Here is a 144179-nt window from a genome sequence, read left to right as displayed (position 1 = left end):
AATAACATGTCTAAAGAGTAAGACAAGGAGCATTCGGTCCCCTGAGGGAAACGAGCACTGATTACATTTGTTGTCAGAGTGGATGCTGAATCACTGGCAAGTGGGTGGGGTTTGCCTCTGAGTACCCAGCCTCCCCTAGGATCTCTAATATTTCTTAGGCTTCTGCAGTTTACAGACAGCTTTGCTTGTTGGTGGCCCCTTCCCTATATCCTCCCTGGCTCCCATGGGCTTTCATCAGATCTGATCTCAGGAATGCATTTGCTTAATTCATTCCTGGGAAACAGCATGAGATCCTTCACAGAAGACAGGGTCAAATGGAAAAAGAATATTATTCAAACAAAGGCAAAAATTACCAACAGTGTTGAATGTGTGACCTTTCCAGAGGCACTCGTAATTTCTCCAGAAAATAAGGCCCTAAGTTAAACAGATGAATCTCAAATTCTACACGTCAGTCAGCAGGAGAGGTTTTCTGAGCATGGGACTTGAAAATGTCCTTTTGTGATATTCTTGAAAAAGCTTTTGTGTTTAGGAAGCTATTTTGCTTGCTGGGAAGGTATTCCTTTCTCTCCCCAGGTCTGAATAGCTGGCAGCAGGCACTTCATAGGTTGGTTGAAATGAGTTAATTAGTGTATATATCAAAACTATCCAAAAATAAAGATTCTTGGGATGTTGGCAATTGGGGGAACCTCTCACATTCATGTGGTTAAGCCTTTTATAGACAAGGAGCAAAGCCAAGAGGAATTCTGGACCATTCTGTAGTTAGAACCACAAGACTCACATGTCTTAGTAATCAGAGAAGTTGGCAGTGTGAAAACAAGGCACAGACTGGGTCAACTGAGGAAGTCTCTTTAAATGTATTATAATTTAGACACACACGGAGGGTCCTTCGCTTGTGACCCTGTTATTGTGCCATTACTGTAATGACTACATGGGAGCAGTGTAGACAATCCCACTTCTATCAGTGCCTGTCAAAGTGTTTGCCTCAATGTAATCACTACTTTTTGTTCCTATATCAATCCTTAGTTCTTCAGTTTAGTCGTTTATGTTCGGTATAAATACAGTACATTCGTTTTTGATTCATCAAAAATTAATATTTAGCCAAATTCTGAAAAGGTATCAGATCTTTATTAATACAATTTTTACTACATTATGAATATCTTCCTCCTTGTTAAGATAGCATCACTGAGCTGTTGGGTCCTTTGTTAGTTTCATATCATCATAGGTTTCTTTTTCTTTTTTGATACAGAGATCCCCATTGTAGTTCAAGTCTTCAAAGCTAACTTTGAACTCCCCATTTTGCTACCTGAGAATTCCAAACAAGCAGGGGTACAGCTCGTGCCCACCATGCCAGATTCTTGAGATTATCTTTAGAGAGCATCTTGTCCTGTCATTTGGTGATGACAATTTGGTGATACAATGTTGTACACTCCTAGTTTCTCAGCAAGACAAGAATGAGACTTAGATGTTCTGAGTGGTAGCTGGGTCTCTGTCTGCCACAGCACAGGGTACCAGTTGACACTTTCAGAAGTCCCTGGTTCCAAAACAACACTGGTCCCACATCCTTCAAGCCCAGAGCCAGTTGACTGGCATGATGGCTTTAAACGAACCTAATTTTACAGGAAGAGAGAATTGGTGATTCTCTCTCCAGCTCTCATGAGGTCACCCACTGTGCTATCAGGTGATGTGTGGTGTCTAAGAGTTTGATTTTCCATTCAGCTCCACATTTTCCCGTGCTTGGCCTTACAAGGAAGGAAAATTCCATGTAAAAGATAAAGTCATTACCATCTTGAGTGTTTGTTTTATGCTTTCTGAAGTATTTCCATTTTGTATTTAAAACTCAGGAGTTCATTTTATTAGGGCAGAGGTTACAATCAAGGTTAAAGTCACAAAGAGAAACTGAGCTCTTAGGCGACAGAGAACACTCTTTCTAAGATGGACAGTACCTTGTCTGGTTATAGATTCCTGAAGCTAGAACGTTCACAATTCAAATAATTTCTTGGCTTCATCTACCCTGAGTCATCTGGAGAAAAGTTGGGGAAAAAATACAAGAAAATAAAACAAGAAAACAATACAAAACAAAACCCAGTTGCTGGTTAGGGTAACTTGGCCACATCATAACAAGTATAGCTGTTTGTAAATATCATGTGACACCCTGGTATATATATATATATATATATATATATATATATATATATATATATATATATATATATATTTAAATCAGCTGTCTTTACAGCCATCTACTCTGAAATACAAGCTTGTATTATCATCCAGGAACAATTTGTTTCCACAGGAACATAATTGGAAATTTCAGCTACGAGTTTTGATGATTACTGTCTTAATGAATGAACTGAGTTTAGTGGGATGGGAAATCATGCAACTAAAAATAAGCAAAAATTAGTTAAAGGAAAATATCACGTGAAAGAAAGGATATAGCAATCGAGATGCAAGTTGCAATCAGAAGCCAGCATCCTTTAGGTATAATGAGGTGCTTTTACATGTAAATGCTTACCAAGTAACCATTTTAAAGTTTTCTACGTGATGGCAGAGTTTCAGCAATGCTGGGCCCGGAGTTGTCCTGCTGACTGACAGAAAGAAATGTCTACATAGAACTTGCAGTTTCAAAGGCTCATAGTTTTCTATGTGGGCGTCTGCAAAGCAATCTTTGGGCCCACAAACACCTACTGGAGCAGGGACAATTATACACGTGCTAGTCTGTTCAAATCACATCTCTTGGACTCCAAACCTCTCCCAACCTGCAACCTGGACTTCATTTCCTTTGCGTTTTACATGTTTGCACAAGCAATAATAATTTTTATGAGTTCAGTAATTGTTTGATGAATATAATTTAATGATTGTTTTAGGTTTAATTGTCAACCTCAGATAGCTTGGAGTCATCAGAGGGCAGAAGCCTCAGTTGAGGAGTTGCCTAGATTAGGTTGGTCTGAGGAATGTCTCTCAGGAATTGATTTGATAACTGATAGAGGTAGGAGGGCCCAGGTGTGTGTGGGCAGCACTGGTCCTAGGTTGTCCTGGGCTGTATACAAAAGCAAGCCAAGCATGAGCCAATGAGAGAGCCAGAGAGTGAGCCTTTCCTTCATGACTTCTGCTTTCAGACTCCTGCCTTGAGTTTCTGCCTTGACTACCCTCCCTGGTGGATGGAAATCAGCCCTTTCTTCCAATATGTTGCTTTTGGTTGTGGCATTTAGCATAGTAACAGAAAGCAGCTGGAAGGACGCTGAAGATTATGGATCTGGCCTTGTTGAGTGTCACTGCTGTCCCTGGCCACCCTGTCCTCATCTCAGATACATCAACCTTGCCACCAAAACAACCAGGATTATTTAAAGTGTTTCACATTTGAAAAGGGTGTGTTTGCAGTTCATTCCATTGTAGAGTGCAAGCACTGTAAGATCTTGTGGCTTGGCTACCCAATTTGTGACTGTGTCCTTTATTTAGGATGGCCCAGTATATGAAAGACACCTCATAATCATGTGTCAATCAAATATCTGAAACTTTAAGGCACATAGTCTTAATCAGATCTCTCTTTTTTCCTCTCTAGAATGAAACTCACTCCAAGTTGCCTTGCAAGGCAGGCATGGGTAAAAAAATCATAAAGACAAACAGAGAAATTTGAAACAAACCAAAAAAGCAAAATACAAGACTAAACAAAACCTGCAGAGCTGGACAGCAAAAGGAATAAGAAAAAAATTTAAGTGATTTTACAGCTAAATGTTCAGAAGCAAAACAAAAATATTAAGGCAGAAATACATTTGAGGAAACTGAAAAAGGCAGACATAGGTTCAAAAGCTTTAAACTGCAGACTCAATTGAGACATCAGGGAGGCATAGGACCTGGACCTCCTGGCATTACAAATGAGCCTGGGCATTGGAAACATTTAGTTTAGATTAATGCAGATTTTCCGTTTTCTACCATGTGACCCCAGTGAGTCACACAGTCCAAGGTTCATTCTCCTCTGCTGATGTCTTAGGTCAGGCTGCTGTCACCAGATACATTACAAGGGATTATTCATAAGCAACAAAAACCTGTCACTTCTAGCGCTGGAAGCTAGAGAGTCCAAGACTGGGGTGCTGGCAGATCTGTTGTCTGGTGAGAGTCCCTTTTGACTTCATAGGTGTGCTGGAGCTGTGCTCTCACGTGGGGTAAGGGGTCAGGGTATCTCTCAGGCCTCTTAACATTTATTTATTTATTTATTTCATGTATGTGAGTTCACTGTAGCTGTCTTCAGACACACCAGAGGAAGCCATCAGATCCCATTACAGATGGTTGTGAGCCACCATGTGGTTGCTGGGAATTGAACTCAGGACCTCCAGAAGAGCAGTCAGTGCTCTTAACCGCTGAGCCTTCTGAATAACTCACAGGCCTCTTTTTGCAGAACACTAATTCTATTCTTGGCAGGAGAACCCTAATGATTTGTTCATGGTCCAGAAGCCCTCATGTCTTAATACTACCTACAACACGATTAGATTCTTTAAAAGCTTTAAAAATATTTGTTTTCTTATTCATTTGTTTGTTTATTCTGTGAGTTCACGCACATGTGTGAGTACATGCATGCCGCAGTGTGTGAGGAGGAGGTCAGAGGACGACATGTGGTAGCTGGATCTTTCCTTCTGCCACGCAGGTCCTGGGGATCCCACTCAGACTGCCAGGATCAGCACCAAGAACCCTTATCTGCTGAGACATCTTGCCTATCTAAGGATTAGATTTGAACATGAATTCTGAGGGACACATTCAGACCACCATGGCTAAAAATCTAGATAGTTCTGATTTAGAGCTTAAAGGTGATTGATGGGTAAGGATCCCACACTATTTCTGATTCTTACTAAGAGTTCAGAGCTGCTCCTTTTATTTAAGCATTTTCTGTTCATGAGCAGAGAGCTCACAAGGAAAGCTGCCTTGCTTCCCTCTGAGACTAGGTTGCTCCTGAAATCAAAGAAGGGGTGGAGGTCTGCATAGAAATATAGCAACAACCTGCATGGAGTAGTCTGTATGCTCCTATCCCTTACTACTAAGTACTTGGGTTTTTAGGGAACTCCCTACATCTGGAATGGAGAAGAATGAATTAGAATTAAGCCTCGGACCAGTAGATGCAGTTCTATACACAGGGCTTGTTGTCCGGGGCTCGTTCATAACCATGTGTACATTCACCCTCCTCTCTACACTCTTTTGCTGAGACACTCAGCTCATGTTCATGCTCTCTCCTGGAGCAAATCCTTCACAGCAGACGTCTGTTCTACTCATTGTTATGGATGTATCATGGTCTCCCCAAATCTACAGTTAAAGTCCTAGCTCTGATTCAACTATATTTGGAGCTAGGCCCTTGAAAGGAGTAATTACTGTTAATTGAGCTCATTAGAGTCAGACTTAATCTGGTAGGAATGGTGTCTTCATAAGGAGAAAAGAGATGTGAGCTTTTGGGAGCTTTTTCAAGCTTCTCTGCTCACATAAGACGCAGTGAGAGTGCAGCATATTCAAACCGAAGAGGAGAGAGAATCCGGGAGAAACCATAACAGCATGACCTTGGGTTTCTACCCTGCAAAGTTTGGATAAACAGCTTTCTGTTGTTTAGGGCATCCTGTCTGTTGAGCTTTAGCAGACTATACTTATCTATTGTGACTATGAATGTATCTTTCCTGACTTTATCCCAGTGTTTCCCTCCTACTATTTGAGAGCTTGAACTGTTTCCCCGCTCCAGATGTTAATTTGATTCCCCAATTAGGTAAGCTCATATGAGATGTGGAGGGTTGAGGTGCAGGAAGGAACTTGTCCAGATGTTGCAAGTGAAATGAGTGCAGTCCGGAGGGTTTTCCTACCGAAGACTGTAGTGCCTGGTTCCCAGCTATGAGTGCCCTGGAAGCTCCGAGACAGTGGCTCATTAGAAGGCAATTAAAGGGGTGTCCTCAAATTCAACAGTTCTTCCTGGTGGCCACCCACCCCATCCTCCCATTGCTGGTGGCAGAAGTAGCAGCTGCCTTGGTAGGCCACTTTGGGAGGAGGGGGGCTTCAAGACATCAGTTCCAGATGGGGCCTAGAACTTGCTGAGGTCTTCCAACTATTTTGTTCTAAGTGTTTAAACAGCCTTTCCCACATGTTCTTTTGTTTAAAAAGTGACATCTGGTTTTTGCAGATGAACTGTAACATTCTTATCTGCCCGTGGCATTGAGCACAATGTTTGGGACATAAAAAAGATTAAGAAAGATTTATTGTGGATGTTTCCACTGGTGGTTTTCAATCAACATACTATCAGGTAGGAACCTAATATTGATCACTGAGCTAGACTAATTTCCCGGCCTCTGAATTTGTATCATTTTCTCTCAGCGATTCAAACACTCACACAAATTTGGAAAGTACTGGTTCGAACATTCTCTGAGACCAGTGAAGAATGAGACATACTATGAAGCACTTGAGGTTCAGAGCCTCGGATTGTTTTTCCTAATAATCTAATAAGGCATGAAATCCATTTTAGAGATGAGAAAACCGAGGCACACAGGCCTTAGAAAAGTACCTAGGATCACACAATTAGTGAGTAGGAGATTTTGATATCTAACTTTATGAGCACAAGCCACAAGCTCATGACTCACAAACTCTTCTATTTGCACGATTTCCCACTTGTAGTGTCTAAGCTGGAATTTATTCAAGTTTAAACTTAATTCCTCTAAATATTTTTTACTTACTAATACCATAATATTTCTGGCCAAGTCATTAATGTGCTAAAGACAGGAAATGGACTCAGCTCCTGTCTGTCCAGGGAAGTAATAGTGGCTTGAGTAAACACATGTATACTTCAAAGCCTAGTAAGATTTATTCAAGTCGAGGAATGGACTGAGGAAATAATTGCTCTCAGACACAGAATCGTCATGTTCCAAGTTCTATTATTATCTTTGAAGTGGGGGATGCCAGCAGTGACTCTGGGTCTATCCATTTATGGGAGAAAGTATTACGAATTTTCAAGAAGAATAGGAGGAAATACTGTTACTTAGCTGCAGAATCCCACACTCTTCTTCTTAGTAATCATGTTTCTAACATTTTAAAGATTGAATCTCTAAGTTTAATAAAATTCCATTATCCTTTAATATTTAGAAATTAATAATGTAGAGTCATATCCAGCTCTGTAGCAGAAAACTTGTGTGGTCTCCCTTTTTTATCTGACCCCATCCCCAAGGGATCGCAAAGGTCTTCTCTCTCACCCTTCCTTCCCCCAACTCATCCCGTCATCCCAGCCTCCAACACCAGCAGGCATTCACTGAGACCAGTTAAGCAGAGAAGGGAAGTGAGTATGCAAATGAAGACCCTCATCACTGTCTCCTCCCCTCCAAATCCAGTCTCCCAGTCTCAACCCCAGTGCTACTACAGAACACCAGCTGCAGCCTTCCTTCACTCCTGCCCACATTTCCTGTGGACCCCAGGGTGTATCCCTCTTAATCCTCCACCTGACTCAATCACTTTATCCCAGCCCCAAGCCCGGTAGCAGTCACCTTCTATCACCCAAAGACGGCTTTTCCCAGCACAACAAGCAATCTGAGGGCAGACCCATACCTCTCCTGATGCTCCTGAGATTCACCCCCACCCCTACCTCCAGGTTAGGACCTATTGTGGGCATATAGGTCCTTGTACTCACAGAGAAGCACTAAGAGACCCAGGGATGTTAACCCTCAATGGAGGGATAAAATCAAATACCTGCATCCCATCCAGAAAGCTGAAGGTTGTTTACAACTTGGTTAACCTTTTGCTATCTGAGGGGACAGAACTCCTCCAAATTCCCTAGAATGATTATCCCAGACTCCTGCTTCTAGACCATTATACATCTTTAGAGGAGATGTTATGTTTATGACCTGTTGCCCTCTATGCTATCAGTCAGAACCCAATTAAATTCTAAGCCTTTTAGCTATAGAGCCCACCCTCACATAACATGTACCTTGTAAAAGAGTTTCTATGTAGTCACACCTTAAGCTTTTTTGTGTAACTGAAATTGGACTGATTGGACTGATTGTTGCCTGGAAACCTTTTCTCAAATTGTACTGTGTTTTAAATACACTGACAATGAACCACCTGGCATTAGACTTCCCAGAGTATGATCCAGGTTGATTAAGTTAATTGACACAGGGTCACAGGGTTTTCATTCTTATCTCTTTGTAGGATTTGTTTCCTCCCATGGATACCTTCAGGGACCCCTTCATAGAACTATAATCACTAGTGAAACAGAAGTAGTCATTAAAAGTTTTCCAACCAAAAGAAGCTCAGGGCCAGAAGGTTTTAGCATAGAATTCAAACAGACTTTCAAAGAGTCAATGCCAATACTCCTTAAATTATTCCACAAAATAGAAACAGAAGAAACATTGCCCAACTCACTTTATGAGGCCACAGTTACCCTCATATCCAAATGATATAAAGATTCAACATATAAACAAAATTATAGATAATTTCCCTGATGAACATAGACGTAAAATACTCAATACTTGCAAACTGAATCCAAGAACACACCAAAATTTCATCCACCATGATCAATAGGCTCATCCCAGAGATGTAGGGATGCTTAAATATAAACAAAATCAATAAATATTATCCACCATATAAACAAACTGAAAGACAAAAAAAAATCACGTGATCATCTATCTCTTTAGCTGCAGAAAAGCCTTTGACAAAGTTCAACACTCCTTTATGATAAAAGTCTTGGAGACATTAGGGATACAAGGAATATATCTAAACATGATAAAGGCATTTTATAACAAGCTCATAGCCAATATAAAATTAAATGGAGAGAAACTCAAAATAATTCTACTAAAATCAGGAACAAGACAATGTCCATTCTCTCCATATCTATTCATTATAATATTCAGCTTCTTAGCTTAATAGGACAACTGAAGAAGACCAAGGGGATACAAATTGGAAAGGAAGAAGTCCAAACATTGTCATTTGCAGATGATATGATAGCATACATAAGTGATCCTAAAAATTCCTATAGTTGATAAACGCTTGCAGCAAGGTTGCTGGATACAAGGTTAACTAAAAAACAAAAACAAAAACAAACACCCTTAGTAGTCCTCTTCTATACAAATGACAGATTGAGAAAGAAATCAGGGAAGCAACATTTTTTACAATAGCCTCAAACAATATGAAATATCATGCAGGGTTACTCTACCCAAGCAAGTGAAAGACTTGTATGACAAAACATCAGGTCTTTGAAGAAAGAAATGGAAGATATCAGAAGATGGAAAGATCTTTCATGTCCATTAATTGGTAGGATTAACATATTAAAAATGGCTTTCCAACCAAAAAAATCAATCTACAGATTCAATGAAATCCTCATTGAATCCTCATTCCAACACAATTTTTCAGAGATCTTGAAAAAACAATTCTCAACTTCATATGGAAAAACAAAACAAAACAACAACAACAAAAAACAGGATAGCTAAAACAATCTTCAACAATGAAAGAACTACTGGAGGTTTCCCTATTTCCAATTTCGAGTTGTACTACAGAACTATACTAATAAAAGTCTGCATGGTATTGGCATAAAACAGACATCTTTACCAATGAAATTAAATTGGAGACCCAAACGTAAGTACACACACACACACACACACACACACACACACACACACACACACACACACACACACATTCAGGCACCTGATTGTTGATAAGGAAGCCAGAAATAAACACTGGAAGAAAGAAAGCATCTTCAACAGATGGTACTGGTCAAACTAGATGTCTGTATGAAGAAAAATGCAAATAGATCCATGCTTATCACCCTGCACAAAACTCAACTCCAAGGGTATCATAAAGCTAGATTGATACTGATAGAAGAGAAAGTGGTGACTAGCCTTGAATGCATTGGCACAAGAGATGGATTTCTGAATAGAAAGAACATCAATAGCATAGGCACTAAGATCAACAATTAATAAACAGGATTTCATGAAATTGAGAAGCTTCTATAAGGCAAAGGACATATCAACCTGACAAAGTGGCAGACTAGAGAATGGGAAAAGCTCTTTTTTTAAAACTAACTCCCCATTTGATAGAGGACTAATATCCAAAATATATAGAGAACTCAAGAAACTAGACATCAATAAACCAAATAATCCAATTAAAAAGGGTGTACAGATCTAAACAGAGGGTTCTCAATAGAGGAAACTCAAATGGCTGCGAAACCCTTCAATAAATATTCATCATCCTTGGTTATCAGGGAAATTTATTTTAGATAGGGCTTCACTGCTGTGAGGAAACATCATGATCATGACAACTCTTATACAGAAAAACATTTAGTCAGGGCTGGTTTACAGTTTCAGAGACAGTTCATAATCATCCTGGTGGGAAGCATGGCAGTAAGCATGGCATTGTGCAGGCAGTCGTGGTGCTAGAGGAGCTGAGAGTGCCACATCTTGATCCTCAGGCAGCAGAAAGAGACTGTGTGCCACAATGGGCATAGCTTGGGCATTGGAGACCTCAAAATCTGACCCCACATTGACACGCTTCCTCCAACAAGACCATACCTACCTACTCCTCCTAACAGTCTACTCCTTACAGACCAAGCATTCAAATACATAAATCTATGTGGCCATACCTATCACAAAATGCAAGTCAAGACTATTTTGAGAATGTCAGAATTACTAAGATTAATAACACGAGTGACAGCTCATGCTGATGAGGATGTGGAGCAAGAGGAGTGCTCCTTTATTGCTGGTGGGGGGTGCAAACTTGTACGGCCTCTATGGAAATCAATATGGCATTTCCTCAGAAAGCTGGGACTCTATCTACCTCAAGATCAAGCTATACCACTCTTGGGCATATACCCAAAGGCTGTGCTATCCTACCACACAGACACTGCTCAATCATATTCATGGTGTCTTTATTTGTAACAGAAAGAACGTGGAACCAATCTAGATGTCCCTCAACAGAAGAATGGACAAAGAACACGTGGTACATTTACATAATGAAGTATTACTCAGCTACTGAAAAAAAAAAGACATCATGAAATTTGCAGGCAAATGGATCAAACTAGAAAAAGAAAATCATCCTGCGTGAGCTAACCAAACCCAGAAAGATAAAAATGATATGTATTCACTTACAAGTGGATATCAGCCATTACAGAAATGATAACCGTTACAATTTGTAAACTCAGCAAGATTAGGTAAAGAGGAGGGGTCTGGGGTGTGTGTGTGTGTGCATGGATCTCCCTGGCAGGGGAAAATAGAAAAGATTTTATAGGCAGCCTGGGGGTAGGAGGGATGAGGGCATGAGAGGGATCAGGTGTGTGGGAGATATGGTGGAGGAGGAGAGTGAGGGAAAGACAGCTGGAGTTGGAGGACATTTGATGGGTAGTGTGGAACCCCAGTGCAGTGGAAACTTCCTGGAATGTATAAAGGTGATCTTAGTGAAGATTTCTAGCAATGGGGGATATGGAGTCTCAACAGGGCATCTCTCCTCACCAGTCAAGGCTTCCAGTGGTAGAACTGGGTTGCATTTAGTTGAGTTATTGGCCAGGGGTGTCTCATGGAAATTCTCAAATGATCCAGGCTGAGGCTAAGTCAAAGAGTTGCTCTCTACAAATGGACAATGGGGACTCATTGCTAAGGACAACATCCACACAACTCACTGAACTCAAAGAAATTGAGTTGGTGTCTACATGGAGCCCTAACCCCTATGTTCTAGTCTCTTTGGTGTGTGAAGGTTCTCTGCAGACTGCCAAAGGAGAAATGTGTGGTAACTTTATTGTACTTTTAGACAAATTATCTAATTTTAAATGTTGGCATCTTAATCTGTCAACAATGAGAAACAATAGCTCTCAACTTGTGAGGGTGTCAATGGTTAAATAAAACAGCATCACATCTTCTTCCTTTGCACTCTTGAAATGAAAAATGCATGCAAACAAATGAGTCATCAGCCAGGCACACGTTGCAAGATGCACATTTCAGGAGAGTGGAAAATTGCTGTACAAATTTTCAGCAAACTCAGTTGTGATCCTGGAATTGAGCCTAGATCACATTGTGTGACTTACATGATTCTCTGAATTCCACCCTTGGAAAAATATATTTCACTGTTGCTGAAGGAAAATGAAAAAATTTAGCTTTTCAAATTTGCTATGACAGCTAACATTTCAGGAATGTAGAGAATCTTAACATTGATTAACAATTTTATACCTTTGCTCATATCCTGAATAACATGGAATGTAGTTTTGACATTCTCAGTTCCTGTCTTTTCTTTTTTCATGTTATCCAGTGACGTGGTTCCAGCAAGCGAGTCTGTTAAGATGGAATCATTTATTTGTATGATGTAGTTTTCTAGAAACACTGTTTTAAAGTGTTGCCAGCACGATTGGACATTAAATAATGTCATCAAACAAATACAAATGCTTAGATTGAATTACCCCTGGTGAATTCTGGCTTTCCCTCTTTCTCCCCTGGGGACTACAGTTTGATTTATTTTTCCACATTTCGTTTCTCATAACAAAAGTGCAATTTGGCACATATTTTGTGTTTAGTTCCATAATTAAAATGTGTTTTGTTTTGGGGAATCTGGAGACAGTCTTACATCTTGACTGAGGCACAATGGACCACTGGATACAGATGCTTGCAGACAGCGTCTTGAATAGACCCTGTGCCCAACTCTAGTGGTTAGGCCCAAAGCATGGAGCCTCACTCAACAGAGTAACAGTAGATGGAAGAATGGAGCAATACAGAGAAGACCCAAAAAGCACCTGGAAACCAAAACAACCTACAAGTGTTGTAGAGATATCAGGGAGATGACTCCAAGGAAATTGTGATTAAGACATGGTAGATTAAAGGGTCGGTCATATCATGATCATGGAGACCTGTGGCAGTTTATTACTATGTGCCTCTGTGGTAAGGCTAGTGCACAAGTTTCTTAATCACTAATCCAGATGTTGCTGTGAGGTTATCTGACAGACTTAAGGAAAGCTTTTGATCAGCTGATTTTAGATGGACCTCTTCCTTCCATCATGTGAGGGTCTCCACAGCCAAGTCAAGAAGAAAAGATTCTGTGTCAGGATTGTAACATAGAAATTCTTTCTGAGTTTGTAGCCTGCTGGTCTGTATTCATTTTAGACTCAAGACTGTAATATTGTCTTAGTTGGAGTTTCCTTTGCTAAGACACCATGACCATAGCAACTCTTATAAAAGTGAACATTTAATTGGGTCTGGCTTATAGTTTCAGAGGTTCAGTCCATTATCATCATGGTGGGAAGCATGGAATCATGCAAGCAGACTTGGGGAGGAAGTACCTGAGGGTCCTACATCTTGATCTGAAGTTGGCTGGGAGAAGACTGTTCTCTTCTGCACTGGGTGGAGCTTGAGTATTAGGAACTCACCTACACAGTGCCACACTTCCTCCAACAAGGCCACACCTCCTAATAGTAGCATTTCTCATGGGTCAAGAATATTCAAACCACCACAATTCCCACTTTGAGTTATGCCACCCCCAACTGTGTGAATCAAATTCTCAATTATCCATCTTCTCTCATCCCCTCCCTTCTTTTCATCCTCTTCCTCCATATTCTTCTTCATTGGCTCTTGGTGATGAGGCTAGATTCACCTCTCTTAGCAATTTTCCTTCTCTATTGCTGGGTTTAGAAGATCCTGTTGAGCTGGACTGTCATACATCTCCAAGAACCCACCAATCTGCACCCTGAAGGAAATTGGAGATGGTTGCATTTTTCTTCAACCAGAAATCCTTAAGAACACTACCCTACCAGCTACTATATAGGGTTATGTCCATAAAACTGACAGTGAAGTAAGAACTTATATATGAATGGGACAGTGGAAGTGATTGCAGGAAACACTAATAGTGGAACACGAAGGGGAGAGAAGGAAAGGAAGGTGGAAGTAAATGGGTAGGCGTAGGGTTGTAGGACCGCTTCTGTTGTACCACTGGATACAGAGACTTGGGGAGATGGAACTCGAGGAGTTTGACTGTGCTTATCCCAGGCTGCTATGGGGCAGGTACTGGGCTGTGGGTGCTGGGGAAAGTGCAGTCTGAAATGTGGGAAAGCTGGAGTTGATTGGAGGGTTCCTGGGCCTGCAATAAGGCTGGAGCCATGGGATTCTCAGACCCTTGGTAATTGAGGCACTGAGTTGGGACAGGGAGAAAAGAGGAGCTCAGGCTTGTTACATGGGGGTTGCCCTTGGCTTGGTGACAGCAGGCTTGGCAGCAGCAGGCTTGATGGCTGTTGTGGCTGGGCGTGCAGAGAGGCCTTCTAGGGTGGATGAGTCTGCAAGTCTGTAGAAGAAGGCCTTCTTGGTTCACCATGGCAGATCCCGATGAAAAGAGGCAGCCCACGGTTCTGAACAGTTTATTGTCATGGCCGAAAAAACGGATGTGTAAAGCCATACCCTACTTCTCAGGGTGGGCCTGAGATTAAATAACTTTTGTAGGGAAGAATATCTGGAAAAGGAAGCTTATTGGCTAAGCCCTCTGGGCCTCTAGGTACTTCATTAACACGGAGAACTCAGTTTTGAGGCTATATGACCATGGGCCACATCTCTTTTATGTGAGAAGCATGGCACATGTTCCAAGTCAGGAGTCCGGCAGGGAGCTGGGCGTCACCTAAGCCTCAGGTGCTGTGCCCACTGAGTCTCTGGATCTTGACCTGCTCTACTTTACCAAACTTCCTGGCATGGCTTTACATCCCACAGGTAGGGTCTAGATGAGGACCACTGAGATAAATGACAGTGGGATGTCTGAGAGACTATGCAGTAGGGTTATGTATTTATTAGCTGGGTGTTAGTGGGGTACTAGAACCCAAGGATTGCAATGGTGCATTGATTTTAGGAATGCTGCATTATTCATAGGTTTTTCACATCACAAGAATAAACACATGCAATGGAGTACAGTCTTTGTGAATTTTTAGCAAAAAAAAGCAAGATAACTCATAGAAATTTTGCACTAAGAATCATTGTTTTTTTTTTATTACAGTCTTTCCCTTTTTACCCCCTCTCTTTTGTATAATAAACATTTAATTCAATTTTTGATCAACAAATTTCTTTTTTTTTTACCCAAGTCTTGTTCCATACCCTGTACCAAATTTGTTTCGGGGTCAAGTCCTGGTAGGAGATTTTGGTCCTTGCTCCAGGGCATCCTAAGGGCATCTTTGATGTGGCTGTGCTTAATCTACCCAAGGGTCCTGCTCCTGATTACTGGGTCTTGGATGTTTCTAGTTCTATTAGCTTACCCTAATTTCTTATCTGCAAACGTAGGAACAGCTAGTGAATGTCCATGATGAATTCAAAGATGCCCAATTGTACTCTTCAATGTAACCTCAAGGGCTAATACTCTAGTCACATTATTCTTTACACTTGCACTTGTCGTGTACATATTGTTACACATTCAAGAACACTGGCAGTGTGCATACACCAAGAGGGCAGGTGGTATGTAAGTTTCCAAGGAAACAGTAAAGAGAAGCACATATACAATAAGAAAAGACAAGGAAAGATAAATATCTAGAATTAAAATGTGTGAATGTGCAAGGGGAAGTTTGGTGTGACAAGTAAACAGAGTTGTGCTTAGAGAACCGAGGAGGCAATGAGCTAGGAAATCTTGTTCTACCATCAGCTCTGCCTGCAGGAAGGGACCGGAGAAACTAGGGCCTCTCTCTCTCTCTCTCTCTCTCTCTCTCTCTCTCTCTCTCTCTCTCTCTCTCATATTAACCAGTAAATTCCCTTTGCTCCAAATAGAGCAAATTGTGTTCCTAAAGGTCATTCTCATTTTTAGGACCAAAGAAAATCACTGAGAATTCTAGTAGAGTGACTTCCAATTATAGGGAGGAATTAGATGGAAGTAATTTACAAACTATTTCGTTCTCAAGTCACCAGGCCTGATCTATTTTTTAAAATTCCATTTGCAAATATTCTCCTCTTGTTATTTAGTCTCATACCATATTTTCTTTTTCTAAAATTGGATATTTTTTATTTATTTACACTTCAAATATTATCCCTTTCCCGGTTTCTCGAACATAACCCCCTATCCCATCCCACCTACCCCTTCTTCAATGAGGGTGTTCCTCCATCCACTCACCCACCCCTTTCTGCTTCCCCCTCCGACAATACCCTATGCTGGGGTGGATGTCCAGCTTTGGCAGGATCAAGGGCTTTTCCTCCCATTGGTGCCCACCAAGGCCATCCTCTGCTACATGTGGAGTTGGAGCCACGGGTCTGTCCATGTGTACTCTTTGGATGGTGGTTTAGTCCCTGGGAGCTCTGGTTGGTTGGTATTGTTCTTATGGGGTTGCAAACCCCTCAGCTTCTACAATCCTTTCTTTAAATCCTCTAATGGGGACCCTATTCTCAGTTAAATGATTCGCTGTGAGCATCCACTTCTGTATTTGTCATGCTCTGTCAGAGCCTGTCTGGCTCAAGCAGGAGACAGCTATATCAGGCTCCGGTCAGCATGCACTTCTTGGCATCAACAGTATTGTCTGGGTTTGGTGGTTGTTTGTATATGGGCTGGATCCCCATATGGGGCAGGATCTGAATGGTGATTCCTTCAGTCTCTGCTCCAAACTTTGTCTCCGTATCTCCTCCTATGAATATTTTTGTTCCCCTTTCTAAGAAGGACTGAAGCGTCCGCACTTCGATTGTCTTTCTTGAGCTTCACGTAGTCTGTAGATTGTATCTTGGGTAATCTGAGCTTTTGGGCTAATATCCACTTATCAGTGAGTGCATACCATGTATGGTTTTTTTTTTGTGATTGGGTTACTTCACTCAAGATGATATTTTCTAGTTCTACCCATTTGCCTATGAATTTCATGAAGCCATTGCTTTTAATAGCTAAGTAGTACTCCATTGTGTAGATGTACCACATTTTCTGTATCCATTCCTCTGTTGAGGGACATCTGGGTTCTTTCCAGCTTCTGGCTATTATAAATAAGGCTGCTATGAACATAGTGGAGCATGTATCCTTGTTATATGTTGGAGCATATTTTGGGTATATGCCCAGGTTATAGTTATAACTATAAGGTTATAGTTGAATCCTTAGGTAGTACTATGTCCAATTTTCTGAGGAACCTCCAGACTGATTTCCAGAGTGGTTGTACCAGCTTGCAATCCCACCAACAATGGAGGAGTGTTCCTCTTTCTCCACATCCTCTCCAGCACCTGCAGCTTTGTCTAGTCCCTGATTTTAGTGGGGTTGTTAGTTTGATGTTGGCTACTTTTTTGCTGTATATTGCTTTTACTATGTTTAGGTATGGGCCTTGAATTCCTGATCTTTCCAAAAAATTTTTAACATGAAGGGGTGTTGAATTTTGTCAAGTGTTTTCTCAGCATCTAATGAGGTAATCATGTGGTTTTTTGCTTTGAGTTTGTTTACACAGTGAATTACATTGATGGATTTCTGTATATTGAACCATCTCTGCATTTCTGGGATGAAGCCTATTTGATTATAATGGATGATCATTTTGATGTATTCTTGGATTAGGTTTGTGAGAATTTTATTGAGTATTTCCATCAATATTCATAAAGGAAATTGATCTGAAGTTCTTTTTCTTTGTTGGGTCTTTGTATGGTTTAGGTGTAAGTATAATTGTGGCTTCATAGAAAGAATTGGGTAGTGTTCCTTCTGTTTCTATTTTGTGGAATAGTTTGGAGAGTATTGGTATTAGGTTTTCTATGAAGGTCTGATAGAATTCTGCACTAAACCCATCCTGGTCCTGGGCTTTTTTTGGTTGGGAGACTTAATGAATGCTTTTATTTCTTTAGGAGTTATAGGACTATTTAGATGGTTCATCTGATCCTGATTTTACTTTGATACCTGGTATCTGTCTAAAAAATTGTCCACTTTATCCAAAATTTCCAGGTTAGTTGAATATAGGCTTTTGTAGTAGGATATGATGGTTTTTTCAATTTCCTCTGATTCTGTTTTTATGTCTCCTTTTTCATTTCTGATTTTGTTAATTTAGGTACTGTCTCTGTGCCCTCTGTTTAGTCTTGCTTAGAGTTTATCTATCTTGTTGATTTTCTCAAAGAACCAGCTCCTGGTTTTGTTGATTCTTTGTATAAATTTTTTGTTTCTACTTGGTTGATTTCAGCTCAGAGTTTGATTATTTCCTGCCTTCTAATCCTCTTGAGTGTATTTGATTCTTTTCATTCTTGAGCTTTTAGGTGTGTTGTCCAGCTGTTACTGCATGTTCTCCATGTTCTCTCCAGTTTCTTTTTTGGAGGCTCTCAGAGCTAAGAGTTTTCCTCTTAGCACTGTTTTCATTGTGTCCCATAAATTTGGGTATGTTGTGCCTTCATTTTCATTAAATCCTAAAAAGACTTTATTTCTTCCTTGACCAAGTTATCATTGAGTAGAGCATTGTTCAGCTTCCATGTATATATGGGTTTTCTGTAGTTTTTGTTGTTTTTGAAGACCAGTTTTAGTCTATGGAGATATGATAGAATGCATAGGATTATTTCAATCTTCTTGTATCTGTTGAGGTTTGTTTTGTGACCAATTATATGATCAATTTTGGAGAAGGTACCATGAGGTTCTGAGGAGAAGGCATATTCTTTTGTTTTAGGATGAAATATTCTACAGATATCTGCTAAATCCATCTGGTTCATAACTTCTGCTAGTTTCTCTGTGTCTTTGTTTAGTTTCTGTTTCCATTGTCAATCTGTCCACTGATGAGAGTAGGGTGTTGAAATCTCCCACTATTATTGTCTGAGGTGCTTTGAGCTTTAGTAAGGTTTCTTTCATGAATGTAGCTGTCCTTGAATTTGGAGTATAGATATTTAGGATTGAGAGTTCATCATGGTGGATTTTTCCTTTTATGACTATGAAGTGTTCTTACCTTTTTTGATAACTTTTCGTTGAAAGTCAGTTTTATTTGATATTAGAATGGCTACTCCATCTTGTTTCTTGGGACCATTTGCTTGGAAATCTTTTCCAGCCTTTTACTCTGAGGTAGTGTCTGTCTTTGTTACTGAGGTGTGTTTCCTGTATGCAGCAAAATTCTGGGTCCTCTTTCCATATCCAGTCTGTTAGTCTATGTCTTTTTATTGGAGAATTGAATACATTCATGTTGAGAGATATTGGGGTCCAATGATTGTTGTTTCCTGTTATTTTTGTTGTTAGAGGAGGAATTATGTTTATGTGGCCATCTTCTTTTGGGTTAGTTGAAATTAGATTACTTTCTTGCTTTTTCTTGGGTGTAGTTTCCCTCCTTCTGTTGGAGTTTTCCATTTATTAACCTTTGTTGGCCTGGATTTGTGGAAAGATATTGTGTAAATTTGGTTTTGTCATGGAAAATCTTGGTTTCTCCTTCTACGTTAATTGAGAGTTTTACTGGATATAGTAACCTAGGCTGGCATTTAGCCATAGGGTCAGTATGACATCTGTCCAGGATCTTCTGGCTTTCATAGTCTTTGGTGAGACTTCTGGTTTAATTTTGATAGGTCTGCCTTTATATGTTACGTGACCTTTTTCTCTTACTGCTTTTAATATTCTTTCTTTGTTTTGTGCATTTGGTGTTTTGACTATTATGTGACTGGAGGAATTTCTTTTCTGGTCCAATCTATTTGGAGTTCTGTAGGCTTCTTGTATGTTTATGGGTCTCTCTCTCTCTCTCTCTCTCTCTCTCTCTCTCTCTCTCTCTTCTAGGTTAGGGAAGTTTTCTTCTATAATTTTGTTGAATACATTTACTGGCCCTTTAAGTTGGGAGACTTCATTCTCTTCTATAGCTATTATCCTTAGGTTTGATCTTCTTCTTTTTTTTTTTTAAAGATTTATTTATTTTGTATATGAATACGCTGTAGCTGTCTTCTGACACACCAGAAGAGGGCATCGGATTCCATTACAGATGGTTGTGAGCCACCATATGGTTGCTGGGATTTGAACTCAGGACCTCTGGAAGAGCAGTCAGTGCTCTTAACCACTGAGCCATCTCTCCAACCCCAGGTTTGATCTTCTTATTGTGTTCTGGATTTCCTGATTGTTTTGGGTTAGGAGTTTTTGCATTTTCTTTGATGGTTGTGTTAATGTTTTGTATGGCATGTTCTGTCCCTGAGATTCTCTCTTCTATCTTTTATATTTTGCTGGTAATGTTTGCATTTATGATTCCCGATCTCTTTCCTAGGTTTTCTATCTCTAGGGTTGACTCCCTTTGTACTTTCTTTATTGTTTCTATTTCCATTTTTAGATGATACCAAGGGAAATGCCATATGAATAAATAATTTAGATTTTTGATATGAATCATATGTGATCAGTCTTGAACCCATATGTTGCCTTTTTTAAAAAATTATTTAATCTTATTTTACAGTTCAGATTTTATCCTTCTCCTGGTCAACCCTCTGACTGTTCCACATCTCTAACTCCCCATCCTTCCAGACCTCTTGACTCCCTGGGGCCTCCAGAATCTTCAGGGTTAGGTGCATCTTCTCTCACTGAGTCCAGACTAGGCAGTCCTCTGCTGTATGTGTGTCAGGAGCCTTATGTCAGCTGGTATATACTGCCTGGTTGGTGGCCCAGTGTCTGAGAAATCTCAGGGCTCCACATTAGTTGAGACTGCTCGTCTTTCTACAGGGTTGCCCTCCTCCTCAGCTTCTTCCAACTTTTCCCTAATTCAACCACAGGGGTCAGAAGCTACTGTTCATTGGTTGGGTGTAAATGACTGCATTTGACTTTTTCAACTGCTTGTTGGGTCTTTCATAGGGCAGTCATGAAAGGCCCCTTTTTGTGAGTACTCGATAGCCTCAGTAATAGTGTCAAGCCTTGGGGCCTCCCCTTGAGCTCGATCCCATTTTGGACCTTTTGCTGGACCTCCTTTTCCTCAGGCGCTTCTCCATTTTTGTCCCTGCAGTTCTTTCAGAGAGGAACAAATATGGGTCAGGATTTTTGACTGTGGGATGGCAACTCCATTCCTCCACTTGATGCCCTGTCTTTCTGCTGGAGGTGGGCTCTACCATTTCCCCCTGCCCATCGTAGGGCATTTCATTTACAGTCCCTCCTTTTGAGTCCTGAGAGTGTCTCTCACCTCCCAGGTCTCTGGTCCATTCTTGAGGGTCCCCACACCTCCTACTTCCAGGAGTTGCCTGTTTCCACTCTTTCTGCTGGCCCTTAGGGCTTCAGTTCTGTTCCCCTACCCAATACCAGATCATGCTCTCCTCTTCCCCTCCCTGGCCCCTTTCCCACCTAGGCCTCTCCCTCCCTCCCCACTCCTGCGATTGCCTTCTTTTCCCTCCCAAGTGGAATTGAGCCATCCTTTGACTTGTTAACCTTTTTGAGTTATGTGGATTGTATCCTGGGTATTCTGTACTTTTGGGGAGCTAATATCCATTTATTGATGAGTACATAACAGGTATGTCCTTTTGGGTTTGAGTTACCTCACTCAGGATGATATTTTCTAGTTCTATCCATTTGTCTTCAAAGTTCAGGATGTCCTCATTCTTAATAGCTGGGTAGTAATCCCTTGTGAAAATGAACCACATTTTCTGCATCCATTCTTCTGTTGTGGGACATCTGGGTTGTTTCCAGCTCTGGCTATTATAAATAAGACTGCTATGAACATAGTGGAACATGTGCCCTGTGGAATGGTGGAGCACCTTTTGGGTATATACTTAAGAGTGGTATAGTTGGATCTTCAGGTAGATCGATTTCCAATTTTCTGAGGAATCTCCAGATTGGTTTCCAGAGGGGTTGTACTAGTTTGGAGTCCCACCAGCAATGGAGGAGTGTTCCTTTCTTTCCACCTCCTCACCAACATGTGCTTCCACCTGAGGTTTGATCATAGCTATTCTCTTTTGATTTGCATTTTTCTGATCATTAAGGAAAGAGGCATAACCCACATCTTTTCATAAGGTATTCAGTGCTTTTTACATGTATGCTTGGCAACTATCCAGTAAGATCCATACAAAAATCAGAGCATGGCTGAGAAAGGTGAGTCTTAGGGTTTTATTGCTGTGAAGAGACACTATGATGAAGGAAACTTTTTTTTTTTTTTTTTTTTTTGGAGCTGGGGACCGAACCCGGGGCCTTGCGCTTGCTAGACAAGGGCTCTACCGCTGAGCTAACTCCCCAACCCTGAAGGAAACTCTTATAAAGGAAAACATTCAATTGGCTTAAAGCTCCAAATTATTGTCCATTACCGTCATGGTGAGAAGCCTAGTAGTATGCAGGCAGTCATGGTGATAGAGAAGGAGCTGAGAGTTCTACATCTTGATCCAAAGGTAGCAGAAGGAGACTGTACCACACTGGGCACAGCTTGAGCATAGGAGCCCTCAAAACCCAGTCCCAAAGTGGCATACTTTCTCCAACAAGTCTGCACCTCCTAATAGTGTCATTTCCCATGGACCTAGCATTCAGACACTTGAGTCTATGTGGGCCATATCTATTCAAATCACCATAGGTGGGTTGGGCCCAGAGACCCAAATCTGTTGCTTCAAAAATACCACTCTTCTAATTTGAAGGTATTTCAGGGGATGCCTTTCTGTGACTTTTTTACTTATGCCTTTGTTTAGGCAGCTGTAACCACTCAGGTGACATTGGACTCTGTTATTCACATAGTAGGCTGAGTCAGGTTCACTGTGAAATGTGAAATTAGAACATCTTCCCAGTCTCTACTCATTGTGGGTACAGTAATGATTTTGAATGCAAAGCCCTCTATTGGAGCCTGGAATTGAGACTTTTCCTCTTCAGTTAACTGTGGAACAGGGCCCGGAATACAGCAAAATGTGCACACACACACAGGTGGAAGAATGATGGGGCCTGTCTTTTATTAAAGCTCTTTGCATACTGGCTACATCATCCCTCAGGGACTGAGAATTCCTTGAGAGAAGGGGTAGTTCCTTACTTATCTTTGTATTCTTGCCAGTCTGAAGCAGGTGCTTTGAAAGGTCTTGCCAAATTAAATTGGAAAGAGGGATCAGAGGGCAGTCTGGAATTGAATCACACTCCAGCACACCTGCTTCTATGTCTGTAGGAAACATTTTTTAGTGTTACAATTGAGGGTTTATTTTTCTTGTGTATGACTTGAGAATTAAATCTACACCAACTTCTTGACTGTTGCTTTAAGCCTGAACATTGGTCTCTCAGAAACGATTTAAAGCATCTGTCTGTACAAAAACCTAGGCTTGGCCCACTCATACTTCTTGTATGTTTAGTTACTTTCTGTTTCCTGTCAATATTTTGAGGTTTCCCCATAATTATGTCAGTTTTAATATCTTATTAATATTATAATACTAGGTACCCTTTTTCTACAGATTACTCACCAGGATGGGATTTTCTTTCTTTTTAAGGTGGGGAGGCTGAAGTTCTCATGGGGAAGAAAACTCACATAATTCTTAGGGCACATGCTAGGAAGGGAGCTAGAATGTTTTCAGAGTGCAGGAGTCTTGCTTCTTTGCTCCAAGACCCTCTTAAGCCTAAGCAAGCACAGTTACCACTTTCTGTATCATTCCTTTATTTGCCACATCAAAGGAGCATTTACCCTGGTTTTTATTTTTTATTGTTCAAAGCCAAGTTGCTTGGAACAGGTTCATGAGCAGGCAGGTCATTGACTTGGAGGGACTACAAAGAATAGAGTTATATTCATCACAGGTCTGACACACTCTGTGTCAAGGAATAATGTTTTGTAAAGAGACAAAGTACCCTTATCCCTTTCCTGCCTGGTTCCTTTGGAGTTGTTTTCTTGAACCGTGCAGACCAGGTGGATTATCTAGAATCTGTATCTATCTGTATCTATTGTCACGGTATGTCTGTGATGGTGTGACAAATGCCAGGATGTGGGAGTGGTACATAGGTGGCAGGTGTCCAATCTCACGGAATCCCTATTGTCTATCTGCTTTGTCCCTTTCCTATTTAAAATTTAGCTTCTGCGTCGTAAGTGTTACAATCTTCAGGCCACTGTCAGCAATTCAAGTTAACAGACCCCACTAGAGGCCCATTGAATCAGAACCCGCATTTGATTTAACAAAATCTCCTGTGATTCTTAAGCTCATTAAAGTTTAGTGTAATTAGGCTAAACTAGCCTTTTCAGCATTCTCAGGCTGTTTTCCTGAAATTATTCTCTTGCCTTGCTCCATATATATATATATATATATATATATATACATATATATATATATAATCCTTAATTACCCTGGTGATATTATTTTAATGTGTAATTATACCTTAGGGCTTTTGCTGATCTACTATTGCCCTTTAGATTGACATTCAATTAGTTAAATCAGTTACTTCTAAATATAAATATGTTTCATTTATTTCCTTGAGGAAACAAACTGCATTTTATTAAATATTTGTGCTCACACAATTCCTTGTATGTAAATGCTTGCTAAACTGAAAGTTCGACCATGACTAAAAGATGGGATGAACACATAGAAATTTAGATAGTAGTTTCTTAAGACCAGGACAGACAGGATCTTAGTCATTTTTAAATTAAGAATACTATCAAAAAGTATTAGTAGTGGTTGTTGGTTAATTTGTATATGTAAGGAGACTAATTCTAGGATATGTTTCTAGACTCTAAATAGCAGTTCACAACCTGTGGGTCCCATGCAACCTCTCTAGGGGTCAAATGACCCTTTCACAGGAGTTGCTTAGGACCATTGAAAAACACATATATTTATATTATGATTCATAACAGTAGCAAAATTACAGTTATGAAGAAGCAACGAAAATAATTTTATGGTTAGGGTTCACCACAACATGAGGAACTGAATTAAAGGGTGGCTGCATTAGGAAGACTGAGAACCACTGCTCTATAGAGTCTAGAGAGTAGACACAGTATCGAAGGAGACAAACATCCAACTTCATGCATTGTTTCTTTTCTCAGCCAATTATCAAAACATCCTGCCAACTGGTGTAAACTGAATTTTGACATTTAAATACGTCTCTTAAGTGTAACATCTAGTGTCAGAGCACGACAATTGTGTGGTGTAATCAGCAGCAATTGTGTTCACAGGCTTGTTCTTTAGAGATTGACTGGCGGAAGAGTTATGAACCTCTGTAAAAAGAGTCTACATATACATTTCAACACACACACACACACACACACACACACACACACACACACACACACACACACACACACACACACACACACACAGAGTTCTCGGTTCTTTTTCGGGCATCCGAAACTTTGTGGCTGTGGAAGAAAAGCTTTTGTTCTGCATTTTCGATCAGACTGAGTAGGAACAATGAAATGAAATCTACTTCCCGGTCCTGCTCTCTTTCCGCCCTCGGAACGCATGTGCGAGGTCTTTCAGATGCGGAGGGGACCAGAGAGGGACGGACACACGGCCCAGCAGTTGCCAGGCAACGCCCGCTGGAGGAGTCCTAGCGTAAAAAAGGTCCGGGAGAAGTGTCAGCGGCCAGGAGTGGGACCCTGCAGCGCATTCTTTCCTTGCCGGCGGCCGTACCCGCGGCTGAGCGGGTTAGGGCAGGGGAAATGTTGCAGGAGGAGTCGGACCTGTCTCTCATCATTGCCCAAATAGTCCAGAAACTCAAGGGCTCCAATTTGTATGCTCAGCTGGAACGGCAGGCCTGGGTAAGCGGGGCTGATGGGAAGCTATGGAGACCGGCAGGCCGCAGGATGACCTGCCTGCTACTTTGCTTTCACCCAAGCCAGAGCTCTCTGCTCTCTCCACCCCTTTCTGGTGTTTTAAACCCCTCCCTGAGCCTTGCACCTTGTTTGCTCAGACTCAGGCGTGGGGTGATAGTATTTTATAAAAGATGGGTGGGGCTCATCACGCCCTTCTTCAAGCCAGAGAATGGCCATTCGTTTATCTATTCTTTTAGTCGTTTAAGGAACCTATTTTTTCTTTTTTTAAGCTGTTGGACTCACTAGCAGCATGCCTTCCTTCTCTTTTACTGTCTCGTAGATGGATTGGTGCCCCTATCCGGTTTTCTAATGTGTCACTTTGTTGCACTTTACTCTTCTACAGTGATTTCCTATGTGCCCACCAGCGTTTATTGAACTCATTTAAACAGACTAGGCACCACGACTAGACAGAATAACCAGGAGATCTTTACTATATGAGACTTTTGTGTAAATGGAATTCTAAACTTTTGTGGATGCTTCTGTCCTCGTTGGGCTTTTGGGATCCATCCGAACTTGGTATTTTAGTACTTCTGTTCCTTTTAACTGCTGGTTAATATTCCATTGTTTGGAAGCCCCGCCATTAGTTTCTCTATTTAGTATTTGCCTGGTAGAGATTTAGGATGCTTAGAGATTATAGAGAATGCCAATGTGCATATTCTGTGACTTTATCTTTAGCCCATGGGTTGTCTAGAAAACACATTGTTTCGTTTTCAAATTTGGGGAGAGATTTCCAGGGTTTTTTTTCTTCTTCCGTTGATTTCTAGTTTAACTTCAGGATGGAGAAAATTCATATTATGTTAATTCTTTAAATTTGGTTGAAGTATTTTTTATTTTTAAGATTCATAATTTGCTTTATCTTGTTGAACATTCTACCTGTACTTAATAAGCATCTTTTCTTAGGACAGTTTAGAAATGTCAGTTAAATCAAGTAGATTGGAAGTTTTGTTCAAGTGTTCTGTATCTTTACTGAGGCCAGAAAGCAGCACTCCTCCATGATCTCTACCTTAGTTTCTACCTTGAGTTGCTGCTCTGGCTTTTCTCAACGATAGACTGTAATTTGTAAAACAAGTGAATTCTTTGCTCCCCCAAGTTGTTTTTGGTCAGTGTTTTGTCATAGCAACAAAGATCAAAGCAAGATGTGGTGCTTCAGTTAGCATATATAGGTCAGGGGGTGAGGCAAATTCTGAGGTTTTCACTGTTACCTTCCTTACACCCTAGACTGCAGATTCCTCCACCTGGACTTCTATTACTTTTGCTTAGAGTAGGTCTTGGAACATAGAGAAATTGTCTCAATATTTCTATTACTTCCCCGCTTTCACAAGTCTCTCTGCCTGTGTGTCCCTTTCCAAGCAGTAGGCTGCTTTAGTCTGTGCTAGGATCATGGTAGGTGTGGGAGCTCCCAATTCTACATTATTAGTTCATCTGCTTTATCCGTGCAGGATCCTTCTTACCCCTGGCTTTTATCTTTCTCCTCTGTTTTGCAACCAAACTCTGCCTTGTATCTGTGGCAAGTGTGAGAGACAGACATACCTGCTCAGGTGTCTGCCAACCTTTCTGCATTGGCATGGGGTCCTAGAATTTTTTTCAACCTGTCCACAAGGCAGAGAGCTTTTACGGCAATTCTAACTGGGAGGAGTTATTGCCTGCAATTTTAAATAGAGAGTTTCTGATGTTGCTATGGTTTAGGGCCTTTGCTTCACACCAGAGGAGAGTTTGGTTGATGTAGCAGTTTTATGCTTGTTTTTACATATTTAGCCAGCAGAAGGTGCTCTCTGTGATACCCTGCTAGAGGCTCATGGGGAAGGGCATGAGATGAAAGTAGATTCTTTCTGTTGTCCTCTGGGCTACTCTAGACCGGTGCGCTAGCTCATAATTAGTCTGTATCACTTCTGTGGTTATCCAGATTATAGCTCACATATGGAAAGTTTAAAAGCTATGTCCACGTATGGCAGAAACCATACCATATTTATCTTTTTTGGGGTATAGGCTACCTCACTCATGATTATTGTTTTTTAGTTCCATCCATCCATCTGAAAACTTTATAATTTTATTTCTCTCAACAGCTGAGTAATAGTCCATTGTGTAAATAAACTCCAGTTCTGTTATCCATTAGTCAGTTGATGGACATCTGGGCTGTTTCCAACTTCTGGCTAGTATGAATAGAGCATCAAGGAGCATAGATGAGCAAAAGTCGTGTAATGGGAAGTAGAATCCTTTAATTATATGTTCAAGAGTAGTAGAGCTGAATCATAAGATAGATCAATTCCCTGAGAAACCACCACAGTGATTTCCATAGTGACTGTACACATTTGCCCTTCCCTTTGAATAGAAATGAATAGATGTCCCCCTTTCCCAGCAGCCTCGCCCGCATGTGCTATCATTTGTTTTATTGACCTTGGCCATTCTGCCTGAGGGAAAATGAAATATCAAAGTATCTTAATTTCCATTTTTCTGATGGCTAAGAATGTTACACACTAGTGTTTCTGAGTTCCTTGGGTTTCATCTTCTGGAAACTCTCTGGTTAGTTTTGTACTCCATTTTTTAAATGAAATGACTTTTTTAAAATCCGGTTTTTGGTTTTTATTCTTTTATAGTTCTGTATATAGACTATATACTAACCTTTGTAACAGTTGATGATCATTTCCCATTCTGTAGGTTAATGCTGTGCCTGATGATTATGTCCTTTGCTGTAGGAGAGCCTCTTCAGAGGAAGAGGAGAGAAAATATATTGCTATGGTGATAAAAAGGGGAAATTAGATAGATGATTAAATGAGGAGAGGGATGAGAGAGGGGAGAACACAGAGTGACAACTAACAACAAATGCTATTGGAAACACCAAATCAAAGTCTACTTCTGCAGAAACTTCCTAAAATATATACACATGAGAATGGAATCTAAATGAAGTTACCAAATGGCAGGGAGACAATGCTCCAACTAGACATTTTAATGCCACCCAGTAAAGCTTGCAATGGCAGGAATGGATTAATATTGTTAAGTCATTGGTCAAAAGGGTCCTGTGAACATGCCTTCACCCCCAAACATTGAAGGCTGTTGCCAAAGCTATTGAATACTCACCACAACCTGCACTATTGCTGAAGAAAAAATCTATCTACGTTATCAGACATGGAGAAATCAAGCTGGTGCCTAACGATACGCTTCACTAGTACTAACTAGCATTCATGGTACCAGGAGTTATCCAGTCTACTACCAAGGGAGAAAAGTAATAATATCTCTCATCTTCAGACCCTGCCACCTGCAGCAGTGACTTGCCTGGGAGATTATATAGTGACACAGTGTTAAGGGAGAAACGCTAAGGCCCATGCCATAAGGTAGAACCCAGACCTTACTGTCTTAGTGTAGGTGTTTTTTGTTTTGTTTTTTTGTTTTTTGTTTTTTAGCTGTGAAGAGACACTGTGTTGATGGCAACTCTTATAAAAGAAAGCATTTCATTGGGACCTGCTTACAGAGGTTTAGCTCACTCTTACGGCAGGAAGCATGGCAGCATGCAGGCAGACATGGGGCCTGGAGAAGTAGCTGAGAGTTCTACATTTGAATCTGCAGGCAGCAGGAAAAGAGAGAGCCACTGGGCTTCTGAATCCCAAAACTTACCCCCAGTGATATATTCCTCTAACAAGGCCACACCTACCCCAGCAAGGCCACATCTCCTAATCCCACTAAAGCAGTGCTGCTCCCTGATGACCAAGCATTCAAATGTATGAGCCTCCGGGGGCCACTGTCATTCACACCACCACATTTACACTGTTAACATGGTCAAGAACTCGAGTCTACATAGGTAACAAACCTACAGGAAAGCCGTTATTCTTCTAAAAGCTCAAAGTAATAAAATGGCTCCTAACATACATTAGAGCAACTTCTTACAGTAGAAGATAATTAACACAGAGACCCACACAGAGAATGTACAGAGAGTATGAGTCTTTGGAGAACTTAGTCTGTATACGATGTCTTTATCAATGCCCTTCCTTCAAGGCTTAGGGATCTATGTGGAAGAGAAAGATTCTGAGAGTCAGAAGTGATGGGTGATTCTAGGGAAACTGTATCTTCCAGACACAACAGGGTTGATGATCACATGAACTCACAGAGACTGTGGTAGCATGCACATGAACCTATGCAACCTCAAGTCAGATGGGGTCCCATGCTGAGAGGGGAAAGTAAACAGAATTTTTCACCTCTAACCAAGAAGCTTTCTGCAATTCGTATCTACTGGCAAAAAGCAAACCAAATTTTTCCCCAATAGATTGTTACTGGGTATGTCAACCATGCTCCAGGGTAGTCTCCAGCCATGCTCCAGGATAGTCTCCATGCCCATGGCCTGGTGGCTTTAACATTTTCTTTTTGTTTTGGGTGTTTCACCAGACTTGTTAAGATGTACATTGGTAAACTATTGTTGCGGATGATTGTTTATTCTGTCTGGGTCTGTGCTGGTCAGTCTCATGTCAATTTGACACAAGATCTAGTCATCTGAGGAGGGAGCCTCAGTTGATACAATGCCTCCATGAGATCATGAGGTAGGCAAGCCTGTGGAGCATTTTCTTAATTTGTGATTAACCCATTGTAGGTGGTTCCATCCCTGGGCTGGTGGTCCTGGGTTCTATAAGAAAATAGGTTGAGCAAGCCATGGGGAGCAAGCCAGTAGGCAACACCCCTCCATGATGACCTCTGTATCAGTTCCTGCTTACAGGTTCCTGCCCTGTTTGAGTTCCAGTCCTGACTTCCATCAGTGGTTAACAATGATGTGGAAATGTTCAGCAAATAAACCCTTTCCTGTTCAAGTTGCTTTTTGTCATGGTGTTTCTTCACAGCAGTAGTAACCTTATGTAAGATAGGGCCTATAGCCTGTCTGAAACCCAGTTTGGGAAATCAATTGACTCACCTTTTCAAGTATGAGGTTTGGTTTCTTGTTCCTGGTTCCACATTAGGACTCATAGCTAAATATGCCTCTAATACTTTTTTTTGTAAATCTCTTTGCAACCCTTTCTGTTCAGTTTAGGGATTTCCTACGTGCTTTCTAATCCTGTTTTGTGCTGTATATTACCTCTAATAAATCTACCTAATGGGTTCTTTTGTATATATTATATCTTTTGGTTATAAAATATCTAGGTGATTTTTAAAAAAAGATGTATTTTTATTTATGTGTCTCCATGTGTCGACCATATGTATGTGTGTATGCACAGGCGGAGGTAAGAAGAAGTTGAATCCCCTGGACCTGGGGTTACAGGCCATTGTGAACCACTGGGTATGTATGGGTTCTGGGAACCAAATTCAGGTCCTCTGGAAGAGCAGTGAGTGCTTTTAACTGCTGAGCCTTGTGGACAACCCCTTCAGATGATTTTTATTTAATGAGGCTAGTCCTGGATTTTTTATAACAATTTTCCATGTGGGTGTGATGTTAGGTTCTGTGTCCTTCATAATTGTAAAGGTCCCTCTTCATTAAAACTGTTATCTAGATTATCCATGGAGCTCTTTGTAGTCTTTCTGCCTCTTGCCTTTGTTCACGTGCTGTCAGTTAGACAAGCATGCCTTTATTGAGTGCTTTGCATTCTGTACAAATTAAAATATAGCCGCCAAACCACAACATCATTGTCACCTTCTCCACGAGTCAGTCTTGGACTAGTTACCAGTTTTCATGCCATTATGGACTGTGCTGAGTCAAGGCTGAGTTTTCTCAAGATCAATCTTCCCTGGGTTCTTTCCTGGGTCTCCTTGGTTTTCAACAAAGGATTTAATGTATTCTGTGTGTTCATTACATTTGGGTCTCAAACTTTAATCTTTTCCTCAGACTGTCAAAGTACTTTGTCAGTGCATTTTATTGTTTGAGTTTTTAGCCTTCTATCCCACAGAGTACCAGTTTCTTGAGGATAAAACTGGCTAAGCACTTAATACTTACAAAGTCTTTACTTATTTCTCTGTGTGTCTTCAGCAGCCCTGCATGAGACTTTGTGCTGGGCTAGTCCTGATTTTCAAGCCATGTCTTTGGGAATAGACTTACAATCCTATTCCTCTTTCAGGATTTTCTCTTGTTACTCTAAGTCCTTTTTACTTAGCAACAATTTTCTACATTTATGTGTGTGTGTGTGTGTGTGTGTGTGTGTGTGTGTGTGTGTGTGTGTGTGAGAAAGAGACAGAGACAGAGACACAGAGAGACAGAGGCAGAGAGAGACAGAGAGACAAAGAAAGAGACACACACAGAGACAGAGACACAGACAAGAGACAGAGAGACAGAGAGACAGAGACAGACAAGAGACACAGACAGAGAGACAGAGACAGACAAGAGACACAGAGACACAGAGACAGAGACAGACAAGAGACACAGAGACAGAGAGAGACAGAGACCGACAAGAGACACAGAGACAGAGAGACAGAGACAGTGACAGAGTCCACTCTTTGTACATCCACTTATCCCCTTTGTACACATTCATCCCATTGGTGAGGACTGAACAAGATAACACACTTCTCATTTATATTAGTAAGTTCTTTATAAAAAAAACCTTGGCTTTTAAAAAAGATGCAAATGATTCAGCATTTCTTCATCCAATGTCCTTCATTGTCTCAGTGTTCACTGTGGTACATTGCCCTTTACACTTGAAACACCGACCCACTTTTTCTTCTAATCGGCTTTGCTAATGTACTTTTAACCAGCTGACTGAATACTATGTGTCTTTTACATTTAATGAGCATGTTTTCCTGCTGGTGTCTCCTGTACTGCCTCAAGTTTTCTGTTTAGGTGTTCATAGAAATTGGTAGGGCAACTTACAGAGTAAAACATAATTGTGTAAATGTTTAAAATTTAAATACAGATCTTAAAAATATTTTTCTCCTTGTAACCAAATGTCATCTTTAACATATATAATTAGCCACTGATTATGTTTAACACCTCTTACATAGTAGAATGGTCAAGTGTTTTGTTTTCTGACTATTCCTTAGTAACTGTCTTGAAGTTATTTTGAATGAATGGAGTTTTCTCATTCATTCTCATTCATTCTCTAGACACCAGGGTGACAGTCTAATTCCAGATTGATGGCCAGGGCTGTATTGGTATTGTTACTTTATTTTACTTCCCATTGAAGTGGATCTTGTATAAACATGTTGTTTCATTCCATTAAGCATTAAATATATCTTGTTAGTCAATTTATTAAATTATAAATAAGAGAATTATAACAGGCAGGGGCCCTGAAAGAAGAGCTTTGAGAGAGGAATATAATAGGTATTGTAATGTTTAGAATTCTGTGTTAGAATATTTTGGTACTAGTAAAAAGCTCAGGAAATTTTATCTCAAATATATATTAGTATGAAAGGTCTGTGCCTTGAGCAAAATATGTTCTATCTTTTAAAAAGGATTTTTATTATTTTAAAATTACATGTGTGCGTGTGTCTGCCTGGGGAGAGTTGGTGAGTACAGCTGCCTACAGAGGCTAGGGATGTCAGCACTCTCTGCAGCTGGAGGTAGAGGAACCTACCTGGTATGGGTGCTGAGAACTGAACTTGGATCCTCTGCAAACGCGGTGTGCATAACCTGTCCTTTTGGGTATATTTTCAGGCAGTGTTTGGCATATACGTGGGGAAGATACAGATTGGGTTGTTGCAGTTGGTATATAAATTGGAAACTCAGGGTCTCTTATTTGTCCTGAGCCAGGAAGAGGTATCATCTTTATTCTTCATATGTTGGCTTCTATTGTACCTTGGATTTTTGTAAAGTAGCATAGTAAAGAAGTGAATGATGGCATGTAGGATTCCAAGAGAAGGAAGTTCTTGCCTGTATGAGATTTATACTTCAGATACAGGATATACACTATAATGCAAATTTGGCTTGTTAAAATATATCTCATTTTTTTTTATGTCACACCCAGTTGCTTAGACAATGCCATGTAGGGTTCCTGGAATAGTTAGAACAAGCCTAAAGGACTAATTGAAAGATTGGCCATAAAAAGTAAACTGAGAATGATTTTACAAAAGGGAACAAGAGGTAACAGAATGGAGAAGAGAGTGTAGGTAGGAGAGTGGGTTAGCTTGGCCATGTCAGCAGAAGGCCCCGGGACAGATTCATCTTCAAGGTGAGAGAAACTGGAGCAGGGCGGGAATTATACAGCACATGTTGAGTGTAAGGCTCAGTCAGCGTTCAGGGCGCCAGGCCTTGCAATCTGAAATTAACACGTACTCCTGGCTACAGGGTGTACCACTGGGACTGCTAGGATTACAGCAATGAGTCTGCACTACGGTTTTAGATGGAACCAGAAGTATTAGGAAGAAATGGAGATACCCAATTCAGCATGTTTACATTGAGCGTCTCATTAGTGATGGTAATGGGCTCTTGAGAGGAATTAGATAACTCTAGAATAATGACAAGGACGTCTGGGAATTACTGTGGGAAAGGGCAATATCTTTTTAAATAGTATGTTTCACTTTTATTTTAATGTCTTTAATTTTGCTGTGAGATCTTTAAAAGCAAGAAAAGCTATCTTTTTATTTTTAAACTCAGCAACTAGCACATACAAAGAACTCTCATTGCAAGAGCAGTGTAGGTGAAGAGAGCATAGATGCACTTAGAGGGAATGGCTGGGGAGTCAGGAAGTCTGGGCAGTGTCCAAAGATGAAACCAGTTCCCAATGTTGGCACAATGAGAAGGCCACGCTGGTTTCTTGTGTGGAAACTTTCTAGATTGGTAGAAGTATCTAGGTTGAGTGACTAACTTTTTGGAGAGTTGGAAGTTTCTGAATGAATATTATTATCATCATCATCATCATCAACAACAACAACAATCACCACCACCACCACCACGGCCTGAAGAAGTTGTTGAGGTAAGTTCAGAAGGGGAAGCCACAGGATTGTTTACAGAGCTTACTCACATACCTTTGATAATCAGGAGAGACAGAGGACAGAGAGTGCTGTAGCTTCTTCCTGTGCTCGTTTTTACTTTCTCTGTTCTGTGGGATCTTCTGTGATTCCCTAGGCAGCCCATGAACTGAGGTCAGGAGCCTCCAGCTACACAAAGAACTACATGCAACTAAGGAATGCTGAGAGAGGGAGGAGAAGTCTTCCACAGGGAAGAGCAGACCCACTGATTATCCAACACCAAGTTGTCAGCCCTGCAAACATACAAGTAACATACAGACTATGCAGGTTCTATTTAGGAATATATATATGTTATATACTTTATATTATATAATTACTTATATATTCTATAGTTACAATGCATATATTATATAATTATATATTCTATATGATTATTATATATTCTATATAACATCCATATATATTTCATATATAATTATATATAATTTCCATACACATATTCCACATATATAATTATACATAATATATACATTATAAGTGTATATAGTTTATAAATAATCATTCCATATTTTATACTATGGAATTTTATAACAAATATTTTATATATTATATATAATTATATATGGAATATATAATTATATGGAATATATAATCTAATGTAAAATATATTCCATAAGTATGGAATATCTATATGTATATAGAATATAATACATATGTATTTATGTAATAACAATTAATAAAAAAGAGACCGTGAATTTAAAAAACATCAAAGAGGGGTAATGAAAGGTTTGGAGGGAGGAAAATGAAGGAGACAGTGATGTAATTATAGGCTCAAAAAATAAAAGTAATAATTAAAAAAGTACTTAAGAGTTACAAGCAAATGGATTTGATTTTTCAAAAATGAAAACAGTTGTGAAACTGGCTAAAGCTATTATATATAATCCATATGCATTCATATAAGCTGTTATTCGTAGAATTGATGCTGTTATTCAAAATATTTGGAAGATGCTTTTTCAAAAAGAAATATGTGACATTAACATGCCACTCAAAGGAAAGCCATTGTGTGTGGTGATGAATTCAGGCTTTGAATAAAAATGAGGCATTGAGAGAATGTGCCTGTCACTGTGAACTTAATGGCTTCTCAATATTTAAAAACTATTTGTGGATGATACTGGTGGTGATATTAATGAATATTACTTTCTGATGTTGTTCAATGATTTAGTCAATCACTTGACTTAGTTAGCGAGTATCTGACCATGCATGATATTACAGAATCAAATGTAGGGAAAAGTCTCAGGTTCAAAGCTGAGCAATGCATTTTTATATGTTAGAGACCGGAGAGTTTATTGATATTAAATTCCACATCACAGCCAATCTTTAGGAAACCATGGGTTATCAGATCTTGGTGTTTCATAGAAGAACATCTTCAGTTGTCTGCAAAGGATAATAAAGTTCTACTCAATTTCCAGTTATTCACACACGTATAATCCAAATACATCAGACCAAACAGCAAGTGCCCTAGATTGACTGCCATGGAAATTACAAGAAAGTGGTAGTTTTTGTCTACTACTTTATACATTGTAAAGATTATATAATGCTTCTCACTGATGTTTTGAATTTGTATTTGTTTCTAAAATTAAAGCTGCTTTAATATTTAGGATGTTATATAATGAGTTATGATGATTATTTTAAAATAAATCAGATAATTCTTTCTTGTGGTCCAATATTCATAAAATTTAGCTCTGCTCCTTGGTTGAGCAGTCCTTTGGCATGAGGTACATTCACACTGTCGTTAAACACACCACTATCCGTGTCCAGAACTGTTGAAAACCTTCCCTACTGAAGCAGCGTGCTGTTAAACACTGACTCCCCCATCCATGATCAGCACTTTCTACTGTTTCTGACTGTGACTGTTCTGTATTTGCTTTTGTTTTCTTATGTGTGTGTCCCTTCAATGTCGTACGGTGTCTTCACAATCATCTGTGTTATAAACAGTGTCAGAAATGATATTCCCCTACAGACAACATTTTGCTTATCCACTCATTAGCTATAGTTTTTTGGGCTGTTTCCACCTTTGGGCTGTTGAGAATTAATACTGCTGTCAAGTGTCTATTTGGTTCCCTTCTTTGGGTTCCTTGGGGATGCACCCAGAAGTAGAATTCCTGAATCATGGCACAATCATGTACTTCATTTTAAAGGAACCACCATACTAACAATTACTTTTAATTGGTTTTACTTTAATCTAATTCTGTGCCAATACATATAATTTACATAAAGCATCTAAGAGTCCTCAATGATTTTTAAGAGAGTGAGGAACCTGCGATTGAAAAGTTAAGAATCAATGTTGTAGAGGAATGAGCTCCAGAGGCCAATTCTGAAGCCACAACCGTGGCAGACTAGCAAGGGGAGAGCAGCTCAGAGAGTGTCACAGAGCTAACTCTTGGAACAAGAGATCTTGAAGTTTGACACAGATGTGGTCTTGAGGAAAGAAAATTCAGTGAAGACACATCTATTATTAAAAGGCTCTCAGCAAAAGATATCAAGTGTACTCTGTGGCCTGAGGTGGGGGTCAGTGCTGGCACCTGTTAAGTCAGTGCTGCCTGGCATTAACTCAGCACAGGTGTAAGGTAAGGGAGGCACTGCTAAGGTTGCCATATAAACATTTCTAAGCTGAAAAGCTAATTCAGCATCCATGTTGGACTTTCTCAGGCAGATCACCACAGGGAGAGAGAGGGCATGGCCTGTATGTGGTTAGTGGTGCAGTAGAGCTTCCTCTAGGCCCTTCTAATCCTAAATTTCTATGATTTTCAGGCACAGATGGATACCTGGAGTGCAGCATTGATATGTGAGTGTAGTGAAAAGGGGAGGTGATGGGGACCTGTCAAGCAAAGGCTCATGGGAGTCTTTACTGTGTGCTCTGCTTTCTGTTCCTAGAGCACATACATGGCCTAAGCTTCTCTCCCTCTGCTTCTTCACTTCCGGTAATCACCAGGATCAGAAGTTTAAGATTGTTCATAGCTAAGGCTTTGAAATTAGGGCTGTTCTAGTGGAAATGAAAACTGTATGTGTCCGTGTGTGTGTGTGTGTGTGTGTGTGTGTGTGTGTGTGTGTGTGTGTATGTTTCTCCACATGTGTGTGCACACCTGTGCATCAGCAAGAGCAAGCATGTGTTTTTAGACATGCAGAATGTACACAGCACGAAAACTGTACATCTCCTGCCTGCTGTTTTGCAGGAGAGTATATTTTAGTTCTTATTGTGAGCTACAGGCATTGGGTTTAAAGAAGGCTCAAGTTCTGCTTGTAGATTTTCCAGAAAACCTCCTTCTCTAAGACTCATATCTTTTTCCTTGAAAATCTGTTACAGATACCTACTCCATTACCATCTGGACACATCTTACATTTTATAACATAACATATACTAGACTATATAGCCAAAAAATTACTTTGATAATTTTCTACTCAATTTTTATAATAACTTTATTTAGTTTCTTTTCTCTGTTAAATAAAAAAGAAACAAATGCAGAAATGTTAAGTGGCTTAATCAAATTAATAAGTCAGCCTGGGAGATAATGTCAGCTCTCTGGTGCCAAACCTAAGTGCTTTGTAAGCTGTGCTCTATTACAGCCAGGCTTAAAAACAGGCACTTGAACAGCTCCTCAGAGTCCCCAGCAGCAGCAGGTCAGTGCAGTCTGCACTGCTCCGGTATGTCTGTGCTCGCACACGCTTGCCTGAGCATCACACAAGCGAGGATGCGGCTGCAGCTGCCGTGCATGTCAGGGTGAGGGCCAGAAGAGCACAAGTGTTCATGCTCACTAGGCTGCTACAGTAGCACACTGCTGAGGCGAATGCAGCAAGGGAAAGATCCCATGCACACACTGGTGAGCAGTTGGTCAGAAGCCCTATTCTGATCTAGGCATTAGTGATAAAGGAATTTTGGATTTGTCCTAAAAATAAAAATTTCTAAGTACTTCTCTGTCATTTTCTCTATCTGTTTAGGTTGGGAGTGTGATTAGATTACTAGGAAATTTATTAGTAACACGAATACTTCTCTGTGAATCAGAATCTTTCTGTATCAGACTAAAGCTGCACCTTTTACACACTGAGTGTTAGTGAGAAAGGTTCATTGTGCTGCCTTCAGTGTGGTTTATACAGTGGGATTCCCAAAGTGTCTCGAGGGAATTTTTCAGAGAGGCTCGTGCTACTGAATCATGTGTCAGAACCATGTCACAGCATATGGTGCTCTTGTTATTGCCCTGCTGTGTGTTGGTCTGTGTGGTGACTGTCTCTGTGCCTTTGGTATGGCTTTGGTCCTGGGCTCTGACCCAGATCTTTGAGCCTGCTATGCAATCTCTCCACCACTTAGCTGCATCCTCGGATACCCTACCCTAGTTTTGATTCTCCATTTTCTAAAGATTTTAATAATTAACTTGAATAGTTAGTTAATTTGGTTCATGCTTTGTCCAGCAGGGCTCAGGGAATGGACCTCATTGGGGCAGCAAGGAGATGAAGGAGAGACAGGCAGGCAGGCAGATAGGCAGACTCATGGGCAGGAAACTGGGAGCCAGTGGTCTGGGCTCTCTGTCTCTGTCCCTGCCCCACCTCAAGCTCATTATGTTATTGTGGTAGAATTGAACAGAGAGGAGGGGTTATCGCATACAGATAATCAAGGAGGCAGGGTTTATGTAAATAGCTGAACCGAGGAGGCAGACTTATCCAATCTTATATCTTGAAGTAGTCTCCAGACAGTATCTCAGAAGAAAGCTATGGTGGATATTTTCTGCACTCTGTCAGCGTCCTTACACAAACTAGAGGGGAAGGAAGGCTTTGCTCTTCCTCCAAGGACCTGAGCCTCTGGAGTCTTTGCTGTGGCTCCCGGGTCAGTAGTACATATTCACTCGGGGCTGCACGCTCAGGCCTTCTCTGCTCCCTGTAGGCTGCATTTACTATAAAAGATCTACCAAGGAAGTCTAACAACCTTGAAATAGTGAAAATGTTTAAAAAGAATAACAAGCTTTTTCTTCATATTCTTTAAATGGTACTCTATGAACCATTTACAAATACAAACTAGAGGAAAGAGGAAAAAAAAAAAAAAACCACAAGAGAAGTTAAGTTTCCATTTGCCTCCGTCATTGTGAGTAATGAGCCGGAGGTTTTACAGCTTTTAAAATCAAATACTTCTGGGGATAATGGACTGGAAATTACTCTGCTCAGTTAAAAATAATTTTATGAAGTTCCTTATTTATTTTAGGGTAAAATTGACTAAAAAAGATAGAACATGGTTCAGTCAGTATAATTTTGCCAAGCAGCAATTAATGCCAGTGTACTAAAAAGGATGCAGAATGGAGGCCCGGCCTTGTCCGCCAGCTGATAGTCTAGTCAGAAAGATAAATGGGACGAGAGCTCCATTGTTGTCCCTGTGCTGCCACAGAGGACATAGTGCTTTACCTTTGTTAGGGGAGCTGGAAGGAGGGGTTTGGAAGTTACTATTTTGTGATTTGTGATGAGGGAGCATTTGCTTCTAATGACGTGACATAAACAAAAGGGATTTCCAGTTGTGGGACCAAGGGATACTCTAACTAGTGAGTACCATGGAGAGAAACGGAGATCTTTAGCTTGGTCAGGCAGCACCAGCCACAGATCTGTAGGGCAAAGTGTATTTACACTGTAAAGGGCTACATATGCCTGTTGAAAATTTCAGGCTTCTTTGTATGTCTGGAGAGCCACAGCCAGGAAGACATATTTTAGGAAAAAAGCACTAGAAGGCAGATTGGAAAAGAAAGACTTAGGCACACCCATTCATTCAATAAACATTTATTATGTATCTGCTTTGTGAAAGTAACTATTTAAGGCATACAGATAGCTGCCCTAGTGAAGCTTGCTATTAAACGATGAGGCATATAATTTACCAATGAATACAGTAAATGAATCAACTAATAGTGAATGCTAAGAAAGAAGTAACAGAGCTTGGGCATGCAGGTGAGGCGTACAGTTGGGGTAGGGTGGTCCGTCAAGTTCAGAACCTATAGCAGTCAAGTGAAAGATGAGGAGGACTGACTGCGGAGAGCTCAGGCTTCACTCCTTCTTTAAAAGGGGAATAAGATACCGGTGGCAGGGAATAGAGAGGCAAAGATTAAAACAGACACAGAAGGAACACCCATTCAGAGCCTGCCCCACATGTGGCCCATACATATAGAGCCACCCAATTAGACAAGATGGATGAAGCAAAGAAGTGCAGACCGACAGGAGCCGGATGTAGATCGCTCCTGAGAGACACAGCCAGAATACAGCAAATACAGAGGCGAATGCCAGCAGCATACCACTGAACTGAGAATAGGAACCCCGTTGAAGGAATCAGAGAAAGAACTGGAAGAGCTTGAAGGGGCTCGAGACCCCATATGTAAAACAATGCCAAGCAACCAGAGCTTCCAGAGACTAAGCCACTACCTAAAGACTATACATGGACTGACCCTGGACTCTGACCTCATAGGTAGCAATGAATATCCTAGTAAGAGCACCAGTGGAAGGGGAAGCCCTGGGTCCTGCTAAGACTGAACCCCCAGTGAACTAGACTGTTGGGGGGAGGGCGGCAATGGGGGGAGGGTTGGGAGGGGAACACCCATAAGGAAGGGGAGGGGGGAGGGGGATGTTTGCTGGGAAACCGGGAAAGGGAATAACACTCGAAATGTATATAAGAAATACTCAAGTTAATTAAAAAAAAAAAAAAGAGTACTCACTCTTTCAGTACTCACAAATTCAGAGGGCCTGAATTTGCTTCCCAGCACCCATCTTCAGTGCTTATAACTGTCTGTAATTCCGTGCCAGGGGATCTGTCACCCTCTCCTTGCATAGATTTTTAAAAGAAAAAGGAAAAAGAGTACTAGATCAGAAGTAAGACTTTAGAATGGAGTAAATGAGGGTATTAGAAGATGTGTTTTTCTTTTTTTCTTTTTTCATTTTTGAAGCTTTTCCATACAGATGACCAGTCTGTAATGCATTGTTTCAAGGTAAATGATCTTTGTAATACCTTACTTATGGGGGCAGGTTGGCTGTCATAGCCAGACTCCTCCATGAGCCCCAGTAGAACTGCAGATCAGTTTCTCCCTGGCCACCTGATGTTTATGCTTGCCAACTTCCTGCATATGTATATCTCTTAGTATAGCTTTGTCTTGCCAACTTAAAAATCAAATGCTAGTATTTTAGAATATAGGTTTATTTATTTATGTATTTATATGTGTATGTGTGTATATGTAGTTGTGTATGTATGCTCATGTATGTGTGCTCAGGTGCATGTGCACAAGTGTTTTTGTATATGTGGTTGCCAGAGGGTGATGATGGGTGTCTTCCTCAATCATTCTTCACTTCTTCTTAAATCTAAAACAGGGTTAGACCTTTGGCTACTCTAGTGAGCCAGCTTGCTCTGGAATCCCTTGTCTTTGACTTAGAGGTTCTAGAAATATGAGCAGGCCACCATATCTGCCTAGCATTTTATGTTAGTTCTGCGGATCCATGTCTGGTCCTCTCATTCTCACAGCAAGCACTTTATTCATTGAATCTTCCTTCCAACCTTCCTTCCTCCTTTTTAAAAGAATGGTTCCTCAGCTAAAGGCTGGACTGTTTATCTCAGTGTTCACATAGCCTGAACTTTACTGGCTGTAAACTGCTAGTACAGCTCACTGTGTTCTGTCCTTCATATGTTTCCTCAGCTGCGTCCCAGGCTTCATTGGACTTGGGTGTCGTCTTTTGGCACAGCTGCTGGTAGTAGAGTGTTCTTTCATTGAGCAACACACACTGTCTATGAATCTCTCTGCAGACTTAATAGCTGTGTCTGCTCAATGCCTAGGGCCAGCAACTCATTGGGGTTCTAACTGGATCTGTTTTAGTTGTTAGCTGTGATGTACAAATGATTTACCTTAATGTATATTTATACACCACATATATTCCTGGCGCCAATGGAGGCTAGAGTGTATTGAAACTCCTTCAACTGGAGTTAAGGACAGTTGTGAACTGTCATGTGGGTGCTGTCAACTGAACTCCGATCTTTTGTAAGAGCAGCAAGTGTCATTTGAGCTATCACTGTAGCCCATAAGCTGAAATACTTATATAAATTAAACATTTCCCTTTTTCTGTTTGGTTTCTCACTTGAGACAGGATAGAAAGACAGGATAAGTGTGTTTTCTTTTACTTAACAGTTTTCAAGGTAAGGAGAGATTTCTCTAGCATTCACAATTTGATTACCCATGTTTTCACTCTATGTGTTATTAGGAAAAGGAGCCCCAGTTGACTGTACCATTTTAGTTTCCTTACATCTCACAATGGAGTTGACCAAACCACTCCAGACTTTAGGTCCTGTTCTACAGTAGGCTCCTTAACTGCTCCAAAGCATATTTGTGGGCTAATTGGGGGGGTCTTTCTCCCGACACATGACAGGTACCCTTGATCACTTTGGTTTCTTTGCATACAGTTGCTAACACTGAACATATCTCCCAGCTGTTAAGTGGTCAGAGCCAGTTGTATTTTGGGCTTATGGTAGATATCACCTAGTCTTCCTATAAATATTTTTCCTGGAATTTTGATTTGATATTAGCTGGTCTGTTTATGTGATAATATAGGAGATTAAAAAAAAAAACCAAAAAAACCAAACCTCCAGATAGAGATGACTCAGCAGTTAAGAGTGTGTATTAAACTTGAGAGAACCCAAATTTAGCCCCGGCATCCATGTTGGGCAGCTTACAACTTCATGTAATTCCAGCTCCAGGGAGATATGATACTTGTGACTTCCATAGGCACCTGCATTTGTCTACACATATACCTGCACAGAAAGGCATATATCCACATAATACAAAAATAAAAATAAAGAGGTTGAGCCACAGAGATGCTAATGTGCAGCTGAGAATTGCTAAATGTGAAGTTTCTGACCTGGAAGGTCAGGTGGGTGGCAGTTTCCTTGCAGAAGATTTAAAGTTTGAGGAAAGGAGCAAGGTAGATGAATGAAAGCAATCTTTGATTTCATAGGTTTGAGCGAGTATAAAATACCATGAAGTAACAAACTTGCTAAGAACTGTGTTTCTAGTGTTTCCCAGACAAAACTGTCATGAAACTCCCACACACTGAGGATGATCAAATCCATCACAAGCAGGAAAAGTACATTATTTATGGCAAAAACTGCAGTGTGGAATGCAAAGCATCCAGTTGAACATAAAAGAAACCTTATAATAAACACCAATGAATAGGGTTTTATGGACTTTGAAAAATAGGCACAACACATGTATATTGAGCAGCAATCCAACCTGGAAGGCACTATCCAGACATGTAACACATCAGCAGATCTTTGTCCAGGTGTGACTGCCATAGACATCAGATTTAATGTGAAACTAGATGGCTAAAATGTGAGCCTTTTTCTACTTGGACTTTAGCTAAGCATGCTAAGTATTTGTAAGCTGTACGTTGATGTATTTTGCATATGTTAGAGTGCTATTATGAAAGTAGGCAAGGAGACCTTCTCTGTGGGGAACCAATTCAGGCAGGTCTATGCTGATATAGTTTCCAAGTGCATTTCAAAAACAAAAAAAACCCAAACAAACCAAAAACCAAAAAACAGGTGTTTCTTTCTACATATTTGTTAGCATGACAACTCAAATGACTTAACTTTTACTTCTATTTTCTCTTTCCCTTGTTTTCCAAAAATCTAGGCCTGTCTTCAGAGACCCGAAATCAGACTTGAATCACTCAAAGAAGATATTAAGGAATTCTTTAAAATATCAGGTTTGTTAAGTCCCCAGCATTCTCAGACTTCCAGCTACTTCAAAACTGATGTAACTTGTTTGAGGACTTCTGTTTGGAGAGGATTAGAATGCACATATTGTAATGAAACTGTACCAACATGCGAGGACACTGTAGAAAGGACTGCTTCTCATTAGTCACTTGTTTTCTTCCTAGTCAAAATTGTCCCTAGTGTGGGGAGTATACCCTTAAATAAGTAGCTCAAGCAGCATATCTTCTCCTTCTACAGTATTTTTCTATGCTTTCAAAACACAATAAAACAATAAAACAAAACAAAACAAACAAACAAAAAAACCAAACGAAAAATCCCAGAGGCCAGAAATGAAAAAAAGAAAGGAAATTGTTAGTTTTTGGACAAGAAGGCCTAACATCGGACCAGCACTTGCATGTGGGAGCTGAGACTTTGCTTGGTGGCTCCTTAGAATGGTACATGATTGTTGGCCAGCAGTGTGTTAACTAGCCTCTGTACTTGGTTCTTATGTTCTTTCTCTGGTATGGACCAGACTGTCTATTCTTGATGCTGACACACTCACCCTAGTGTCAGTTCAGACACTGGCACGCATTTAGAGCTTCTGTAGTGGAAGAAGGCATTACTCTTAACTCAAGAGAAGGATTCAGTAGTTTTACTTAGATAGCAGCTAATTTCTTTCACAAATAACCATGATGCCAACATTTTAGTGAGTTAAATTTATTAAGTTCGGGCTAGAGAGAGAGCTCAGTAGTTAGATTACTGGTTGCTGTCGTCAGGGTCTCTGGTTCAGTTCCCAGCACCCACGTGGCAGCCTACAAATGTATAATTCTGGTTGCAGAGCATCTGATGCCCTCTTCTGACACTCGCAGGCTCATGCATGAATTTTGGTGTGTATATATACATTTAAGCACATATACGTAAAATAATAAAGTTAAGAAGCTATAAAAATTACTACGTTGCATATTTAAGAAACTAATACTTATTTTTTTAAAACTTAACAGGTTGGGAGAAGAAACTTCAGAATGCTGTTTATAGTGAACTGAATGTGTGAGTTTTTTCCCATCTATTTTGAGATACTATTTTGTTCAACTATACTTACTCTGTAAGTAGTAAAATTATTGTTGCTGTCTATACCTATACTCTTGTTAGACTACTTATAGAATTTCCAGCAAGTTACTATCACAGTCACTGCAGTCTAGTCTGAGTCTGAGTAATAGATAGGTAGGAATTTTCTATATTACCAGTTTGTATATTGAGAATATATTCATCCAAGGCAATTAGGTAATGAGATAGTTGTCATAATACTTACATTCTTCTTTTTATTGTTGAATTTAAAACATTATACTTCTTTCAGTTATTACAAACTGACCATACATAATTTCTTTTTCTTCACAAGATTATTATTGTTACTAAAAACCTAATGTTTTTATTTTTATTTGCTGTCAGTCCTTATTAAGATGTATAGAATTTTGCTCTCAAAACTATAGCTGCAGAATATTAACTTGGTGGTTTATTAAATACCCCATTATTCATCCACCATTCATGAGTGTTCTCTCTGCACTCAGGGTGTGGAGTAGAAAACTAAGCACACATCCTGCCCTCATGATGTGTATAATAGGCCAAAGGAGTGGTGTATCTGCTCTTTTGTTTAACCACTTTATCTGTCTCTAGCATGCTGTAGTTTCTAACACTCCGTTTCCCACAGTCTCTGTCTAAGCTATGTGACTGGGAACTGAGATACCGTTGTTTAATCAGACTGCTTCTGAGGTAGGCTCACATGAAGACCTGAGGATTTATACTTTAGATATACAACTAGTTACTTTTCTATTGTTGTGAAGAAACTTCAGGACCAAGGCGACTTATAAAAAGAATCATTTAATTAGGGGGTTGCTTACTGTTTCAGAGGGTGAATTCATGACCGTCTTGGTGGGAAGCAAGACAGCAGGTGGACTGGCATACTACTGGAGTAGTAGTTGAGAGCTTCCACCTGGTGCATAAGGCCAAGATGGGGGTTGAGGCGGGTATAAGGGAGGAAGAGACTGGGCTTGGTGTGGGCTTTTGAAGCCTCAAAACATAATCTTCAGTGAAACCCCTCCTCTAACAAGGCTTAATCTCTTATTCCTTTATGAACAGTTCCAAAAACTAGGAACCCAACATTCAAATAGACAGTGGAAGCTATTCTCATTCAAACCACCAACACGTTTTAAAGTTAGATTTTAGTGCTTTGCCTATTATCATCTTCTAAGGTGGTCTGTGACGTCTCAGATAACATCGAATGTAAGTGCCATCTATTACTGAAATTGACTGCAACCATGCCATTGGTAGTTCTGGCTACTAAAGGAATAGGTGTTAGTTATGACAAGTAAATATTTACTTCACACAATGTAGTAGAGATACCTGCTGTGTATTATTCTCAATTCTGGCTTTTCAGTCTGAGATTTTAGTAATGACTTCTATTTTAGTGAACTGATGTATTTCTAAAAATAGTTTTGTATGACAGATTGTGCCTTTTTAGTTAATGACAAAGCCTATCTTTCATTCATTTTTATACCTTTAATATCCTACACAATGCAACTTTAATATTTTTTAATAACTAGTTGAGAGTTTTGTGGGAGTTCAGTAATACTGCCTTTCTTCTTACTTGGGTTCTGAACCAAAGGAGAAAAAAATCATAAAACATCATGGAAAGTGAGAGCTCAATATCAGACTTCTTTTTACTGAGAAAGACTAGGTAGACACAGGCATGCGAACATACACAAGTTCACATATATGTAAAGATACACAGACTTGTTTTTTAAGGCTAACTAAAGGCCATAGCTCATAATGAGTGTACAGGGAATCTCTAACCTGAACTCCAAGAATAAACAGTCTTAAAAATCCAGTCAAACAGTTATTTAAGTGGTCTACTATGGTTTAAATGTCCCCTCCGAAGTTCATAGGTGAAATGTAATTGACACTGTAATAATATTACCAACTGCAACCCTCTGGAGTCATTAGGGGTTGAACTGAAGATAGTGTAAAAGGCTAGGTTTGAGACTGTCTTTTTTCAGTGAGTGTCTTACTATCTGTCACCAGATGTCATCCAGATGTTGGGACCTGGATGTTTGACTTACCGGGCTCCAGAACTATAAGCCAGAGCATTTCTGTTCTTGACCGACTGCATTTTATCTGGGTGTGGTGTTGCACACATAGAATCTCAGTGCTTGGGAGGCAGAGGCAAAAACAGTTCAAGGCTATTCCGGTCTGTGTAGTGAGTTCCCGGTCTGCCAGGGCTACCCAGTGAGACCCTGTGTGAAATACAAAACAAACATTAACCATTGGTAGGATGATATAATTAAATATTTTATTAGACTCTGAACATACAAATGAACTATTAATGAATACTCTTATTTTGTTTGTAGCATCGACTTCTTACCAAGGTAATTCATTATTGAGAGCTCAGTATGCTAATTAGCTGCATCTCTTTGCTTCTAGGTTTCCTTTGCCCAGTCATCCTTCTGCACCCCCTGAGCATCTCAAAGAACCTTTGGTGTACATGAGGAAAGCACAGGTTGGCCAGTGTTCGTTTCATTTTCTTCTTGCATGCCAAGCAATGCAATGCATAGTGTATTTTTATTGGCATAATATATATTATTTGCCATATAAAGACTGGGTAAGGATCTCTTAAATAATAAGTCTTGTACACTCTGCCTTTTTCTTTTTAGTAATCAAGGGTCATACCTATTTAACTATGGTAACCTGGAAAACATTACATAGAAAGAAAGGGTCACGTACCATACTGGCCTGAAGTTTGAAATAGGGTAAAGCCTTCTATAACCATCTGTTCCTCATGGCCTGTGAATTTAAAAGAATGAAAACTTGATGAACACACACACACACACACACACACACACACACACACACACACACACAAAACAACAACAACAACAACAACAACAACAAAACCACCAAACAACCACCATTCCCCAAACAACAAAAAAACTCTCTGTCCTTTGAAGCCAGTGTTACTGATACCATATTTAAAATAAATTTACTCTCCCAGCAGGCTATCACTGCTAATTGGCTGACAACAAGAGAGAAGCCAGTTTAAAAGTTAAAAATAAAACACGTACAGAGGGCTGGAGAGATGGCTCAGTGGTTAAGAGCACCGACTGCTCTTCCAGAGTCCTGAGTTCAAATCCCAGCAACCACATGGTGGCTCACACCCATCTGTAATGAGATCTGATGCCCTCTTCTGGTGTGTCAGAAGAGAGTTACAATATACTTTCATATAATAAACAAACAAACAAGCAAACACATACAGAAACTATGAGAAGACATTAACATGTAAAGTCAGCGAGCCTGTCGCTTGCTCCCTTCTCTCTTCACCGTCCTTTCCTGGGCACAGCCCTGCCTCCCTCTTTGGCACAGCGATGCTTGGGAACCTTCCTCTGAGTGCTGGAAGGGACTGTAGGACCATCACAGGCAGAGATGGGGTTCTTCTCCCCAACATGGCCTCAGAAAGAGATTGAACATTTTTATTATGAAAATTTTGAATCATTCCTATAGAAATCCTGTGAACTCATTCATCCCTCTGCTCCAGGTCATGCCTTTAATGCTGTAGAAAAAACTATGCTGTGTCCCATTGCCAGGTTCACTGTAGTATATACATTAGCAATATCCTAACTTTTACTTTCATTAAAATCTCCTTTAAATTAGATGATTGTCTTGGTTAGGATTTCCATTGCTGTGAAGAGACACCAAGGCAACTCTTATAAAGGACAACATTTAGTTGGGACTGGCTAACACTTTCAAAGGTTTGGTTGGTCCATTATCATCACGGTGAGAAGCATGGCAGCAGGCCAGCATGCATGGTGCTGGAGAAGAAGCTGAGTGTCTGAGAAGACAGCGAGGCAGCTAGGAGGAGTGTCTTAAAGCTTATCCCCAAAATGACACATTTCCTTGAACAAGGCCACACCTACTCCAACAAGACCATACCCACCAATAGTGTCAGTGCCTGGACCAATCATATTCAAACTACTACAATGATGATGTAGTATAATAGAAACCATGGAGAGTTTGAGGAAATATGTCATATATTTATTCTTGGTGATATCTCTAGAGTTTGCAGCTTTCCTACCAATCAGGTTGCGTACGTTTGAACAACACTGGATTAACTGATATTTAAACATTTAAGATTTTATCCAGTGTTATTTAAACTTCCGTGACTATGAAAGCTCATGTTTGTATATAATATTTTGGGAACTCCATTGGTACATTCAAATAAAGTGGTATCTGAAGAAACTAGTAGATGTATGGTGCTTGTCAGTGGGTGAGTTTTCTTTTACAGCAGTGTTAGTAGCACACTGAGCTCACGGGAACTAAGGACGTGGCTCACTGTGCCCAGCTTCACACATGCGGCCAGCTGTAGACCTGAAACATGACCTGAGCAGTATGCTCCAGAGTCCGTGCTTCCTGGTGGGACTCACCTGTGGGAACTCAAAATACACTATGTGTATGTCTGTTGGTTCCCCAAATGACCTACAGGACTCCTGCCCAGTGCCTTAAAGGACTTCTCACTACGCTCTAGTTCTCAAAAGTTCCCTTGCATCTCAACTATACACCACTGGGATAAAAGACTTTAATGCATCTATCTGAGACTATCCAAATTAAAGGACTGGACACCACAGCACTCTGGACAGTCAGTATCTGCACACAGAGAGAAGTCATCAGTGTTTGTTGAGTGAACTAATGGGTGAGGATAACCTCAACTAGCTTTGCCATTTCTGTGTATATCATAGTAACTGGTTTTCTTATTAGGGTAGATATTGTTAGTGAAAAACAATGATATATTGTTGTTTTGTTTCAGGGAAGTTGGGAAAAAAGAATTTTGAAGAGTTTAAATAGTATGTGCACAGAACTAAGTATCCCATTAGCACGAAAGGTACATTTAACATTTTTCTGCTAAAGTATTTTATTGTGAGTTAACTTCTTAAAAATGTCATAAAGTTGTATAATAGGCTTGGTATTCTTCATTTAATGGTGTGTCTTTATAAATAAAAATCTCTGTCAGTTGTTGTTTTGTACATATTCTTTACATATTTAATGGTTGCTATAATGAACCTATGCTGTAGCCTACTCAGATATTTGGCTATTGTCTTAGTTACTTTCCTATTTCCTATTCCTATGGAAGGAAGTGTTTATTTGGTGCTTACTGTTCCAGAGGGGTAGAGTCCATCCCTGTTACAGTTAGGAAGCCTGGCACTGCCCACTGTCAGGCATAGTGATTAGAGCAGCAGCTAGGATACACGCAGGAATCAGAGAACAAATTGGGAGTGGTACAACCCTTTGAACTCCCAAAGCACACCCCAGTGACATACTTTTTTCAGTATGGCCACACCTTTGAGCCTCCTGAAATAGTATCTACCACCAACAAGGGGAACAAGTATTTTAATGCCTGAGACTTTAGGGAACATCTCACTCAAACCACCACAGCTATAAAGAATGAATATACTTCAAAGATTTTAATGACATTTAGTTTTCGTACATTCTGAGTAAATGAGCTCCATAGCACTATGTCTTCAAGTTCAAGATTACTGCAGCCTTGTAATTGGCAACATGATGACACCTTCTAGTATTAATGTAATGAATTAAAAGAGTAATTTGTTGTATCTCTGCAGTCTTTGGGTTCTACTTCTTACTTAGTGGTGTGAGAGGTAGAAAAGGAAAGAAAAATCACCGGAAGTCTGTTCTAGATGCTGTAGCTACTCACAGGAGTAGAGAAGGAGTTTCTCTTCACTTTCTTCTCTACCTGTTAGTTATCCTCCACCACTGAATAGATCCAGACCGTATATTTTAAGGAGAGCCTGAAGTACTAACAGTGTAGTGTATACAAAAACCTTGCTTGAATGCATAGTATGATATGATTCTGTCTTTCACATCAGAAGATAATGCTACTGAAACAGCCGTATTCACCCAGCCATGCATTTCTGAGCTTGCTGATGGGGTAAGAGCTGTGGAATATGGCTGAGGAGCAGTTCTTTGTGAGATTTACTGGCCAATCTGATCTTGTACCTTCTCTTCTTAGACTCATTAAAATCATGTTCTAACTAAACCATTGAGACTAGATATGTTCCAATCATTTTAAAACTTAACTTATGTATAATTCAAAGAAGTTTTCAATGCTTAGTTTCCTGTATGCTATAGTACCTTATTTGAACTTTTGAATAAGTTACTGATTTTTAAAACTAATTAAAAAATCCTTTTAGAGACCAGTGGGAGAGCAGAAAGAACTTCTCAATAAGTGGAATGAAATGGGAACTGATGAGCCAGGTATGTTGGACTTCCTACAGGATTGGTGATTGAATTAAAATAACATAATACTTCCTCAGAGGCATGGCGACCTTCCACCTTCACTAATCCCCAGAGTCTGCTTTGTTGATTTCTATTTTGCAGCCTAAGAATTTCCACATTTAAGCTGTGTTTTCCATTACTTGGATAATATTAAATTGTTGATCCATTTTTTCCAAATAGCATTTTAAAACTTTTATAAAAAAGTAAATAATCTTTCTGTCACCTCTTCTGTAATGCTCCTTGAACCTTAGATGTAGGAGCTTTGGTATAGATTTATCAACTGGGGAAAGGTTGTAAAAGACAGAGGACCAGGGTGTCTGCTGTGAAATTATGTCTTCTATAGAGGACAGCAAAGCTGTACCCATAAAATGACAGCAACATAGTACAGTGGCCTAAACAAGACCCGAATAAGGATACCACCAGCTGATATGCTCACATGGACAGGGAAGATCTTATGAAGGTCCCACTCCTAGACGGTTCTAGATAGTTAATGTCTGTGAGAAGGAAAGATCAGCGCCTTCCCTAGGGATGCCCCTAAGTAGTTACCCAACACCAAATGTTCAGCCCTAAAACATATGAGCAACACTAAATGAATTCAGTTGTATTTATAGACTTATTTGAATTCATACATATAACAATAAAAATTAAAGAAAAACACATAAATTAAATTCATTTACTAGATTCCCAAGACTTACCTTTTAGTTAACATAGAAATTCTGTAAGCTTAAGTATGTTGAGATGCTGAGGAAAGCTTGACTAGTGAAAAAATAAATTTTGAGAATTTAAAGTGTTTTTAAATTGTATTTTGTCTTTAAAGTTCATGCACAGTCAGCTCTGTAAACATAATGAGTAACAACTGTATATTGTAGATGCCTATAATCATTTGGACAGACACACACATGGCTGCTCTCCTCCCAGCCCCCACTGCTAAAACTAGTCTGGGAACTATAATAGGAGACAGTATGACTAAAATTGGAAAAGTTTAACCAAAGTTGAGGAATTCACTGAGAATGCATTATTTGAATTCTAAGTACTTTGAAATGCTCATACAGAATCTTTATAGGAAACTCGGTAGGTCTTCTATAGTATGTTGTTTACGTTGTCAAAGACAGGTTTTGTTTTTGTGTTCCCAGTGTCTCACATAATGTAAAACAAATGGTCAGTACTCTGTAATTATGTCACTCTCTCTGTTATGGTCATTTCATATATTATCTGAAATTTTGTTTTATTCTTAACTCATTCTAGATTTAAGCCTTTTTCGACCTGTTTATGCACCTAAGGACTTTCTTGAGGTATGTTCTGTTGTATAGATATGCAAATATGATGGTGTAATTGAAGAGTTGGGCATGATCCCAAATAACTTTTTAACCTGAGGTGCTACAACAAGAATTATCATGTTTGGCAAGAAAAGACATATAAAGAAACTAACCAGGCTTGTTGTTTATTTTTAAAGGTATTAATTAATCTCCGCAACCCAAATTATGAAAATGGTGATTCTCTTAGTTTTAGGACTCATTTGGGTTTAATCCAAGTTCCTCTGAAAGTAAAAGACATCCCTGAATTGGTAAGTATAGACCTTGAAGAATAAATTAATGTGTATTAGAAGATAACCACTAGAAAAATATTTTAGTGCAGCATGTATCTATTATAATCTGAGTCATAGATGTGTTAAACAAATTACTAATGTGACATCCTTTTTGGTGGAAATATGTACATAGAAAGAACAAGTTTTTGTGTACAAGTCAAGAAAGCTTACATTGGCCTATAAATGTTTTGCCCAGTCTAAGAAAGAACAAATATCTATGAGGATGTTTGCAGGGACTTGGGCATTTGATGTGTGGTTATAAACATGATTGGGGTGCTGAAGCGCACTGGCTGCTCTTCTAGAGGTCCTGAGTTCAATTCCCAGCAACCACATGGTGGCTCATAAACCTCAGCTCCAATACACCTCAGTTGTGGTGAGATCTGGAGCCCTCTTCTGGCCTGCAGGCACATATGCTGTTACATAATAAATAAATTTTTAAAAAATGATTGGAACAAATCATAAGATTGATAAAAGGCTGTTTAAGAAAGCACATGTTATTTAGTGTAACCAACTTCCCTGGAGCCCAGAACATGGTGAGACACTAAGAGAAACTGCCTTTGCCCTGGAACACAGTGAGGCCTTCATTTTAAAATGAAACTGTGAGATTTCCTGATGGTGGACTGAAGTCTCCATTATGCCTTCTTTTGTCACTCATTCCAAAATAATGAAGAATGTAGCATTGTCAGCACCTCTGGTGAAACTAAACAGATAGGTAGGCCATAATGAGTAACCTAAAGCAAGGAGAAGTCAGAGCAGACAGGAAGTGCGGATGACAGGTGCACTGTAACTGCCCCATCTGTCAGCTCCACATCCTCCACTCTGCTCTGCTGCACTGTGCTGGATCTGAACTATTGTCTTTTTGCCTGAAAGCTCATGTTATTTTTATGAATAAAGTCTGATTCTGGAGAGATATTTGAAAGGCTCCAGCAGGACAATGTTGTTGTTATAAAAATATAACAAATAAAATGGTATCTTTTATCCCCACTAGGTTGGCACTGCAGTGCCCCAAGATATCTGCTAAATATCTTAATCTAAGTCAACAAAGCATCTCACCCACTTTGTTCCATCCCGTATCACACTGCTGAAGGCCTCTCTCTGAGTATGGCAACAATCTCTCTACCCATCCAGTTCCCAAGACCAACTGGCAGAAATATACATCCTAATTCCACGGCGGCTCAGTGTCTCTAGCCGCTGCACACTCTCTTACACTTAAATCGCTACAAGAAAGAACACACAACACAATAACCTTTGATCCAATTGATAAGATATAATTGCCCACCTAAACATGCAAAGCCCTGTACATACCCACCCCTTAAGAACATTTATAACAACCTGTAAAGGTACAGAATGGAATCCTGACGTCAGCCTCCATGTTCTCTCTCTGCAGGAACTTGTCTGCCTTCTCCCCTCTCTTCCATTCCCTTTTCCTCCTCCTCCTTCAAACTTTTCTCCTGCCCATCCTTTCTTCTCATCCAATGACAGGCCTCATTCTATCTTGTGCCTGCCTCACCTGTGACATCATCTCACACGATGTTGTCTCCCTTCTGGTTCCTGTGTACAGCGGTGTCCTCTGGCCCAGCTCCAGCCTGCTCCTTTGGCATTTCTTTTTGTTGCCACCATTGACCATTAGTCTTGATCACAGCCTTGAGCACTGGGAGGAGACTTTTCTGACGTCATGTTTCCTTTCATGCATGCTTCTAGAAGCCATAGTTGCTTTCTGCACTTCCTGTACCAGAAAAGTACTGTGTAGACATTTTTCTCACTGTGTATGCCATCACTTTTCTACTTATGCTTATATCATGTGAATCTGACGCACAGCCATATCTGCAGTACACAGCTCTAATGTTTAGGGTCTGCTACCATTCTTAGATACTTGAATGAAATGATGATTCATTTTTACATGTGTGTTTTTAAACGTATCTAGGTACAAATAACCTTTTCACATTCACCAGAGCCAGATGTGTGCTAATTCTCCATATGTTATTTTTCAGAAAGAATGCTTTGTAGAACTTGGCTTAAACACAGGACAACTGGGTATAGATGATTCTACACAAGTGCCTCCTGGTTAGTATTTCCCATGTGACACTTAATTAGTGACAAGTTATAGCTTCCCAGTACACAGGCCAGCTCTATGCAGATCAATGGATTACAAAGTAGACACTGTGTGACCTCCAACCCAATCAAGAAACAGCATATTACAACAGCTCATGCCTCCCTCTAGTAACACCATAGGGCTGGTCCTGTTTGAAGCTCCATAGAACTGGTGCGGCCTGTTTGGAATTATTCACTGCATACACTTGAGCCACAGAGCCAGAAGCAGACACTGGATCCCTGGCGCTGGAGTCTGCAGTGGCTGTGAGCAGCCGACATGGATGCTGTGATCAGAGCTCAAGTGCACTTGAGCAGGCAGCAGCCGCTCTTAGCCCCCAGCCAGCTCTCCCGCCTGAGATGATAGGTCTTCTTTCTCAATGTATCAGAAGTATTTTTTGTATGAGAATATATTCTATTTTAACAAAATAAACAATTTGCCCATTTTTGCTTCCCAGTTAAATGTGTGAACTCACTTTTAACAACTTAGGAAAAGTTTCTCTACCCTTAGGCTGTTTGTTCTGGTTTTCAGAGCCAGATGCGGTAGTGAGTACCTAGAAGCCTAGCCTTAGACCGCCGAGGCAGCAGGGTTGTACACTGAGGGTTGTACCTCAGGCTACACTCGTGAGATTAAGACCAGCTGGAGCAGCAAGATTCTGTGCCAAATAAACACACACACAAATTCTTATAAATAAGAAATTCTTATGTTTTCTATATAGTTACCCGATTTTTAAGATAATTAAAAGTATTAGTACTGGGAAAAATACTTCTTATTCTGAATGTAGTTGATCATGTTTGTGTCTAATAATTTTATTTTCTTTTAATATTTTTAGAACTTTTTGAAAATGAGCATGTGCGTATTGGGCAGAAAGGTAAGTTTAGTCAGATTTATTAAAATCTATAAAAAATAAATGAGATAGCTAGCTAACTGTCCCGATGAAATAAGTTCAGGTGAAATTTATTCTCTGTAAACTGAAGCACTGTAGAGTTCTGATATTTAGCTGAGCAGGTAATCTAATGGAAATCTTTTTTTAGAAGCAAAATGCCCTGTGTTAGCTGTCTGAGTAAATGTAAGTTAAGCACATAGCTGGCTTGCTGAACAGGAAATGCAGACCAACATTTGTCAGCTTCATGAGAGTCGAGCACTCTGCAGCAGAATTTCATCTCATAATCAAGGAGGCAGCTTCCTCTTTGATGCACCCACACACCTCTCATTAGCGCTAATGAGGGCATGCTCCTGCATCAGGAGAGGATAGAGCTCTAAAATCCACTGACAGCTCACAATGATGAGGCTTAATAAGGGAGCAGGAGGAACAATTGCCCATCTTTTGGGCACTCTTTGTCTTGTTTCTATAATCCTTTCTTGTCTTTGGGGTGCAAACAAGGCTTTGTGTCAGATTGAACTGTCCATGACAATTACTGTCATGTACCAATGTCCCTACTGCAATTTTTCAAAGTCATGTTAATTTCAAAGGCCTCTTTTGTAGGCTCAGCCTCTTTCATTAGACATTCAGATACTGAGCATCCTTTTACATTATTATGCTGGTTTTGTCTCCTTTCTTCCTGTCATTTTCATTTAGCAGAAAATTTCCTTTTCACTGTAAAAGGAAACAAGAAAATGATGCTATTAGATAAATATTGCTTTTGTACTATGTCTCACTTTTTGTTTGCTTTTATTTTTGCTTTTTATGTCCATGTTTTAATTAAAGAAAATAAAATGAAGGCAAATTAATATTATACTGATTTTTAAAAAAATATGGGTACTTAAGGATAATTTTGTTGAAAGTTTATTAGTCTTTGTTTTGTATTTCTTTTCTATTTTTTAAAAACCTATTTGCAGAGCTAAGAAGTCTTTTGGTAGAATGGGTGCCTTAATATTCTTACATTGTTGGTGGGCAGGATCCTGTATGCACAGTGCTCCTTCTAAGTAACAGAAGCCCCATGACTTGGTAGCGTACATTTATGAGAATCATGGATTCTGAAGATGAGGCTCTGCCTGGTCACAGAGCCAGACATCAGTCTCATTAGTGGTTGTAGGTCTGTGGAGCTGTGGGCAAGCACGGTGAGGACCTGGGGAGATGAACCCGGGGCAGGCTGTACCTCTGCCACCTGGAAAGGCAGAGAGTGAAGGAAGACAAAGACAGATGGGGTTCTCAGATGCAGGCTGAGGATCTGCTTCCCAAAAGATTTATAATAAAGATTTCCAAGATGGTCCTTGCATTTGAATTTCCTAACGGATTATCTATCATTTGCATTTGACAGTTCTAGCGCAGCAGGACAGCGCTGCTGCCCAGCAGTACGTCCGACAGGGAAGCCCCACTGCACTGAGAGCGGAGCTCTGGGCGCTCATTTTGAATATCTCCAGTCAGCCTGAGGTAAGGAGCAAAGGAACTGGAGCAAACTTGAGTTGTTTGTTTGTTTGTTTTCTTTTATTGGATTTTTTTCTTTATTTACATTTCAAATGTTATCCCCTTTCTGGTTTCCGTCCAGAAACCCCCTGTCCCATCCCCATCCCCATCCCCGTGCTTCTATGAGGGTGTTCTCTCAACCACCCATTCACTCCGTCCTCCCCTCCCTACATTCCGCTACACTGGGGCATCGAGCCTTCACAGGACCAAGGGCCTCTCCTCCCCTTGATGTCCAACAAGGCCATCCTCTGCTACATATGTGACTTGGTTGGTGATTTAGTCCTTGGGAGCTCTGGGGGCAGGGGTGTGTGTGTGTGTGTGTGTGTGTGTGCGCGCGCGCGCGCGCGTGTGTTAAATCTTCCGCGCTGCCAGCATCTTTTCTGTGAAGATAAAGCTTGTGACGTATTGCAGAGCAGTGTTAGAGTGTGGGATTTTGAGCAGTGTTAGAGTGTGGGATTTTGAGCAGTGTTAGAGTGTGGGATTTTGAGCAGTGTTAGAGTGTGGGATTTTGCTGATCTTTTGTGGTAACCCTTTGGAGATAATTGTTTACAAAACAGATTTGAGTAAGTTGGACAGGTTGTTTCTGTTTCTGTGATCCCAAAGGCATAGTTCTTGGCTGGATTTAAGTTCACAAGTAGCATGCTGTCTTCGCTGCTGTGGAGTGATGCAAATTATGTTCTCTTTGTAAAGCAAGTGTTACCTTTTCAAAACCAAATTTAGGATATTCCAAAAAAAATCACTTTAAAAATGACAGCTAATGATTGTTTTTTGCAGTATTTCAAGGTGATTTTTTACATTTTCATTTTGAGGAGGTAGGGATTTTTATTTTTAAATTTAAATGCCAAATCTAATATTTATAACTAGAAACTAGAATTTTCAGAAAACCATTGGAATGATTTGCAAATAACTGTTACAGGCAATTCATTGAGGGTGGGGTAGAGAAAGGAGAGAGAGGAAAATACTTTTTGCTAAATTAATTTTCTGTCAGTTAAACTACATATCCACTTATAGACCTATGGGCTTTAGGGTTTTGATGGTCTGTTTCTTCTCATTCATACATTTATACATTTAGTAAGCCTCCTCAGCTCCTTGGCTCCCATCACAGTTCCCTCAGATTGACAGTCTTGTCCGGTCTCTCCTCAGCTTCAGATGGGACTGATGATGCACATGAACATCTTTAGAACACCTTGGCTCAAGGTGTCTCAGCTCTTCCTCAAGTACAACCGTCCATCAAAGAACCCCAGCTGAAAGGCCGTGCTATTCTTTCCTTCCCACCTGACTCTCATACTGCACTCACCAGTAATTCCCTCTTGCCTCGGCTCCTCAGCATGGTTGAAAGTCGTGTAATTCTCTCTGGACATATTTTTGCCAATTCATTTCAAAATAGTGTTTTGTATCTGGATTCAAACCATCCAGTGTACTGCATAACCTCGTTCCCTACAAATCCTTTAAAACATCCTCTCTGGCATGCTCTATGCATTCTCTACCTTTTCTCTCTCTCTCTCTCTCTCTTTTTTTTTGTTTTTTATTTTTATTTTTTTTCCCAGAAGTGTTTCTCTGTGTAGCCCTGACTGTCCTAGAACTTTCTCTGTAAACCAGGCTGGCCTCAAACTCAGAGATCTGCTTGCCTCTGCCTCTTAAGAGCTAAAATTAATGGCAAAGACCTCACCCAGATGTTTCTGCCCTTTTGCATAAAAATCTTAGACCTTTTCTTTATGATTCTTTAACACACCTTATTTTTCTGTGATCTCTGCATATGTCTCATATACCAACCAACCAACCAAACAAACAAACAAACAAACAAACAAACAAACAGTATTTCCCCCTATTTCAGGCTGTGGCACTCCAAGTCTGTTTTGTCCCTTTCTCTAGAAAGTCTGCCTGGCACCCATACAGACATTAGAACTTTCTCACTAGATAGTTAACCAACAAATACTTACTTACTATTATTTTTCTGTTCTGACTGATATGGCAAGAGAGAAAAAAAAATCATACCTAATAACATTGAAGATGGCCAGGAAATATTTGTTGAATTAATGGATCCTTATTTAGTTAAAACATAATATTTTTAAAAAAATGTTGTGTGTGACAATGTGTGAATGTATATCTGTACACCACTTGCACGTGGGGCCTTCAGAGGCCAAATGAAAGCATTGGATCCCCTGGCCCAGGAGTCTACAAGCAGGTGATTGAACAGAGAACTTTAGAATTGTAGCCGGTGCTCCTAAGTGCTGGGCTGTTGCTCCAACCCGCAACTTATTTAATTTTTGAGAAGTTAAAGATAGACATATTCATGAAGAATCAATATGACTACCTTTATGGTCATCAAATTCTTTCTTAGAGAATGGTGTCCAAGTTGAGATGAACAAACACTACTATAGAAAAAAAAAAGTTCATCTATGCAGCCACCCCCAGATAGCCACTGCAGGCTGGCAGGGAGTCAGTTTGCTGCCTCTCTTGTAGGAACTGAAGTAGATTAGAGTCTGTGTTTCCCCTGCTCTCCCTGTTCCTCTTTCCACTCAAAGCTTCATCCTAAACAAAAGTTTGCTATAGTGAATTCCATTAATGATTTGCATTAACTAATAAGACGAATTGCTTTATTTAATAAATTGCTCAGTCTGCCATACTCTAGTGTATATGTCCCGACTGATATCAGCAAATGCCCTACGCACGTTGCCAAAGGGCAAGGAGCGAACTTTTTAATCTGGTAGCTGCTGTATTTGATGCTGTTGCCTGTTTTGTCCTTGGAAGAATCTTCGTCTTCATTTTAATTTACCTTTTTTTTAAAAAGTTTTTTCCTTTTCTATTTTCATGGGAGAGTAGGACTCCTTAGAGGGGCATAAACAGTTACCCCTTTCTCTCCTACTGCTCTGAGGGTGAAGACAGCCTTAAAAATGGTTTAGTAGATGCTTTTAAATCTTGAGGAACTACAGTAGTGTGGAAAATAGCATTTACCTTTAATTTATGAGTATTTTGTTCTGAATAAATGAAGACACTATAAAGTATATGACTGTCTACACTATAATAAAACACATTGCACAGTGGTGACCCTAGGAAAGGGTAGCTCATGTCACCTGCCAAGAACCGTCTCTGAATTTGTGCCTAAATTCCTTGATTTATAAAACAGTCTTGGGGCTGGAAAGATGGTTCAGCAGTTATGCACACTGGCTGCTCTCCCAGAGGACTAAAGTTTGATTCCTAGAGCCTATGTAGTAGCTCACAAACCATTCGTAACTCCAGTCCCAGGGGGACCCAATACCTTCTCTGGTATACAACCATGAATGCAGGCAGATAACCTATATATATATGATTTCTAAAAAATTCTTTTATGTCTTAGGTTAACCCAGTTTTATGAAGATAACTTGTCTATCTAGATTTCTGCCATGTCTCTAGCTCCAATAGATAGAATATTAAATATCCAAAGCATTTTAACTAAAATATGCTAAAAGTTAAACATTTGTTTAGCTGAATAATACAGCATATAAAATAATTAAAAGAAAAATTAAAAAAAGTTTAATTGCATGATTATTTCCTGTACAGAAACTTTGGTATATACCATATCAATAAATTATTATAATTTATTGTATGTTAATTAGTACTAAAATCAATGTGAACGTGCTATTGCTATCTTTATTTGATAAAGGCTACAGAAGCCTCTTCATTTGCTTATTAGAAAAAGAATATATATATATTTTTTTTATTAACTTGAGTATTTTATTTACATTTCGAGTGTTATTCCCTTTCCCGGTTTCCGGGCAAACATCCCCCAATCCCTCCCCCTTCCCTTCTATATGGATGTTCCCCTCCCCATCCTCCCCCCATTGCCGCCCTCCCCCCAACAATCTAGTTCACTGGGGGTTCAGTCTTAGCAGGACCCAGGGCTTCCCCTTCCACTGGTGCTCTTACTAGGATATTCATTGCTGCCAATGAGGTCAGAGTCCAGGGTCAGTCCATGTATAGTCTTTAGGTAGTGGCTTAGTCCCTGGAAGCTCTGGTTGCTTGGCATTGTTGTACATATGGGGTCTCGAGCCCCTTCAAGCTCTTCCAGTTCTTTCTCTGATTCCTTCAACGGGGGTCCTATTCTCAGTTCAGTGGTTTGCTGCTGGCATTCGCCTCTGTATTTGCTGTATTCTGGCTGTGTCTCTCAGAAGAGATCTACATCCGGCTCCTGTCGGCCTGCACTTCTTTGCTTCATCCCTTTTGTCTAATTGGATGGCTGTATATGTATGGGCCACATGTGGGGCAGGCTCTGAATGGGTGTTCCTTCTGTGTCTGTTTTAATCTTTGCCTCTCTATTCCCTGCCAAGGGTATTCTTGTTCCCCTTTTAAAGAAGGAGTGAAGCATTCCCATTTTGATCATCCGTCTTGAGTTTCATTTGTTCTAGGCATCTAGGGTAATTCAAGCATTTGGGCTAATAGCCACTTATCAATGAGTGCATACCATGTGTGTTTTTCTGTGATTGGGTTACCTCACTCAGGATGATATTTTCCAGTTCCAACCATTTGCCTACGAAGAAAATATATTTTAACTGCACATTGAAAAGCATATAAACTTGTTTTGTGACATATTTTTGACATCTAGCCTGCAGTCTTGACGTTCTTATGGACAGATGGCTTTGGAACAAGCATGGCCTTGTTTTCATTCAGTCATCCAGTATTTTTATTTGTTGTTTTGTTGCTAATAATGTATTACTTGTCTGAAGTTTAACCAGTTCAATGAGTCCATGAGATCACTACATAGTTATGTTTATGGGATTGTTGACTTTTTTGAATAATTGGACCCAATAAAATTTGTCTTTATGTTTAAAGTTTTATTCAATGCAATTGAATATATATTTCTTTATGGAAATATCTGGTCCTAAAATTAGTATTTTAATGATTTCTCTTATTAAGATACTTATTAATTTTCTAGCAATGACTAGGGAAAGCATTGATTAATTGATAATAAAAACATAGATACAATTGCTAATAATTTATTGAGCATAGCAATTAAAGTAAAATTATCTGTGAGCATTTATAATTCATGAGTAATGCAGATGAAATATTTTAATGTATATTACCCATGGAAATAATTTCTGTAATTGGTTTTATTTCAGTTTTTAATGCCAGCATACATATGGACAAACATTTTTAACAAATTGAATTAAATATTAGTAGTATAAACTCACTCAGCCTTTTCAGATGTCACCAGGCTGTTTCTCTCTGCTTTCTAGAGGAGATAGAAAAGTCCCAGGGCAACATGTAGTTTAGCGTACCTCATCAGTAGTACTTCTGTCCTGCAGAGCTGTCTGCCTCTGACAGGAGTGGCCATCTTCTTTGGCTACACATATAGCATAGATGACCACTGAGTGGGGAAAGGCGGCTGTCCTGTCCAGCGTGGAGCAGCTGACTTCACATGGGCAGGGCACTGAGTAGTGGGTGGTACAGCTATTGGGCCTTCAGTCACATACATCAGCAAATTAATGGGGAAAAAAGGAACAGTCAGTGCCATATGGCCTTGATAAAATCCAAAGGCCATTCCAAATCAAATGTCGCCATCCAAGTACTGATTGTGAGTATGTCCTACGGGCGATCTGAGTAAGAGCTGAACGGCGCATCTCACCCTCTTCTCACCAGGATCAGAACGAGGCTGCAGTAGCGCCCCTGCTCTGCAGCATCGTTTTTAAGGCTCCAGGCAGTGTTGACAGGGAAGTGACCTGGTTTAGGATTGGAGAAAGAGACACAGTCATGCTCTCCAGAGATGATCACGATACGTTAAATACCTAGAAAACTAAAACATTACTATAATTAAAATATTTTAGTAAGATAGTACATAAAATGTTTAAAATCAGTTGCTTTTATCCATATTATCAATAAGAACTTGAAATGCAAAAGTGGAAAACACCTGGTTTATAATAGCAGAAATATGAAAAATTGAATGTCAAGAAAGTAGGAAAGCCACAGAGCTCATATGAGGAAAATGTACCCAAAAGGCAGAAAATAAAACCTGACCCTCAGAAAATCTGCTTTCTAGAGGAGGCCCCATTTGGAGCTTATTGTATGTTTCCATTCCCCTCATATCAACCTAACAAAGCTGGTGTTATCATTTTTCTAAAGCTCACAGGAGGTTGTGGATTTGTCTTGCATGACTACGATCTCCGTCATGTTCTCCGATGGGATGCCATAATACCATAAAACATCACCTTATCTGAACCAAGTGTTTAGGACAAACTCTGTAGGTAGGTGTAGTTATCTTCAGGTTTTTACAGAGGTTAAATGCCTAAGAATAACCAAGCTATTATCAAATAAAACAGGGTGCTGGATTAATAAATAGCTCTTATGCTATAATTTTCCTAATGGCACTGTTAATGCTGATGCTGATAATTCACTGTTACCCTCACGGAAAATAATAGGACCCTTTGATACCAGATGCAATAAAAAGTTCCAGGAGGCTTACAGACATTTGAGTGAAAATTAGCAGTTTTTCAAAGCTGTTTGTGTAAATATGTGGTGTGGAGACCTTTCCTAATGCAAGAAACCCAGAGCCAGAAAGAACATTTAGAGAGTTGTCAGCATTTACCATAAAACTCAAGCAACATGTTATTTTGAAGGAATGTTTACAGCACAGTGACAGAAGGTAGTTCTTCCCCAGAAGAGTCTGACAGGTTCTACAGAGAAAGAGCACCTAACGCACTGGCCGACAATACTGTGAAGGAGGACTCTCTGCTGTGGAAATTCACATGGCCAGGAAAAACAGGCTTTCAGATTGAAAAAGCCCAAATGGACAGGACAGCGAGCTGTCACCTCTCCTGTGACAGAGTTTATAGAGGCAAAGGTGTCGATAAAATAGCACCTTATTTGGCTAGGGGAACTTGAACTTTTGTTCTTGAAGAGTAGTCAGGCAGTTCTGCACTACCCAGTTATCCTGCACACAGAAAAGCATAGTGCAGGAGAGGACTTATTGTAGATTATGCACAGGGACAGACTGCATAGAGACAGCCTGAGTCTCCATCTGTAGGGCCATTATTTTAAAATCAGGGTATACAAAATTAGAGGCATTGAGCTGGCTGGGCCTGAGGACCAGCTCTCATAGTATGCAAAGGAGCTGCCCAAGCTGCCAAGGGGGAGCCATTGGTAGTCTTGCCAGCTAGGAGAGTGTCAAGCTGGAGCTACAGCACTCACCAGTCTGTGGCTGTGGACAGAGACGTCTTAGTTTTCTCTCTGGGCCTAAGTTCCTCAAATGTGGGGGAAGATAGTTCGTTCTCATGGACCTATTTCGGGGGTTGGGGATTTAGCTCAGTGGTAGAGCACTTGCCTAGGAAGCGCAAGGCCCTGGGTTCGGTCCCCAGCTCCGAAAAAAAGAACCAAAAAAAAAAAAAAGAATCATGGACCTATTTCACATTGTTCAAGAAATCAAAAGATATACCTAGTTCATAAATATTATATTCCTTTTTGTGTTTATTGCTATTTTTTATTGGATATTTTTCATTTACATTTCAAATGTTATCCCCTTTCCCAGTTTCCTGTCCATAAACCCCCTATCCTGTCCCCCTTCCCCTTCTTCTATGAGGGTGCTCCCCCACCCATCCCCTGACCACTTTCCACCTCCCCGCACTGACATTCCTTTACACTGCAGGGCAGAGCCATTCTTATTAAAATCAGTTTGGCAAAATTGATTGAAAATCCACTAGGTACCAGTGATGGAAATAGGCATATTATTGAACATCTACTATTACTTGGCTATCATATAGTAATGAGTATGTGAATTATGAATAAAAAAGAGGCCCTATACCTCTTAATAGCTATAATTTTATCATTGTTTACTGTTTATTAAGTTTGTGGCTGACCTTATAAACATTGAATCTTTGTCTATTTTACTTTTAAATTTAGGATATCCTGTATTATGAGCAGCTGAAAACCAATGTGATACAGCACGACCTTTTGGTGGACAGTCTAATTTATAAAGTAAGTAAAAGTATCCATCGTTTTCCCATCTCATTAGTAACAGTTCAAATGGAGACTTTTCTATCCCCGGGGCTTGAACTGGGGGCAAAAGTACATATGAAACTTGAAAAATAATTTGAGTGGCTGTGTATGGTAGTGCATATCTGATGCCTGTACCCTAAAGGCAGAGGAAGGAGAGTTAGGAGTTCAAGGTCATGTGTGGCTCCACAATGAGTTTGAGACCAGCCTGGGCCTTTGGAGGCCCCGTCTCAAAAAGGGGGGAGGGCAGGGGGAAGGAGGATATACTGAACGATTGTGATACCTGTGAAGCTGAGGCTGGCTTCCCAAGCCTCGGGTCTGTAGGCAGTGTACTGTTGTGTCCCTTCCTAGGGAGTTATTCTAGTATTCCTTCCCCAGTTTTTCTGAAGATAAAAACCATTGGCCATCTCAAATTCAAGTCTTTCATATGAAGAAAATGGAAAGTAACCAAAATTAAAATAAGATATAGAATTTTAGTTTTCTTTATCTCTTAATTCCTTACATTTTAGTCAAATATTTTCTTTGTAATAAAACTATTTTGAATATTTAAAATTATGTATATATATCTTCATGTGGGAGTGTTTTTGCATATGAGCGAATGCACCCCCGAAGCTAGAGTTACAGGTAGTTGTGAGCTGTCTGAAGTGAGAAAACCTGGGTCTTCTGCAAGAACAGGACTGTACTTGACCATTGAGCCATCTCTCCAGTCACATTAATAAACTTTTTGTTTTCTTTCACTTCTAAATATGTAGCTGTAAGTATATCTCAAGTTTTATGGTAGGGATAGTAGTTGGTGCCAAGAGCCAGACTGTAGATAAAAACATTCCTCTGGATAATTATAGCTCAAGGAAGGTGTGGGAAGCAATATCAACTACCTTCCCTGAACTGAACTCTTAGATTCTTATAGTGTACCAGGTTCTCCTTACTTCCCAACGGTTAGCCTTGTGCCTGGCCCTCTGGTTCCGTGGTTTACTCTGTCACCAGTTAGACCAATGCTTGTCATTCTTCATGATCACTCTCCTAAGGAAAAAGCTTAATTCCTCTCTAACAATGATAAATGGCAATGAACAAGGTTATGTTGGGTGGGGATTAGCTTTGGTGCTCCACGTGCCTCTTTAATAAATTATTTATTATTTTCCTTCCAAGAACCAGTTTTGCCTCAGGGTATCAACTCTGCTGAGAATGCACCATCTTCACTTTCACTATGGAGCCTCTGGGTCAGATGAATGACCCTTTCTTTCCCTGTACTCTGCAGTTTCAAGTTTTCTCCAGAGCTGTTCATGACTTGTGCCATTAATTCCTTAATTGCTGTTTGATTCATCTGCTGAATTGAATATTCTAGACTCTTTCAGCTATACAGTCATGGATAGTTAGAATCTGTCATTGTGATTCTTCCCATATTTTTACTACATATATGTTCTTGTCATTGATGTGGTAGACCTATTCTTTTTTAAAAGCACATATATACATATACGTATATGTATGTATATATGTATGTATGTGTGTGTATGTATGTATGTATGTTCTGCATGGACATGCAGATGGGGGTCAGGCAACAGATCCCATAGGGCTACAGTTACATACAGTTGTGAGCTGCTGTGTCAGTACTGGGAGTTGAACTCAGGATCTCTGAACCACTGATCCACTCTCCAGCCAATATGGTTGACTTCTTGAAGACAAACATCGTCTTCATTTTCTTTGTTTGCATACTTGATCCTGATCAATCAGTACTTGTTGAATTGGTTAAATGGTGGGTTCAAAAGTATCATCATACAAGGTACAGTGCCTCTTTTTAAGTATATACCCGAAGAGGCTTTTGTTCAGAGTTTTCTAGGTATTGTCTCGGAATCTGATGCTGTCAGAGCATTTACTATAGCTTCTGAAGCAGGTAATATTGTCCCTATTTACAGACATGGAGACTCAGCTTTCTGTTGTTACAGTGACACAGTATATGACACACTGACGTTTAAGAGGGAGTGCTTTACTTTTCTGTATATTTCAGTCTCAGTTCATGGTCATGGGACCTTACAGCTTTTCAGTTTGGCAAGTCAGTACCTCATAGCAGGAGTCAAGGTAGAGAGCAAAGTCACTTGACACATGGCAGCTGGGTACGAAGAAAAGGACAGAAAGGTGCCAGGGCCCATTGCCCCTTCAGAGTCAGCTCTCAGTAACAGGACTTCTCTAAACGGGTACCAGCATTTAAACTTCTAGCACTTCTCAAGAGCATATGAAGTAGAAGAGTGTTCAAGCCTTTAACACATAGGCTTTGGAGGTCACTTATCAAAGCAGAGAGACCTAGATTTAGAGTACTAGAGATGCAGCTAGAAGTCTCATAACTGAATTTTCACAATCAGCATGTTCAACTCACCATAAAAGCTGATCAGAGTCAAGCTAGAAAGAACGGGAATGTTTTGCTTCATTATTTGAGCTTTTTGCAGTGCAGTGCACTGTAGCACAGAGAACTACAATTAGTTTCTGCTAGTCTTACTGTTTGAATTTTTCATCATATATGTGTTGGGCATTTAAGTGTCAGGCCTTGTGATGAAGCTAAGCATATAAAGCAATGCATAGGAGCTGAGGGAGCATGGAGTCTCACTGGGAGAGTAGGAGTTTTTTAAGTAGTCTCTGACCAGGAGCTGCACATAGAAGTGTCTAAAGAAAGGACCAGTATTCTACCCAGGGGATTTCATGAACTAGTCCTGAAGGATGAAGGCAGAAAATCACATCAGTTATTAGTCCCAGGAGCAGATGATGATTTCAGGTAACCAATGCCAAACACATAGTGGGGACAGAGAGAGAGAGAGAGAGAGAGAGAGAGAGAGAGAGAGAGAAAGGTTTGTTGCTGGGGATTGTGATCCTGTTTGTTTTTCTTTTCCAGCTTTATGACATCTAAAAGGAAGGTTAACTGAAATAAATCACAAACAGTTATTAATGAAATCTTAAGGAATTAGAAATCAAATATAGATATTTTGTCCAAGTAAATACATAGTGGGGATAAAATCTCAGTAGACAATGTCTATAGCATTACATAAAATTTAAAATTCATTGTAATATTATATCCAAACATTATATTTATTCCTTAGAGCTATAAGCAGGTTCATTTGAGTAATTTTCAGTGCTTCGTAATTTTTAATTATAGGATGTGAAGCTGACAGCAAGCAATGATGATTACTATTTTGTATTTGAAGATTATTTATATCAGGTAAGTTTTAAAATTATTCAGTATCTTTGTTTTAGGTTTTCTACATTATAATGCTTAATACATACTCTATAGTTAAGTAAATTCTCTGAATTCCCAGATGAGCTTCTGTAGCCAGGATGAACTAGCAGGTTAAATTTCTATCATTTTTGTTGGCACAAATTCTAAAACTTGATGTCAACTTAATATAGAAGTAATTCCAAGATGTTTAGAGAATACATTTTATATGATCCTTTCTATCAGAAATATGAAAAAATAATTGTTTTAAAATCAATGGGGAGAATCATGATTATTCTGATCATGTTGACAGACAAAAACTTCAAAGCATCAATTAGAAATATTTCTAAGTACAAGGTAAGTGAGAGACGGGAATTTGGGATGTATAGAATGAAGATGTATTGTATATGTGTATAAGGTTGAATAAACATTATTTAAAAATCAGTATGTCAAGGAACTAAAAGAAATGTTTCTTAAATAATGAAGGAAGGTATAATAACTTATATCATCAAATACAAAGGTTAATAAAGAGAAATTAAAAAAATAAATTCTAGAGTTGTAAAATAAAGAACTGAAGTGAAAAGTTCATTGGATGGCTCAGCAGTGCATTTGAAAAATCAGAAAGCACTCAGTGAGTGTGGAACACAGATCAATATAGAAGTGAACACAGCTTGCTTTCTTATCCAAAACTTGAAGGTTTTCTTCATTTTAGTATTTTAGTATTTTAATAGTGCTAGCTGGCCAGGGTTTCCTGGCATCAAAGAATCCTAGATTTCCTTCTCATGTTATAATTCCTGTATATAACGGGTCTTCTCCTGAACTGATTCCTAAGGAAACAGAGAGTAGTTAAACAAGTAGAGGAATAATTTGAATAAAAAACCTAAAACATCCAAATTTATCTGCTAATTAATGTTTTTGATTCTTTCTATGCTGTTTTTTTTAAATGAAAAGCATTTGTTTATTTGAAAATACCAGTATCTCCAAATCTACTATATCATCTTTGACTTGGCAAATCATTAATAATCAAATGAAATATTAAGCTGTTCACTATGCAGTAGTAAATATCATTTTCACCTAATTCCATAAAATAAATTTATTTATTTATTTATACTCCAGATTTAATCCCCTCCCGGTCCACCCTTCGACTGTTCCACATCCCATACTTCCCCCCATCTCCTGCCATCTCCACAAGGATGTCCCCACCCCACCCACCCAGACCTCTAACCTCCCTGGGGCCTCCAGTGTCTTGAGGGTTAGGGCATCTTCTCTGACTGGACCCAGACCCCGGAGTCCTCTGCTGTATATGTGTTGGGAGCCTCATCTCAGCTGATGTATGCTGCCTGGTTGGTGGCCCAGTGTCTGAAAGATCTCAGGGGTCCAGGTTAATTGAGACTGCTGATCCTCCTACAGGGTTGCTCTTCTCCTCAGCTTCTTGCAGTTTTTCCCTAATTTAACACAATCAGTAGCTTCTGTCCATGGATTGGGTGTAAATATCTGCATCTGACTCTTTCAGCTGTTTGTTGGGTCTTTCGGAGGCCAGTCATGGTAGGTCCCTTTTTGTGAATGCTCCATAGCTTCAGTAATGATGTCAGGTCTTGGGGCCTCCCCTTGAGCTGGAATCCACTTTGGGCCTGTCTTGGGACCTTCTTTTCCTCAGGCTCTTCTCCATCCCTGCAGTTCTTTCAGACAGGAAGAATTATGGGTCAGAGTTTTGACTGTGGGATAGCAACCCCATCTCTCATTTGATGGCCTGTCTTTCTGCTGGAGGTGGGCTCAATAAGTTCCCTCTCCCCACTGTAGGGCATCTCATCTAGAGTCCTGAGGGTCTCTCACTTCCCATGGTACATTCTAGAGGGTCCTCGCAACCTCCTTCTACCCAAGGTTGCCTGTTTCCATTCTTTCTGCTGGCCCTCAGGGTTTCATTTTTTCCCCCCTAACCAATACCAGATCATGTTCCCCAATCATGAACACAAAACGGTTAACAGAGGCAGGGAGATGGCACTCTGAAGCAAATGCTTGGCTTGTAAACTCAGGGATTAGAGTTCATATCTCCAGAACCCATGTAAATTCTTGGTGGACATATGGTTAGACAGTAATTCCAATGTTCATAAGGCACGGGCCAGGGATCTCTGGAGCAAAATGGCTAACTAGACTAGCTTGTATTCTATCTCTGGGTTCAAGTGAGAGACCCTGCCTCAGTGAATAAGGAAGACTCTGAAATCACCATTGGATCTCTTTACACATATGTACATGTACATACATGCAACCAAATATACATGTACACACATATATGCCCCCACATGCATGAACACCAACCATACCACATTAAAAACTTATGAATATATAAATTAACACATGTGAAAAAGACAACAACAATGACATGATTTATAGTCTTTGACTATTGTGTTTCAGAGCTTAGTTCCAGAAAGTGTAAATTTGACAAGTTTATCATGTTTTGTGAATGAAGAGAGACTATCAGGTTTAAAGTCTTGTGGTGGGGCTACCATGAGCTTGCGAGGTGACAAATGCACCTCACTTGCTGAATAGAGTCAGTAAGCAAGGGTAACTAACACTTTCTCCAGTTAATACCAGATATAACCCATCAAGCATATTCACCCCTACACCTAAGTCACTTACATGTAAGAAACTTGAAAGCGGACAAGTCAGACAGCAGAATCATTTTCAAACAGAGGATGTGTTTTCTAAGGAAATTAGAATGATCTTCAGGAAATCCTTACAATCACCACACTGAGTAAACTTCAGTTCCTTTGATGGGCCTGCAGTGTAGGAGAGGAGGCAGGGCATGACTGTATAGTGCTTTTGGAGATGCTGGTAGAGTGCTTATGAAAAGCATTCTCCATCCAAGTACTAGCCAGGCCCGACCCTGCTTAGCTTCTGAGAACAGATGAGATCGGGCATGTTCAGGGTGGTATGGCCATAGACTTGGACTCAGCTAATAAAAACAAAAGATTACATGAAATTCATAGGCAAATGGATAGAACCAGAAAATATACTGAGTGAGGTAACCCAATCGCAAAAGAAAACACAGGGTATACACTCACTGATAAGTGGATATTAGCCCCAAAGCTTGGAATACCTAAGAAACAATTCACAGATCATATGAAGCTCAAGAAGAAGGAAGACTAAAATGTGGATCTTTCAATCCTTCTTAGAAGGGGGAGCAAAATACTCATGGGAAGAAATACAGGAACAAAGAGTGGAGCAGGGACTGAAGGAAAGACCCTCTGAAGACTGCCCCACCTGGGGATCCATCCCATATACAACAAACCCAGTCACTATTGCAGATGCCAAGAAGCTTGCTGACAGGAGGCTGATATGGATGTCTCCTGAGAGGCTCTGCCAGAGTCTTACTGATACAGATGAGGATGCTTGCAGCTAACCATCAGACTGAGCATGGGGATCCCAATGTCAGAGTTGGAGAAAAGACTTAAGGAGCTGAAGGGGTTTGCAACCTCATAGGAAGAACAACAGTATCAACTAACCCACTCCCCTCCTCCCCTCCCCCCGAGTTCCCAGGGACTAAACCACCAATCAGTGAGTACACATGGAGGGCCCATGGCTCCAACCCCATATGTAGCAGAGGATGGCATTGTCTAGCATCAATAGGAGGAAAAGCCCATGGTCCTGTGAAGGCTCAGTTCCCCAATGTAGGGTAATGCCAGGGTATTGAGGTGGGAATGGATGGGTGGGACGGGAAGCATCCTCATAGAAGCATGGGGAGAGGGGAGGAGTGTAGGAGAGGGGGGAAAGGGGATAACATTTGAAGTGTAAATATATAAAATGTTGCTGTAAAATTAAATCAAAGGCTGTCTTTTACCCCACACTAGGTCTGGCACCATAGTGCCCCAAGATACCTGGTAATTATCTTCATCTCAGTCACCCGTATCACACTGCCGATGGCTACTCTTTTAGCCTGACAATAATCTCTCTACCCATCTAGTTCCCAAGGCTGGCTGCCACCATGCCAGACATATACATTCCAATTTTGTGGCAGGCTAGTGTGTCTAGCCACCACACAGTCTCTTAAACTTAAATTGCCACATGAAAGAACATACAACACATTAACATCTGATCCAATTGATAATATGTAATTTGTTCATCTAGACAAAGCCCTGTACACATCCATACCTTAAGAATGTTCATAACAACCTTTAAATTTTCAGAGAGGAATCTTAACATCCACCTTATGTTCTTTCTACTGCTTCTCCTGCTCCAGTCTCCTCTCTAGAACTTTTCTATCCCCCATCCTTCCTTCTCATCCAATGACAGGCCTTGTTCTATCTTGTACCTGCCTTGACTTGTGTAATGACATCATCCTACAATAAAATATCCAAGAAATATAAAATTAAAAAAAGCATTCTCTTTAGACATGGAGTACCTTAAACATGGCCTTTAGTCTCTCCTTCCCTTCTTAATATTTTAGTTCAATTTTTTTAAGATTTATTTTATGTATATGAGTACACACCAGAAGAGGGTATCAAATCCCATTGCAGATGCTTGTAAGCCACCATGTGGTTGCTGGGAATTGATCTTAGGACCTCTGGAGGAGCAGTCAGTGCTCTTTACTATTGAGCCATCTCTCCAGCCCTAGTTTAATATTTTTTCTAGTCACATCACATGACTACTATAGCTGCTGTTAGTGGTTTACAAATAATATTAAATAAATAAGATTATTAAATAATTACTACCAAGTACATGTGTTGCATAGCCTATATAATGGATTTATGATAGCTTTTGCATAACTAAAATGCTATCCCACTGAATATCAACTCCCTCTGAGCCCTCCTCCTGGCAAAATCTACTCTAATCTCTGTTAGTGTGTGTTTGCCTGTGAGAAATCACACCAGTACAGTCCTGCCGTCTTTGCCTTTCTGTGACAGGCTTATCCCAATTAGTAGTATCTACCATGTTCTTCTGTCTCCTGTGGCAGGACGTCCTCCTTTCTAAAGACTAAATATTAATCTGTTGTGCATTATACACTATTTTCTTTATTTTTCTAAACAAGCTTCACTGTGGAATTTTATCCTCATTGCATAAACAAAAGATAATTACAACATATAGTTTTCTCTTTTGAGGAATTACTCAATTAAATTTTTTATATAGCCAGTTAATAAAAAGTATTTTTCATGATGATATTTTAAAGTTATTGTGCAATTACTTTGATTATTTAAAACTTTATAAACAATCTACTTGCCAATGATGTGATTTTATACATAAAAGACCCCCAAAACTCCACCAGGAATCTTGTACAGCTGACAAACACAGTCAACAAAGAAACAAGATACAAAATTAACATTCAAAAATCAGTAGCCTATCTACACAAATGACAAAAAGAAATGAGAGAAACAGCACCTTTTACAGTAACCTAAGGTAACAACAGCAATAAAACTGTGGAATAACTCCAAGCAAGCACATAAAAGACTTTTATGATAAAAAAAACTTTAAGGCACCAAAGAAAGAAATTGAAGGAAAGTCCAGCAGATGGAAAAATATCCCATGCTTATGAATTGGTAGGATTAATTTGTGAAAATAATACTAAAAACAATCCACAGATTCAATCCAATCCCCATCAAAATTCCAACACAGCTCAAAGAGATTGAACAAACTTGTCTCCAGCTTCATGTGTAAACACACACACACACACACACACACACACACACACACACACGCACACACACCTAAAATCAAAACCAAAAGCAAGAGAGAACAAACAAAATCCTGACTAATAAAAGAATCTCTCGAGGCATCACCATCACATATTTAGAGTTGCATTACAGAGCTATACTAATAAAAACAGCATGATACTGGCATAAAAACAGACACATTGATCAATGGAAAGGAATTGAAGACACAGACATTAAGTCTATACACCCATGGACATGTGATTTTTGATAAAGAAGCCAAAAATTTCATATTGGAGAAAAATGTAACATCTTTTTTTTCTTGGATATTTTATGTACTTACATTTCAAATGTTATCCCCCTCTCTCTCCCTCTCCCCCTGCTTCTATGCTCCCACAACTACCCCCCCCCCAACTCCCACCTCAATACCCTGGCATTCCCCTACACTGGGGAAATGAGCCTTCCCAGGACCAAGGGCTCCTCCTCCTATTGATGCCAGACAATGCCACCCTCTGCTACATATGCAGCTGGATCCGTAAGTCCTTCCATGTGTACTCTTTGGTTGATGCTTTAGTCTCCTGGAACTCTGGGGTGTCTGGTTGGTTGATATCGTTGTTCCTTCTATGGGGTTGCAAACTCCTTTAGTCCTTTCTCTAACTCCTTCATTGGGATCCTTGTGCTCAGTCCAATGGTTAGCTGCAAGCATCCTCATCTGTAAGGCTCTGGTAGAGCTCTCAGGAGACATTCATAACAGTAAGCACTTACTGAACATTCCTGTCAGTAAGCACTTCCTGGCATCAGCAATAGACACTGGGTTTGGTGGCTGCATGTGGGATGGATTTCCAGGTGGGGCAGTCTCTGGATGACCTTTTCTTCAGTCCCTGCTCCACTGTTTGTTCCTGTATTTCCTCCCATGAGTACTTTGTTCCCCCTTCTAAGAAGGACTGAAGGACCCACATTTTGGTTTTCCTTTTTCTTGAGCTTCATGTGGTCTGTGAGTTGTTTCTTGAGTATTCCAAGCTTTGGGGCTAATATCCACTTGTCAGTGAGTGCATACCATGTGTGTTCTTTTGTGACTGGGTTACCTCACTCAGGATGGTATTTTCTAGTTCCGTCCATTTACCTAAGAATTTCATAAAGTCATTGTTGTTGATAGCTGAGTAATATTCCACTGTGTAGATGTACCACATTTTCTGTATCTATTCCTCTGTTTAGGGATATCTGGGTTCTTTCCAGCTTCTGGCTATTCTAAGTAAGGCTGCTATGAAGATAGTGGAGCATGTGTCATTGTTATATGTTGGAGCATCTTTTGGGTGTATGTCCAGGAATGGTATAACTGGGTCCTCAGGTACTATGTCCAATTTTCTGAGGAACCTCCAGACTGATGTCCAGAGTGGTTGTACCAGTCTGCAATCCCACCAACAATGGAGGAGTGTTCCTCTTTCTCCACATCCTCTCCAGCATTTGCTGTCACCTGAGTTTTTGATCTTAGCCATTCTGACTGGTGTGAGGTAGAATCTCAGGGTTGTTTTGATTTGCTTTTCCCTGATGACTAAGGATGTTGAACATTTCTTTAGATGCTTCTTGGCCATTTGATATTCCTCAGTTGAGAATTCTTTGTTTAGCTCTGTACCCCATTTTTAATAGGATTATTTGGTTCTGTAAAGTCTAACTTCTTGAGTTCTTTGTATATATTAGATATTAGCCCTCTATCAGATGTAGAATTGGTAAAGATCTTTTCCTAATCTGTTGGTTGCCATTTTGTCCTAATGACAGTGTCCTTTTCCTTACAGAAGCTTACAATTTTATGAGGTCCTGTTTGTTGATTCTTGATCTTAGCATTTAACATATGGTGTTCATCAGATTGGATGGCTGCATGTAGGAGAAAAAAAATAGATCCATACTTATCATCCTGCACAAAATTTAACTCCATATTGATCAATGACCTTAGCATAATACCAGATACCCTCAATCTGTTCAAAGAGAAAGGGGAGTGTAGACTTGATCTCACGGAAAGGACGTCCCAACCAGGACACCAGTAGCACAGTACTATATCCAACAGTTAATAAGTGGGACCTCATGAAGCTGAGAAGCTTTGGTATGGCAAAGGGCTCCATCATTTGGGCAAAGCAGCAGCCTACAGAATGGGAAAAGATCTTTAGTAATTGTATGTCTGATAGATGGTATCTAAAATATATGAAGAACTAAAAAACCTGAACATTAAAAATACAAATAACCCAATTAAAAATGGGGAGAGTTCTCAAAAGACTTAACATAAATGGCTGAGAATACTTAAAAAAATCAATATCCTTATCCATGAGGGAAATACAAACTAAAACAATTTTGAGACTTCATTTTATCCTAGTCAGAATACCCCAGACCAATAAAACAAATGACAGCATGTGCTGGCAAGGATGTGGGGAAAGGTATCACTTAGTCACTGCTGGTGGGATTCGTTGCAAATGGGAACGACCACTAGTGGAAATCAGTATGCTGATGCTTCAGAAAACTAAGCTTGCTCTACCTCACGATCCAGACCCACCATCTTAGGCAAATATCCAAAAGACTCCTCATCCTACTACACAGAGAACATGTGTCCATCCTTATTACCACTTTATTCATAATAACGAGAAATTGGGAACAGCCTAAATATCCACCAACTGATGATGCTGAAAAAAGTGTAGTACATTAACCCAACAGTATAGTGTTTGGCTGTTTAAAAAATGAAATTAGCAGGTAAGTAGATATATCTAAAAAAATTATCTGAAGTGAGTAACCCAGATCCCCAAAGATAGATAAATATTGTTTCTCTCACATGTAGATGTTAGCTTTTCCGCCTGTGATATTTGTGTTACAATCCAGATAACTACAGAGGTTAGGTACTTAGTAATAGGGAAGAGAAGATCTCCTAAAGAATGGGAAATGGAGTATAATGTTATTGAGAGGATCTCTCAAAGAATAGAAAATGGACTATAGTGTCATAAAGTGTAAAGTAGAATCAAAGATTAGATAGGAAAGGAGATGGGAGAACGGTAAAGGAAGACACATAGGGAAGGGCAACTAACACTAAGAGCCATTTGAAAAACCTTATGAATGCCTACATTATAGAAGCTTCCTAAAATATATACATATATGAAATGTAGTCACCAAATAATAGAGGAGAGAATGCACTAACTCAAGTGGAACCTTCAGTACCAGGAATGGGTTACGTCTTGAGTTGTTGGCCAAAACAACATCCCTATATAAACTCATTTATCTATCTATCTATCTATCTATCTATCTATCTATCTATCTATCTATCTATCTACCTATCTCTACCTATCTATATAAAATACATTGAAACCAACATTGTACTATTTAAAATTGCATTCATTTTCTTTAGGGAAAATTTTATAGATTTTTACTCATACATATGCATTTGTATGTCAATGAAAACAGTAAGATAAGAAAAACATTTCTTTGATTCCATTCCTGTTGGCACTTGTCTAGCAACACACCTACTCTAAGGAAAACTGTTAATGATAATAGAGAAAATTTGGCTATTCTGGTATAGCAAGGGCTTGTATTCCTTCCAGTTAGAGTGAGTTTATTAAATTTTGTGACTGGACTACAGATTTAGATGGTGTGTGGCATGGTGATGCCAAGTACAGAAGGGGGACTCCAGTGATCTTTAAGGCAGCCTGGCCATTTTCCATCTGGGGCAGGCCTGCCCTTGAGCATCTCTTACTTACCTTTGCATCTGAGGATGCAGTACAAATTCTGCAGAGATATTTTTAATAAGGAATCAACTTAATATTTTAATTTTAGTTTTTTTTTTTTACATTTTTTTTATTAACTTGAGTATTTCTTATGTACATTTCGAGTGTTATTCCCTTTCCCGGTATCCGGGCAAACATCGCCCTCCCCCCTCCCCTTCCTTATGGGTGTTCCCTCCCAACCTTCCCCCCATTGCCGCCCTCCCCCCACCAGTCTAGTTCACTGGGAGTTCAGTCTTAGCAGGACCCAGGGCTTTCCCTTCCACTGGTGCTCTTACTAGGATATTCATTGCTACCTATGAGGTCAGAGTCCAGGGTCAGTCCATGTATAGTCTTTAGGTAGTGGCTTAGTCCCTGGAAGCTCTGGTTGCTTGGCATTGTTGTACATATGGGGTCTCGAGCCCCTTCAAGCTCTTCCAGTTCTTTCTCTGATTCCTTCAACGGGGGACCTATTCTCAGTTCAGTGGTTTGCTGCTGGCATTCGCCTCTGTATTTGCTGTATTCTGGCTGTGTCTCTCAGGAGCGATCTACATCCTGCTCCTGTCGGTCTGCACTTCTTTGCTTCATCCATCTTGTCTAATTGGGTGGCTGTATATGTATGGGCCACATGTGGGGCAGGCTCTGAATGGGTGTTCCTTCTGTGTCTGTTTTAATCTTTGCCTCTCTATTCCCTGCCAAGGGTATTCTTGTTCCCCTTTTAAAGAAGGAGTGAAGCATTCCCATTTTGATCATCCGTCTTGAGTTTCATTTGTTCTAGGAATCTAGGGTAATTCAAGCTTTTGGGCTAATAGCCACTTATCAATGAGTGCATACCATGTATGTCTTTCTGTGATTGGGTTAGCTCACTCAGGATGATATTTTCCAGTTCCAACCATTTGCCTACGAATTTCATAAAGTCGTTGTTTTTGATAGCTGAGTAATATTCCATTGTGTAGATGTACCACATTTTCTGTATCCATTCCTCTGTTGAAGGGCATCTGGGTTCTTTCCAGCTTCTGGCTATTATAAATAAGGCTGCAATGAACATAGTGGAGCACTTGTCTTTTTTATATGTTGGGGCATCTTTTGGGTATATGCCCAAGAGAGGTATAGCTGGATCCTCAGGCAGTTCAATGTCCAATTTTCTGAGGAACCTCCAGACTGATTTCCAGAATGGTTGTACCAGTCTGCAATCCCACCAACAATGGAGGAGTGTTCCTCTTTCTCCACATCCTCGCCAGCATCTGTTGTCCCCTGAGTTTTTGATCTTAGCCATTCTCACTGGTGTGAGGTGAAATCTCACGGTTGTTTTGATTTGCACTTCCCTTATGACTAAAGATGTTGAACATTTCTTTAGGTGTTTCTCAGCCATTTGGCATTCCTCAGCTGTGAATTCTTTGTTTAGCTCTGAACCCCATTTTTTAATAGGGTTATTTGTTTCTCTGCGGTCTCATTTCTTGAGTTCTTTGTATATTTTGGATATAAGGCCCTATCTGTTGTAGGATTGGTAAAGATCTTTTCCCAATCGGTTGGTTGCCGTTTTGTCCTAACCACAGTGTCCTTTGCCTTACAGAAGCTTTGCAGTTTTATGAGATCCCATTTGTCGATTCTTGATCTTAGAGCGTAAGCCATTGGTGTTTTGTTTAGGAAATTTTTTCCAGTGCCCATGTGTTCCAGATGCTTCCCTAGTTTTTCTTCTATTAGTTTGAGTGTATCTGGTTTGATGTGGAGGTCCTTGATCCACTTGGACTTAAGCTTTGTACAGGGTGATAAGGATGGATCGATCTGCATTCTTCTACATGTTGACCTCCAGTTGAACCAGCACCATTTCCTGAAAATGCTATCTTTTTTCCATTTGATGGTTTTGGCTCCTTTGTCAAAAATCAAGTGACCATAGGTGTGTGGGTTCATTTCTGGGTCTTCAATTCTATTCCATTGGTCTATCTGTCTGTCTCTGTACCAATACCATGCAGTTTTTATCACTATTGCTCTGTAATACTGCTTGAGTTCAGGGATAGTGATTCCCCCTGAAGTCCTTTTATTGTTGAGGATAGCTTTAGCTATCCTGGGTTTTTTGTTATTCCAGATGAATTTGCAAATTGTTCTGTCTAATTCTTTGAAGAATTGGATTGGTATTTTGATGGAGATTGCATTGAATCTGTAGATTGCTTTTGGTAAAATGGCCATTTTTTACTATATTTATCCTGCCAATCCATGAGCATGGGAGATCTTTCCATCTTCTGAGGTCTTCTTCAATTTCCTTCTTCAGTGTCTTGAAGTTCTTATTGTACAGATCTTTTACGTGCTTTGTTAAAGTCACACCGAGGTACTTTATATTATTTGGGTCTATTATGAAGGGTGTCGTTTCCCTAATTTCTTTCTCGGCTTGTTTCTCTTTTGTATAGAGGAAGGCAACTGATTTATTTGAGTTAATTTTATACCCAGCCACTTTGCTGAAGTTGTTTATCAGCTTTAGTAGTTCTCTGGTGGAACTTTTGGGATCACTTAAATATACTATCATATCATCTGCAAATAGTGATATTTTGACTTCTTCTTTTCCGATCTGTATCCCCTTGACCTCCTTTTGTTGTCTGATTGCTCTGGCTAGAACTTCAAGAACTATATTGAATAAGTAGGGAGAGAGTGGGCAGCCTTGTCTAGTCCCTGATTTTAGTGGGATTGCTTCAAGTTTCTCTCCATTTAGTTTAATGTTAGCAACTGGTTTGCTGTATATGGCTTTTACTATGTTCAGGTATGGGCCTTGAATTCCTATTCTTTCCAGGACTTTTATCATGAAGGGGTGTTGAATTTTGTCAAATGCTTTCTCAGCGTCTAATGAAATGATCATGTGGTTTTGTTCTTTCAGTTTGTTTATATAATGGATCACGTTGATGGTTTTCCGTATATTAAACCATCCCTGCATGCCTGGGATGAAGCCTACTTGGTCATGGTGGATGATTGTTTTGATGTGCTCTTGTATTCGGTTTGACAGAATTTTGTTGAGTATTTTTGCGTCGATATTCATAAGGGAAATTGGTCTGAAGTTCTCTTTGTTGGGTCTTTGTGTGGTTTAGGTATAAGAGTAATTGTGGCTTCGTAGAAGGTATTCGGTAGTGATCCATCTGCTTCAATTTTGTGGAATAGTTTGGATAATATTGGTATGAGGTCTTCTATGAAGGTTTGATAGAATTCTGCACTAAACGCGTCTGGACCTGGGCTCTTTTTTTGGGAGACCTTTAATGACTGCTTCTATTTCCTTAGGAGTTATGGGGTTGTTTAACTGGTTTATCTGTTCCTGATTTAACTTCGGTACCTGGTATCTGTCTAGGAAATTGTCCATTTCCTAAAGATTTTCAAGTTTTGTTGAATATAGGTTTTTATAGTAAGATCTGATGATTTTTTGAATTTCCTCTGAATCTGTTGTTATGTCTCCCTTTTCATTTCTGATTTTGTTAATTTGGACGCACTCTCTGTGTCCTCTCGTTAGTCTGGCTAAGGGTTTATCTATCTTGTTGATTTTCTCAAAGAACCAACTTTTGGTTCTGTTGATTCTTTCTATGGTCCTTTTTGTTTCTACTTGGTTGATTTCAGCTCTGAGTTTGATTATTTCCTGCCTTCTACTCCTCCTGGGTGTATTTGCTTCTTTTTGTTCTAGAGCTTTTAGGTGTGCTGTCAAGCTGCTGACATATGCTCTTTCCTGTTTCTTTCTGCAGGCACTCAGAGCTATGAGTTTTCCTCTTAGCACAGCTTTCATTGTGTCCCATAAGTTTGGGTATGTTGTACCTTCATTTTCATTAAATCCTAAAAAGTTTTTAATTTCTTTCTTTATTTCTTCCTTGACCAGGTTATCATTGAGTAGAGCATTGTTCAATTTCCAAGTATATGTGGGCATTCTTCCTTGATTGTTATTGAAGACCAGTTTTAGGCCGTGGTGGTCCGATAGCACGCATGGGATTATTTCTATCTTTCTGTACCTGTTGAGGCCCGTTTTTTGACCAATTATATGGTCAATTTTGGAGAAAGTACCATGAGGAGCTGAGAAGAAGGTATATCCTTTTGCTTTAGGATAGAATGTTCTATAAATATCTGTTAAGTCCATTTGGCTCATGACTTCTCTTAGTCTGTCTACATCTCTGTTCAATTTCTGTTTCCATGATCTGTCCATTGATGAGAGTGGGGTGTTGAAATCTCCCACTATTATTGTGTGAGGTGCAATGTGTGTTTTGAGCTTTAGTAAGGTTTCTTTTACATATGTAGGTGCCCTTGTATTTGGGGCATAGATATTTAGGATTGAGAGTTCATCTTGGTGGATTTTTCCTTTGATGAATATGAAGTGTCCTTCCTTATCTTTTTTGATGACTTTTAGTTGAAAATTGATTTTATTTGATATTAGAATGGCTACTCCAGCTTGCTTCTTCTGATCATTTGCTTGGAAAGTTGTTTTCCAGCCTTTCACTCTGAGGTAGTGTCTGTCTTTGTCTCTGAGGTGTGTTTCCTGTAGGCAGCAGAATGCAGAGTCCTCGTTGCGTATCCAGTTTGTTAATCTATTTCTTTTTATTGGGGAGTTGAGGCCATTGATGTTGAGAGATATTAAGGAATAGTGATTATTGCTTCCCGTTACATTCATATTTGGATGTGAGGTTATGTTTGTGTGCTTTCATTCTCTTTGTTTTGTTGCCAAGACGATTAGTTTCTTGCTTCTTCTAGGGTATAGCTTGCCTCCTTATGTTGGGCTTTACCATTTATTATCCTTTGTAGTGCTGGATTTGTAGAAAGATATTGTGTAAATTTGGTTTTGTCATGGAATATCTTGGTTTCTCCATCTATGTTAATTGAGAGTTTTGCAGGATACAGTAACCTGGGCTGGCATTTGTGTTCTCTTAGGGTCTGTATGACATCAGTCCAGGATCTTCTGGCCTTCATAGTTTCTGGCGAGAAGTCTGGTGTGATTCTGATAGGTCTGCCTTAATATGTTACTTGACCTTTTTCCCTTACTGCTTTTAATATTCTTTCTTTATTTTGTGCGTTTGGTGTTTTGACTATTATGTGACGGGAGGTGTTTCTTTTCTGGTCCAATCTATTTGGAGTTCTGTAGGCTTCTTGTATGCCTATGGGTATCTCTTTTTTTAGGTTAGGGAAGTTTTCTTCTATGATTTTGTTGAAGATATTTACTGGTCCTTTGAGCTGGGAGTCTTCACTCTCTTCTATACCTATTATCCTTAGGTTTGATCTTCTCATTGAGTCCTGGATTTCCTGTATGTTTTGGACCAGTAGCTTTTTCCGCTTTACATTATCTTTGACAGTTGAGTCAATGATTTCTATGGAATCTTCTGCTCCTGAGATTCTCTCTTCCATCTCTTGTATTCTGTTGGTGAAGCTTGTATCTACAGCTCCTTGTCTCTTCTTTTGGTTTTCTATATCCAAGGTTGTTTCCATGTGTTCTTTCTTGATTGCTTCTATTTCCATTTTTAATACCTTCAACTGTTTGATTGTGTTTTCCTGGAATTCTTTCAGGGATTTTTGTGTCTCCTCTCTATGGGCTTCTACTTGGTTATTTATGTTTTCCTGGAATTCTTTCAGGCATTTTTGCGATTCCTTTCTGTAGGCTTCTACTTGTTTATTAATGTTTTCCTGTGTTACTCTAAGGGAGTTCTTCACGTCTTTCTTGAAGTCCTCCAGCATCATGATCAAATATGATTTTGAAACTAGATCTCGCTTTTCTGGTGTGTTTGGATATTCCATGTTTGTTTTGGTGGGAGTATTGGGCTCCGATGGTGCCATGTAGTCTTGGTTTCTGTTGCTTGGGTTCCTGCACTTGCCTCTTGCCATCAGATTATCTCTGGTGTTACTTTGTTCTGCTATTTCTGACAGTGGCTATACCATCCTATAGGCCTGTGTGTCAGGAGTGCTTAGACTTGTTTTCCTCTCTTTCAATCAGTTATGGGGACAGAGTGTTCTGCTTTCGGGCGTGTAGTTTTTCCTCTCTACAGGTCTTCAGCTGTTCCTGTGGGCCTGTGTCTTAAGTTCACCAGGCAGGTCACTTGCAGCAGAAAAGTTGGTCTTACCTGTGGTCCTGAGGCTCAAGTTCACTCACGGGGTGCTGCCCTCGGTCTCCCTATGGCGGCAGCAACCAGGAAGATCTGCACCGCCCCCTCCAGGAGCCTCAGTGCATCAGGGTTCCAGATGGCCTTTGGTGTTTTCCTCTGGCGTCCGAGATGTGTGTGCAGAGAGCAGTCTCTTCTGGTTTCCCAGGCTTTTCTGCCTCTCTGAAGGTTTAGCTCTCCCTCCCCCGGGATTTGGGTGCAGAGAACTGTTTATCCGGTCTGTTTCCTTCAGGTTCCGGCGGTGTCTCAGGCAGGGGTCCTGCCGCTCCTGGGCCCTCCCCCACGGGAGCCCAGAGGCCTTATACAGTTTCCTCTTGGGCCAGGGATGTGGGCAAGTGTGGGCAGTGTTGGTGGTCTCCTCCGCTCTGCAGCCTCAGGAGTGCCCACCTGACCAGGCGGTGAGGTCTCTCACTCTCAAGGGGTCTGGGAGCCCAGATGTCATTGTTTATTTTCTCTACATATTTCTTATGTTAGCATCTTCGAGATCATTGTCCTAACACACAAATCTATTAAATTTACCATCAGATCTTTTGTGGAACAATGTCATTTGACTTTTTTTTTTTTGAATGGGCCATAGTTTCCCATTTCTTTGTATTTATTCTTTGTGATTTTTGTTGAAAACTGGACATTTGAGTATAATATGTATATCAGAAAATTAAGTTTTCCTCACTTCTCAGCCCAAATTTTTTTATTGTGGAATTTTTGATTTTGTTTCATTGATTTTTGGAAGTTATTTCTGAAATCAGCATAAGATATAATGTTAAGGTCTTTACAGAGATTTTCTGAGCCTACACTTTTACCTGGACATATAAGATCACTTCCTAATTTTCTCTGTAGTTAGGAACATTTGCTAAATGTTCTGTGTCTTAGTAAGAGGACAGAAGAATGAAGCAGGGGTAGGATCATATCTCTTTAAATCCCAGGACCTTCCTTTCAGCTAGAGAGCTATGAGCTGGCTGTCTTGGAGGTGTGCACAACACGTGACCCTTCTCCCTCCACATTGGCTGCCTCTGCAGCACCCTGGGCAGAAGTAGTAATCAGCAGGCCAGGTCACGGTGTCCAGTGTGTTGTACAGCTTTGCAGTAGTGCAACTTTCCAGTACAAGCAAGGAAGAACTGCTCACTCACACGTTGATGTGGAATTCTCAGTTGAATTTCTCTGTCTTTATAGAAGTGTCAGGCATGCTGGAATTTTGTAGGGCATATACTTTAAGGGGGCGGCAATCGTAACTAGAAAACTGGTTACATACAAATTCAGTGAAAATAGCCTTTGTATTGGCCGAGGTTATACATGGTAGTATTTGCTTTCTTTGAAAGAGCCTTAAGAACATGTACAACTGCTCGTTGACAATGTGGCATGGGGAGTGGGTAAATGGTGATGTGTTACCAGCTGGCATTGACCAGATTAACCACAACTTAACCACTGAAGGTCTCCCCGAAATTCCAAGATGTTGATAGACTCCCTGCTTCCCCGACATATCTGCCAGCTTGCTAGTTTTCTGGATAGAAAGTAGCTTTGTGTGCTCCCTAATTCATTATCTTAGTGTACGTCTCTCGATGGCCAATTCCTACATCCCCATTGTTTGGGTTTGATTTTTCAATAGCATCTTGCTATGTAGCCCCTGCTGTCCTGAAACTAGTGATCCTCCTGCCTTAGTCAGATCTCAAGCACAGGGATCACTGGCATGCTTGGCTCTCCAGGGCAACTTGATGTGTTTTTAACAGATGAAAAGGCAAGAGATAAGATGCCAGCTTCATACAACTACAAAGACCCCGAACCAATCCCATCCCTTTCTAAAACTCAGCAAGCCAAGCTGCCCTTTAATTTATAAAAATTTAATTCAGGGTAAAATACTTTGAAAGCCATTCTTGAAAAATGTATCATTTCTTCATTTGCTTGGAGAAAATACTCAAATACACAAATGGGAAGATGTTTAGCATTTATATGATAAAGGTGTTGCTCAGCTGGTATCTACCATTTTTTTGTGGTTTCATTACACAAACAACCTATTTCTTTAGAAACATTTATAAAAATATACTTTGTCATATTTAAGAAAGCTCTTTGTAGACATTCGTGGTCTGACTCTGTAGTATCAACTGACACTTCACATCAGTGCCTGGTTCCTATCTTTCTTCTCAACAACAGAGCTCCTAGCTGTGAGTAATCTCACTTAGTACATTTATTTTTTTTTTTAGTCAATAGGTAAGCAGGCCTTTCAGAGTATGTAACCTAGCAGATCTCCAATGAGCCTGCATCTATTGGCAGATAGAGAAATCAGAGTTAGCCACACTCAGACTAGTGCTGGGGTTGGCAGCTCTCTGCTTGTCTCCCAGGGTTGCACCCCAGGACATACTGTCTAACACACTACCTCTGCCATTCTCACTTTACAGTCCCAGGATTCTCCTTAGAGAAGTCTCAGATGTCCTGCCTTCTTTGAGGCCCACAGGCAGCAGGGCCTCTATGGGGATATATTTAATCACAGAGCTTCTTCTAAAGTTACTGTGCTACCTCAGCCTGCGAAACTGAGGGGACATTGATATAGACATTTCCTTGGATTTTCCTCTCTAAGGCAACTGTAGATTGCTACAGGTTTATATTTGGGTATTTTTCCTTTCCTTAGATTTATTTATTGGGTTCATTTATTTACCGTATTAACTTGTGACTATAATGCATTATTATAATTCACTGGTTTGAACTAAATAAATCCTCTTGAGTTTCTAAACATAGAAATCTGAATGGCTTTACTTGACTATATTCATGTTTCATGGGGCTGGGTTACTTTGGGGGCTCTGAAGAAGAGCCCATGTCTTTCTCTTACCCTGTTTCCAGAATGTATTTTTATTCTTTGCCCCCTGCTGTTTCCCTCATTTTCAAAGCCAGCAGATAGTATGACACTTTGACTTCCTATCTTCTGTGTCTCATTTATAAGATCCTTATGATTATGTTGGGTCCAGTCATATAATCCTGGATAATCTTACCATTTATGATTGTGAATTTAATGTCATCTATAAAACCAATTTTTAAAATTATTTTTATGTTATAATTAGAACATTTATGCCTTCCCTTTTCCTCCTTCCATGCCCTCTTGACAACTTGCTTTCTTTCAAATTCATGGCCCTTATCTGTATAATTGTTTAACTTTCAAATATATTTATATATTCCAAAGTACATAAATATAACCTACTCAGTCCATATAATGTTACTTGTATTTATGTTTCCAGAGGTGACCATTTGGTATTAGATAAGCAGTTGGCATGCTCTTCCCAGGGGAAGACTATTTCTCCAGCTCTCAGCATTCCTTGGTTGACTGTGGTTCTTTATCTAGGATTGAGGCCTCTTGAGTTTCCCCCTTCCACATTTGCATGTCTCTAAGTCTCTTCCTTGTTCAGCTCATATTCAGGCAACTGTGTTGCTAAGATTTCATGGGTGTAGCTTTACACAGTTCTAGGAGACACAATCTCACAGCAAACTGTGTGCTCTTCTGTTACAATCTTTCTGCCCCTCTTCAAAATGATCCCCAAGTCCTAGGTGCAGGAGTTGGCCAAGAGGCTCCCAAAGTATTATAGGCTATTGTTATTGCTCTTGATTCTACCCAAAGTAGAGGAGAAGTCCCTATTGCTAAAAACACAATGCACTTTAAGGTAAGGGCCCAGAGGTCCCTGAACTGGAACTGACCCAAAAGCCTCCTCCCTGAGGACTTGCTTTTATGGTACAGAAGGCACTGTGCCAGCTTCTAAGGGAGGAAGCAACTAGAGGTCCTACCCAGCTGTGCTGCCTACAAACCACAACAACAACCAGCATGGAATGATAACCCTAAGTGTGCAATAGTGGCATGTGGAACTTGGCAGTAATGAGTTAGGCTTAAGGCTTGTTAAACAAGAGGAAAATGATGCCTAGTACTGAAAACCTAGCCAACTTCCTGGGCCTAGTGAAGTCACGTATCTTGGACAAATACCTACAACTACTACTTTATTAAACCAGCACAATTCCTAGCTGCATTCTAAATATTTGTCTTTATTCCCACAAGTAAGCATAGTTCTCATCTATTATCAAGGAAACTTGTTTTGCATAAGACAGAGACTATTACAGAAAACTACAACCAATCAAAATGCTTAGTTCTGAAGACTAGTCTCCACTGATCCAATTACATTACTTTTATCACAGAATACCAGATAGCTACAGGTCCCAAAGACTGAGATTTGAGTATCTTTGGAGCATTATTCTAACCTATACATATATATATATATATATATATATATATATATATATATATATATACACACACACACACATGCAAAAGTACTTGAAAGTCTGGCAAGAGAAAAGGTCAACTACTCTTATCTATGAGTATAAAGGTAAATATTTAGAATTTAGTTAGGGATTGTGCTGGTTTTTAGTAAAGTGGCTGTTATAGATTCTACTCCAAGATCTGTGACTTCATTAGGCCTAGGTAGTTGGCTAGGTTTTCGGTACCAGACTTGATTTCCCTCTTCCTGAGTCTGCATTAAGTCCAATTAGACGTACTAGGGTTTGAAGGCACATATTGAACCCTAAGGGTTATTGTGAAACAGATTGAGACCATTACAATTGATCAGTTATAGACCCCAGTCCCAACTGATACATCTAGAACATAATTCCTACAAATATGGCTCAGGGATCATTGTGGAAGAGGGAGCAGAAAGTAAGACAGGGGAAGAGGAAGTTTACTGTGAGATTGTGTCCGCTAGAAATCTCTTAGAGAGGCTACATCCATGAATTCCACCAGTATCGCTGACTAAACATGACCTGAACAAGGACAACTTCAGTAGACATAATAACATGGAAGGGACATAGCTTACAAGGCTTCAACTCTAACAAAGTAGTACAAGAACTAAGGAATGCTGAGATCAGAAATATTCTTCTCCAGGGAAAAGTATACCAGTTGTTTATCCAATACCAAATGGTTAAAATGGTTAGCTCTGGAAACATACACATACAAGTAATAGAATATGGGTTGAGTAGGTTGTATTTATAGATTTAGGAACACAGAAGGGGGGAGAGGAAGGAAGGGAGGGAGGGAGAGAACGAACAGTTAAAAAGAAAGAGGCTATGAATTTGAATGAAATAAGATGGGGGCTATTTGGAAAGGATTGGAGAGAGAAAAGAACTGCTGGCATCTGTGCTCCATCTCCACAGCCCCAGAGCCTTCTCTCTCAACTAACTTCCAACTGCTGCCTCTCCCTCCCAAGGTACTCTTCCCCAGTTAGCCCCCTCAGTCAGTTTCTCAGCCCTTTTCAGTGTTTGGCCAGAGGGCACCTTCTGAATAGCCACTTTCTATAGAATGCCAAGCCCTTCTCTGGGCCTCCTTTATCTTGTTCCTACCTAATGCACTGACTGATGTATCACTCAGTACACTTGCTGTCCGTTCCCTCCCTTCAGCTGAGCTCAAGGCCTTGTTTGTGTTCTTTCTTGTGATGTACCCCTCCTTCACACTGAGATTCGTGCTTGGTGAGGTAAGAGTGAAAGCAGACAGTTAGCCAACTGATTTTTTAGAAATGGATGTCCTCCAAAGTGGACATCAGAGTGACAAAAATAATTTTAAAGGAAAGCACGTTGGACAAGTGTAGACCATCCTTATAAAGTTTTCTAAAGGTAAATAGAGAACAATGGGGGATCATTCAAAAATACATTGCTGGAGTATTTTCCAGATATATAAAATTTTAAGTTGAAGAAACATGACAATTGAGCAATATAAATAAATCCAAAAACAAATATATTAATAGCCAAGAATAACAATATAGAAAATTAGTAGTAATGTAGTAACAGCTGTAGAGAACATTTTAATCATGTGACATCCCAAGTATTTTTCTAAACACTTCCAATTATTCCCCACAATACACTTTGGTTGAAGCATCATTATTACATTAATATTGCATGTGAGAACACAAATGCTTAGAAGTCCAGTCACCCGACCTTGTCATTCAGTTAATAAACTGGAGCTCCCTTCATGTCCAGCAACATTGTCTACATGGCCAAGAGCCCTGACCCAAAGGTTTCTAATCCATTCCTCACTCTGGGCCCATTTCCTCCAGTTTTTGTGGTATCTTTAGATTCCCGGGTCTTCTAGATGTCCTTTCATCTTCCTGGCACTGGACTCCTGCCCTCAAATTTCAAGCTAGTGTCAGCAATCCAATTTCGTCTATCAGGAAGCCTTGGTCCTGATTGCACCCTCTCTATTTTAGCTCTTGATAGAGTTGCCATGTGCCCCTGCTGGCTGGGATAGCCAGTTTCTACTTGTATTTGGGAAAACCTTTCCTTTGCTGCTGCCATCTTTGTTGAGAATGGAGATGCCCTCCTCATTCTTGACATGCCCAAGTGTGAACTGCACACCAATTAAGTCTGGTTCCAATTTCCTAGCCCACTCAGTGCTTGTGTGTGATTACCCATGGGTACCCTGATGTAGTTCTCATCTGTTAAGTTTCTCACATGTGATTTTCATTTCTAGAGAAAACATAGGAAAATCAACTCATAGTTAACAACTTTTGTTTTCTACTGTTCAAAGTCTGGGGAGCAAATAGGGAAAATTTATGAGAACTGGCTGCATTCATGGGGAGTCTCTCTGTGAACATTTGATGTAGGTGTGCCAATAGAGGGCACTGTTCCCATTGCAAAACGACACACTGAACATGAGCAGTTCCATTCCAGGGCCTCCTCTTTATGAAATGAAAGATAATTTAATTACTGTCAGTTGTTCCATAGCAGTGCTGACTGTTCATTTTCCCAATGTTCTACCCAGGTGTTACTTTGCTTTTCACGGGATACGTCTGTGCTGGGTCACTTTGCATACAACAGTGCTTCACCACCGAAATCATACATCAGAGGTAATGTTTTAATAATTCTAAGGAGAAATTACTAAAGACTTTAATGATCATTCCAAGAATGTTTGAATATTTCATGTTGGTATTTCCAATTTTTAAGTTGAAAATTATTTCCAATTTCTCTGCAGTAGTAATTAGTGTCTTTTCCTTTCAATGTCAGCACCCAAGCAACAGATCACAGATCATTCTCTGGTAGTTAAAGAGATCCCATTTTGGTTGCCTTTTTGGTTCTTGACATCTCCTGCCTCCTCTCCCCCATTTGTGCCAAACATGTTGTTTTTGTCTTCTCCCTAACCATGAATTCATTGTAGAGATTTGTCTTTTCAATTTTTCTTAATGTTCTTTTAGTAAATTAGTCTTTGAATTCTAGTTCTGCTACACTTAAACACTATGGTATGGTATATGTGCTACGTTACCCCTCTAATTTCTAGTCTAGTGTTCTTTACTGCTAGCTGCCTCAACATGTCCATGTACCATCGCAGTGTCCTGTCCTCACCTGAAGACTAAGCTAGCCCCAAGCACTAAACTCTCACTGCCCTGCTGTCTGTCTGTGTGCAGCCCTTCTGCTGCTTCCAGGAAGAAACACTACTTCTTTAGGATTTCATCGCTGCCTGCCTATTGCCATTCTTGCTCTAGGACAGACCACATTAGCTTGTGTTGGAGTCAGGCTCTTTCCCAATGTGGGCTGCTTTGATTCTGAAATGAATACATAAAAACTTCCTCTTCTTTTATCTTAGGAAGGTATTGGGCTGAGGAAATGGCTCAGTGGATAAAGTGGCTGTGGTGCAAACATGAGAGCCTGACTCTGGTTCCCCAGTGAAGCCACACAGAGCAGCGTGCCTATAGCCCTAGCACTGGGGAACAGGGACACGTGGGTCCCAGATGCTCATTAGCTGGTCATCCTAGCTAAACATTCAGAAAACAGGGTTGACGGTGGTCTAGGAAGACAGCTAACTGATCTCTTGTCTCTACATGCAAAAATACACACACACACACACACACACACACACACACACTGCCTGTACATGTAAACATACACACTCACACGAATATGCATATACTACACACAGCCTTTCATCTCATCCTGTACACAGAGTTATCATAAAACTTAGTTACCTAATAGGCTAAAACAAACTGTAATTTTAAGACCCTCCACATGCCCACACCAACTTAAGCGAGCTTTCTTTCCTTCCCTGGTAATCTCACAATGTACAATATTCATTCTAGCCCCTATATTGCCCAGTGCATGAAAAGCTTCATATTCTGTCACCACAAATAATAGCCCTTGGTGAGCTAGCCTCCATGTCATGTCTACCAACCTATCATCAATTTCCCTCCCCCCTGAGCACTGAAACCCTTAAAAACCCATTTAGAAGAAGTCAGCAAACATATTGTATTATTTTGTGGTTTGGTCTGGATTACAAACCTCTGGGTGGGGACTGTACCCTGTATTTGCTGTACTTGTCTCGATGCCTGCTGCTGTGCTCAATTGTGGATCTGTTTGTTCACCATTCCCTTCTTCCTTCACACAAAGATCAGCCCTGTGAGTCTTCACCTTAGCCTAAGATAGCCCTGCTATTTACTCCTATCATCTCTCTTAAAAACAATTTAAAAAGAAAACCTTAATAATGATTTTTAATTTAAATCCCAGTGCAAGAATGACTGTCTTTTTAATAACTTGGGGTTCTGGAGATAGAAGCCACATGGTCAGGGTTTCTGTTGCTGTGATGAGACACTCAAGCAGCGTGGGGAGGAAAGGGTTTATTTGGCTACAATTCCAAGTCACAACTCATCATTAAGGAAGTCAGGAACTCACACAGGGCAGGAACCTGGAGGCAGGAGGTGATGCAGAGGCCATGGAGGGGTGCTGACTACTGACTTGCTCCACATGGCTTTCAGGGCCTGCTTTCTTATAGAACTGAGGACTACCACCCCAGGGATGTTCTCACCCACAATAGGCTGGGTCTTCCCCCATTGATTGGTAAGGCTTGTCTACTTACACTCTGGTCTTATGGAGACTTTTTTTTCAGTCAATGATCCTTTCAGATGGCTGTAGCTTGTGGTAAGGTGATGTGACACTCTGAAGCCCACCTCCTGAAGTTACTTAGTGGAGACAGGAAGAGTGAGAAGCTGTGGACAGTATAAAGAAGGAACTTTTATACAACAGTTTTGTTTGCAACTGTTTATCCTTTCTCCCTAATCACATAGACTGTGTTGGGAGGCAGGATATATGACTGTGATATAGTTGAAGATATTTAATTTGTAACTCCAGCACATTTTCTAAAACATAAACTAATAGGATATGGCAAGACTTCAGATTTACTTTAAGCAACAGGGTTGTTAAATTCAGAAAAATAAATCTATGCTTAAGAAAATTTGAAAACATTGTTTAATCAAATTATTGAGTTTAATTCTTTTTTGTTAAAGATTTCTTTATTTGCTTTATGAATACACTGTCCTTGTCTTCAGACACACCAGAAGAGGGCATCAAATCCCAGTAAGGATGGTTGTGAGCCACCATGTGGTTGCTGGGAATTGAACTCAGGACCTCTGCAAGAGCAGTCAGTGCTCTTAACCGCTGAGCCATCTCTCCAGCTCCTTGAGTTTAATTCTTAAAGGGCTTTCAAGAGATTTTTGTTTAAAGATTTTCAACTAATTCCATATCATGAAATGAAATAAAGTTGGACTATGGTTATTTTAAAAATTCCATTCATTATCCATTACTTATTAGGACATTCACAGAAGGTTGCTTTTTGAAACTTTACTGAGTATATGACCTTCCCTTACAGGAAAACTAGGATTAGAAGAATATGCTGTCTTCTATCCACCCAATGGTGAGTGATGTTACTGCTTCCTTTGGAGGGAAATGGAGAAATAACAGCTTTTGTACTGGGGGGAGGGGTGGTGGTGTAACTTTCTCATTCTGTCCTGAAAATGGAACACAAATTATCATCTAAAATAACCCTTCCTCCTGGAAAAGGTCCATTTTAGTGACTTCTTCATGTTTGTGTAGTTTAATGCCAAACTCTGCACATCTTTCCAGCTCTTCTTAGGACCAATAGAAGTTTGTGAGAAGCTGAGTCAGCATAAATGCCCACATCTAAGCATGCGGTTTTCCTTGAGGAAGGCTTCTTGTTATGTCATTGGCACAGCACAGAATGAGGGGAACAGAATGCCTTGTGTGTGTTGCAGTTCATTGTCTTTATAAGTGGCCAGTGTGGTATTTATTAAATACAAGATTCTGAAGGAAATCATTGACTTCTGAGAAGTGATCGCATATGACCCTGTATTTACTATTTAGACATTTAATGTCAGGTCTTTTAGTATGCTTAGAAATGTGGCATATAACGTCCTTGTCCTGATGGTCTTAATCCACACCCTGTGGAACTTTTGCTTTAAAGGAAGTCAGAGCTTGGACAGTGGATCTGGGTTCAGGTCCAAGCTCTGCCAATTCACTCGCTGACCTTGGTAAGTTATACAACTTCCGTGACCTTGAGTTTCATTAACCTAGCCTGTGGCTAATGATCACATGAGGTGTGTTGTGAGATACCAGGACAGGGCCTCACTTTGGGTGCAGAAAATACAGCCATGATGATTGCATTTAGCAGTTTCTGGCACTGTCTGATTGCTGGGTATTTCCTGCCTGTTCTAGGTCCTGCCTTTTGGCCCTGTGATCCTGGTTCCTTATACTCTTGTTTGGTTGCTCTCTTTCCTCACGTATTCCCCTAAGTTTCTATCTGCTTTCATGGATCTATTTGTTAATTTCTAAACTTCCTTTCTAGTTCTAACCTCTTCTGTGATTACCTTAAAACTAATATGACCCAGCTGAGCATATATATTTTCCTGTGCCCCTCAAGAGAAAAAGAATTAAAATAACAAGCAGACAACCTGTCTCAGTCAGCTGCCATTTTCATCTAGCCTGCCACTCAAGGCCTGAATCCTGGAAGTTGTAGAACTGTAGACAGCCCAGGCTTGCACCTCCCCATCTGTCTTCTATGCATTTCGCTCTCATTTGGGGTCATCATGTTCTCACTCTTACTGCTGCCTTGCCCACCATGATCTTGCCATAGCCAGTGTAGGTGTAATGACCATCTATACTGGTGTTTCCTCCCTAACATTTTTAGTCCTCAGTTATTCATCCAAAATCAAAATCAGAAAATTTCTAATTTTCTTAAAGCTCCTTAGTATTGCTGAAAGTTTAATACCCCAGGCTTCTCCGTATGACATACACAGTGGGACCCCTGGAGTCTCACCAGTGTATAGTCTACTACTACCTAGCTTCATAAATTACCATTTCCTACCTCACTTTTTAAAAATTAATATCAATATCCAACTATTTATTCTCACAGACTCTGACACAGACACTATGTCGCTTCTTACCTCATGCGAGCTGTTGTTTCCAGGTTTGAGTAGACCATGCAGCCCTGTCTCCTTTGGCCATCGTGGAGGCTTAGTTCAGGCATAATCCTGTTTGGATGCATCACTGAAGCCCTAGCTAAGGGCCCTTCTCTAGGCTCTCATGGACTGTGGCAGAAAACTTTGGTTTCTCTCAACTCCATCTCCTTCTCAATGTTGCAAACTTTAGAAAGTTCACAACCATATTCTCATTCCATTATTAATCTCTCAGTATCTAGCATATAATAGTATTGCAACACTCATTTGAACTAAATTAATATGTGTGTGAATTTTAACATCTCTGTGTAGACACAAAATTGTTGTTTTGTCCTTCATCCCAGGGACTTAATTTTCCAATAACTTTTTATATTTAAAAAGTAGAAAAATCAGAAAAAAAATGTGAGTAGCTGAAAAAGTGTGTTCATAGACTCAAGGTAACAGGAGACACCACAAGATCTTTGCTTTTACTTAAATACATGCTGGCAAGCCTGCCTCATGCTCTCTCAACAGGAAGTATGATCAGTGGCTGACACAGGTAGGGAATGACCAGCAGCTGTCAGACCACCTCACACTATAGAGCGTTATGCAGAAGCACTCCAGCAAGTCACCTGGGACTGATGGATAGAAAAGCCCTTTACAAGGGTTTACAAAGGTTGTAGATTGTAATACATTGTAATTTCAGCTCTTTTGTATATGTGTGTGGCACTGGGTGTTAATGCCATGTGTCATTTATGTGAGGTACATACTCTCCCACTGTGTTCTTATCTCCAGTCCTAAGATCAGATCTTTATAATAACTTCAAGTCACATATATGTGAGTTGTTAGTAATAATTTAGATGTAGTTGTGGATACATCAGCTAATATCTTCTGAGCTGTGCAGCTAGAATTATGTTAAGTATATTGTATGTATTACTCCTTATTCATACGATATAATCCTTATAATATAACCCTTATAATAACCCTATGCTACAAGTACTACTGTTATTCAGTTTACAAAGGAGCTGAGGCACATAGGGTTCATGTGCCCAGCGAGCGAGTGACAAAAGCAGGATTTGAACCCAAGTTCTCTGGCTTCAGAAACAGTATTTTTATCACTTGCCCCTAAGCCACAGTGAATGTTATTACAGTATGTTTGGAAAGAAAAGAAAGTGACTGCAATATCAACAAAGCAAAGAGTTGCATTTAGTAGTTCTAGAAAGATTTCTACACACACTAGAAATAAATACTTGAATATAAACTGAGATTAAAGTCACAGCTGTTCATAAGTTTAATTCCACAGAGCCACTGCTTAGGCGGTTTTAGGACTTACAGGATCAAGGATGCCTGTCTTAGTGTACAGACACCTTCTGTTGAAGCTTAGGCGATCCTAAACATCATTCGACACTACCTCTGCCAGAATAACATCTCTTTAAAATTTGAGGGTCATCTATAGAGCAGTCAAACCGGCCTGGCCTTCTTGGGTAGAGACATTTACCTAACACTCTCTGAAGTACCACCAGCCCCTGAGCAGCAGCTGCTTCCTTGGACAGAGTTTTCTCACCACCACCACCCACATCTTCCCTGCAAACACCTGCCACCACCTTCCCGAGGATGGAATTGAAGGCCATGGTGGCCCGAGACATTAGCTTATGAAAGAATCATCACTAAACACTTCCCCTCTAATACATTAAGTTCTTGTTAAACAAGATTTCTGAGCTCAGGGAGACACCTCACAGATGTCCTATAAGCTCTTCATGTATGTATTCTATTCTAGTCACTTCCTGTTCTGACTCAGTTCTCGAGTGACCCACAGTGTAGTACACAAATAAAGGACCTTCTGCCAAGGACCTTTCGTGCTAGTAAAGTAGATATTCAAGAAAGAGAAGATATATTTGAGAGGGTTAACTGAACAGTCCAGGTATCAGAAAGTGTGGGGGCTTAGGGAAGGCCAAGCTAGTCTAGATAAGGCAGATAAAAAGGCACCTCTGAGGAAGTAGAAAAGAGTGGAGTCCAACTGAGCAGAGTGGGCTATGCAAAACAGCAGGAAAGAACATTCTGGAGAGAGAACTTAGCACATGTAAGGCCCAGTCTGATGGTTTGAAGAGCACCACAAAGGGTAAGTCTGACTTCTAGTGAGCTGGTACATGCCAGACCAGGGTGGGATATGATTGACGGAGATCCGTCTAGGACTCCTCAAGGACGGTTTCTACTCATTTATTTTTACTTCCCCTTGTGGATGAGCTGTAAGAGCTGTGCTTGGTTTATTTGCCTAGTAGATTTTTTTTCCATTGCTGAAAACTGGCTCTCTTCCCTACTATATTGTGATAATTCTGGGAATCAGACTGCCTCCCTCCAGAATTCACTGTTGTTGCTTGCACTTGATAATTGTTTGTTAAATAATTTAGGAAAATATTTCTAAACTTTAAATCATTACTAAATTTTAGTAAACTTTCTATAATTATTCTTTTTGCCTACTGAAATCTCTGATCTTTTTAGATTAATGGTAAGCTAGTAATCTGATAAGCATTTCCTTAAATGTTTTTAATTCAAAATTATGACATCTCTTAGTGTTTGCAAACTGACTTGGAGTGCGTCACGCCGTGAAGCTTAGCTAAGCCATTCACAACTCTACACTAGTCCTCACTCCTTTTGAGGCTAAAAGTCTGAAGTGAAAGCCTATGTCCTCAGTCCTTCCCTAGATCCTTCTGTGTGCTATACAAGGGAGACTTACTTCAAAGTCCTCATTCCCCATATCCCATGCTTTTCAATCTGTTATTTTCCTCATCTGTTATTTCTTCTTTGGGGCCACAGGTAATGTATTTTCCTCTAAATGCTCTTGACAAATGAGCTTTTACATGATGCTATCTGAAAAGCCACTTCAGTCCTGAGAAACCACTGGGGCTAGCAGGTACAGCAAAGCACACCTGAGCCCATCCCTCACGTACCTGAGCTGCTACACAGGTAAAACACAAAGGCACTTTTTTTTTCCATAAAAGATCTGTAGATCTTCACCAACACGTTGTGCTAGGAAGGTGGGCTGCTGTTTAACTGCTGTAGCCAAGCTGGAGAGAAGGAGCGATAACGTACCAGATTTTAGTGTATAAGATTAACTTTTGATTAGATAGCAGAATGTTACAAAGATTGACTCTAGCAATTTTTTTTTCAGTTAAGCCATACAGGAAGGGAGTAGTGCTTGGGAGTTCTTTCCCCACTTCTTCTCAGTGATGTCTCTCCTCCACTTTCTGATTGGTACTTTCAAAAATCATCCTGTCTGCTATGTAGAATGTGAGTGTTCTTAAAATGTAAACTTGAATATATGCAGCATTTGCAGTCATGTAACATGAAGTCTATGCTCAATAAACATTATAGAATCAATGTGCAAATAAATGGGGGAGCTAGCATACAAGAGTCCAGAGGAACAAGAAGAGAAATGAGATTTCCTAGGCCAACATGAAAAATTGACACTTAACTGTGATTTTTAAGGTCATATAGCAATCATTAATCACTAAATAGCATTAAGTAGGGAAGTTCTGGGCTCTAGAACAGTGGTTGTCAGCAGAGGCTAATAATCCCCAGCATACACACACACACACACACACACACACACACACACACACACACACACACACACACACACACACACCCCTAAGGACATTGCCCTTATCAGGAGACTTGGCCAAATCCCAGCGTGGGAATGGGATGCTACTAACATCTTACAGCACACAGAATAACCTCATAACAAAAGATGAGGGAAGACTCCTGAAAAAATAATGAAAATATATTACTTTAAATGTCTTTGCAAGTGTAAAATTGATAACTTTTTTATCATCTATATTAATTAAATAAATTTAAAGTACCATATAACCTCATATATATTTAGAACATAAATTTAGGTAGAAATGCAAAAACTCATTAAAATTTTATTTTTAAAATGACCTCTGGATTCACATTTAGATGTTGTTTTTATTGTAATGGTTTGAAAATTTTTAATTACTAAAGTATCAAAGTCATGTTTTAAAAGTCTTAGTTTATAAAGATAATGAAAAATCCAATTTATCCATTCTCTTGATCTCTATCTTTACTGACATGTTGGTTCTGTGTAAGATGAGAATACAGAGGAATTTATTATCTCAACAAACGAATGTAATAATCTGTACTAAGGAATTCCAAGTGAAAGGGTATAAGCACTTCATCTGGTGCGAAATGAAGTGACCTGAGGCCCAGGTCCAGCCCGTGCGTGCTCTTTGGTTGGTGGTTCAGTCTCTGGGAGCCCCCAAGGGTCCACATAAGTTGATTTTGTTGAGCTTCCTGTGAAGTGCCTATGCCCTCCAGGTCCCTCAATCCTTCCCCCAACTCTTCCCCAAATCTCCTTGAGCTCCGTCTAATCTAATGTTTAGCTGTGGGTCTGTGCACTTGTTTTGGTTGGCTGCTGGGTATAGCCTCTCAAAGGTCAATCGTGTTAGGCTCCTGTCTGCAAGCACAACGAAGTGTCAGGGATTGGTTCTTGCCCATTGCCCATGGGATGGGTCTCAAGTTGGGCAGTCATTGTTGGCCACTCCCTCAGTCTCTGCTCCATCTTTATCCCTGTACTTCTTCTATGCAGGACAAATACTGGGTTGAAGATTTCATACATGGGTTAGTGTCCTTATCCCTCCACTGGAAGTCCTGCCTTGCTACAAGAGGTGGCCACTTCAGGCTCCGTATCTACCACTGGTAGGAGGCTCAAGCTAGTTTCACCCTAATAGACACTCTGGAGCCTTTCCTATCTCAGGTCTCTGGCATGTCGAAATTTGTTTGGTTTTTGTTTTGTTTTGTTTTGTTTTGTTTTTGTTTTGTTTTGATAGTGTTTTCTGAGCTTTGGCAAGGGTCTGTTAGTTATATCACATGGGATGTGCAGTTAACATTGAGACCTTCCAATGCATAGGGGCAGGGAAGGGGTATGAATCCATAGCATATGTGGAACTTAGAAGCCCAATCCGAAATGCCCCAGCACTTAAGGCGTGTGCTTGGATAGTAGCCGGGTGAATACAACTTGCCTCTTGGAAAGCTAAAGCGTTAGAGGCAGAGGAGGGGCTCTGAAGAAACTCTCTAAGAAACAACCCTACGATCCAAGAGACCCAGTGTTTGTCCTGGGGTGCTCCTTGGGCTCCCTGCTTTTTTGCCCCAGTGAGGATTTTACTGTCTTTCTTTTTGGAGCCCTCTTTAATCTTAGGCTTTTCTTGGATTTTTGCTTACACTTACATGTGTCACTTTCCATTTGGAGGGTATTAAATAGCTATGGGTATTAAACATTTGTGTTGTACTAAAGATTATACTGATTATATTAGTACACTTTAAATACTCACATTTGAGGGGACTCAGTAAAAGTGCATAAATTAGAATAAGGATTCAGAGAAGATTGATGACTTAACCAAAATCACAAAGAATTCAAAATCATGACTATAAGACATCATTGATTTTTTGTTCTTTACACTGAATCAAAGAGGACATCCTATGCTAAATCTTAATCACACATTTATAAGTAAATTTTTACTTTAGTGTTTTATTTACAGGCCTTTATTGTACTTACAAACAGAATTATATGTCACCTCATAGAGGATGCTGAGCTGGATTCTGAAGATAATACATGATGTGAAATGTGGCCCTGGCTTTATGTAAAGCAGTTGATGATTTCAGATCTTAGGAGAATGTGATGAAATTTAATTGAGCATGAGTGATATTGATGTGCACAGCCCTTTTGATTGCTATGCAGATAACTAGCCCAATCACTGTAATCTTTATTAAAAGTGCCTTGTCCTGATTATGCTATGTCTCACTTAGCAGATGATAAGAATTTGTAGTAGTTTTAAATAACAATGTGTTCATTTCAACCCACTGGTTGAAGTGTTTCAGTAAAGGTTTAACAAGTAAGACAAAAAACAGGGTTTTAAAAAATATTTTACTTTATTTTGAAATATCACAGGGGGTGGAGCATAAAAATGCAGGTGCTCTATCAAAATAAATGTGTAATTAGGGTTAGGAGGGCAACGATTTTTGTTTTTATTTTTAGCTTCTAGCTCCCTTTAGTAGGATTCTGGTAGGATGCATTGTATATAGAATTATCAGTGAAAGCTACTGAAGTCTGAAAGCCTGCTGATGGTGAATCTGGTGTGCTGTACCCCAGAGACTCCAAACTCAGGGTCAGACAACAGAGGAAGCAGAGATGCGTGCAGCCTGAGCTACTCGAGGGGTGAGTGAACGGGCAGCAGGAGGCCATGAACATACCCGCCTTCCTCACAGCGTCAGCGCTGTTCTCAGAAGATAACGAGCAATTTCACAAGCTGGTTAGTGAGCTGAACATTTGGAGGGAGGAGCAGACATTAGGAGGCTTTTGTAGACCCACAGGTAAGAGCTCACCAGAGCCAATTACAGGTCCTGGATGGAGGTAACCAAATAAACCATTCAAAAACAGCAGAGGCAGACTCAGCAGACTTCATGACTCTTTCTGCAAGCATGACAAGTATATTCTTGTTACAGTGCTTATCTTGGTGGGTGGATAAGTAATATCTATCCTATACGCAAAGGATTTATGTTTTACAAAAATAAAAATAGGTCAGTGAGGTAAGAGAAGGAAAACGACTTGTGTTAATTGCTGACTTGTCAAGTATTGGACTTTAGGACACACATGGGCTTTGCTATCTCACCTTCCAGTTGGCAGTGCTATAGGGAAAAGCTAGGCTTTCCCTCACCTCACAGGATCCCTCACAGGATTCGTCTGTCATAAATCTAAGTATTAAAAGTGGTAAGCCAGAGCAAGAATCTAGTAACTTTTTTTTGTGCTTTCTGGCCTGGACACAAATGCCTTTATAACAATGTGGAAGGCCAGGTTTGGATTCTCTGTCTCCTCAGCCGTCCCTAGAATACAGTAAGCACACCCCTTTCTCATACAGTTGATGCTTTCACAGAGAACCACCCTTGGACCACTTCTGTATCCTGCAATATATATATTCTTCAGGACTGAAAAGAACAATCAAGCTTTGTGAGCTGGCTTTAGGGAATTTGGCCTGGAAATATGGGGTGGTCACTAAGAAGAGTGAGCTCAGCTTAAGGGTCACTGTCCTTAGCCTGAGAGAGTTGTAGAAGAATAAATAGGTTAAATAACTCACCTCTATGTCTGTTAGACAGTGAAAGCTAGGATTGCAGTGTTGTCTGGGCACACAGAGTCGTGCCTCATCCATTCAGGGCAGGTCAGCTGGTACAGCAGTACTCTGTGATGAACTGTTTTGGGTAAGAAATTCAAGGACTACTGGGAGCTGATTCTAGAGTGTTCCTGAATATGATCAAAATATAATACGGAATCTAAAAATCCAAAATTTTTTAGATCCAAATTTTGGATCTAAATTTTGGATCTAAATTATTTTAGATCCAAAAATCTAAAATAATATGGAATAAAAAAACCTTTGAAGGAGTAGGCTGGGGGCAGGAGGAAATCATTGCTTTGAGCCCTGTCCACTCAAAGGCTGAAGAGGATAGCATCCTCTTCAGAACTGAGGATTAGAGTCCTGTTTTAGGTTTGTAAAGGAATGATGTTAGTGATATAGCCCAGCTGACCAGAGAGAGACAACATACTCCCTCAGGTACCAGAACCAAAGGAGAAGTAGAAAGCAGTAACACTCCAAAGGATCTTTTCCTGTATGTCAGGGGATGTGCTGAGCAATCATAGAAACAGCATCAACAATAAGGCAGGATGCTGGGATTTCATGGTTTCAATTAAAGATTAATAATGAGAACTCTGATAGAGAGAGTCTTGGAACTCGCTGAGATTAAGTATGGCCAAAGAACCACAGAGAAACAAAACACATAAACAGAAGTGCAGGGAGACAGCCTACTCCGCCCAGCTCACCATTACGTGGTGAGGTCAAGGATGAGAAGTAACCTTCAGTTGTCTGAAGCAAATTTAACCACCTCAGACAGCGAGATCCCTAGATTTGGCTATCAGAAGTTAGGACTGCAAAAGCAGAAAATATACTGCATCATGTAAGGGTGTCTGGGAAAGTAAAGGGAAGGAGTATAGAAAGTTGATCTTTCTGGGGGGGTGTGGCTTCAAAGGAAGGAATTTTACATCTATTTAATGGAAATATCAGATTTGGGAAAAATGGACTTCTAAAGATGTATGATGAGGGCATATATAGGTGTGTGTGTGTGTGTGTGTGTGTGTGTGTGTGTGTGTGTGTGTTGTATGTAAAACCTTTGGCTGAAAGGTTTCCCTAGAAACTAAAAATAGAAAACTTAGAAGCTCACTCTTGCTTCTCTGCTCCATAAGTAGAAGTGAAGAGCAGATCCTATGGCTATCCACCCTACACTAGCCGTGCAGAGTGAGCCTTTCTCCTTACAACCGTCAGTTGACTGCCAGAGCTTCCAGCCTCTGTGGCTTCTTCTCCCTTTGCATGACCTGACTGTGCCCCTCATTCCTCTTTAGCCTGCTATTTTTTTTTATAGCATGTATCATCGTCTGAATGTAGAAACTTATTTTATGATTTTTCCATTTATCCCTGCTTTGGAATCCTGTCCATCAATTATCCTTCCTCCCTTCACAGGTATTACTCCACAAGTATCTCCTGAACATCCTAGGATGTGTTATTCTAAGGACTGTAACTGGCAGGGATAAATGACAGGCTAAGTAGTCTACGTTTTTCTGGTCACTTTCTCTCTGTTCTGTATTACCATTTGTTTTTGGAAATACTCAGCAACAGCCATTCCTAGCTCACAGTGAAATTAGCTTGCTGACAACTGGAGAAGTCAAGGAAACAGGATTTGGTGATCTGAGAGGGAATGGGAAATGTCTTCCTGCTGAGGATGCAAGTGAGGAAAAGTCAAGTATAAACAACAGACAGGCCAGAGTTCATGCCAGTGACCTCGTCTCCTAGTGCAGTGGAGGGAGGGTCTGCTGGGTGTTAAAAGGGAGGACATCTTCAAAGCACGGAGAGGCTAAACAGAGTGATAACAAGAATCCTAAAAAGCACCAGAAACAGCCAAAGTAGGGCAGTGTATGATAAATCTGTCCAGTGCGATCAGGTGAGACACCGGAAAAAGGCTCCTGAGACTCAGAGCACGTGACACCTAAGAGCTGTTCAGTCTAACTTCTGGGTGGGCTGGCACACTAGCTCAAAATTATAACTGGGTTCCCATGATATTTTTATTGAATTATTTTTAACAAGGATATTGATATTATTTTGTGAATGCTTATATCAACTGTATACATTTATTACAAACCCATGCATTTTAATTCTCTATTAATGGCTGAGCAATGGTTATTATCTCATTTAATCATGTAAAGCCAGTTTTATTATGCTCTGATTTGTGGATAAGGGAAGTAAAGCTTGCAAAAGTTAAGAAACTCACTAAAAAGCACAAAAAGTTCCTAAGTGACAAAGCTAGATTGGCCAAGCAAGTATGTTGTCACCAGCTGTGGCCTTTACAGACTGCACCTAGGGACAGTTACTATCCTTACCTTTCTCATGCATCATTTTTATGTTGCCTTAGATAGTCTATGTCAGGGAGGCTAGCAAACAGATTAGCTAACAGTCCAAACCCAGGATTATCTCCAACTGGAATGGTTCACAAAGAAGAAATGTATCAGATAAGGAAATAGAGCCTACTTGGGTCCAAAAACAACAGTCCAAGTGCACTGTCTTAGCTGTGTCTGTGTAGGGAGGAAAATGCTTAGAGGTTTTAGTCATCAGCTTTCAGATAAGAAGAAAATGGGGATCTGAGCCAGACCAGTTTTTTCTGAGGAACAAATCAAGAATTTCATAGAACCTCAAAGGGTTCCCACTTGTGACAGGACTGGAACTAAAGTAAGTATTTATGTTTCTGCATATTTCCAGACGGGTTGTATATGACCTTCATGGTCAGTATTGGGAATACAGGGTAGACATAGCAGGGAGCAGGGATTTGACCCAACGTGACATAAGCAAGCCTTGGGAACGGCCATGTCCACCATTGCTAGGCATGCTTTAGACTGAGATCCAACTGGGATTTCTTGGAACTTAGTCTAGAGAGCCTGCCGGCACTGTTCTGCCTCCTCCTGGTCAGAGAGTGCAGCATTCCTATGTGTTAACGTAAGTAAACAAACAAGTCAATAAAAACTTTTTGGACTTTTTCTAGAGCGCATTGATAAATGAATTTAGTGCACTGCAAAACATTTAGTAGTATAAATTAAAAATATTCTGTTTGGAAACAAGACTATATAAATTCTAGCTTTTCATGGAATATAACAAAATGTTAAGTATGCGCAAGTTACATTTTAAGTCTTTCTTTGCAACTGATGTGAACTTTGTGTTAGATTATTGCCAATTATTTTACCATATAAATTTATACAACAGCCCTGTCAATATGTCACTCCAAGAACATAATTATTAGTAAAATTGATTAAACAGTTGTGGTATTTTATATGAAGTGATGTTTATAAAAACTACCTTGAAAATCTCACTGATCCTTGGCAGACTAGACTCTAGAAGTTGGATGTAGTTGTTTAAGAGGAATGAATGAACTAACTTTAAGGACATTGCAGTAGTTCTCAAATTTACTTCCATGGCCAACCTTAGAGCTTGAACCTCTTCTTTGTAAGCATGTGTATTAGTTTTGATTGCTCTAGCATCTCAGTAGAAAATTAATTTGAATGTCTCATCAGGAGAAGATTTCTCTTGAATCTAGTCTTTTTTAAAATCTTTATTAAATTGGGTATTTATTATTTACATTTCAAATGTTATTCCCTTCGAGGTTTCCAGGCCAACATCCCCCTAGCCCCTCCCGCTCCCCTTCTATATGTGTGTTCCCCTCCCCATCCTCCCTCCATTGCCGCCCTCCCCTCAACAATCCCATTCACTGGGGGTTCAGTCTTGGCAGGACCAAGGGCTTCCCCTTCCACTGGTGCTCTTATTAGGCTATTCATTGCTACCTATGCAGTTGGAGCCCAGGGTCAGTGCATGTATAGTCTTTAGGTAGTGGCTTAGTCCCTGGAAGCTCTGGTTGCTTGGCATTGTTGTTCATATGGGGTCTCAAGCCCCTTCAAGCTCTTCCAGTTCTTTCTCTGATTCCTTCAACGGGGGTCCCATTCTCAGTTCAGTGGTTTGCTGCTGGCATTCGCCTATGTATTTGCTGTATTCTGGGTGTGTCTCTCAGGAGAGATCTACATCTGGTTCCTGTCAGCCTGCACTTCTTTGCTTCATCCATCTTATCTAGTTCGGTGGCTGTATATGTATGGGCCACATATGGGGCAGGCTCTGAATGGGCGTTCCTTCAGCCTCTGTTCCAAACTTTGCCTCCCTATTCCCTACCAAGGGTATTCTTGTTCCCCTTTTAAAGAAGGAGTGAAGCATTCGCATTTTGATCATCCGTCTTGAGTTTCATTTGTTCTAGGCATCTAGGGTAATTCAAGCATTTGGGCTAATATCCACTTATCAATGAGTACATACCATGTGTGTTTTTCTGTGATTGGGTTACCTCACTCAGGGTGATATTTTCTAGTTCCATCCATTTGCCTATGAGTTTCATAAAGTCATTGTTTTTGATAGCTGAGTAATATTCCATTGTGTAGATGTACCACATTTTCTGTATCCATTCCTCTGTCGAAGGGCATCTGGGTTCTTTCCAGCTTCTGGCTATTATAAATAAGGCTGCGATGAACATAGTGGACCATGTGTCTTTGTTATATGTTAGAGCATCTTTTGGGTATTTTGGGTATCTTGGGTGCCCAAGAGAGGTATAGTTGGGTCCTCAGGTAGCACAATGTCCAATTTTCTGAGGAACCTCCAGACTGATTTCCAGAATAACTATTGTACCAGTCTGCAATCCCACCAACAATGGAGGAGTGTTCCTCTTTCTCCGCATCCTGGCGAGCATTTGCTGTCACCTGAGTTTTTGATCTTAGCCATTCTCACTGGTGTGAGGTGAAATCTCAGGGTTGTTTTGATTTGCATTTCCCTTGTGACTAAAGATGTCGAACATTTCTTTAGGTGCTTCTCAGCCATTTGATATTCCTCAGCTGTGAATTCTTTGTTTAACTCTGAATCCCATTTTTTTTTTTTGGTTCTTTTTTTTGGAGCTGGGGACCAAACCCAGGGCCTTGTGCTTCCTAGGCAAGCGCTCTACCACTGAGCTAAATCCCCAACCCCTTGAATCCCATTTTTTAACAGGCTTATTTGTCTCCCTGCAGTCTACCTTCGTGAGTTCTTTGTATATTTTGGATGTAAGCCCTCTATCATTTGTAGGATTGGTAAAGATCTTTTCCCAATCTGTTGGTTGCTGTTTTGTCCTAACATCAGTGTCCTTTGCCTTATAGAAGCTTTGCAGTTTTATGAGATCCCATTTGTCGATTCTTGATCTTAGAGCATAAGCCAGTGATGTTTTGTTCAGGAAATTTTCTCCAGTGCCCATGTGTTTGAGATTCTTCCTCACTTTTTCTTCTATTAGTTTGAGTGTATCTGGTTTGATGTGGAAGTCCTTGATATACTTGGACTCAAGCTTTGTAAAGGGTGATAAGAATGGATTGATCTGAATTCTTATACATGGTGACCACCAGTTGAACCAGAACCATTTGCTATCTTTTTCCATTGGATAGTTTTGGCTCCTTTGTCTCGTACTATTACCATACAGTTTTTATCACTATTGCTCTGTAATACTGCTTGAGTTCAGGGATAGTGATTCCCCCGGAAGTCCTTTTATTGTTGAGGATAGCTTTAGCTATCCTGGGTGTTTTGTTATTCCAGATGAATTTGCAAATTGTTCTGTCTAACTCTCTGAAGGGGATTGCATTGAATCTGTAGATCACTTTTATCTATCTTGTTGATTTTCTCAAAGAATCAGCTTTTGGTTCAATTGATTCTTTGTATAGTCCCTTTTGTTTCTACTTGGTTGATTTTAGCTCTGAGTTTGATTATTTCCTGCCTTCTACTCCTCCTGGGTGTGTTTGCTTCTTTTTGTTCTAGAGCTTTTAGGCGTGCTGTCAAGCTGCTGACATATGCTCTCTCCTGTTTCTTTCTGCAGGCACTCAGAGCTATGAGTTTTCCTCCTAGCACAGCTTTCATTGTGTCCCATAAGTTTGGGTATGTTGTACCTTCATTTTCATTAAATTCTAGGAAGTCTTTAATTTCTTTCTTTCTTTCTTCCTTGACCAGGTGATCATTGAGAAGAGCATTGTTCAACTTCCATGTATATGTGGGCATTCTTCCCTTATTGTTATTGAAGACCAGCTTTAGCACGTGGTGGTCTGATAGGGCGCATGGGATTATGTCTATCTTTCTGTATCTGTTGAGGTCTGTTTTGTGCCCGATTATATGGTCAATTTTGGAGAAAGTACCATGAGGTGGTGAGAAGAAGGTATATCCTTTTGTTTTAGGATAGAATGTTCTATAAATATCTGTTAAGTCCATTTGGTTCATGACTTCTGTCAGTCTGTCTATGTCTCTGTTAAATTTCTGTTTCCATGATCTGTCCATTGATGAGAGTGGGGTGTTGAAATCTCCTACTATTATTGTGTGAGGTGCAATGTGTGCTTTGAGCTTTAGTAAGGTTTCTTCTATCTATGTAGGTGCCTTTGTATTTGGAGCATAGATATTTAGGATTGCGAGTTCATCTTGGTGGATTTTTCCTTTGATGAATATGAAGTGTCCTTCCTTATGTTTTTTGATGACTTTTGGTTGAAAATTGATTTTATTCGATATTAGAATGGCTACTCCAGCTTGCTTCTTCAGACCATTTGCTTGGAAAGTTGTTTTCCAGCCTTTTACTCTGAGGTAGTGTCTGTCTTTGTCCCTGAGGTGTGTTTCTTGTAGGCAGCAAAATGCTGAGTCCTCATTACGTATCCAGTTTGTTAATCTGTGTCCTTTTATTGGGGAATTGAGTCCATTGATGTTGAGAGATATTAACTGCTTCCTGTTATCCTCGTATTTAGAGTTGAGATTATGTTTGTGTGCTTGTCTTCTCTTTGTTTTGTTGCCAAGACGATTAGTTTCTTGCTTTTTCTAGGGTGTTGCTTGCTTCCTTGTGTTGGGCTTTACCATTTATTATCCTTTGTAGGGCTGGATTTGTAGAAAGATATTGTATAAATTTGGTTTTGTCATTGACTATCTTGGTTTCTCCATCTATGTTAATTGAGAGTTTTGCTGGATACAGTAACCTGGGCTGGCATTTGTGTTCTATTAGGGTCTGTATGACATCTGCCCAGGATCTTCTGGCCTTCATAGTTTCTGGAGAAAAGTCTGGTGTGATTCTGATAGGTCTGCCTTTATATGTTACTTGACCTTTTTCCCTTACTGCTTTTAATATTCTTTCTTTATTTTGTGCGTTTGGTGTTTTGACTATTATGTGACGGGAGGTGTTTCTTTTCTGGTCCAATCTATTTGGAGTTCTGTAGGCTTCTTGTATGCCTATGGGTATCTCTTTTTTTAGGTTAGGGAAGTTTTCTTTTATGAATTTGTTGAAGATATTTACTGGTCCTTTGAGTTGGAAGTCTTCACTCTCTTCTATACCTATTATCCTTAGGTTTGATCTTCTCATTGTACCCTGGATTTCCTGTATGTTTTGGGCCAGTATGTTTTTCCGTATTATCTTTGACAGTTGTGTCGATGATTTCTATGGAATCTTCTGCTCCTGAGATTCTCTCTTCTATCTTGTCTTCTGTTGGTGATGCTTGTATCTACAGCTCCTTGTCTCTTCCTTTGGTTCTCTATATCCAGGTTATCTCCCTTTGTGCTTTCTTTATTGTTTTCAATTCCTTCAACGGTTTGATTATGTTTTCCTGTAATTCTTTCAGGGATTTTTGTGTTTCCTCTCTAAGGGCTTCTACTTGTTTACTTGTATTTCCTGTGTTTCTCTAAGGGAGTCCTTTATGTCTTTCTGAAAGTCCTCCAGCATCATGATCAAATGTGATTTTAAATCTACATCTTGCTTTTCTGGTGTGTTTGGATATTCAGTGTTTGCTTTGGTGGGAGAATTGGGCTCCGATAATGCCATGTAGTCTTAGTTTCTGTTGCTTGGGTTCCTGCGCTTGCCTCTCGCCGTCAGGTTGTCTCTGGTGTTACCTTGTTTTGCTATTTCTGACAGTGGCTAGACTATCCTATAGGCCTGTGTGTCAGGAGTGCTGTAGACCTGTTTTCCTGTTTCTTTCAGCCACTTGTGGGCGTGTAGTCATTCCTGTCCACTGGCTTTCAGCTTTTCCTGTGGGCATGTGTCCTGAGTCCACCAAGCAGGTCACTTGGAGCAGAAAAGTTGATCTTACCTCTGGTCTCGGGCCTGAAGTCGCTCCTCGGGACTGCCTTTCGGCTCTCCGTGAGGGCAGCAACCAGAAGTGCCTGCCCCTCTTCCTCCTGGGTTCCTGTGCACTGGGGGCCCAGATGGTGTTAGGTGTTTTCCTCTAGAGTCAGAAATGTGGGCAGAGAGTAGTCTCCTCTGGTTTCCCAGGCATGTCTGCCCCTCTGAAGGTCTATCTCTCCCTCCCTCAGAATTTGGGTGCAGGGAGCTGTTTGACCGGGTCTGTTCAGATCCGGGCACAGTCTGGATTTCAGGGATCCTGCAGCTTGACTGTCCCTATCTTCCTGTGCCTAGAGGCCCTATACAGTTTCTTCTTGGGCCAGGGATGTGGGCAAAGGTCAGCAAAAGTGGCGGTCTCTTGCCCTGCAGTCTCAGGATTGCCCACACGTCTGGGCGATGAGCTCTCTCTCCCATGGTGTTTGGGAGCAGGGGCTGTGGGCCGTGATCAGCGAGGTTCGGGCGCCAGCTAGAAACCCAAATCTAGTCTTTTCAAAGGTAAGAATTAAGCTGAGAGACACAAACTGTGTAGCAGAAGTTTATCTACAAAGCAAAGCAAAATGATAGTATAACGCAGAGCAGTTTGAGCAGGTTGATCCAAACCTGTGTATCAGCATGTTGGGGCTGAGGGGTTGGTGCCCAGGGGAAGGGGACTGGATAGACCGTTTGATATTGCCCTGTTGATTTTTTAATATATTGTAGATTTTATGAGGTGTGTGTATATTTATTCATGGGATAAGGTTATCTTCTTGTTCCTTACAAATCATAGTGAACCCTATCACCTTTATAGGACATTTCTCCCCATGATTCTATTGAAAAGCCAAGGAAGGAAAAGGTCCAGATCATAATGCAGATGCTATTATAATTCAACCTGGGCTTTTGAGGAGAATAATACTTGCCTCCTTGATAGCACATGAGTCAGTGTTAGGAAGGGATAATGACCTACTGAGTTCTGACACGGAAAACCTAGCTGCAGTTGAGGATGGTCATGCACAAAGCTGCACTCTGACTATAACTGGACTCACAGGAGCAGATTGTCAGCTCTCTCCTTTCTAATTCTCCCCTAAGATGAAGGCACAACGGTAGTTTTCCACAGTCACCTCATAGCTAATTCCTTAGTCTCAGATACACGTTTGAAAATGTCTAGTTTACTTTTCTAAGAGTGTTAAAACACTGTTTTGTTCCCATCACTGTCTTTCTGAAATTTCAGACAAAGTGCAAGCAGAAAGTAGCTTTAGTGCATCCATTTGCACTTTAGAGTCTTTAACTCCTGCATGAAGCAGCAGTGTGTGACCGATTCTCTGTTTCTATTTCAGGTGTCATCCCCTTCCATGGATTTTCCATGTATGGTAAGTTGAGCTTGATATAGTCATCATTTTTGTTATGCTTGGAAATTTTCAACATAGTGATAATGTTCATTATCTCACCATTTATGTGGATTTAAAGTACATAAGCATTTAAAGCATTAAATTTAGTATTTTATATGTCTAATTAAGAAAATTAAAAATAGGCTTTGAGGCTTGGTACCATGAAGAGAGCCTATGAGAGGCTATTGGTGAAGCCTAGTTGCAGCAGAAGACTCCAGTTTGCCAGTACAATGGGATGATCACCAAGAACAGCAGTGGCAGCAGAGTGGATCAACCTGAGCTTAGACTGCTACAGAGGACAGAACTGGAGTAGTGATACAAGCCCTTTGAAGAAACCCAGAAGATCATGTGTGGATCGCAGACATTAAAACAAGAAGCTGTGACATTGAAATTGCCTTGGACCCCAGGATGTTTTAGATGCCAGAGCCATGACCATGGTCTATCTGCTGAGGAAAGTTGCCAGTAGGGAGTAGAACCAGCCCAGGAGAAAGAAGTTTATTGCAGTCAACAAAGCTGAAAAAGGATTTGGAGATCTGAAGACTGCTTAGACATTAGCCATGGAGATGCAGAGTTTGGAGTTTGCCCAGCTGGTTTCCTGTCATGCTTTGGGGGTTACAGTTAAGTGATTGGATCAGAAGAGACTTTGAACTTTGAATTTTTGAACTTTTTGGACTTTTAACATTGTTGAGACTGCTTGGTATAGACTATGGAGACTTTTGAAGTTGGATTAAATTTATTTCGCATTATGCTATGTTTAGGTATGAACTGCATAGACATCTATTTGAACAATCCTAGGGGCCATGGAGTGGAATGTGATAGTTTGTACATGTTTGGCCCAGGAGGTGGCACTATTAGAAGTTGTGGCCTTGTTGGAGTAGGTGTGTCACTGTTGCTGTGAGCTTCAAGACCCTCAATCTAGCTGCCTGGAAGTCAGCTTCCACTAGCAGCCTTCAGATGAAGATATAGAACTCTCAGCTCCTCCTGCACCAGGCCTGCCTAGATACTGCTATGCTCCAGCCTTGATGATAATAGACTGAACCTCAGAATCTGTAAGCCACCCCCAATTAAATGTTGTCCTTATAAAGTTGTGAAGGTTGCTGTGAGCTTTGTCATTGAGTCTAATGGGATAAGAACACAGTCATATTTAGCTTTACTATAGTAATAAAAACAGCATGGAACAGGCATAAAACCAGACACTTGCTTACTTAATGGCATCAAACAGAAGCCCAGGACATAAGTTTACATACTTGTGGATATCTGGTGGGGGGGGTTGTTTGTTTGTTTGTTTGGTTTTTGTGGGGTGTTTTGTTTTTGTTTTCTTTTGGGTTTTTTGTTGTTGTTTTTGAAGAAGAAGCAAAAGCATTGGAGAAAATACAGAATCTTCATCAATTGGAGCTCATCAGACTGGATGGCTGCATGTAGAAGAAAGAAAATAGATCCCTACTTATCACGCTGCACAACATTCAACTCCAAATAGATTAAAGACCTCAGCAAAGACCAGATACCCTGAATCTGGTAGAAGAGAAAGGTAATCATCTGTGTTACTCAACTACAAACCTTGTGACCTACATCAGTGACCTGCCTGCAAGAAAGACATGGGGATGAAATAGTGGCATGAATGCTATGGGAAGAACCAACCACTTTCCTTTCCTTTTATGAAACTAGATTATTTTCTCATATAATTTATCCTGATAAAAGTTGCCTTCCTCCAGTTTCCTTCTCACCTTCTCGCCTATCCAGATCCACACCTTTTCTGTCTATCATTAGAGAAGAACAGACTTATAAGGGAATGTCAGGGCAGGGAGGTAGGAAGGGGTAGGGGGTGTGGGAACACCCTCATAGAAGCAGGGGGTTGGGGATGGGATAGGGGCTTATGGACGGGAAACCTGGAAAGGGGATAACATTTGAAATGTAAATAAAAAATCCAATAAAAAAAACACAGTATTAAAATATAACAAAATATAAGATCAAACAAAATCTATTACATTGAAGTTGGACAGGACAAACCAACAGGAAGAGCCCAGGGAGAAGGCATAAAAGTCAGAGACCCACTCATTTTCACACTGAGGAATACCGCCCCCCCTAGAAAAAAACACATTATACTTTAGCCATATATACATACATATATGGCTAAAGTATAATGCAGGCCCGATGCATGCTGCTTCAGTCTCTGTCAGTTCATATGAGCTTCGTCTATGTTGACTGAGAGGACCTTGTTTTCTTGGTGTCCTCTCTCCCCTCTGGCTCTTATAGTCTTTCTCCCTTCCACAGGGAGGAACCAACTGCTTTTTATTGGACTTAAGGCCCACTCCATGAAATGGAACCCTTACCAGACACTAATAAAATGACCAAGACCCTAAGAATAGATAGGTCATGGGCCTAGAGGAAAACACACTGCCTTATGCTGCAAAAAGAATATAGCAATAAAATAACTTCTAGGGATATACTGCTATACTCCACAAATCAGTGCTTTGTCAACCCCATCAGAGCAGTTTCTTACAGTAGATGGGAATTAACACAGAGTCCACAATGGGACAATTCGCATAGAGTAAAAGACTTTGGAGTCCTTTGTCCTAAATTGAATGTCTTTATAACCTCGCCTCACAGCTCAGGGATCTGTGCAGAAGAGGCAAGAATATAGGACCCAGAGGTGAGAGGTGAATCCAGGGATTAGTGTCTTCCAGTCACAACAAGACTGGTGCATGTACGAACTCACAGAGACTGTGGGAACATACACAAGGCCTGCACAAGTCCAGCCAAGTAGAGTCCCAGCACTGAGGGGGGGAGTGGATGTGGGTCCCACCCCTACCAAGAAGCTCTCTGTAATTGATATCTACTGGCAAAGGGAAAATCAATTTTCTTCAGTGGAGTATCACTGGTTATATCAGTCTTACTTCAGGATAGGTCTCATGTCTAGGAGTAATTGGCCAACACCGCATAAATTCAGGTATATTTGTGGACTTTTTGCTTCATTTTTTTTCTTTTTGTCATTTTTGGTCTTCTGGGTCTTTTGCTTACTGGTTTTGATTTTTGTTTTTGTGTTGTTGTGGAGGTATTTTTGTGGGGTTTTTTTCTGTTTTTGTTAGTTTTTGTAAGTGGAAAATGAACAAAATGTTTGGTAGGATCCACTGGAAGGAATTGTGGGAGGGGAAAACATGATCAAATATATTTTACGATTTAAAAAAATGTTTTCTTTTCTTTGAGATTTATTTATTTTATATATATGAATATACACTGCAGCTATCTTCAGACACACCAGAGGAGGGCATTGCCTCCCATTACAGATGGTTGTGAGCCACCATGTGGTTGCTCGGAATTGAACTCAGGACCTCTGGAAGAGCAGGCAGTGCTCTTAACTACTGAGCCATCTCTCCAGCTCACAACTCTTTTTCTTTTAAAAATTATTTAACTGTAGCAGGTGCAAAACCAGGTTGCATAAGTTTCTTGACTGACTACTAGACTCTTATGGAAGTCTTTTAAAAATATATATATTATGTCAAAAAAATCTGAAAACAAGGACACGAGTGGTGGCTCCTGGTTTCCCTAGACTCCTGGTATGCCTGCTGTTGTCTCTGTTTACACATTCATTCCTTCATGCATGGAAAGGCTTGAGAACTCTGAGGCCTTTGGGACCTCAGTTGGCATTGACTGAGGAATGGTAAAAGCTTAACAAAGATGGCAGGAGGAAGAACACTCTGTGTACTTCATGATGTCATGTAATTTGTATGCGTTCATGAGTTACCTAAACTTTGCCATCCTCTTTATTCTGACCCTTACCTTTAGGATACATAGAAATACTTTACTATTTTAAACTTGTAACATAAACTAGCAATATACCAATATCTTTCTTGAAAAAATACTTCTGCATTGACAGTCAAACTCATTATGAAGGACAGAATGTATTTTGCAAAGTAAAGCAGGGAAGACTGTGCAGAGGCCTGGAGGACCATGGCCGCGTGCCGTCTGGACAGTGTTGCTCATAGCTTTGCATGAGAGCGTGTGCTACTTTATTCTCCTGCTCGGCAGCTTGAAATATAAACATGCGAGTACTAGAGTGAGCCTCTGGCATATGAGATTGTAAGGAATCTGAGACGGGAAACAAGAAAAGGTTAAGAATGTATATAAATTTACCCTTGCCGTTTATTATTTCATTTCACTAAGTCTTAACTGTTAATATTTTCCAAGTAAATACTGTTTAGCATACACAAGTGGCTTGAAGTCTACAGAGTTCAGTACAGTCAGACTTCTGCTTCACGTTCAAAGTCATTTTAATAGTCTAGCACTGATATGCCCAGAGAGAAGGGTAAGGATACAGGTGATAGAAACTATTTGATGAAGAGTTCACATATACCTCATGAGAAAACTCTGGAGGTATCCACAGATACATACAGCATACAGCCAGTGACTGTGGCGCAGCATGTTGAAGCATCTCTGTGTAGTTAGTACTTTGCCTGTTCAGTTTCTTCATTTTACAAAGTACAGTATTTATCTATTTTTAAAATCCATCCAAAACTCACTAGTTTTAATTGTCTTCTGATCCTCATTTATATAGATTAATAGTTTTATTATAAGTGATTATCATTTCATAGGGAAAGTTCTGCCATACAGGATCTAAGTAGCTTTAAAAGTTAATGAGGAATCTCAGGGTTGTTTTGGTTTGCATTTCCCCCAGTCAGGATGGCCAAGATCAAAAACTCAGGTGACAGCAGATGCTGGCGAGGATGCGGAGAAAGAGGAACACTCCTCCATTGTTGGTGGGATTGCAAGCTGGTACAACCACTCTGGAAATCAGTCTGGCAGTTCCTCAGAAAATTGGAAATAGACCTAACCTGAGGACCCAGCTATACCTCTCCTGGGCATATATCCAAAAGATGTTCTAACATATAACAAGGACACGTGCTCCACTATGTTCACAGCAGCCTTATTTATAATAGCCAGAAGCTAGAAAGAACCCAGATGTCCTTCAACAGAGGAATGGATACAGAAAATGTGGTACATCTACACAATGGAATACTACTCAGCTATTAAAAGCAATGATTTCATGAAATTCTTAGGTAAATGGATGGAACTGGAAAATATCATCCTGAGTGAGGTAACCCAATCACAAAAGAATACACATGTTATGTACTCACTGATAAGTGGATATTAGCCCAAAAGATTGGAATACACAAGATACAATTCACAGATCACATGAAGCTCAAGAAGAAGGACAACCAGAGTGTGGATGCATCAGTCCTTCTTAGAAGGAGGAACAAAAATACTCACAGGAGGAAATATGGAGATAAAGTGAGGAGCAGATACAGAAGGAAAGGCCATCCAGAGACTGCCATACCTGGGGGATCCATCCCATATACAGTCACCAAACCCAGACAATATTGTGGATGCCAAGAAATGCAGCTGATAGGAACCTGATATAGCTGTCTCTTGAGAGGCTCTGCCAGAGTCTGACAGATACAGAGGTGGATGTTCATTGCCAACCATTGGACTGAGAACAGGGTCCCTAGTGGAGAAGTTAGAGAAAAACTTGAAGTAGCTAAAGAGGTTTGCAACTCCATAGGAAGAACAACAATATAAACCAACTGGACACCACAGAGCTCCCAGGGACTAAACCACCATCCCAAGAGTACACAGGGATGGAACTATGGCTCCAGCTTCATATGTAGCAGAGGATGGCCTTGGCAGGCATCAGTTGGAGAAGAGACCCTTGGTCTTGTCAAGATTTGAAGCCCCAGTGTAGGGGAATGTCAGGGTGGGGAGATGGGAGGGAGTGGGTGGGTAGAGGAGCATTTCCTTTTGAAAACAGGAGAAGGAAAGATGGGATAGGGGGTTTCTGGAGGGGAAAACTGAAATGTAAATAAAAAAGTCCAATAAAAGAAAAAGGTTTTAAAAAATGTTAATGAGGAATTTATTTTTATGGACGAACCAAGTAGGGAAATATTCATGAAATCAAACTCGAGGTCATGCTTACTTTTTGCGTATTATATGAATATATAAATGTAATTTTGCTTATAAGAATTGGATTGATGGTATGATGTTTTGTTCTCTCATAAATACAATAAAATATTGAATAGTGATTATTTGCATAAATTTTTGTAGTATTTATGTTTGTGAAAATATATTTACCTTTAAGTTCAATCTTCATTTCTTTATTAGACATGATTGTTAAAAATTTTAGAACCCATAAAATCTTCAGTTGGAGGTTTCATATTTTATTTATTAAAATAAATTTGGAGAATTTCATGCACGTGGACTGTATTACACCATTCATGCTCCTCCGTCTCCTCCAGCTTCTCCCATGCTACCCAGCCTCTCTTTCAAGTTCATGCCCTCTTCTGTACTCATTGGAAATTGGAAATAAATTCTAGTTCTTCATTTTGAAGTTTTATTAATAATATGTGCTTGTGTCACATTGATTTTGTTAAGGTTTGGTATTACAATTAAAGCATGAATTACAAATTTTAAATATGTGGAATGCTTTAATGTGTGCTATTTTAATAAATAGCATTGTATTTTCATATATTTTAAATGTTAGTTTTGAAATGGGAGGGCATACCTGTTTGGATTTCAATTTTATATCTATATAAAATATGTACTTTATGTAAAGTTTTCTCTATATCTGGGTCATTCATTCATTCATTCATTCATTCATATTCTAACTCCCCTGAAAGTAATTTGTTCTTCTCATGCCTATAGAAAAACTAGAATTTGCTATATGAAATGCTGGCTTTCAATGAATCAGTCACACTGCAAAGTATGCTTTCAGTCATATAATTGAAGCTTTGTGCACAAACATTTAAAATATTTTTACAACTTTTCTGTTCACCTTGTCAAAAGAAAGAATGCTAAATTATTCCATGTTTTCTCTACTGAGTTAATGTCTACTGCCCTCGGGATTTACCAAGACATTATAGAGCCCTGCCTAATTTCTATCACATGAAAACAATATAAATAATTTTTGTCAAAATTAATATCTAGATATGCAGTTTTATATCTTTGCATTGCTTATGACTGTCTCAATTTTCTGGAAAATATGACCTTGTTTGTCAAAATAGTAGAATCACATGGTCAAAGTAGTCCCCATGATTAGCACTTTCTGACATTCAGCTATGGGATATCTGAATGGTTGACAACATACCTGCACTTAATGGACAATAACTGGATGCAAAGGAAAATGTCACTTTAGAGCTTGTTACAGAAATGAATCAGTGGCCTGAGGAACATTTTAAGTTCATGGAAGATATTTTGATATATAAAGATCAGTTAGGAGCTGGGGAATATAACTTGTTTGGCAGGAAGACTTGGCTCTAATCCGCAGCACACAGGAACCACACCCCCTAGCAGCAGCAGCAACAACAGCAAAGCATGCATGGTAGTACATGCAGGAGAAACGTAGAGGACAAGCAGACGTTCAGGGTCATCTTCTGCCTCAGTGAGGTGGAGACTGTAAAACAATATAACCAGTACTAGGAAGATACTATTCAATTTTTTTTCAAGGTGAATTAATTTAAACTGTGGAGAAGTATCTTATGTTTACTTACTTAGCTTCCAAAATTAAAGTCCTAGATGGCACAGTTTGTAAAGGGCCTGCCACACAAGTCTGAGGATGACCAGAGTGTGGTCCTCAGCAGCCACATAGCAGCCAACTGTGATGGCACTCATCTCTAACCCTAGCACTGGGGGTGGAGTGGGGAGGACAGGTGAAGGGGAGACACAGACAGGTGGGTCTCTGGAGCTTGCCCGCCAAATACTCTAGCCAATTCCTACACATTTGATGTAAGACCTGTGCCACAAAGGAATGTGGTGAGAATGGAGATACTCAGCCTCAACCTCTGCTCTTCACATGTACTTGCACACACACCTGTATATATGCACACAAACATACATATAATTTTTAAAAATTTTTGTATTTAAAATATAATTACACCATTCTTCCCCACCCCCTTCAATCTCTCCAGGACAACCCTGTCCCTAAATGCACACCTTGCTTCCTCCCCAAATTCATGGCCTCTTTTTAATTGTTATATACATACAACCTACTCAACCTTTTTTTTTTAATTGGATAGTTTATGTATTTACATTTCAAATGTTTTCTCCTTTCCTGGTTCCCCCCTCCCATGCCCTCTGGCCCTGCTTCTATGAAAATGCTCCCCCTCTCACCCACTACCACCTCAACACCCCGGCATTTCCCTGGGGAAATGAGCCTTCACAGAGCCAAGGGCTTTTCCTCCTATTGAGGCCAGACAATGCCATCTTCTGCACATATGCAGTTGGAGCCATGAGTCCCCGCCCCCCAATGTCTACTCTTTGGTTGGTAGTTTAGTCCCTGGGAGCTCTGGGGGGTCTGGTTAGTTGACATTGTGTTTTTCCTATGGGGTTGCAAACCCGTCGGCTCCTTCAGTCCTTTCTCTAACTCCTCCATTCAGGTCCTCCTGCTGAGTCTGACGGTTAGCTGCAGGAATCTTAATTTGTATCTGTAAGGCTCTGGCAGAGCCTCTCAGAGGATACCCTATCAGCAAGCACTTCTTGGCCTCAACAATAGTGACTGGGTATGGTGGCTGCATGTGGGCTGGATCCCCAGGTGGGGCAGTCTCTGGATGGCCTTTCCTTCAGTCTCTGCTCCACTCTTTGTCCCTGTATTTCCTCCCATGAGTAGTTGGTTCCCCCTTCTAAGAAGGGCTGATGCATCCACATTTTGGTCTTCCTTCACCAACAATGGAGGAGTGTTCTTCTTTCTCTACATCCTCCCCAGCATCTGATGTCACCAGAGTTTTTGATCTTAGCCATTCTGACTGGTGTGAGGTGGAATCTCAGGGTTGTTTTGATTTGCTTTTCCCTGATGACTAAGGATGTTGAACATTTCTTTAGGTGCTTTTTGGCCATTCGATATTCCTTAGCTGAGAATGTTTTGTTTAGCTCTGTACCCCATTTTTTAATAGGGTTATTTGGCTCTCAGGAGTCTGACTTCTTGAGATCTTTGTATATTTTGGATATAAGCCCTCTATCAGATGTAGGATTGGTAAAGATCTTTTCCTAATCTGTTGGTTGCCATTTTGTCCTAACAACAGTGTCCTTTGCCTTACAAAAGCATTGCAGTTTTATGAGATCCCATTTGTCGATTCTTGATCTTAGAGCATAAGCCACTGGTGTTCTGTTCAGGAAAATTTCCCCTGTGCCTATGTGTTCAAGGTTCTTCCCCACTTTTTCTTCTATTAGTTTGAGTGTATCTGGTTTTATGTGAAGGCCTTTGAACCACTTGGACCTAAGCTTTGTACAAGGATATTAAGAATCGGTCGATTAGGGGCTGGGGATTTAGCTCAGTGGTAGAGCCCTTACCTAGGAAGCGCAAGGCCCTGGGTTCGGTCCCCAGCTCCGGAAAAAAAATAACCAAAAAAAAAAAAGAATCGGTCGATTTGAATTCTTTACATGCTAACCTCCAGTTGAACCAGCACCATTTGTTGAAAATGCTGTCCTTTTTTCTATAGGATGGTTTTAGCTCCTTTGTCAAAGATCAAGTGACCATAGCTGGGTGGATTTATTTCTGGGTCTTCAATTCTATTCCATTGATCCATCTGCCTGTCTCTCTGTACCAATACCATGCAGTTTTTGTTTCTGTTTTTTAATCACAATTGCTCTGTAATACAACTTGAGGGATGGTGATTACTCCAGAAGATCTTTTATTGTTGAGAATAGTTTTTGATATCCTGAGGGGTTTTCCAAATGAATTTGCAAATTGCTCTTTCTAACTCTATGAAGAATTGAGTTGGAATTTTGATGGGGATTGCATTGAATCTGTAGATTGCTTTCAGCAAAACAGCCATTTTTACAATATTAATCCTGCCAATCCATGAGCATGGGAGATCTTTCCATCTTCTGAGATCTTCCTCAATTTCTTTCTTCAGAGACTTGAAGTTCTTGTCATACAGATCTTTCACTTACTTAGTTAGAGTCACACCGAGGTATTTTATATTATTTGTGACTATTGTGAAGGGTGTCATTGCCCTAATATCTTTCTCAGCCTGTTTATCCTTTGAGTAGAGGAAGGCTATTGATTTCTTTGACTTAATTTTATACCCAGCCACTTTGCTGAAGGTGTTTATCAGGTTTAGTAGTTCTCTGGTAGAACTTTTGGGATCATTTAAATATACTATCATATCATCTGCAAATACTGATATTTTGACTTCTTCTTTCCAATCTGTATCCCTTTGATCTCTTTTTGTTGTCTGATTGCTCTGGCTAGAACTTCAAGAACTATCTTGAATAAGTAGGGAAAGAGTGGGCAGCCTTGTTTAGTCCCTGGTTTTAGTAGCTGCTGAATCTTTATAATGTTACTTGTATATATATGATTTTAGGGCTGACCACTTGGGGTTGGGTAATCAACTGGTCTCTTCATTGGAGAAGTCTGTTTTTCTTGCTCTCAGCCCTCTTTAGATTCCTGCATTTCTTTGTCTAGTGTTAGGGCCTCATGAGTTCTTCCAGGTCCATGTTACTCTGTTAATGCCGTCCTTGTTTAAATATTCTTTAGGTAGCCATGGCATTAAGATGTGGAAGTATAGCTTCCTTGAACTTTAGGGAAGAGACCTAATCTCATATCTGATTCTCTGTTCTTTTGACTCTTAAAGTCTTTCTGCCCATCTTCTACAATGAGCACTAGGTGCAGGTGCTGTGTTGAAGATATAGGGCTGGGCCCCACACTATCACATATCCTCTGATTTTTAATTGGTTGTGGTTTTCTGTAATGGTCTCCATCTGTTGCAAAGAGATGTTTCTTGGATGAGAGATAAGAGCTATACTTATCTTTGGATATAAAGACAAATATTTAGAATATAGTTAAAGGTTTTGCTAGTCTAGTAAAGTGTCAGTTGTAACAATTTCCTTCAACATCCATGACCTCACTGCCCTGAGTAGTTAACTAAGTTTCCAGTACTAGGCATGATTTCCTTCTTGTTGAGTGGGTTGTAAGTCCAATTAGAGAGCTGTTGGTTACGACCAAGATATCCATGCCACTGTGGTACTCTGAGGGCTATTGTGCTGTACTGGTTGTTGTAGTTTGCAGGCACTATAGCTTACATGGAGCTATTTGTTGCTTCCCTTCCTTTTAAGCTTACATGGCACCTTCTGGTTTACTGAAATCTAAACTTCAGGGAGAAGGAGTTCAGGTTAGATCACCTTGGATCTTCTAAGACCTATGTCTGAAGTACGTGGTATCTTCAGCAGTAGGGACTTAACCTTCAACCTTTGAGAGTTAACCAGGGGCAAAAGCAATAGTTTACAATTTTGGAGAATATCTTGGACTACTGTGACCAACATCTGGAGAGTGAGCTTCGCATGCACTGTATTAGGGTTTTTGTTAGATAGTCTATGGCTCATTGTCAGTTCAGGTGGGAAAATATCACTTGACTATATATGTATACATATAAACTTTTATGAGACTTCAGTAAATAGATAATATTCCTTATGACTTTTTTCAAATACCTTTTTATTTTACCCTCGCCATTTCCTCTCTTTCTCTTTTGACATCCTTCCCCCTCCTCTCTAAATATCTCCAAAAACCTTTCCATTTTCCTCTTCAAACCATTTGTACCCTGATTTTCCCTTCTCTACTGCTCCTCCCCTGGTCCCTTTTTACTTTCCTGGTTTCAGGTACTCTAGGTTATATGTTCACATCTAAAGGAGCCACGGGTGACAGAGAACATATAACACTTGTTTTTCTGGTTCTAGTTTACCCTACTCAATAATGGCCTTTTCTCGTTCCTACGTCTACCTATAGAGTTCGTGATTTTGATTTCTTTACAGCTGTATAGCATCCCATCATATGTATATCCATCACATGAAGAACATTTAGGGATTTTCCACTTCCTAGCCATTGTGAGTAGAACATCAATGAATATGGAATATGGCTGAACAACTATCTGTGGAGTAAGATGTCTGCTCCGTTAAGCATGTGCCAAGGAGTGGCATAGTCGCACCTTGTGATAGATTTAGTTTAGCTTTTTGAGAATTCTCCACACTGTGGCTGGGGGTATTTGGACCCATTTTCATTCTTACCAAATATGAATGAGGGTTCCCTTTTTTCAACATCTTCCCATGCACTTTGTATCAACTGTTTTGTTGATCTTCACTCTTTTGATTGGGGTAAGGAGAACTCAAAGTTGTTTTGATTTGCATTTCCCTAATTGCTAGGCACAGCGGATGGTTTTTGAGAAATTTGTTATTTCTTATTTTATGAACTCTCTGTTCAGATTTTTTTAGTCCATGTTCTCTCTCTCTCTCTCTCTCTCTCTCTCTCTCTTTCTCTCTCTCTCTCTCTCCCTCCCTCCCTCCCTCTCTGTCTCTGTCTCTGTCTCTCTCTCTCTCTCCACTTTGTTTCTTAGTTCTTTATGTATTCTGGCTATTAATCGGTCAGATGTACTCCTGGCAAAGACTGTCTCTCATTCTATGGGCCTCCTCTACACTTGATTGATTGTTCCTTTAGCTGAAGCCTTTTTTTTAATCTATTTTTTCTTTTATTGGATTTTTTATTGACATTTCAAATGTTATCCCCTTCCTCAGTTTCCCCTCCAGAAACTCACTATCCCATCTTCCCTCCTCCTCCCTCCATGAGGGTACTCCCCCACCCACCCACTCACTTCTTTCCACCTCCCTGCCCTGGCATTCCCCTATACTGGGGCATCAAGCCTTCACAGGACCAAGGGCCTCTTCTCCCATTGACATTCTACAAGGCCATCCTCTGCTACATATGCAGCTAGAGCCATGATCCATCCCTGTGTACTCTTGAGATGATGGTTCAATCCCTGGGAGCACTGGGGGTCTGGCTGGTTGATATTATTGTTCTTCCTATAGGGTTGCAAACCCCTTCAGCTCCTTCAGTTCTTTCTCTAACTCCTCCATTGGGGACCCTGCTCTAGCTGAAGCCTTTTATTTTTATGAGTTCCACTCATTGGACTTTATTCCTGGGCAAATGAAGTCCTTTTTTTTTTTTTTTTAAGGGTGAACACCACCATGCCCAGCAGTTTTTTGGTTTTGTTTTGTTTTGTTATTTATATGAGTTCACTGTAGCTGTCCTCAGACACACCAGAAGAGGGCATCTGATCTCATTACAGATGGTTGTGAGCCACCATGTGGTTGCTGGGAATTAAACTCAGGACCTCTGGAAGAGCAACCAGTGCTCTTAACCTCTGAGCCATCTCTCCAGCCTGAAATCCTATTTTTAAAAATCCAATCATATGCCTGTGTCATGTAGGATACTGCCTGTGGTTTCTTCTAGTGAGTTTGATAGTCAGGTCCTTGATCCACTTGGAGTTAGTTTTTGCTTCATTTTGTTCTTTAAGGTGGTAGATAGATATCTATTTTCATTCTTCTGCAGGTAAGAAACTGATAAAGATGCTCCCTTGGTGCTGCTTGTATGGTATAGTCCTTTAAAAGTCATAGCCAATGAAATAAAGAAAAATAAATAAGAAGATAAACAAATACTGAAAGTACAAAATAAAACTTTTATTGTTATCAGATATTGTGTTTATGTGCATAGAAAATCCAAAAGTATACTCAGATCATCTGTGAGGCTGATGAATGAATTTAGTTAGTGAGGCTGATGAGTACACAATGATGAATGAATTTAGTTAGTGAGGCTGATGAGTACACAGTCACTGCAATAATAAGTTTCCTTCCTATGCTCCACAACAGAGAGGCATAAAAATTACATGTGGGATAGTGAAAAACCCTGGCTCCCAGTTGAGGTTTGAAACCCCGGTGACCCTGTTTGGCCTGACTCCCAGGAAACCAGGCCGGTCACTGGCCCACAGACCTCCATATTTGTAACCTTCAGTCATGTAAAGGCAACAAGGGCAATGTGACCTACAGGTCACATAAGCTCTAGACAGGTGTCCATTATAATGAGGTACCTAAAGGCCTGGAGGCTTAGCCAATAAATTTCTCTTCCTAGACACTCCTCCCTGCAAAAGGTATCTAATCTCAGGGCCACTCTGAGACTTGGAGTACGGTTTTACTCATCCATGACAATAAATGCCTTGAAACCATGGACTGCCTCATTTTATTGGGATCCACTGTGGGAAGCCACAGAGAAGAAGGCCTACAGAGCTGCCATCTAATCGCACAAAGAAGGCCTCCTCGCCTTCCCAGCAGAGGCAGCCACTGAGCCCACCACCACAGTCAAGTGAAAGACTCTCCCTTCAGGACAAGCCAGAGCTCTCCCTCTTTACCCTAAGCCCTGGGTTAGATCCAGCCCTGCAGGTTCTCACTCTGTTCTCAGCTCTTCTTCGACATCCCAGCAGCGCCTGGATGCCCAAGAGCCTGAGAAACAGACAGCCCTAGCTTCCTTCCTGGGGAAGCCAGCTCTGGATGTCCCATGCCTAGGACTGTGCTTCCCCACCCCTGGAGCAGTGTCTCATTGCTTCCTATAGCCTGACACCCAGTGGTTTCGGGTAAGCTCAGTTAAGTGGCCCAAGCCCTGTAGCGGAGCTGACAGGGAACCACACATAACCTACACTCTGATTTAGTGAAAAGTGTAGCATGTCACGTTTAAGATGTGCTATGGAGTGGGGTCTTCATTTCTGAAAATCTCCGAGGGTGCATGAACAGAAAGCTGGTAGAATGGAGGAAAGCACAGTCTACCCTTGGATAAATTCCTTAGCTCTCTTGTGCCTCAGTTTCTTCATTTGCCAACCTCAGATGACAATATTATTCTAATGAATTGGTTGTTATGGTTATTAAAAAAGAATGAGGAACTTCCACTTGGGAGGCTGAGGAGCAGAGGGGCTCAGGGTTAGGGCAAGCATGGCTAGGCCACCCTGCCTCAGAAAAGAGTAAGGTGGCCTGGTTGTTGTTTCCTTGTTACTTCACTCATTAAAAGATATTTGATGTAGCTCGGATGGCTCTTTGAGTTTGTATGCATACATATTCATATACATACACTATAACTTCATTCTCAGGTAACAAGAGTGGGAGTCTAACCATTTGTAACTCGTGCATCTGTAATATTAGCAGTTGTTCGAACTTATCCGTGTACACACATACCTCCTCTGAACATTGAAACAATGATGCATGACATCAAAGCTGTGGCTATGAATACTGTATTTTCCTTTTGTCCTTTGCCTTTCATGGGCTTATTTGAAGCGTGTTAGTCCTGCATTCTTACCAGTTATCTTCTCTTGCAGTTGCACCACTGTGTTTTCTGTATCATGAACCTTACAAATTGTATCAGATATTCCGTGAGATGTATGTCCGCTTTTTCTTCAGACTCCACTCCATCTCCTCTCATCCTTCTGTAAGTTCATCAGTTGGATCTACTCAGACTCTAAACTGTTCTTTCCTTAAAGAAAAAGTCTCCCACTTAAATTATAAAGCAATCCATTTTAATTTTGATATCAAATAATATGTTTCTAGACTCAAGGGAAGAGAAGAAAGTGATGTTTAAATATTTTGGGGAGTAGAGAGGAGAACATCTCTTATTAACTAACAAGATTTTAGCTTTCCGGGTTGGGAGGCAGGATTCTCAACCTTAACAAAGATGCCTTTCCTTCTTTGTTGATGTCTCCATCTGAGGAGGGAGGGTGGTGAGGTCATCTGCTGCTGCAGTGAAGTTTACAGAGCAAGCAAGCGAAGACTGGGCGGGTTCTCTGCACATGGCTACTTTCTTGTTTTGATTGTTGCTAATTATCATTATCACCTTATCTTTTTAAATGTTATTTTACCACATATTTTTCTTACACTTATTCAATGCCTACATTAACAACAGTTTAGTCTTTTTTATATATTTTTATTTCTTTATCATTTTTTGTTTTGTTTTCTTTTCTTTTTCCCATGAGCCCTGCCGGCAGCATTTACTTTTCTGTCAGCTTCCCCCTTTGGTGTTCTTTGGCCTTCCTGTGGGTAGCCTGCCTAGCTATCTGTGAGAACCTGTCCACTGGAAGGAAGGGTGGGCCTGCCAATCAGCTCCGTGAAGCCTGAGTTCTTCTACTAAACTGAAAAGCTGGTTTTTATTCTTCCATTTACAACTGTATGTTCCTGCTCCACTTTCTTTGTCTTCAGTTTCCCCCCTGTATTGTTAGTGAAAGTTGGCAAGTAAGAAAATTCTAGAATGTCACAAATAAGCTAACAAGTCATCTTGAGATCCAAGAGAATGGGATTTTGTTATTATTTTCCATTCCTATTTAAAAATAAACAGAGATAATGTTAATAATTTCCTTTTCTAAAATTATCAGGATCATATTCTCATAACCACATATACATCCCCCCATTCACATACAACATTCGCATGCACATCACACATGCATATGCGCACACACAAGCACACAGAAACACGTGCATACAGTCTCACATATGCATTTTATGCCTCAGAGTTTTGAAAAAACCAAGGATCTGGATTCTACCCAGCACACCTTCCACCCCTGCCCCTTCCCTTCATTCACTGGGGGAATTGGCAGAAGCTCATGTCCTTTTCAGACTCATAGCCAGACTGAAACTATTGAAAACCATGACAGTTTAGAAACTGTCAACCCAGGGCCACCAAGCCTCAGAAAAACTTTATTCAGAGTTGCTAAGGAATAAACACACTTGAAAAAAAATACTTGCTTAAATTGTTTATTTCTATTTATAAATAATACTTCTTTTTAAAAAGTAGATTTAGGAAACAAACAAAACTTGTATTCTGAGTAATGAGATATTTTTGTTTGGTAACTTCTTGATGTGATCCAAAGAAGTGAGGAAAGCAGGAAATTGTTTTCCCAAAGGGTGAGACTGGAGGCAAAGAGACACATGTGGGGACAGACAGGGATGGCAAAGTCACCAGGAAATGCCTGGGACCTGGAACACATCCAGAAAAAATGAAATTTGCTAGACCAACGTGGCCATATGTGGTTCACAAAATGGCAGGTTTTTTGTAAAGGATATTTATGTTTATCTTGGTTTCTTTGGCTATTCAGGGAGAAGGTGGGGCTCCTCTAGGGAGCCTTTTGTGCTTAAAGGGAGACTGCTGAGCATGCCAACAAGTGTGTATTAATGACACTGTAAAGTTTACCTTTCAGTGCAGTGTCAGTGATCAACTGGTGTCTTCTCTCTTTTTACTCATTATATGCATTTTCTTTTTGAATGATTTGTTGTCATACTTCATATTTAAAGACTAAACTATGTCTCTTCTGACTCATTATTGGATGCAGGGTATTGTGTCACTGTGTTTGCTGTTTGAAACTCTTCTTCAAACGTATCTTCCCCAACTCTTTTATCATCTGCGAGAAATCGGAGCTCAACCGTGAGTATTTTCATTGCCTTGCTGCATCTTCACAATGCTGGAAACACAGGAGCCTGCTTCCATCACTCACGGATACACTATATCCTCAAGGAAGTAAAGAAATAGTTCTCCCCTCAAAAGTGATAGTCGTTAAGTACAACTCTATTGTGCCCCCCAACATACACACACAAACACACATGAAAGGGTTCTTAGTAGAGACCTGGGAAAGTAGCTTGGTGGGAAAGCACTTGTTTTACATGTGTGAGTCTCTGGGTTCAGTTTCCAGCACTGAAAATACTTGGAATGACTAGCATCCTATTAGATAGAAGTTATATTCACAGGTATTGATTCTTATGTCACCAAATTCATGTAATTTCCATTTATAATGTACATTCCCAGTACAACCTGGAAAATATGATACCATTAAGCCAATGTATCAGATTACAACATATGAAATATGCAAGGTTAAGGTTTGCTATTTTCACAAAAGGGAAGCTGAACAAACACCTCCCAACCTCCCAGCAGCTGTCCTGTTTTCTCCTTACAGAACTTTGGATTTGCTTCACTGATCTCAGTATGATCTCAGGTGAATGTATAGATTATCTCTGACCTTAGTAAGTGGTTCTGTCTTCTTTTAAATCTTATCTCAATTAGTGTTTTGTTTCCTCTCTAAGCAGCACTCCTCCCAACACACACACACACACACACACACACACACACACACACACACACACACGCGCGCGCGTGCGCTATTAAGGAAGAGCTGTGTAAAAAACGAACACTAACTCTCTGAGGCCACGGACCTTAATGGCAACCAAGTGTGCTATTTGTCTTCATCATACTTAAATCTACACAGCTCCTCCCTGAGTGGGTGTCAGTGTAACCCAGCTGCAAATGCCACTTCTGTGAGGCTGTGCCACCAGGTAATGTTATTTGTGCTGCAAGGTCTTCATACTTAAATCAAGATAAGTAAATTTCCATACCTTAAAATGAGGACAATTCTCAACTTCTGGAATTGTTTGCAGATTCGGTGGTTACTGACAAGATAACAGACTTGGAAGGGGCAGATGTGAGTGTTACAGCTCCCTTCTCTGAAGCCCCAACAGATTTAAGAAAGATTTCAAGTGTTGTTTAAAAAATACTTCATATTGCCATTTAATAATTCATAATTCTACTCTTTCCTTTGAAGCCTCTCTCAAAAAGTATTTTGCTCTTGAGACTATAAAACAAGGATGTGGCAAAAAAAAAATGTTTATATTTAGTGCAACCTTTTCTCTTAAACAGTTCACTGACCTCTGTTCACTGCTGTGAAATTAGATGTTGGACATAACTAGGCTTTCCTTTATTAGGTTGAAGGTATTTGGTAGAAACTAAAATGCTGGTGGTTTTTTATTTAGTGTACTTACACATTTTAAATCACTACAAGGAATATTAAGATTTTGGTGAGTTAAAAATTTTTCAACAGGAAACATTTAAAGGCCCAGGGGTCAAGGTAGAAATACATTTTTAAAAGGTTTTGTATGTGACATCTGTTCCCATTGTGGTTTTGGTTTTTACCTGTTTAATGCATGTGGGGACACACACACACACACACACACACACACACACGCACACACACACACGGAGTGGGGAGGTGAAAGAGGGGAAGGAGAAGAGGGAGTGAGGGAGATGGACAGGGGTGCACATGCACACACACAGATCAGATCGGATTTGTAGCAGTCAGTTCTCTCGCTGGCGCTGGTCCTGGGATAAGACTCAGTTCCTTAGTCTTGACAATGCCGGCCCTGCCTCTTTTTGTTTTTTATTCTGCTTAGAGATTTATTAACTTTAGCCATCTTTGAAAGAATGGGTTTCATGTTCTGTTGAGCTTTCTCTTGTTTTACAGGGTCAATTACATTGATTTATGCTCTTTTATTCTTTTTCTCTTTATACTTTGTGTTTATTCTGCTCTTATTTAAGATACCGCTATCTTTTTTGATATATAAGTATTGTTACAGATTTCTCTCAAAAGTCAGTTTTACTTCCACTCAATAAAGTTTTATGTGTTATTATCTCATATCAGTAAATTTAAAATGTTTAATTTCTTTTATGACTTCCTATTTGACCATCTATTATATTAAAAATGTTATGTTCATGGAAAAATTGAACTTGTGCTCCATTAGAAGCTTCCTTCCTACTGATTAGCATGCATATTGCTGGAAGGTACTAAGCACAAATGATTAATAGTCTTGCCAGCTACAAACCTGAGAGCCACAATAGCAACCCACCTGCAAGACATACCCACTGGTACAGAGCGGCACAAGTGTTATGGGTGTAAGTCACCACTGTTTGATTGGGCTTATGGCCTACTTAATGACATTCAGTCCATACCTGAAATTGCACACAAGCTCAAGAAGCAGAGACTAAGTAGGTAATGGTCCCTAGGGGAAACTGAGATTCAATTACATGAACATAGCGACTAAATGACTCCTAAGGATATACTGATATCTCCATAAATGAGTGCACCCCCTTATCTCTCACCGAAGACGCTGCTTCACAGTAAGTAGATGGCAGATAACACAAAGATCCACAGCTGAACTGTGTGAGAGGGAGAGGCCTTGAAGCACTCAGCCCTAATGGGATGTCACCATCTCCCGCTCCGCTCAAGGGGCAAGAGGAGGTGGAAAGATGCGGAAGAGCCGGAATTGGGCATGACTCCTAGGAACCTGTGTCCTTTAGATACTTTAGATACTGCACATAAGGGTCCCTGTGATGACATGCACAAAAGAAGGGGGAAATGAGTACAAAGTCCCACCTCTAACCAAGAGGCTGTTTGCAACTGATTCCTGCTGAGAGAGAGAAAAATCAGCATTCCCCAGTGGAACAACACTGAGCTTATCAACCATACCCAGGACAGGCATCGTGCCTGCAGTAGTTGACAAACGGACCAGACTCTCTTTAGTTTCTTTGGGTCTGTGAATTATAACATTGGTATTCTGTACTATTTACCTAATACCCACTTATCAGTGAGTACATACATATGTGCTCTTTTGTGACTGGGTTACCTTACTCGGGATGATATTTGCTAGCTCCATTCATTTCCCGCTAAAATTCATGATGTCCTTGTTTTGAATAGCTGAGTAGTGCATTGTGTAGATGAACCACATTTTCTGTATCCATTCCTCTGTTGAAGGGCATCTGGGTTCTTTCCAGCTTCTGGCTATTATAAATAAGGCTGCGATGAACATAGTGGAGCACGTGTCTTTTTTATATGTTGGAGCATCTTTTGGGTATATGCCCAAGAGAGGTATAGCTGGATCCTCAGGTAGTTCAATGTCCAATTTTCTGAGGAACCTCCAGACTGATTTCCAGAATGGTTGTACCAGTCTGCAATCCCACCAACAGTGGAGGAGTGTTCCTCTTTCTCCGCATCCTTGCCAGCATCTGCTGTCACCTGAGTTTTTGATCTTAGTCATTCTCACTGGTGTGAGGTGAAATCTCAGGGTTGTTTTGATTTGAATTTCCCTGATGACTAAGGATGTTGGATATTTATTTAATTGCTTCTTGACTGTATTATTTCTGATACATGCTCTCACTCATTGCCTCTTTCCTTGGCCGTCTCAATCTGCCATCAGGCCTACTTAGTCCTTTGGAGGTTTCGCCATTATGTTTTATTTTTGCAAATAACTATTATACTGTGCAATTCTACAATTTTCACTTAGACATTCCTCATATAAAACTCATGGAACTGTGTACTTGCAAGGGTAGATTTTGCTATGCTAAATCATCCCCCCAGTGAACTTTATCAGGTTAAAGCCATTGCTGTGCAGTCTCTATGGGAAGAGACTCTATTCCTTCCCCAAGACACTGAGAATTTGAGCAAATGAAAATTATTGAATGTAATAATTTAGATATGTTTTTCAATATTAAAATATTTATGGCCAAATGTTTTCTTTTACTTGATTTAAAACAAATCCAAAGGCTCGATTTGTGTATACTACTGACCAATACTTGGACATACTAGAATCTAGAACAATTCAACAAATATGACTGTGACCTTTCAGGAACAGTCGAGTGATTTTTAGATGCTCATAAACAGCACAGAAATGTGAGAGGTCTATTTGTCTCCTAGGACATTAAAGCACAGTGCTCATTTCCAGATTCTGGGGAAAACTATTACTGTAAAATAGATGACCTATAAACATGGGGTTCCATAAATCTTAGAATTTTTTGTAGCAAAGTGAATTCAGTTGAATTTGTTTTATGACCTTGTCACTAAAATGACAGGTTTGAATAAGAGTCCTAAGGTCTCTTGTTGCTTTAGACCATTCATCTTCCAGATATCCTACTTGTTGGTTTGCTTTACTTTATCCACTCCATATAGCAGCTCGGCTGAGATGTACGGGTAAAACTTGCTGAACTGAAAAGTGTAAAAGCACTGAACGTTCTCTAAAATATCTAGAACAATCCAGATTGCCATAGCTTATCTAAAATTAAGATTATTGAGATGAAGCTCTTGGTCACATGCTGAAAAACTACAGTGTATGATTGTTTATAAATATATATAAATATGTTCATACATAAGTCTTCCTCTTAATAGTTTTAGAATATTAAACTGAGGACTCACCTTCTTGCCTCTGACGTTTTACAGCTTTTAGGAAATAAGGAGCCTCAGAAGATGTACAATAATGACAGAATTGGTTGGATTCTTCAAATATTGCCTTTTTTAATGAGAAAGATCTGATAATAGTATTAATCCTTCTTTCCCTTACCTACAGACTTCGAATATCATTTAAATGGATGGTTCGAGCTTTTTCTGGATACTTAGCTACAGATCAACTCTTGCTTTTATGGGATAGAATCCTAGGATACAACTCTCTGGAAATTCTTGCTGGTAAGAGTAAGCGTTTCTGTGTGAAGCCCCTTTCCTGTTTACCACTCACTGCTTGTCACTAGAGAAAGGTCTTCATTCACCATTTCTAGTGCACAGTGGATTGAGCAGGCTTAGAAAACACGGTCTGCACCCATTAGCTGCCTTATTCCTAGTCCTGGGAGGCTTACGCAGCAGACAGTGCGGTTGCCTTTTGCTGTAAACCATGAGCTTCATCACATTCTGTCCTGTGCCCCTTCTCAGAGGATGAGCCCCGCATATGCTCAAAGTCTGTTCTTCTGGTCTGCAGTTTATCCTAGATTTCTAGGTTCCAAACCTTTTCATTTTTACTAGTAATCTCTGGCATCTACCCTGGTGCTGAAATTACTTCTTCTAGATATTATCTCCTAAAAACCAAACAAACATGTCCTCCTTTGCTCAGAGAAGCCACAGAGCCATCTATTGTTGGTGCTTAAGTAGTTATTACAACAGATGTGCACCAGGGCAGTCCCACCATAACACACTAGGTACATGCTCCTCATGCGTACTGTACCCCAGCGCACAGGTGGCTCCATTGCTTGATCACTAGGATTATTAGAAAATTCCAATAACAGGATTATCTCTACAGTCATAGGTGGGGTACAGGAAAGATAGCGATATTGTTTACTTCCTTCCTTTACTGTTAAAAATCACCTCTCTGGGAAATTGTGGAAATAAGGCTGATGTTGAAAAATAATGTGCCAAGAGTATTCTCTGGGCACCATATTAACATTTTCTTGAATGCCAGAAGCCCATAGTATCTGGGTGACATTTGGAAAGGTGAAATTAGAATAACTATAAAGTACCATGAGGATAAACGTTACCCCAGATGCAGTAAAACACTCATTGATTAATGCTTTAACAGCTCCCAGCATCCTTCTCTCATTTCTCTTAAAACCATACAGCCTTGTGAGAGAGGAACCACCTGCCCTCATCAGCTCAGCTGAAGGCCAGTGACATCATCTAGGATGCAAGGAGTGCCAGCGAGCGCCTGGCTGTTCAGACACTTCTAACGAACTGCCCTTGCCCTGCTGTGACACTTCAGTGCTAGATAACGCTTCAGACGGCCCGTGTCTTTAAAGGATAACATGGTTGTTAACATGTGCCCTTCTTAGGGCCTTTGAGATGGCTCAAAGTGAAGATGCCTAATACCAAGTCTGACAACCTGAATTAAATACCCAAAACCCACAAGGTGGAAGAGAGAACCACAAGCTGCAATCTGATTTCTGCACACATACCATGGCTTCCATATGTGCATCATGGCACTCACACCCACACACATACATATCTGCAATACACACATATGTACATATATACATACATACATATATACATACATACATACATACATATGCAATAACATAACTTTTAAAATAAAAAGCATCCCTCTTTTCTTTTTAAAGGTGTGTGTGTGTGTGTGTGTGTGGTGTGTGTGTGTGTCCACAGACAGCGGAAAAGGGCATCAGATCTCCTGGAGCTAGAGTTGCAGGCTGGGAGCTGACTCAGGTTATGTAAAGAGCAGCAAGTGCTCTTACCCTCATGTTATCTCTTCAGCTCCAGACGCCCCCTCCTCAAACCAAGATTGTTCCATGGTTTTCTCTACTTTCATTCTCCTTCCCTAGAACCTTCTAGTCTCCCCACAAAGCAGTCTAGATTTCTGCTACCATTTACATTTGATATTTGATTTGATATTTCACCAAGTCACTCTCCTTCTGGTCTACCATACACTTGCAAGAGCATTCTCCACAGCTTTTGACCTCCTTTCAGACATGGTCGTGGGTGAGTGTCAAAGGAGGGAGCTCAGTGTGAGAAAGTACTTTCTCAGAGAGTGATTAAGTAGAGTGAGCTCTGTGTCACCTGGAAAGTGGCAAAGTTTTACTGTGAAAGAAGCTTCAAGTTAGCAAACTTTCAAGGACCCTTCAAACTTAAAGTGTCTCTGACTTTGTTTCCTCATCACCCCCGTAGCTGGAGGGAAAAGGAAGGGAAAATGCGCAGGCCACTAGATTAGCATCTCTGCACAGAGGCTCTGTTAACCCAACACAGTAATTAAAATCGAATGGACAGTGGGGCAGGAACTGATGCACTTGGTACATTCACCCACTTCCTCGAATGCTCTCAAAACTCAACAGAGAAGTCTAGAACATCTACCCTGATACTGGGGTTTGGAAGTCACATGAATCCATAATAATAGATCATTGCACATAGAGATAGGCAGAGTCCCATTGATTGTGTCACACAGTTTTGATATGTCTGTTTAAGGACCACCTTTTTTTATATCAAGTATGTTATTATAGATTCTTTAGAAAGCTTTCCACAAATATATCAGTCCTCAATTATGACTTAGTTTAAGAAGATAAGTATAAGTATAAAACATAAGTATCATAATATCATGATAAGGTTATTAAGATTAAATTAATGAGAATAGTTGTTTAAAAAAGCCATACTAAACACAATTTCCATATTTCATATGAAGCATGATTTCAGTTAATATCCCAAAGCAGAGGTCCTCTCCCTATGGCAAGCAAGCCTGTTCTGTGCAGAAGGATTAGACAGACTCAACATGAAGCAAACAGAAAGGCACTTGTGTGATGTGACACGCAGATAAATAAAGGCTATGAGCACACATTTGGATGCTGAGTTCAATCAGTGGCCTTATCTACCTCTGGACAGCTGACTCCATCTAAGGCTCTTTCCTGCTGCAGCAGAGAATTTGGACATCCTGCCAAGCTCTGACCCACCTGCTCAACTGCACACAGGAATGAAAGAGGGAATCATATTTCTTAGCTTTAAAAAAATGTTTCCACTGTCCAAAACATAATTGCAGATAATGGGAAGCCATAGGAGAGCTCACCGTCTCTGTCAGGGCTGAGCCCCTAATCCTTGTCTTTGGACTCAATAGGGAAATCATGCAGAGATCACCTGCACAGGCTTTAGAACCAGATGTAGATATCAGCTCTGCATTTCTACCTGTGTGCCTCAGTTTCTGCAGTAGCAAAGTGGACTTGATGATAGTGCTTAAAGCAAGAGTGCATGGGATGAGAATCAAGTGCATGGTTGTTCTCACAGGAAATTATTGTTTAAACGTTTGTGTTAGCTGTGCAGTGCAGCTAGGAACCAGTCTCCTGAGTCATTTGTATTGCTCCTTACCTCATATTCCCCAACTGTCAGTGCTCTGAGGTGTAGGGAATGCTAGCACCTCAGATCTCAGATCATGGGGAACAAAGGTAGAGTCAGAAGTCCTCCCCAGGCAATTTTACCTTCTCAGGGTCACCTGTCTCTCATACATGGTCCTCTGCTCCCTGTAACTCATCATTCTGATGGAGTTTCATGGTCGCTTCTATAGTGATCAATGGTGAGTGCTTACTTGGCCCTTCTTGTGTGTGCTTAACAGGAACAAACAGTCACAATGTTTTCTACTTAAAGTGTCTGTTATTAAACTTCAAACTGTCCATGTTTTCAAAATTTCAACTTATTGAAACTTGTAATGTTACAAGATAACACTGTAAATATCAAGATTAGCCCCACAACAGCCTTCTCCATAGAAGTATCCATTTGTGATACTAAGAAAGTCAATAATGAATACACAAAGATATAAATATAACAAAATATTATAAAATCACTTTTTAACGCTTATATACCCAAGTTTATATCAGGATACCTCCTTCAAATATATTAAAATGAGTTTTTAAATTTTAACTTCATGTTCTCAATATTATATACTAAAATCTGGGAGATATTAGAGCATATTTCAACAGTTGTAGTGTTAGTTGTATGTGTGAAAGAAGTCATTTAAAAATAACTTTTTAAGACCAACAAATTTTTCTTTCTCCAAACTGTGGAAGTCACTCTGTGAAGGAGCCAGGCTACTCTTGAGAATAGTTGTCCCACTCATCGTGACTCCCTAAGGCAGAGGGCAGGGCGACAGCTGCACTGCCTTGCTCCTTCGCCTTCTCACAGTGGCTGTGGGCATGAGTGTCTGGGCTGCTGAGGAGGCCAGCCGTTGAAATAGTGTGCGTTCTTTTCCAGTGCTGGCAGCTGCCGTGTTTGCTTTCCGAGCAGTGAACCTGATGGAGGTGACATCACTGGCTGCAGCTGAAGTAAGGATAAGTTTCACTCCGATGAGATGGAAATAGTTCCTGAGAGGCCGCCAGGCCGTCACTTTAGTGTCTGGTGCATAGAACACGTACTACTTGTAGCTGAATTTTTTTAACCCTGGTAAAACCTATAAATTCTGAGTTAAGTATTATTAAGTACTCAAATTTCCATAATTACTTGAAAACAACCTTCTTATGAAGGGTCATAAACAAGATTATTACAGGAAACCATTATTACCATTATGGGAAACCAGATACCTAGTGATTTTAATTGAAACCATGAGGGTGATGGCACCCTTTCTTGTTGCTTATGCACATGTGTTACAGCAGGAAAACTAGTTGAAAGAGTTAAATAGTATGCATTTACTGATGCACTGATGTACAGGCTTTGGACTGGTTTTGGTGATGAATTAATGATTTAAAGCTGATTCCTCCCTCCCTCCCTTTTTCCTTCCTTCCTTCCCTTTTTATATCATCTGTTTATTTTTATTCATCTCAGAATCCAGTTATGGTCCTAAGATTCTTGCTGGTGCTCCGCCATTACCCTCTCTCTTCCTGCTCTTTCTTGATGAAATCATCCTTCCCATTTGTCAGTATCCATGCTGGTACCCCCTGTGTGTGTGCGTGACCCTGGGGTTTAATTAGGAGCTTTCAGGAGCTCAGGCTAGGGTTATTTACTGAGGTATAGGCAACCTACTAGCAGCTAAACCACGAAGAGAACGATCCCCTGCCTCCATCAGCCATTAACTTATGAACCAAGGAATGGTGAGAGCCTGTGAGCTGTCCCCATATGGCTGCAGTACTGATAGGCTTAAACTGCCGCAGGCCTGCCTCACGAAGGTCGCCACAGGTCCACGACCCTGCATCCTGGCCTCCATCTCGTACATTTTTTGTTTTGTTTTGCCCTCTTCCACAATGTTCCTGAGCTTTAGTAGCAAGCTAAGTACTTGACACTCCCAAAAAGAAGATTCTGTAATATAAGGATCAGATTAGCCACAAAATCTATGGGGGAGGAGCCCATGAGAGGGACTATTTGCAACTAACTTGTTTGAGGGGTGTCATTCTACCCTGTGGTGTAAACACTGACAAACATTAAAGCTGAGTCTCTCAGTGATAGTGTTTATACCTGAGATATGGTTCACTTAAGCAGTGCCCCCGAGTGCTGTTTGTTATCTCTCAGAGATGTGGAAGCACTGCCCTTCAGTGGCCTTCTGCGTGCTGTGCATAAAGGGAAGAGGATGTTTATATGTCTTACAATTGAATAAATATCAGCTCCATCTCAACAAGGTTCCCTGCAGTCATGTACTCACTGCACTGGAGTACCGAGTCCCTGCAGTCATGTACTCACTGCACTGGAGTACCAGGTCCAGGATTCATAATGGAGGTCTATTTCTAGAAGCGAGCTGAAATGTTAGAACTGTTAGCCCCCACCCACCACCTTGTGTATGTGAGGGAAGTGCATGGCCGGGGGTGGGTCATTTTCTTGTGTGCACTTTAGACTGTGTGCATGTTCAGAGATCCGAGGAGGAAGCTGTAGCACAGTGAGAGACTGAGGCCAGCGGAAGAACTTAGCGGGAATGGCCACCAAGGTCACACTGAGCAGGTGTTTCTGTTGTGCATGCTTTCACAGACCTTGGTGTTAATAATTCCTTTTTGGTTCTTTGTTCCAGGCAGTTCTGGCTGACCTTTCTACTTTAAAAGTCATGCCTCTTCTTCAAATTTTTCTGTTTGCTACCGTCACCTGATCTTCGAGGTTGCTGACACCACCTCTGGTTTTTCATTAGAAACTAATCATGAACTATGCAAACCTGCATACAACCAGAATTAAACTTTGCACATAAGCCAATAAAGATCATGTTCCCTCCTCGGTTAAAGCTAAGAAGTTTTCACTTTTTAAAACAATGGCCCTACACACCAAATACTGCGCTTGCATGCTGACGGTTGCCAAGAGAAAAGCAATAGATACCAGTTCTGCTGAGCCGAGCATCCTCCATGCACAGATTCCTAGCTCATAACAGGCACGTACCACAGATGCAATAAGAACTAAAGACACTGTAATAAACTTGAAGAGGTAACATAGCTTCTTGTCAGTTTGTAAACTTCTCCCTAGATAGTAGTTTTATTTTATAAATTGCTCCCCACTAAAGCTAATTGGTTGGATGGGGCTTGAAAAGGCTTGAAAGTAATTCATTTGAGTGGGATTCAAATGTATGTTATTATTTTTACCAGTTTTAATTTATGATGATTTCGGACCCTCTTATTTGGTCTGTCCGTCAGCATCTCTGTTGGATACAGGTGTCTCCAGTTCTGCTCTGGCTTGTTCTGTTGTGGACTGTGAAATAGTCTTATATAGCCCAGGCTCTCCTCAATTCACTGCGTAGCAGAGAATGGCTGAATTCCAGATCCCCTAGCCTCCATCTGCCAAGTGCCGGGGTTCCCGGTGTGTCCCACCCCATCTGCCTCCATCTGATAATAGTTTAGAAATGTACAGAGGGATCCCCTTGCACTTCCCAGCCTCCCTTCCTTTACGCAGACAGCACCTCGACACTGCTGACGCTTGGTGCCAGATTCTGTTTCCTTGGACGAGTACAAGCAGAGGAATCAAACCCAGCCCGACTCTGCCGAAGCATGGTCCTTCCAGATGACGTCCGAGCAGAGCAGCTCAGAGACACCACTAGTCCTCGTTCATTCTACAGCGGAAGCTGCTGTGCGCGGCACTGGCCTTTATTTCAGTGTTTATTATAAGCCAAGGGCATTGTCTTGTTTTATGTTTCCTAATGATATGCCATTTCATACATGGAATAATGAACTATAAAGGGAGAAAACACTGTCTTCGAATTGAGGTGAAAATTGACAATGCTGATCACTCTAATAAAACTCAAATCAACAGATTGATACTCTTTATCCGAAATTTATTAAGTTTTATCCAAATGTATCTTACAAATCTGTTATTTTCACAGCATATATTAGGAAAACTATGATATTTGACATAATCCTTCAAGTATGGCTAAATTTGGTGTCAATAGTTTACTGAAAATCTAAATTCTCTTATTCATCAGGTACTTGCTGACTTATTGAAGTCTAAGCAATTTACTCTATTAATTCTTAATAAGTCCCCGTCTTACTGTTTTGATGACGCCTCCGTGTCATAGGTCTTGCCATCATGCACGTCCAGGTGCCCCTCCATGGAGGGGGCAAGCATGAGTCTAGGGTTAGTGTCCCCCTTTGTCACAGTGGCAAAAATTAGGAAGCAGTTGTGTTTCAGATGATTAGTAGATGTACCCAGTCATGCCCATCTTTAAACTTTTTAAAGGAAAATATAAGTTTACTAGTTAGAGACATTGTCGTTGCCTGACACACTACAGTGGGGAGTTCTCCTGTCTATACATCCTAAATAATTAGGTCTGCTATTGGCAGTTGAGTGGGATCCCAGACGGATGGTAACAAAGTATTGTTTCTGCTGTGTTTACCTTACATGATTATGAAGGGCCACATGAGTAAATATATATGAAAGTGATTTTCTTAAGCTTTAAAACACCAATCAAATATGGTGTAATTATTTTTATGTAACAATTTACCTCCAACTGCTAGAAGATAACACATGAAAACTGCCCAGCTTCATTGGCATGTGTGTTGTGTTTCGTGACAGCTTGAGATTGTGAGCGTTGAGAAATGAATCTTTCCAGGATGCTCTCACTCGGTGCAATCTACTCTAGCCAGTCACTCTGAATTTCAGTCCCAGACCAAAGCTGATAAGCAACTTCACACCTTGCCACTATGGCAGAGCCCTGCATGGCTGCTGTTAGCTGCTGGGTAAGCACGCTATAGAGAGCAGTTGGGCTGCCTTGCCCATTCCGTCCCTTACTGTGCTTCTTCATACTGCCTCCCTTGGCTTCCTTCCACTGGCCTTCTCCTGGGCTAGCTTCTGAACTCAGTCCGCTAACACACACCATGGCTTTATGTATGGAAGAACCTGTCTAACCATCTCTGAACCAGGATGTTTTGCTACTGCAGTTTCCTGGCTAACTAAAATACCCAGCTTGACTTCACTGCCCAGTGCTTCTTGCTCAGCCCAGGCTCCCTCCTACTCCACAGGGAGAAGAGAGACAGTAAGCTCTTGCCTCTCCACTATGTAGTGCCAAGCTTATCTCGATTCCCATATGTAATTCCCTCCTCCTTGTCTCAAGAAGTCTCTATTTCTATGGTTCTTTAAGTGCTGACCAGTCTGTATTATTTCTATGTTTACAAAGTCTGACTACTTGTTGCTTAAAGGATGAAGTCTCTGCTCATTAGCATAGCAGGAATAAATCCTCATGCCTGTTCATTTCCTTGTCCCATGATGATCCATTCTCATGCATCTTAACCTCAGCAAAATGCATGATGATCTTCAGCCAGTTCCAGATGGCCATCTCCTCTCTGTAGAAGGAACCCAAATGTTCAAGGTCCCACTCAGAAAAGGCTCTTTAGAGGCCAAGTTATGCTAGATGCTAGATATTAGAATTATTTCTGTATCCTTGTTCATCCATTAATGTGGTGCTTATAATAGTGGGTATTGTTAAGGTCATCACCATTGACATCACAAGAAGAGATTGTCTATATGAGTTTGTATTTCCTGAGTTGTTCCAAAGTTTTGGGGATGCGTTTTTTTAATACACACACACACACACACACACACACACACACACACACACACACACACACGGCCAGTCTCATCCTTCCACAAAGGCTCTGAGCTCTACTCACAGTGTGTCTCTTACCTGTTTCAGGTGACGCTGACTCCTAACCCCAAGCTCTCTGGGTTGGTCAAGCAGTCACATGTGCCATTCACTGGCCATGGAATGGACGACTTTGATATCAGCTCAGAGTCTATGACCAGTGAAAGCCAAAGACACTCGGTTAGGAGACTCTGGTTTAACCTTTCAGGGAAACCGAATGTAAGAAAGAAAGACTCTGACCCAGATCCAGTAGCCTGTGAATGGAGAAACAGAAAAGCTGCTCTTGGTCCTCATGGGTCCTTAGAACACACCCCAGCAGGCTTCTGCTGGACCCCTTTGTGCATACGGCAATAGATTTTCTTTGTTCTTTGCAACAGAAAGATCCTAATGTCTGTAGTTATTTTTCTTTGAGGCTTGAGATCTAGTAGTGTAGAAGCCCAGTCCACATACTGTTCTAACAGGTGTAGGACTTCTAAACTTCCTTTAATCAAGGCAGAACCGTGGCCTTACCAGGATAAAGCCTGTCTTCCGTGCCTACCTGATATACCTAACAAGCGTCTTTGACCTTTAGCCCTTTGTCATATAACTCCCTCACTTAGAATGCTTTCTCTGCTCTTCTTGTCTCTAACTTGTACCTCAGAACCTAAGTCAGCCCACACCGTGCTGCTGTCCTAGCTTGTCTTTGTTCTACATGGTAACATCTTGAGGGCAAAAAAATGGGCTCATTTTAGCTTTACATCTCTAGCTTGCTCTACTTGGCATAATGTGCTGGATTCATATTGTAGGACTGGTAGTTCACTGTTAGTTATAGCGGAATACATATCTTCACAGAGGCACACGTCTTCCTTCCCCTGAGGCAAATGCCAAGTATAACAGATAATGTCAGTCACATGCACACACTAGTTTACTGTCCTAAGAAGTCTTCAGGCTCTTGTGTGAAGTGATTCCACCATTACATTCCCACCAACAGTGCAGGAGTCGCAGTGGTTCCAAGTTCTGGCTGTCATTATCTTAACTAAGCTAGTAGGTGGCATGTTTTTCTATTATTTCCCCAGTTAGAGATACCTTCTTTTACATTTTAAGACTTCTTTATTGTGGGTATAGCTTAGCAATTCCATTCTCTGTGTTATCCCTTATTTTACTAACCCTTTTTTCTTTTTAATTTTTATTTCAAAATTTTCCCTCATTCACATTT

The 144179-nt window shown here is 40.3% G+C and overlaps 1 protein-coding gene across 5 annotated transcripts; it reads left to right on the top strand.

Annotated features, from left to right (window-relative positions):
• The first annotated feature begins 25247 nt into the window (after positions 1-25247).
• Positions 25248-141161, top strand: Tbc1d19 (TBC1 domain family, member 19). Of its 5 annotated transcripts, NM_001106008.2 has the most exons (21): positions 25326-25495; positions 44047-44119; positions 45110-45155; positions 47583-47658; positions 49957-50031; positions 51356-51419; positions 52686-52732; positions 52894-53004; positions 55017-55089; positions 55947-55985; positions 57376-57488; positions 65391-65465; positions 68623-68685; positions 90935-91019; positions 93806-93850; positions 111995-112027; positions 127216-127325; positions 129217-129308; positions 134045-134160; positions 138202-138272; positions 139940-140148. In NM_001106008.2, exons 1-21 carry the CDS (start codon positions 25397-25399, stop codon positions 140012-140014), a joined length of 1581 nt encoding a protein of 526 aa, NP_001099478.1. In that variant the 5' UTR covers positions 25326-25396; the 3' UTR covers positions 140015-140148. The 5 variants fall into 5 exon arrangements, with proteins under 5 accessions (XP_063128999.1, XP_063128998.1, XP_063129001.1 ...); XM_063272928.1 differs by lacking the exon at positions 49957-50031 and having other exon boundaries at positions 25250-25495; positions 139940-141161; XM_063272929.1 differs by lacking the exons at positions 127216-127325; positions 129217-129308; positions 134045-134160; positions 138202-138272; positions 139940-140148 and adding an exon at positions 116718-118658 and having other exon boundaries at positions 25248-25495.
• The last annotated feature ends 3018 nt before the right edge of the window (positions 141162-144179 follow it).

Source organism: Rattus norvegicus, chromosome 14 (genome assembly GCF_036323735.1).
Source record: "Rattus norvegicus strain BN/NHsdMcwi chromosome 14, GRCr8, whole genome shotgun sequence".
NCBI classification, from domain to species: Eukaryota; Metazoa; Chordata; class Mammalia; order Rodentia; family Muridae; genus Rattus; species Rattus norvegicus.
The sequence above is the reverse complement of the archived record's forward strand: the minus strand, read 5'-3'. Positions and strand labels throughout refer to the sequence as shown.

Excerpts from the sequence above, each read along its gene's own strand:
- Tbc1d19 (NM_001106008.2), top strand. The coding sequence starts at position 25,397 with ATGTTGCAGGAGGAGTCGGACCTGTCTCTCATCATTGCCCAAATAGTC. Across the intron at positions 47,659-49,956 it reads TGTACATGAGGAAAGCACAG|GGAAGTTGGGAAAAAAGAAT; the intron begins GTTGGCCAGTGT and ends GTTTTGTTTCAG. Across the intron at positions 91,020-93,805 it reads ACCGAAATCATACATCAGAG|GAAAACTAGGATTAGAAGAA; the intron begins GTAATGTTTTAA and ends CTTCCCTTACAG.